The sequence below is a fragment of the Primulina tabacum genome, chromosome 11 (assembly GCF_025594145.1).
Source record: "Primulina tabacum isolate GXHZ01 chromosome 11, ASM2559414v2, whole genome shotgun sequence".
In the NCBI taxonomy this organism is placed as follows: Eukaryota; Viridiplantae; Streptophyta; class Magnoliopsida; order Lamiales; family Gesneriaceae; genus Primulina; species Primulina tabacum.
The window spans coordinates 4,414,698-4,551,371 of NC_134560.1; the positions used below are offsets into that span (position 1 = coordinate 4,414,698).

A 136,674-nucleotide genomic window follows, 5' to 3' on the forward strand; every position below is an offset into this window, starting at 1 on the left:
GACAAAAATTTCAAGTGTTGGAGCCAATCTCATTGGGCGACTTCACATGTTTTTTCCACTTTCTTGGCAAATCTGGTCTTTATAGTATCGCCTATGTTGCAAGTTTATAGGTATTTCGGTTCATTAATCTTTTTTGGCCCATTGTGCATGTCTATTCGAAAAATTGTTCAAATGCTCATGTTTTGGCGTAAAAATGATGTTTTTTCAGGGGTCGAGTCAAATAGAAAAATGGTCTCATAAAATTGACAAATGAAACCGACATCTCAATTTTATTTTTTTTTATAATTTCATTTAGCTTTTCTAGGTATACAAAAAAAATACATTATCATTGTTTAAAAAAGCATTCCAGTTTATATATATATATATATATATACATATATATATTTCTTTTGGTTCTAACTTCTAAAGTGATGGTTTTGGAAAATCGAGTCGGATTGGATAATATTAATTTTTTTGAAAAAACCTTTCGGTTCACAAAATTTTCAGTTGACTCTCCACACCTCACCAATTCCGAGTTCACGCCCACCCGTTGTAAAGCACCATCCCGAAGCAGTCTCGAAATTCTCCTCTGCTGTTCCACTCTTGGCTCAGTATCAAACAGATGAAGCTTATCTACAAATTCTGCTAAAAATCTTGAATCGAATCCCTTATTTCGTCTTAATTTGCTAGACCGATCAAACTATCATTTTTTTGTGACTTTGGTTCGCTTTTTGACAAGTGAGGGTTTTGTGTTTGAATCAATCGATTGGCAGTATAATGCGAGCGAGTTCTTGTCGAATTTGTGAACTATTCCGCGTTTTTAAGGTGGCAATAACTCAAAGTATTTGTATTTTGTTCAGCTCAGATACATGCTAAAGGTGAAACCTAATCCAGTCTTTTTGTTTGACGTTTATGTTCTGTTATTCTGCTGTTGGTTGTGCATCATAGGTTTTATGACTGAATTTTTCTTATTTTTCCGGTCAATTGTTTGAGAGCTCATGGTGATCTAGAAATTGGATTTTTCCCCCTGTTTTTGACTGGGAACTGGAAATTGAGATTTTCCTTTGTATTCTGCATACTTAGTCGAAGCAGCTGGTTTAAGTAGTTTATCTGGTTAGCTGTATCCTGTCAGCACCTGAAAATCATTTGCAGGTAATTTAAATGGAGTTTATTTTTTATTCATTTCAGCTTTGTTTTTTTCGTTTCTTCTCACACTGACCAGTGTTGCCTGAGAAGAAAGAAGCTATGTAGACTTTAACACTAGAGCGTCGTGTTTTTGTAAAGTTTTATCTCAGTATACACTGGATCTAACATTGCCATAAGAAAGAAAAAGATATTTGCAATCACCTGAAGTAGTTTCATCAAACATTAACAAGTCCTGACGAAGCCTGTTGACTGTATATGCTCCGGACTACGAGCTCCTGGAATGATTTTTGCGTACAAAACATGAAAAATGACCACCAAAAAGTTGCTTTCAGATGCAAGTTTACTCAGTCTTATGTGCCGCTTTGAAATGTTTTTTCAGTTTCTCTCGGTACTTGTATGGTTAACCTTTCTCTCCTGTTCTCAAAATATGATAAAATATGTCTCCCAGTCTATACAGATAGCTGGGTCTACAAATTTTATCGAATTTGTCGACAAAAATATAATTTTTGTCCAAAATATATCATAATTTTATCATTTGCTGTATAAACTTTCTGTTCTTTTGGTATTTTTGTGCTTCAACGACCTGTTATTGCACCTGTTTTGGTTATGTTTTGTCTTCATCTCTGCCCATGATCTTATTTGTTTCATATTTATTTGTGGATCCATTTAATTTGAATAAGATTAACATAATTGGAAATGTATTTTTGTTTTCACAGTTATTCGTGTAAAAAAACACGGGTTTGATGCTTTTTGTATGATTCCATTTTTGGCTGATGTCTGCAGAATCTAAAATGAACAGGGAAGAGTTGGGAAATTTCATGACTGTCAGTACAAGACCAGACACTTTTGTTGCAAAAAGCAATGGACATCATGATGATGAAAGAAACTCTCAGATGGAACCACGTGTGGGGTTAGAGTTCGATTCATCTGAAGAAGCACAAGAGTTTTACAGCACGTATGCAACCCGAATGGGGTTTAAAATTAGGATTGGCCAGCTGTACAGATCCAGAGTTGATGGTTCTGTTATTTCTCGGAGATATGTGTGTTCAAAGGAGGGATTTCAGACAACAACAAGAACTGGTTGTTCAGCTTTCATTAGAGTGCAGAAGGTTGATTCTGGGAAGTGGGTTTTGGCCAATATAAAAAAGGAACATAATCATGAATTTGAAACCTCTGGAGAAATTTGCCCGCCTATGATACAAAGGAAAAATTTTCCAACTCCTAGACCATCAGCTGGTGGGGCTAGTCGAACTGGAATTAGATCACATGAGGATGACGGTCCATCTGGGGTTATCGATGTTAAACGCCTCAAAAAGGAGGAGATAGATGGTATTTGCGGACCCATTGGTGAACCTTATAAAGGTCTTGAATTTAACACAGCAAATGAGGCGTATAAGTTCTATTACACATATGCAGCTAATACAGGGTTCAGAATCAGGATAGGCCAGTTATTTCGTTCAAAACTTGACGGATCAATTACATCGCGAAGATTTGTGTGCTCAAAGGAAGGGCACCAACACCCTTCAAGAGTTGGTTGTGGAGCATACATGAGAATACAAAGACAAGAATCGGGAAGATGGTTGGTTGATCGTCTTCATAAGGAACACAGTCATGAATTTGATACTCCAATAGATCTCAGTAGAACAGTAACTGTTGCATCAAAAGGTTATGGAGATGAAGGAATCAGTGTACTTGAAAATTTGGATTTAGTTGAATCAAATGGTGGACTTAGCCTTGTCAAACGAATTCGAGAAAGTAACATTGGAAGTGATTGGTATAGTATGCTACTTGAGTACTTTCAATCTCGGCAAGTTGAAGATATTGGATTCTTTTATGCGGTGGAAATGCGAGAAAGTAAAGGCATGAACATTTTCTGGGCCGATGCTCGGTCTAGATTCTCCTGCACCCAGTTTGGAGATGCAGTTGTCTTCGATACTACATACAGGAGAGAGAGTTATTTGGTGCCATTTGCTTCTTTTGTTGGTGTTAATCATCACCGACAGCCAGTGCTACTTGGCTGTGCTCTAATTGCAGATGAATCTGAGGAGTCGTTTACTTGGATTTTTAGGACTTGGATTAGGGCAATGTCGGGATGTCGTCCTGTGTCCATAATAGCTGATCAGGACAGGGCCATTCAGCATTCAATTGCACAAGTTTTTCCTGGGACACATCATCGTTTTTCTGCCTGGCAAATTCTCGAAAAGGAGCACGAGAACTTAGGGACCTTACGATCCATGAATGCGGAATTCAAATACGAGTATGAAACTTGCATTTTCCAGAGTCAGACAGCGAATGAATTTGATTCTGCATGGAATGTGCTTATGAACAAATATAATCTGAAAGAAAATGCATGGTTAAAGGAGATGTATAGAATGCGAAAAAGTTGGGTTCCCCTGCACGTTAAGGGAACATTCTTTGCTGGCATTCCGGTGGATGGGAGCTTAAAATCTTATTTTAGTACACATTTGACTGCCCAAACGTCTCTCGGTGAATTTGTTTTCCGATATGAGAAAGCTGTGGAACAGCGCCGCGAAGAAGAAAAAAAGGAAGACTTTAACTCGTTTAATTTGCAGGCGGTTTTGCATACGAAAGACCCTATAGAAGCACAATGTAGAAGGCTCTACTCAATGACAATGTTTAAAGTATTTCAAAGGGAACTTTTGGAATGCTACAGTTATGTAGGAATAAAGATAAATGTCGAAGGAGCCATCAGTAGATATCTGGTGCAGAAATGTGGAAATGGTGATGAGAGGAATACTGTTGCCTTCAATACATCAAATTTGAATATCAGTTGCAGTTGTAAGATGTTTGAGTTTGAAGGTGTTCTTTGTAGGCATTCGTTGAAGGTGTTTCAAATTATGAATATAAGGGAACTTCCATCCTGCTATATCTTGCATAGGTGGAGTAAAAATGCCAAGTATGGCATTCTACGAGACATTGATTCAGGAGGCGGATCGCAAGATTTTAAGCCCTTGATGATCTGGAGTTTAAGAGAAGAAGCACGAAACTATATCGAGGCAGGAGCAGCATCTTTGGAAAGATACAAACTTGCTTTTGAAATCATGCAGGAGGGAAGGAGGAATCTCTGTTGGCAGAACTAGGAAACATCTCAAGACTAGGTTAGAACATATCCTTTACCTATGATTTTATGTCAGACAGCTTGAGTTCTGAACTCTAATCCTTGTAACTCCTGTTGTGGCTACTTTTACCTGGTTTGTGCAATGTAATTAAATAGATTTCTTCTGTCGAAAAAAAAAATAGATTTCTGTATATCTTTTATCATCTCTAAACTCGTCTCAGGTCTGAATCTTGACTCTTAACCTCTTTCATATATGAATCAAACAGAGCTTAAATGAAGATGTGATCACTCCAAAGCGTATCTGTTACCCGATTTTTGCGTGTGCTTAACTGATTTATGCAGGGCCAACAAGGCGATGTGTGGGTGTGATATCCTATCTAAATATAAAACAATGACAAGGCTTGAAATGAGTAACACACTGCTGCCATCCATCTTCCTCTGCCTTTTTTAATGCTCGTCTTTTTACTATTTTCAAGGAAAGCAGCTTTGATTCGTACGTGCAATAATGTAGCTTACATTATCGAACAAGCGTTGGCATTCTCATCACTAAACATCATGTGAAGTTCACTATCATCAAAACGATCTGCCATCCAATAATCCATTACCTGTTCCCCCATGTCCCCTTTGTTCCCCTCGTTATTGTCATGATCTTCTTCATCAACAAGCTCCACCCTCTTTCCCGTCTTTCGCTTCAACTTCTTCATTACCTTTTGAGGGTTAATTCTACCAGTAATCATCACTCTGTGATTCTTCATGTCCGTCATAAACTTTTCAACTCCTGTTAATTTTATAGAAATAGAGCGAATATGGATTTTAGCGCACAACAAGTTGCATGTTTCTTCTTTCGTATTTTTACTTGGTACATGATGCGACATCCACTTAATGTTACTCTTTGCACACTTACCTCGATGCATCTGATCATCCCCACAAAATTTTTACGTCCTCGACTCTCTAAAACATGTTATTTCACTCGTCATCCAAAAAAATAACAATTTCCAACCAATTTGTTGAATGACAATAGTCCTCATTTTGGCATATTCATTTCGCATTATATATAGTGATATAGCATGGCAAATGCAGGTTGAAGCACTAATATGATATATCAGAAACCCAGGGGAATAGATAACCTTTGATTTTGGAAATGGCTTTCGCAACACTTCTTTCGCATGCATTGCAATACATGGAAACCTTGAATTCTGCAACCACAACCTGTATGCAGTAAATTTTAATTGGACGAAATAATTAATTCTTTAATAGAAACAAAATTTTTTCAGTATTCTTCATGCATGCGAGCATATAACATTACTTTTATCCATGAAGGATGTATATGTATCTTACTTTGTCATCCTTGTGTTTCTTCTTACCAGCCATTAAAGATCAGAATTAAGTATGAATGTGAAAAAAGGTCATAATTAACCAGAATCTAGTGTGTGGTTTGAGGGTAATTTGGTAATCTTACATGACAGTTAATTCTGTTAGTTTTTGGCCCAATTGAGATAAGACTGGTAGGAAGTGCCACAATCACCCTACATACATAACAAACAATCTTCACAAATTGTTGAGAATAAATGTAGCAAAAAAATTGAGAAGCAAGGACCATGAAATATATATACTTATATTTAGTAAATGCATGAGTTTCCTCTTTTATTTGGTTTTAATTTTATTCATTCAACGAAGCTGATTGAATCTTGCTCTACAAAAAAGATTGTGAATAGGGATGGATCGTAAAAGGAGTTAGCGAAGGAATCTGTACTGTCGGTTTAGTGATAGAACACAAATGCGATCGTTAATTTATATCGATGACATATTTCTTATTTCCATCATAAATTTGCGACAATATTTATGTTTAATGTAGCTAATCTCAAAAAAAAAATTGGTGTTGGATGATAATTTTTTTTAAAATTAAAAACTTTTTAGTGGTTTACAAGTTTTAAAAAATTAGAAAGGATCAAATGCATAAATCGTGCAACCAAAAACGAGTTATTGTTGATAATACTTGTAAAAGTACTACGTACGAGATAAATTATCTTAATTCATGAATACATAAAACAAGATTAGGTCGTAGAATTAAGCAAACTAAGTTCAAAAAATTATCCAATAAAGATTGAGGCGTAAGGATATTTGTTAAAAGATGGTGACATTGCTTTTGCTTCTTTCGAACTATAGGATAACACGTTAATTTTAGATGTGTTGAAAATAATATATTTAAATGTTGAAAAATAATATTTAAAATATGTGTATTGAATATTTGAATGTTGAATATTTGAATGTTGAAAATAAGAGTTGTAAATATTGAAAATTAGTGTGTGATGATGTAGGTAATGATGTATTTTATTTTTGGATTATATGTAAAGAAATTCTATAAATAGCCTCACCATTTGTGAAGAAATTCACAATTGAGTAGAGAGAAAAGTATAATAAAGTGTGTAGTTTGGTAAATTTTGAGAGTTTGAGATTTTTTACTTTTTACCATAAATTTTTACTTTTCACAACACGTTATCAGCATGAAGCTCTAAAAGTCCTCCATACTTTTCCAAGCTCCATACAGAAGAAAAAGGTAACAAAAGTAATAATATTTATTTTACTGTTATTTATTTATTGTGCATATATTTAATATATAATATAATGTTATTATTTACATTAAATTTTTCAAAAACTTGTTATAAATCCTGGGATGATGTTAAGACGACATCCCACAGTCCCGGTAAGGGATACGACAAGTATAAAAGCCTATAAGATTTTTAAACAAAATAACTTATGACACGTCATTATAATAATGTGATATGATATACATAATTATTTAAATATGACTAATTTTATATACACCATATTATTACCATAAAATAATACAAATGCATACATTTATTTTTTTGTACACCAACGGTCATAAACGGTAACAAACGACTAGTTTTTGCCCTATAAATATGATCTCACAAACTCTTTCAATCACTCCAACTTTCTTCTATTCTCTAAAAAATTATTCTTCATCAAATTTTTCGAAGAAAAAAGAAGATGACTTTCTCAAGGTTATTTTTAATTATTTTGGTTATCATACTCACGAGTCTTTTATTTATCGGAGAATATCTTCCTCGTGTGTTTTCTTTATTTTTACAAATGCTTGTACTTGTTGTTTATCCATTACTTTGTATTGCAATATTCATTAACTAATAAAATGCATCGTAATTTTTTTAGTACCACCATGTCAAACTTGACAAAGCTCGAATTTGTTGCGCTCGACATCACGGGAAAAAATTATATGCCATGGACTCTCGATGTAGAAATGCATCTTGAGTCATTGGGTCTAAGCGAGACCATTAAAGAAAATGGTATATCTTCATCACAAGAAAAAGCAAAAGCTATAATATTTTTGCGTCGACATCTCGATGAAGGTTTAAAATGTGAATATCTCATCGAAAAAGATCTCATGGCTCTGTGGAAAGGATTGAAAGAAAGATTTGAACATATAAGGGAAGTTATACTTCCGACCGCCCGTGATGAATGGAATATGTTAAGATTCCAAGATTTTAAGAAAGTCAGTGATTATAATTTAGCGATGTATCGAATAATCTCGCAGCTAAAATTTTGTGGACATGAGGTTACAGAATTGGAAATGCTTGAAAAAATATTTTCCACGTTTCACGCATCAAATATAACTTTACAGCAACAATATAGAGTGCGTGGATTTGCGAGATATTCTGAACTTATCGCCTGTCTTCTTGTGGCGGAAAAGAACAACGAGCTGCTAATGAGAAATCATCAGTCCCGATCCACTGGATCAACAGCATTTCCAGAAGTAAATGATGTAAGTAAAAATGAATTTAAACATGGAAACCAAAATCAAATTCAAAGACAAGGTTTTGGTCGAGGTCGAGGTCGAGGTCGTGGACGTGGAATTGGTCGTGGTCGTGGTCGAGGCCGTGGTTTTGAAAACAATAGAGATAGTTATTTTTATAACTCATCTCAAAAGGGCGTCACGAACCACCCACAGAAAAGGCATCATGAGAACATGAGTGTTAATGAAAATCACTCGAAAAGATTTGAAAGTTCTTGTTTCAGATGCGGCACTGCAGGACATTGGTCTCGTATTTGTCGAGCCCCTGAGCACCTTTGCAAGCTCTATAAAGAATCGATAGAGGGGAAAGAAAAAGAGACCAACTTCACTGAACACAGTGACCGTTTGAGTGATTCAACTCATTTTGATGCTGCTGATTTTATGAATGATTTCTCTGGAAATGATCAATATGTTGGTGGGATAGAAATGAACAATATTGATGCTACTGATTTTCTCAATGATTTCTCTGAGAATGAACAATATAATGGTAGAATATAAATGTACAATAATTTATTTTTCATGTATTCATATAATAATGTTTTATTGTACAATTATGATATGTGTTATATGTATTGTCAGTAATCTTATTTCATTGCATATTTTTTTTTAAGTTCAAATATGGAAAATGCTATGAGCAAAGCTGAAGTTTGCATACCCGATAGTGGTACAACGCACACTATCCTTCGAGATAAAAGATATTTCTTGGAACTAAAAACAACGGTGAATACAATATCAGGTCTTGTAGACTTGATTGAAGGATGTGGTAAAGCACAATTTTTGTTACCTAATGGTACAAAATTTTTGATTAATAATGCTTTATATTCACCACAATCGAAAAGAAATTTGTTGAGTTTTAATGATATATATTCACATGGGTATGATACTCAAACAATGAATGAAGGGAATGAGAAATATATGTGTCTTATCACATATAAATCAGGAAAGAAATATGTGATTGAAAAACTACCAATGCTCCATACTGGATTGTATTATACGCATATAAGTCTCATTGAATCAAACATGGTAGTAGATAATTCTTCAATATTAACAAATTGGCATGATCGAATTAGGACATCCTGGTTCAACAATGATGCGAAGAATTATAGAAAATACATATGGTCATCCACTGAAAGACCAGAAGATCTTTCAGAATAATAAGTTTCAATGTAAAACATGTTCTCTTGGAAAACTTATTATAAGACCATCACCAGCCAAAATCCAAACTGAATCACCAATGTTTCTTGAACGTATTCAGGGTGATATTTGTGGACCAATCCATCCACCATGTGGACCATTCAGATACTTTATGGTATTGATTGATGCCTCCAGCAGATGGTCACATGTATGTTTATTGTCAACTCGAAATGTTGCATTTGCAAGATTACTTGCTCAAATAATAAAATTGAGGAATCAATTTTCCGATTATACAATCAAGAAAATTAGACTTGATAATGCTGATGAATTTACTTCCCAGACTTTCAATGATTATTGTATGTCTATGGGAATCATTGTTGAGCATCCTGTTGCTCATGTACATACACAGAATGGATTGGCTGAATCATTGATTAAACGTCTGCAAATGATTGCTAGACTAATGATTATGAAAACAAAGCTCCCTATTTCTATATGGGGACATGCAATTTTACATGCTGCTTCATTAATTCGCATCAGACCAAGTGCATATCATAAATACTCCTCATTGCAGCTTGCATTTGGTAAAGAACCAGACATTTCTCATCTGAGAATTTTTGGATGTATGGTGTATGTGCCTATTGCACCACCGCAACGAAAGAAAATGGGACCTCAAAGAAAGGTTGGAATTTATATCGGTTATGATAGTCCATCAATCATTCGATATCTTGAACCTCAGACAGGCGACGTGTTCACAGCACGTTTTGCTGATTGTCATTTTAATGAGGAAATCTTCCCAATGTTAGGGGGAGAACAAAAACATACCGAAAAGAAATTACATGGTATGTATCATCATTGTTACATCTGGATCCAAGAACAAAACAATGTGAAAAAGATGTACAGCAAATTGTGCACTTGCAAAGAATACCAAATCAAATACCAGATGCATTTGCAGACAAAAAAGGGGTAACTAAATCATATATACATGCTGCAAATGCCCCTACTCGAATTGAAATTCCGAAGAAATAAATTGAAAATACTCATGATGTCATTAAATGCCTGAAGCGTGGAAGGCCAGTCGGTTCCAATGATAAAAATCCTCGAAAAAGAAAATTCATAGAGAAGCACGATGATCACAAAATAAAGAATGATGTTCCTGAAGAAACACATGATGATCACAAAATAGAGAATGTTGTTCCTGAAAAAACACATGATGATGAAAATGTTCTGTCAGAACCACAAACTGACGAGAATCATGAAATCTCTATCAATTATATTAATACTGGAAAAATATGAAACCGAAAAGATATAGAAGAAATTAATGATATATTTTCTTATAATGTGACAATCGATATCATAAATGATAATGAAGATCATGAACCAAAATCTTTTGGTAAATGTAAAAATCGGCAGGATTGAATAAAATGGAAAGAAGCCATCCAGGTTGAATTGGATTCGCTAAATAAACGTAATTTTTTGGACCTATAGTCCTTACACCTGAAGGTGTAAAACCTGTTGGATACAATGGGTTTTTATTAGAAAGCGAAATGAGAAAAATGAAATAGTAAGATATAAAGCTCGACTTGTTGCACAAAGTTTTTCTCAAAGGCCTGGAATTGATTATGAAGAAACGTATTCTCCCGTGATGGATGCAATTACGTTTCGGTATTTGATTAGCTTGGCGGTATCTGAAAATTTAGAAATGCGTCTTATGGATGTTGTTACAGCTTACTTATATGGATCACTTGATAGTAATATATATATGAAAATCCCTAAAGGATTTAAGATGCCTGAAGCACAAAGTTCAAAACCCGGATAATGTTATTCTGTAAAATTACAAAGATCATTATATGGGTTAAAGCAATCCGGTCAAATGTGGTATAATCGACTAAGTGATCACTTGATGAAAAAGGGATATGTAAATAATTCAATATGCCCTTGTGTTTTCATTAAGAAAACAACATCCGGATGCGTAATTATTGCTGTATATGTTGATGATTTAAACATAATTGGAACGAATAAGGAAATTCAAGAAGTTGTGTCATACTTGAAGGAAGAATTTGAAATGAAGGATCTTGGAAAAACCAAGTATTGTTTGGGTTTACAAATTGAACAAAAAGAATGTGGAATGTTTGTTCACCAGACAAATTATACAGAAAAGATCCTTAAACGTTTTAATATGGATAAATCAAATCCTTTAAGCACTCCAATGGTTGTTAGATCATTAAACATAGAAAAGGATCCATTCCGTCCATGTGAAGATGATGAAGATATTCTTGGTCCAGAAGTACCATATCTAAGTGCTATCGGTGCCCTTATGTATCTTACAAATTGTACAAGCCCTGATATATCTTTTGCCGTAAATCCTGTTGGCAAGATTTATCACATATCCAACAAAGAGACACTGGAACGGAATTAAACATATATTCCGTTATCTACGATGAAACGACATACTTGGGACTTTTATATTCAAAAGATGATAATCCAAGTATAATTGGTTATGCTGATGCTGGATACTTATCTGATCCACACAAGGCACATTCTCAAACTGGATATGTATTTACTCGTGGAGGCACTGCAATTTCTTGGCGTTCACAGAAACAAACACTCGTAACAACTTCATAAACCATGCCGAGATTATTGCACTACATGAAGCAAGCCGTGAATGTGTGTGGTTAAAATCAATTACCCAACATATCCAAATCTCATGCGGATTATCATTCGACGAAAAGCCTGTGATACTATATGAAGATAATGCTGCATGTGTTGCTCAAATGAAAGAGGGATACATAAAAAGCGACAGAACTAAACATATTCCTCCTAAGTTCTTCGCATTCACCAAAGAGCTAGAGAAGAATAAATGTATTGATGTTCGTCACATTCAATCAAGTGAAAACTCATCAGATCTCTTCACAAAGTCACTTCCTACGTCAATATTCAGAAAGCACATATATAATATTGGGATGCGCAATCTACGAAATTTGTGAAGAATTGTTCGTGTCAACATGAGGGGGAGTTTACGTGACTGCACTCTTTTTCCCTTACTATGGTTTTTATCCCAATGAGTTTTTCCTAGTAAGATTTTTAACGAGGCAGTACAAAAACACGTAATGAAGACATCTTCGTATCATGATCATCATCACAAGGGGGAGCGTTGAAAATAATATATTTAAATGTTGAAAAATAATATTTAAAATGTGTGTGTTGAATATTTGAATGTTGAAAATAAGAGTTGTAACTATTGAAAATTAGTGTGTGATGATGTAGGTAATGATGTATTTTATTTTTGGATTATTTGTAAAGAAATTCTATAAATAGCCTAACCATTTGTGAAGAAATTCACAATTGAGTAGAGAGAAAAATATTATAAAGTGTGTAGTTTGGTAAATTTTGAGAGTCTGAGATTTTTACTTTTTACCATAAATTTTTACTTTTCACAACAAGATGAGATTTGAGGAACATCTCTTTTTATTTTCATTTCTCCTTTATAATTCATGTGCGCATGAGTTGTATTTTTTTAAAATTAAATTAATTATTTTATATTAAAAAAATTACCTGAATGTCATATTTTCACAATTTTGAGAGAAAAAATTGGAGATCATTGTGAAGAAGACTAAAATAATTGTGAGTCTCTTATATATTTAATAATGATTATAAACATTTTTGTGGAGATGATTGTGAATTTTGCCCGTCAGTTTAAGGATGAAATATTACACAAACGATGAATAACTTATAATTCATATATTATCGAGATTTTAATTTTGGACAAAGTTTCAAGTTCGAAGTTCTATTATAAGAAACTCTTTCTCGACTAAAAGAAATTGCTACACAAACTTTTGGATGGAAACAAGTAAAAATTTACTATTTTTTAGGGTTGAGTGCTTAAAATTATCATTATTTTGGATAAAGTCAGAACTTAGTCTTTTAACAACTTAGCTATTGGAACACGAAGAGACATAATAACAGGAGAGGTGATTGCGCTCTTTAAACTAAAGGATATTTAAAAATTATAATTACCTAATTTTTGTATGTTAGAATCACGTTACATAAAGTATTTTTCATCATATAGATCTCGAGTAAGATTATATTGGATGGATGGATTCATACATGAAACGAAAAATAATATTTTGTAATAAAAAATAATATTTTTTTATTGTTTGAAAATTCGTTAGACAAATTTAACTAATAAAACCATCTCGAGTAATCTTAATAATTTTTCATGATTAACGATTTAGCGATGCAAATCATATTAGAGTTGAGTGTTTTTAGACTATTTCAAAATATCACAATCAATATAATTTAATTAAAACAATATATCATTAAGTTAACACATAATATAATACAAATTCAATGACAGCCCATTATATTTTTCTTTTAAAAAAAGAAGAGATTTATTAATCATCAATGAACAATAAATTTCTTAATATAAAAGTAAAATTCGTTTCAAGAAACGAAATCCAGATTCACGGTGCATTAAACGACCACCAAAGTAAGAAATCACAAGGGCCGGTTTCCAATTTGATTCGTTTCTCTTTTCCTAATAGAACACCAAAGATTCAAAGACCCGTTCCTAGTGCTATTTCTTTTCAACCTTCACACTCTTTTTTCTTTGAATCTAAACTACGAATCATATACCGCAACTTCTAATTTTGTTGTTTCTGTTTGTTCGGAGCAAAACAATTTTTCACTTGCACAACTTTTTGAAAATTTTGTGGGGAAAAGTGACCAGTTTCCATATAGAATAGAAGGGAAAAGGGTAGATCTTGATTGCTTGAATCTTTCCCATGGAACAGCTTATAAACTTCATTATAAGACCACCCAGGTGAGAAAAATCAAATCTTTACTGCTTTCGTCTTATCTTTTCAACTCTCTGTCTAGGTTTATTTACACTGCATATATTTATTTATCTGTTGGTCAAGCTTGTTTTTTTTTTTTTTGGCTTTTTTCAAAAACATCAGAGGTTGGTTTTGAGAATATGTTATATGTTGCTGGGTCTGGCTGAAATTAACTACTTTTTATTTGTATTTGATTGGTTATATTAATATTAATATGTTGTTTGATTGGTTTGATCTACTTTTTATTGATGTTGTTCGGATTTGGTGCTTTAATGTTTACATTTGATAATTTTGCTTGCTGAATTGCTAGGTTCAAATTCTATAATACTAACTTTTTTCTGTGTCTCCTTATTTAGTTTTGGAATTTCAAGTCTCGACGATTATTTTAAATGGATTACTTGTCTTTTCGCGAGCTATATGACTTGTGGGCATGGTGGAAAGATTCTGTTTTGTCGAGATACTAACACTGGAAGAAGAACAACGCACAATTTAGACTAGAGTTTAGTTACTTATATTTGAGGAACTTTACTGAGAGCTATGCCAGCAATTAGTATGCTTATTTAAGGAAATGTTTCTGAAGGTGCTAAAGTGTTCACAGGAGTTGTCATGTAGTTCAAAATATTCAATCACAGGATACAATTTTCAACCTAGTGATGTAACTGACATGCCGGTGCTTAACTGGTTGGAAGTCATTCATCATTTAATCTCTAAATACCTTATTTGGCATTCTCAGAATAGTTTTTTGATTGAGTCTATCAACCATTGAACTAAAAATAGAATATATAGTTGGTGGATAAAAACTAGAATATATAGTTGGTGGATAAAAACTTTCTTGGAATGTAGTTTCACCTAATAAAATGTGGGAGAACTTTCCTAAGTGAGAAGAGCCTAGATATAGTGCTGTGCTTATCCACCATTATATTTTTTCACCATCGCATCTCGTGACTGGGAACTGATGAGTAAGAGTAATACCGACTAACCTTCAATTTGTTTTCTGGCAGGGTACAATTAGAACATTATGCTTGAGGGTTATTAGCTAACAGAAAATAACTTATTCCTTGTGATATAAAAACACGCTACATGCTTCAATCATCATTGTACAAGCCTTGGTGATATTAAAATTTCTGCTCTAGATTGAGCAAAAAAATGCATGTCGTGGACTTAACTATGGTCTGTCTGGCTTACTGGTTATTTAAATTTGATGGAACAAGTTAATGAGACAATCTAAGTCATGAAGATGCACCTAGACAAAATAATTGAGCGTGATATGCGCAAGATCTCCTCTACATGCATTATGAAAAATAGTCAACTTTTTTATGGCTAAGAAATTGAGATGTCTTTGTTGCTTTTTAAACAAAACATGATAAATGTTAGAGAATTTTTTGACATGCTTTCTCAACCCATTTTTTGGATTTTGTAGCCATGAGAATAAATTCAGTTATTTATCTGCTTTTTTAATACAGAGCTGAATACAATCCAAAAAATGATTTGTTAGATCAAGAATTTACGCTGAAAGGCAAGTGGTACCAAAGGAAAGATTTGGAGGTGAGACACTATTTACGTGTAGTACTTGGATTCACTTATCTTTTTCTGTCTTATTCTCTCACTAATTCTTTTTTTTTCTTTTTTCTTTTTTCTTTTTTTTTGCAATCTTTGCAACTGTAATGGGTTGTTTTTCAAGTTTCTTATAACTAAAATCCTGTTGAATCAGAAAGGAACACCTGATAATTTTGCACCTTGTAAGTTGCTATATCTATAATCTTTCTTGCACATCTTGTCGTCCATTTTCTTACACCTTGCAAGTTGCTATCTATAATCCTTCTTGTACATCTAGTTGCCCTGAAAATGGATTCCTGAAGCTCATTTAAAGTCCTAAATTTGTTTAGTAGAAAATGGACATGATATGCGTAGGATTCATAGTTGTCAAAAGCGCAAGGCGTAAGCGCTCAGGTATCCTGGGGCTTAAAGCGCAAAGCACATGTAATGCACAATAAATAAAATATTGTAAAAAATAAAAATAAAATCAATTCATTTTAAAAAATATGAAACATGAGATATCAGATATTAAATCATCATCATTTTCATCTTACAAGTATCAAATATTTGAATGTGAGGGCAAATGGCAAAGGCTACAACAATATATTAGGGTTTCTCTTGCTCTATTTTTAATAAATATAGGAGAAATCATACTTGTAGTTGGCGATTTCTCGTCTGTTAGATTTTTTAAATAAAAAAGCTGTTTTTCTATGAAACACAAAAAAACGCAAAAAAACGTGCACTTCATGGAAGGCGCATGCTTTGGAGTGCACTGAAGTGCTGGTTGTGTGATTCGCTAAGTTTTTTGCGCATTTGACAACTATGTAGGATTAGTTATTGGGAGCATTAAATTTTATTCTATTTATTGTTTATTTATACCTTGTTTAATACCTTTAAGTACTGTTTGGTGCGAAGGATAGAACTCCGCTTCCTTGCCTCATCTAACATTTGACTCGAGTTTTATAACAATTGCATTTAAAAATAGTTATGTTATCACATTTTTTAATTTATTTATCCTCATATTATAGATCCTTATCGTCACATCTTGAGAGCAAAACAGAGCTGTTAGAATGCTGTTGGCATAAAAGAGCGATTGTTGTACTGTGTTTCACTTTCTGTTTTTAAATAATGTCTTGAACCACCATTGCTGCTTGGTCTTTGGTGTGGTACTTTTAGTCTTTTAGACCATTAATCACCGGTAAGCTAGCCAACCATAGCGCAAATTGCGCTAGCTATAACCGGACTCCCATCATTTTACTAATATATTGTCAGTGGAATCAAGCATTGTGGCATAGTGTTGGAAAAAATGGATTTTCTACATAATGCTCTCTTTAGGCCACAGGCTTGAATTTCTGGTAATAGACAACTTACATTGACAAAAATTTGAGTTAGAGATATTTTGAACAGTATAAGCAAAAATTTGTTGAATTGGTTCTTCATTTAATATTGGTCTTTCCATTTTTGGGAGTGAGGTCCTCGGTTAACGTGGGATATTTTGCAGCTATCAGTTGAATAGGTATGTCTTTGGCGCCACTCTCAAAATATGTAGTAGAAAATCTTAGTGTCACATCTTACCCGCTGAAGAATTACGATAATTACAAAAATATTGGACTAGTAGAAAAAAGACCCACATGTGTAATGGGAAATGGATCTTGTGCAGGTGGAGCAATTCTTTCATTTTGTGCGAACTTTGATTAACAAATAATTTTTTCAATATAAATTTTTTTAATCTTTCAGGTGATAAATAGCCGAGGAGATGTTCTTCAATGTAGCCATTACAAGCCTATAGTCAGTCCTGAAGGAAATGCACTACCCTGTGTAATTTACTGCCATGGAAATAGGTCAGTAATTCGGGTTAGTGGAAGAAACCTCTGTTTGGACCTGGAAGTTATTGTATCAGTATTCTTGCATGTGGTTGAGTTGCAATCCATGATATTTAAAATAGTGAGTGATTCCTGAGAACTTGTTGGGTATGTTTGGATCAAATTTCTGGTCATTGATATCTTTATTTTGTTAGTTTTTCTTCTGTTTCTTTATCCTTAGTTGACCATCTGGCAAGATTGGTTGCACTTTATTAGGGTTTGATAACTACCGAAGCTGCACATCAAGTGTGAATTTGACTAGCCTGTTTCCTTTCTCTCTACACTTAGTACATGCGACTGTCTGTTTTGATATAGTAGCTAGTTCCGGTATCATGTGATGTGCATGCAGTCATTACCCACATATTAATGTTTAATATTGGGCTTGAGAAATATGATTATAAAATGTACCTGCGCTGCAATGTCCCTGTAATTCAAGGGAAGTAAGGCTTCTACGCTGAATATACGTAAGACCTAGGTATGTGAAGTTAAGATTGTTCACTCTCATATTTTTTGTTTAATATGTGTCTTTCATATTTTTTCAGTGGTTGCCGCACAGATGCCAGTGAAGCTGCCATTATATTGTTACCGTCAAATATTACTGTTTTTACTCTTGATTTCTCTGGTTCTGGACTCTCTGGAGGAGAACACGTCACTCTGGGGTGGAATGAAGTAAGTGGTTACTACCTCATGTCCTGCCATCACATGTTATCTGACCCCGTTGATATGCCCATCTGTTCATCATCTGTCAAGAAATCTTGGACACTAGAAATAACTCCGCAGGAGGAGATATTAAAAAAATGCTTGATAACTTGGAACCTGGAAGTGCAAAAAGTTTCTATCAATTGTAAATCTTTAGCAGCTTGCAAAAGCTTCAAGTTAAAATAAATATGTCCATATTAATTTCTCTGCTCATTTTTTGATTTTATTCTCCAGTCTGATTTCAAATGCTATGCCATATATCCCAGCTATGTTTTACTAGCTTTCAGTAATCGCTAGATTCTAGTCCTGTATTTTAATGATCCAATGTGGTGGTCACTCTGCAGAAGGATGATCTCCAAGCTGTTGTTAAATATCTAAGGGGGGATGGGAATGTTTCCTTGATTGGTTTATGGGGCCGCTCCATGGGTGCTGTTACTAGGTTAGTTTCTCTATTCTTGTCACTCGGTTAGAGTCAAGGTTCTAGAAAGCACTGTGGCGAATTGTCGAGGTCAAGCAAGCGTTAATATTACTGACTTAAAACATACTTAGTTGGAGCTTAAGCGTAAATAGATACTTTAAAATTTAATATAATTTTCTGTATCTTAGGCCAAACAATAGATAAAATTATGGATAAACATAATAAATTTAAGACTAAATTCACAACATTTCAAGTTCAAAAATACAAAATTCGCAAAATTGTAATTATTAATAGTTTCCTACCATAATACCTGATACTAAAAAAGCCCGAGCATTAGTTAACTTTTTTGTCGGATTAAATAACCTTTTCTTCATCAAAATCATCTTCATGTCTCCGATATAAATTCATTTTCGTCGAAGTCCCTAATTGCTTTAGCATTGATATCTTTTATAGGTTGTAAGGTATTGATGAAGTTCTTCATCATTACAGCCTTGAACTATCCAATATTGTTTATTACTAGCATCATTTGGTAGGCCGTAGGCCTTGAACTATCCAATATTGTTTATTACTAGCATCATTTGGTAGTAAACTCTCTAATTTATCCTTCATCATTTGACTGTTCAGCAATCTTGCATTACTATTTTGTTTCATCTTCTTATTCATCAACCCACCCTGCATTTATATTTTTTATTAAATAACATAAATTGTAATATTAATATTAAAACTAAAAAGCGGACACTTTTATTGGATGCTAAACACTCTTAGTATAGTTAACTTATGGCTTGACGGTTCCTTTTTCCGTTTTTGGCCATATCGTTACACTTTTCCCACACTTCACACATTCCACTTAGGCACCAGTTAAGTCCGCATTTTAGAACAATGGTTTGAATTGCAGGTGTGCCATGCTTGGATACATTGTCAAATAATTATGCTTTAAATAGTTATCTTTGGTGGAGGGAACTTCTCTAGAAGCTGTCTCTGTGTATCTGTGTAAAACCAATACCTGATATTACATATGCTGCAAGCTACAAGCTTATATGGAATATAAGACTTGATGGATATCTAATAAAGTCGGGCGGGACTGTTTCATGAATTCCTTATATCAGTGAACTTGAAAGCTGGGTGTTGATGTCTTATGTACGAAGGCATATAAATAATGCTTTCTCTTCATACTGCTTAGAAGGAGCAAAAACAGAAAGGATAGCTTCTCTAGCTGTGTATGCACACATTTTTTTTTTTTGGGGTGGGACATAAACATTGTGTGATTATCGGGGCATCATTTTGCTCCAAGTTTGCAGATGTTCTGTGTCGGTTATAGGACTATGCCAATACTCAATAGACATGACATTCTACTCTTTCAGCTTGATGTATGGAGTTGAGGATCCTTCCATAGCAGGAATGGTGCTAGACAGCCCCTTCTCTGATTTAGTTGACTTGATGATGGAATTGGTTGATACTTACAAAGTTCGTCTTCCCAGATTCACTGTAAGCTACCAATTTATCAACCTAGTTTCAGGTCAATGTTGTATGAACATGAGTCATCGTCTGTTATCCATTCTTTTACTTTGGGCCCAGTCCACTGTTTGTTAAACAGTTTTGTACTTTCTCATTTCCAGGTTAAGTTTGCAATCCAGTATATGCGTAGGGCTATTCAGAAAAAGGCAAAATTTGACATAATGGAGCTCAATGCAATCAAGGTATCCTGAACTGTTATCTTTGATCATGAGTGTACCCTAAGATATTTATGTTCCTTATATTTCTTTAATTTACATGTACGTTGACCCAATCATATAGACTTTCTTCCAACTTCCTCATTATGCTCTTAAGATTGTAGCTTCACTTGGTTTTTATACACATCACGGTGTAGGAAATCTTCCCAAGTTTTCAACACTTTCATGAATATGAGAAATTTTAAAAACAAAGTGTATAATAAATAGCAATGCTCATATTTATGTGTAGAAAAAATTGTTTGTGGTATATAAGTTGTTGCTTGTATATCTGTGTGGGCTGGATTTGGTTACTTATTTATTTATCGATAAACATGGTTTTTAAATATATTTCCACGAATTAATTTTTTATGGATAGTAATATTGTACATGGTGTGCATGTGTTTACATACATGAACACACATTATTTTGTGATTTTTTTGTTCCATGCGGAGATAATTTTCTTTCTTTTTCATGAAATTCTGATTCTGTACTAGTGATATGCATAAAAATTGGTAGCATGCCAATTTTATACACGGTTGAAGGATGACTTGTGTCACTTAACATCCAGACACTATAAATTCGAGTTTTCTAATTCATGGTTGTTAGTCGTCACCAGTAGTGTGTATTTCTTAAGTTTGGTTGCAAAGCACGACCAAGTTTATTTGGATTCAGATCGAGTGACTCACATCAGAATGATCAAATAAAAGTTTAATTTTGGTAAAGGCGAAAGAGGCGATTCCATCTGAGACCATTATGGTGACACCATTTTAGGGTTGACTAACCATGAAGAAAAAAATATATTTTCTTTGAAGTTTATTTAGCTGATACTTGTTTCTATGACTGGTGATTCTTTATCCATTTTTCTGGGTCTTTAGGTTACAACCACTTGTTTGTGTATTTTTTTTAACGAAATTGAGTACTTGCTTATTTTCTAAGTTGCAAAATCTTGCTTTGTACAACCACTTGTTTGTGTACTTTTTTTAACGAAATTGAGTACTTGCTTATTTTCTAGGTTGCAAAATCTTGCTTTGTTCCAGTTCTTTTTGGTCATGCCGTTGATGATGATTTCATACAACCCCATCATTCTGATCGGATATTTGATGCTTATATGGTAATTTCTTTGAGACTGATACATGTCTGTCCATGCTATTTGCCTGTCACAAAATTAAATGAACTATATCCAAGGTAGATGATTTTTTAATAGCCTGTGAAAGCAGATGCCATAATTTTTTCCCTTCATTAAATGCATTTCATTTCAAATGGAGTTTAATTTGATTGTTCAACCTGTCGAATCAGCGTATGTCCAAAACTAGGTACAAGGATAATGTTTTCAGTTATCCTTTTCAAATGTGAGAAAAACACGAGTCTCACCATGGATGACTATTGTTACTATAACGACCATGGTTTCTTTTGTCTTCCCAACACTCGAACACATGACCTCCAGCTTTAAGTATTGTAACGACTATGGGCTACGCTCAATTGGTACTCACACTCTTGGAACCTAGTTACTTAAGCCTAGAGATCCTGGGTTCGAGTGTTAAAAAAGACGAAAAACACTGTCAGAAGTGAGAGAATACTGTGAGTAATGACGCAGGTGAAAGCCCATGAGGGCACGAGTACAAGATTGAGAATAACTCATGGTCGTTCATGTATGCTCTAATTCATTTAACTAAGATTCGCAGTGCCATTAGAAGTGTTTCTGTTATAGGATGCTTCACCACTTTCACTCCAGCTGATGGCTAATCTTTTCCTTATTGTGCAAGATCTGTCTTCCAACTCTGATTGAATTTTCCTCGTTTAATATTTTGATGAATTTTTCTCTCTCGTTATTTAATAAGCGGTAATGATACTAAGTTTTTCATGCGACATGTTTGTGCTATTATCTCGTGTTATTTTTGTGTCCATGCCCTTATATCCGTAAATCTGCAGGGGGACAAAAATATAATCAAATTTGAGGGTGATCACAATTCTCCCCGACCTCAATTTTACTTTGATTCGATTTGTATTTTTTTCAACAATGTATTACAACCTCCAGAGGATGAAATAGAAAGTGCATTTTATAACTTGACTAGAGACTACTTCGGGAAGGTAAATTGATTTCTTTCTTTGACACTATTGATTTTGGCGGTCTTCTAATGGATAAATCTCTGACTAAAGCACAACGTTCATTTATTATCTCCAGAATAGTCTGAGCACTTCTCGTGATGCGGAATATTCTGATGAATTAGTGGGTTCACCTTCTGGTAAACGCTCATATTTTTTTGCTCAGGTTTTTGTGCTTTTCAATCTTATTTTCCTCTTTTCTCAAATAGACACGCTTGCTTGAATTTATTTTTATTCAGGTGCAACAACTAGTAGCACCGAGGATGCCATTAAACAACTTCGATCCAGGAGACCTATGAGTACAATAGTGGTAAGATATATCTCTTTAAAACAGTGACAAATGCGGAAGGAAGATGGGTTACCTTGGCACCATAAAGAGATTAATTATTTGAAATATGTTCATATGGTTTTTCCTTTTGCTCATTCTCCACGCCAAAGCTTTTGGGTAGGGAACCACTAGATATTGTGGTTTTCTTCTGCAATAATCAGTGGCAAATGGCTGATTGCTGTTTTTGTTTTATGCAGGTTCCCGCTGATATTTCATCTAAAAATAATGAACTTGATACGCAGGTATCTCTATAAATTTTAGCACAAATATTAATTGGACATCCCTGGTATAATTTCAAATATCGGGAACACTTTTTGTTGTGCTTTAATATGTACGTACCAGAATGATACCTTTTCTGATTTTTGTGCAATAGATGCAGTTCTTCAGTGCATCTGACTCACCACGATCCTCTGTACTCTCCAGGTGGAAAGTAGGGGATCTGATTCTCATCCATCATCTTCTAGTATGATCAGCTTTGAACTCGCCAATGGCAGCCATTGTTCTCATGCGCCTGCGTCAATTGATGATGATGAATATGTTGAGTATCCTCTCGATACTTTATCAGATTTCCCAAGCAACGTGGAGGAAGAAGAAAGGGTAAAATTCGAATTTTTTTGGGATCAATCTCCTTAGATCCACATGTTTTTCGCCTTGAAATGATATGTTATTTGTTGATTTTCGCCAAATTTTCAGATGTTCATGGAAGCTGTGCTTGAGTCGCTGAAGGACTTGGAGGTTACACACCCTCAACCATCATCCAACGGTGGTAATAAACTCCCAGAACCAGAAACAAAACCAGAACCAGCACTAAAGAATGAACAAGGGGATTCTAACTGGAGCGATTCCATAATAACAGACTCAATTACCACATCAACTGTCAAGGATCACGAACCAGCATCCCAGATGCCACTTCCTAAACGGAGCAAATCAGTATTAGAATCTCCACTGTTTTGCACTCCAATTTCAGCACCAAAGACGGAAGAAACTTCTCCAAGCGACACATCACCATGTAATGGTAATTTACCTGGTGGTGACTTTGTCGATTTTTCAAATGTCTGGGCAAGAAATGATGCTGCACAGCATCCAATGGGACAAGAAACTACTGGGGTGACATCTCGTGGTGATAAAACATCAGGCAGTCAGGGTACATTCGATGCCGACGTGAATGATCAGACGAGAGTCGTTGTTAAAGTTGAGAAGAACCCGACAAGCAATATCATGGATGGCCTGTTACGCCGTTGGGATCTCAATTTCTTCAGGAACAGATGATTATTAGTTCATGATTGAAGAATGCATATATTGAAAGTGTACTGTTAAATTGTAGTGTTGTGAAGTAGTTGGTCTTTAGAGGAGTATACTAAGGAACACGATGAAATAGAAGGATTGTGGTTAAAATGTTGTTGCTGCTGTTGTAACTGTGTACCAAATATTCTTTCCCAGGTTCTGTACAGTTGATAGTTTCTGTCATACGAATCTTTCTTCGTGCTCCTCTTTAGATATGATCCAGTTTGTTGTATAACTCATTGATTTGATTTATGTTAATGGGATGGATTTGAGCGTTCGTGATTCGCAACATGCACAAAAGTATTACATCTCACGTACTCGAATATTTTTTCAAGCTTGCATTAATGTATTGAATTAAATGCTACGGGGAGTTGAACTTGAAATATGCTGAAGTATTATAGCTTGTTATGTTGTGCAATAAAGAATACTGCATAATGCGACTCCAAGATAATCAAGAAATACAAGTGTTGAAAATTCAATTTATACTTTGATGTGCATCGATCGGAACATATCCACCGGTGTAGATAATAAATAGAATACCCTTCGATTTCTATGGTAAAATACTCCAGCAATTAAAGAATGTTGGATCCTTGTGCGATTATTACATCTGTTCTGACTTCGTATCACGGGGTGCTTTTGCATGGAAAATATTGCTCTTTTGCTCATTTTCCGACATTTTTATTGCTGTTTCAACCAATGAGTGCATTGGTATTCGGTGGCGGCATAGGCCAACGGCTCCACAGAAAATGTTGAAACTCTCCAGCTCTGATGTCGTCTCTAGTACAGACTTAAGCTCCCTCTCCATTCCCAAGCTGATAAAACTTTGAGTATTCGTGTAATCATCTCTCATCATCCATATTGCAAGTTCTATTGCATACCTTCTTATGCTTGGAACTTTAATTGATGGATCCTGGTACTTCTTCAGAATCATGAAAAGGCGACGAGCCAGGTCGAATTCTCTTAATCCCGCTTTTTCAAGCATGATTTTCGAGTCTTCAGATGTCATGAGGTTGAAAATACAGCCTGCCGCTCCGGTCATTACTTCTTGCAATTTGTCCTCCTCCTTCATTATGGCCTCAAGAACCTGTAGTAAGTAGGAGAAGTTACAAATTTAGAATCGGTTCTGTATTTACTAAAAGAGTCTAGTGAAGAAAATACCACACCACACAGATACTTACAATAGGCCCTGCAGCAGTTAGATTCTTTAGTTGCTGGTATGAATCTTCTCCACTATAGGCGCATAAATTTCGCACGATTCTTGCTGCATTTATGCGAAGCAATGGAACTTCCAGAGCTTTTATTAGATTCCCGTTTATTCCTAACTTAAGAATCCGTTCGCACGTATCCTGACTCTCCAAAGCCCACATAGCTAATGCTTCTCCGGCAACTGCTCGTACGTTACTTTGATTTGCCGGTAATTCATCATTCAAGAAAATGTTGAACAGTTCCTTAAGCATCCCACCTGTACCTCCAATTATCTTTGTTGCCTCATCTTCTATTGCAAGATTTGTTAAAATTTCGATTCCCAATATTTGCAGCTCCGGTTGTTTTTCTCCATATCTTAATATATCACGGATGTAACTAATTGTGAATACTATCTCTGATATCTCTTTCCTCAGTTGATTGCCTGCAGCACCCGAGGTACTGGACAGCATCTTTAGAACCTGCAATGACCGTTTCACTGTCAAAATTTGAGACGGTGCCGCAGTTGGATTCTTCAGCAGCCGCTCATCTGCGTGAGTGAATTCGATAATCTTTGGCAGCAAACCTCTCGTGTTGCCGATCTTTCCACAGACATCGTGGTCACGAGCTAGTTTCTTCAAAATCTGAAGCCCCAAGTGATTGAACGTCCAAGAACCATAGTTTTCATCGTCAAAGATTATCCTTTTCTCGGAGATTTCATCGGCAGCTTTAGTGTGGCTTCTGCTGACATGTAGCAGGCATGACGTTGACTCCAGAGCACCTGGAATTTCAGCAATTCGTAGCGAGTTTTGCTTTATACCGGCCAATTTTGCTAAAATCTCGGCTGCAGAATACCTGATCTCTTCTTCTTGAGGATCTTTCCAGTTCAACATTTCCACCATCCTCTCCATAACAGATAAATTGATCCCAATCTTCTGAAGTGTGTCCTCAGAAAAACACGGAATGGTCGAAAATTTTCTCAAGATTCGTGCTCCAATCAGCTGCTCATCAGAGGAGCTGGATTCCAACAACTCCATAGCAAATGAAGTCATGTCCATTTTCAGGCCATCAAATATGCTTCCATTCACACATTTCGAATAGGCATCATAGAAAAATCTCCGAATCGAAATCAAACCTGATTCACCCAATTCACACTCCTTATTCACCTGATCCAATATCTTCTGAACACTAACTTTCCATTCCCAATAAGCTTTCTCCAAGAGAAAAAGCAATGCATCAGCCAAAGCCAATGAGTAGAATATGATGAGAGCCGATTTCCGGTTCCTTTTATCGCTATCACTCTTCTCCACTTCCCCATAGTTCCGGTGCACAAGCTTTATCAGGGATAGAACCACACAAGCTGTGGCAGACGCCAGTTGTAGCCAATACAAAAGCTTGCTGACATTTTTTGAATAGAACACCCATTTTCCATAAGGAATAAGAGGAACCTCGGAATTTGTCCACGTTCGACTAGTTATCTTTTTCACACCCCAATCCCTTCTGCTCGCCTGACAAGTTGTCAATGCTAGCTCCCTATTCTGCTGGCTCTTCTTTCCTGAAGGAACAACCGGTCTGCAGGCTGTCTTTGCGGCTTCGATGATATGGTTCGAGCTCAATTTTAGAGCACGAAAACTACTGATCCCGGCATCGGTGATGGACCATGTAGCCTGATGCTGCCATTCAAGCTCGTGACTTCTGCTAAAAATCCTAGCCGCTTCAATCAACAATATCACAGTAATGAACCAGAAGTCTGTTTTATCAAGAGTTATGGCAAAACCCCCGAGCAAAACAACCGTAGCCCATATGAAACTGAGAGTCCCAATCCCTGAGGCTGCCTTTTCCAGCACTGCAAGGCGGAGGGCAAAAAGCGTAAGCTTTTTTTCAGGAGCTCGAATAGACGGCCGGTTTACAGACACCGAATTTGCGGAGCTGCAGGTTTGTGTACCCAGCTCGCTAAAAGTACATGGCTCGAATCTTGTGGGACTAACGATCTCTGCATCTCTGAGCTTTCTTTCAAGCTCAGAGATCGGCAGATGGACGCTGTCATCATCTTTAGGTGATGGCTTAGGATCCATCGAATATTTGAGTTGCAAGATGCAGATAATATGAAGTTTGTACTAGGTTCTTGTTTGAATGAAGCAGTGTTAGGTAGGCTATATGATCATTAGCTTCATTTTATCACAAACATGTCTCTCAAAGGCTGCTTATTTCTTTACATTTATCATCCTAACTATTTATATCACGTGTAAAACATATCAAAACAATATATATATATATATATATATATATATATATATATATATGGCTTAGGGACAAAGAAATTAGTTAGATTGCGTGGGTTTTTATTTCTTTTTTTTTTGTTGGGAAGTTAGATTTTTTTTTTATTCATTTGTCTTTGTTCGGCGATGCTATTCTTTTCACAGAATTGTACATTTTAATGTGCCAATTGGATTTTTACACATATATAATATTGGAGCCAAAAGCCTGTTTCCTTTACATCCTCGTTTCTCAACCACTCTTGGTTGGATTCCTAAGACGGTCATTTTTGGTGTTCCATGCCCCAAAAAAAGAATTTGGACCTTATTTTTTTAAAAAAATATTACTTTAAAGGATAAAAGGAATCAATTTTGAAGTCATTGATCCAATGCCCATAAAATATGACCTCCTCACTTTTTTCTTTTTCTTTTTTGAAAAAGTTGATTAGGATTTGTATACTATAATTATTAATGTTAATCAATCGATCACCTATGTACTCTTTCTCTATTATAATAATAATGACGGTGATAATGTCAATCTTGGATTAGATTAAAATAAACATGGATTAGGTTAGCTATAAGTCGTCGATTAGATTTCTTCGAATTGATTGTTGAATATTGAGTAATTTTTGGGATTAAGGCATCATTTTTTTGCATTTTGAATGTTTTTGCAATGTGTGTAAGAAGGGCAAGTTAGCTGGTCTTGGCTTGCAAGGATTGAATAAATACCTCCAAGTCTTTTTTTGTGAACAGTGAAGTTAAAGTTTGCTTTGTTATTCGTTGGAATTTGTTGCTTTCTTCGGGCGCAAGAGTATTTGTTACGTCCCAATTTGAATGTTCTATTTTCAATTTCATAATGTTTTGTTTTCTCCCTTGAAAAAATCAAGTTTTTTTTTTTTTTTTTTATGTTTGATCAATAATACCATTTACTTTTCACTTTAATACGGTGATATGGAATCTTCGATTATATTGGTCAATTCATGAATTAATAATGTTTAGTTTTTTTATAGAAAAAAAATTGACAAAAAATACTTTTTTAATTAAGTTTCAACTTTTATGTATTCGTCAAACAGATATTGTTTTTTTGAAATTATTTCTTCCGATGAAATCACCGGCGACAAATAATAACATATAAACCCGCAAGTCCGCAACCGCGTGCGGATATGTATTGCACGCTTTCTGGTAAAGTTAAGGAACCTTTGTTTGGCGGAAATTCTTTACATAAAAATTTGTAACATATTGGAAAAAACACAATGATTAATATACATATTATATTACATATTTTCTATAAATATTTTAGCATAAAATATTTAACAAATTTATGCATTAATATTTTTTATGACGTAAAAACTCACACGTAGTAGATAAACTCCGAATTAATACAATAACAGATCACGCTACGGACGTAAAGCATACTAGTCATAGATTCTTAAACATAATGGTCCACAACGTGCACGGTCACGTTCTTGCACCAAATATTTTAAAAAAATATTATTTAACAATAATTATTTTATTTCATCAAATATAATTTATAAAATATCGCTACTTAATTACTGTATATCAATTCATTCTCATGTTATTACTATTTAAACAAATTAAAGAACATTAAATTATAAATTATTTAAAAAAAATAAATAATAATTGCTAAATTGTCGTCTCGGCCCAATCCAGAGATGTTAGATTGAAATATTTAAAATGAGTTTATAATGACTTACAATGGATTTTTATAATAACTTGGGTTAATCATTGTCGTAAAGCGACGACGAATACGAAGTAGTTGTTATAGGAGCCCATTGTGCAGTCATGCAGGCGCGGGCCCGAGCTCGGTACGTGAAAAGATTGATGCAACAATCATTTATTATATTCATCATCATCTTCATTCTCATCGGATATTCAATTTCATCATCATCTACATACCTGTCGGAAGATTGAATATTCATACCCTACCAAAATATCATATTACAATATATAATTGTTTTTTTTTTTCCAAATTTGAATTATTTCGAATAAGATGTAAATATTTACTAAATTATCGAGAACAATAAAAAAAATTAAAAAAAAAATTAGTAAATTAAACATTATAGAAAAAATAAAAAAATATTATAAATAATTTATTATAACATCGTTATCTTAGAAAAATAAGATCAATTTTATACTAATAATTGTCTTGGTTTCATCCATCTAATATCATTCAACAACAAAAACATATTCATAACCGAAAACTCATATATCTCCAATATCGGGGTCAGATATTGGATTATCTGTCGGGAACAGAATAAATTATCAACCATAAGCTGAAGATCCCACTCATTCAAACAAATTGTTGATTAAACTGGTTCAGGTATCCTTAGTTCATTACAAATTTAGAATATAGAAAAGAACACCGACTTGTATAAGATGCTTTGTTAAAATTTCAATTCACTTGAGATGTTTGGTAAACCAATCCAACATGTCAGAGTGCGCCTCTTCTGCACTCTTCACGGAATGCTCATCTTCTTCCTTGTACCTCACAGACCATCCATGCGCAACTCCAGGAAATATCTTCACGAAGCAGTTGATCTGAAGACAAAGATTACCATTATTTCATGTGTTTCAATTATAACTGAACGTTGTTTCGGATAGTCAAGTGGTACACAAACCATTCAGCTCAGGTTTGTAAAGATTGACGAAGACAAATTTGAATTTAAATCAAGAAAGTGTTCACAAGTGAGTGTAAAATTGAAATGTGTAATCCAACTGAGTTGATCACCTCAGGCTTAGCTTTCAAAGCAGTTTCGAATTGTTTCACAAGCTCTGGTGGAGACATCTGGTCGATCTCAGCTCCAAGAATCGAAAGCGGAACCTTAACTCCTGAGGATTATTTTAACATGATTCAAATAAAGGAGCAAGTACTGGTGTAAGTGTTTCAGTTTGGTTTCACCACTGATAGCCAAATAACACATACGGATCCACAATGGATTATATTCAAGAGAGATAAAAAGTCCAGGTATAAACTTATAATAACGAAAGTTTCAGGTATAATTTACTGATTAATGTAACTTTGCAGTTTGCCCCCCTCTCATGCCTGCGATTAGGTCTTTGATTAGCTTACACTATACTTGGAAACTTTAAAATTTAGTACCTTGCATATCTTCTACAGTTACCAAAGAAGGATGTAGCAGCACTCCAGCTTGTATAAACTCGCACTTCGCAAGTTCCACAACCACCTTGGCTGAAGCCAAAATAAGAGTTGATTTTACAAATTCCAACGTTGAAATAAGAGCAATGTTAGTTTAGACAGTGGATAGGAGCCAATTCACCTCCCCAACAGAAGCCTGCCGCAGCAATCTTGGTTATGCCATTGCTTTTAAGAGCTTCAATAACTGGCTTTGCATCCTCAAATCCTTGACCCTATCAAGCCAACGCTATAATATTTAGAGATAAAAGCCATGATAATGCCAGATAATCAATAATTAAGTAAATTTTCAGAGGACAGCTAACTGATTATGTAACGGGAATAAATGAAAACTCACAGGCCCGTGATCTTTAATCCAAACAAAGATAGGTCTATCAACATTATCAGATACAAATGGATCTCCCCTAAAAAAATCTGGGACGACGGTATAAAACCCAGCCTCAGCAACTTTGTCCGCAAGTTTCCTTCAAGACAGATCATAGCTATATGAGTACCGTATGAAATTCAAGATTTTAAATTTATATAATAACATAGCAGCTAAACAAAAGTGTAGCTGTGCAAGCAGTTATTTCAAACTAAACATAAGATAGTATGCAGTTGGTTGAATTTTCTTGAATTCCTTGATATCAAATAGTTTATGTTATCCTTAATTTTCCGTCAAGTTTCACTAATTTAAATCAAAGTCATTTATGGTCTTTGTTCAACATTTGCCAAACTATCTTTTATGACAAACGTTGTGTGCGACAGACCAACACAGGAAAATGTTGGTAGGGGAATCATGTTCCTTGTCATTTGTCAAACGCTCACGTCCACCGCCAATTCGGACACCCCTCATTGGCACTAAAACAATCGTTTTCGCTACGCTTGGAATGCATTTAAGCCCTCCGCACATGCTAAAACGCGAATTGCCATATAAAAGATCAACGGCTGTTTACCCGTGTTTTGTCAAATAGAGATACTTGCCATTTTATTACATGAGGATATGAAGCTTGCATCAATGTGCATTTATTGATCGTAAAGAATGAGCAGAAGTAGATTTGTTGTTTACAAGCATCCCTATTTATCTAATGTGTTTACAATCAATTAACTGTCATCTAACTATCTAACTAACTATTAACTTAATATATTTGATATACCCCCCTCAAGATGTACTATAAATGTTTTTAATAGACATCTTGGAAAGTAAAGTCGATAGGGTAGTAGATGATAGTGGTTTTGTGAACATGTCTACAAGTTGGGAGTTAGAACGAACGGGTAGTAGCTTGATAGAGCCATCTAGGACTCGTCCACGAACGAAGTGGCAATCTATTTCGATGTGCTTGGTCCTTTCATGGAAAACGGGATTAGTGGCAATATGAATTGCTGATTGATTGTCGCAAAACAAGGTTGCTGGAGAAGTTGGCGATATATGGAAGTCACGCAGTAGGTGAATGAGCCATAAAATTTCACTGGTGGTGCTGGCCAAAGCTCGATACTCGGCTTCAGTAGATGATCTGGATATGGTGGCTTGCTTCTTTGCCTACCAAGATATCAAGGAATCACCCAGGAAAACACAATAGTCTGTCACAGATTTTCTTGTATCAGAACAAGAGGCCCAATCAGCGTCGGAGAATGCTCGCAATTGGGTGGACGATGATGCAGAGAAGAATATCCCTTGGCTAGGAGCTGATTTGAGATAACGCAAAATGAGTTGCACAGCCTGTAGATGTGTTGTACGGGGATGAGATACATACTGACTAAGTTTGTGGACGGCAAACGTAATGTCCGGACGCGATATTGTGAGGTAAAGAAGTCGTCCAATTAGACGACGATATTGTGAGATGTCCTCCAGCAGCTCACCATCAGTATTGTTTAGGCAGATGTGTGGTTCCATTGGTGTTGAAACCGGTTTGCTGGCGAGAAATCCGGTATCCTCCAATAGCTTCAGAGTATAGTGTCGCTGGGAGAGACAAATACCTTGTTGTGACCTTGCTATTTCTAGACCAAGAAAGTATTTAACGGAACCTAAATCTTTGAGTTTGAACTGTCCTTGAAGGAATGTTTTTAAGGATTGTATAAGATGCGGAGATGGCCCTGCAATAATAATATCATCCACATATACAAGCAAGGCAATGAAAGAGGGTCCTGCTCCTTTTGTGAACAGCGTATGATCAGATTGGGATTGGGCAAATCCGGATTTAAGTAATGCTTGGGAAAACTTGGTATACCACTGCCTAGAAGCTTGACGAAGGCCATAGATCGATTTATGAAGTTTGCACACAAGTTTCTGGGATGAATTGCTATGTGGAACTTGTGTGGTGTATCCAAGAGGTAAATCCATAAAGACTTCCTCCGATAGATCGCCATTGAGAAAGGCATTGTTCACGTCCAACTGAACAAGGTTCCAATTTTGACTTGCTGCTAATGCTAATAAAACTTTGACAGTGGCTAACTTGGCCACGGGTGAAAATGTTTCAAAGAAATCCACACCCTCCTGTTGAGTGAACCCCTTGGCTACAAGGCGGGCCTTGTATCTTTCCACCGAGCCATTTGATGCATATTTAATCTTGTAAACCCATCGACATCCGATGGAATGTTTCCCCGGAGGTAGTGGAACAACTGACCATGTTTTGTTAGCTTCCATAGCGTCTAGCTCATCCTGCATCGCTTCTTGCCACTGGGGAAGATTGACAGCTTGATGAAAATATTGTGGTTCAAACTGTGAAGAGACATTGAGTATCATGTGGCGATATGGATGAGACAGTGAATCATAAGAAATATAAGAGCTCAAAGGATATGATGATTTAGAGGGCAAAGGATTATTCAACTTCATTAAGTTGCAATGATAATCACGGAGATACGAGGGAGGTTGTGTATGTCTGCATGATGTTCGATGAGGTACCATTACTGGTTGATCAGGAGCACGGAGCTATGAAGAAGAATCGGTGCTTGAATCGGTTAATTGTGGAGCCTCAACTGATGTTGGATTGGTGGTGTCTATGTTTGGTGAGTCCAATGACAGAACCATACTTGGAAATGGATCAATGTTGACAGGCGAATTAATTGACATAAATGGGAATGTGCCTTCATGAAATATGACGTCCCGAGACACAAAAACTTCTTGGCTCTGGATGTCAAGCATTCTATAACCTTTAATACCTGGAGGGTAACCCAGGAAAACGCAAGCACGAGCACGGGGTGACAGCTTGTCACGATTGGCAGCAAGAGTAGAAGCAAATGCGAGGCAGCCAAATGTGCGCAATGAAGAGTAGTCAAATGGTTTCTGGTGTAAGAGTTCATAAGGTGCCTTCTTTTGAGTTGTGGGAAATGGTATTCGATTAATCAAGAAAGTGGCTGTCAATATACATTCTCCCCAAAACTTAGCAGGCACATGCGATTGAAAGAACAGAGCTCTAGCAACATTAAGAAGATGCTGATGCTTCCTTTATACTACTGAGTTTTGTTGTGGTGTTTGCACACACGAGAGTTGATGCATTATTCCCCTTTCAAGGAATAATTCTGTGAACGCAAGCTCTTTTGCGTTGTCAGTTCGAAAAGCTTTGATTTTCTTGAGGAATTGAGTTTCAACCATAATGCAAAACTTTGACGCAAACTTATGTGCATCTGACTTGTGTTGAAGTAGAAACACCCACGTAAATCGTGTACAATCATCTACCAACGTTAAGAAATAACGTTGGTTATTTTGTGTTGAAACATGGTACGGCCCCCATATATCACAATGCACAAGATCGAAAGGAGAAGCAGACATATTATTGTGAGATACAAAAGTTAGTCTTCTTTGTTTAGCTAATGGACAAATGAAGCAAGTTTTACACTTATCAGAATTGTGTGTACTGCAGTGTAAGCGATCCTTTAGAGCATCCAAGACTATAGCAGACGGGTGTCCGAGGCGACTATGCCATGTTTCCATCGATATCTGATTGACAGTAGCCTTGTGAATGCCTGAACTTGTGTCAAGAACATAGAGTCCGTCTATTTTCTTACCCTTGCCAATCGTCTTCCTCGTCATTTCCTCCTGAATAACGAACGAGTTATGATAAAAACTGATCATTGACTTAGCAGTAGTAAGAAGAGAACTGACAGATAATAGATTGAACTTGAAGCCCGGTATAAACAAAACATCCTCAAGAATTAAGGAATCACCAATTCTAACGTCGCCATAGAACTTAACTTCGATCGTTGTGTGATTAGGCAAAGTAACTGTGGACCCAATAACTGGTTGAAGCGATTTAAACAAACGTGCATTGGAACAAATGTGTCTTGATGCACCAGAATCAACAACCCAATACGAAGGAGAAGATAGATAAACACATACCTGTGGTGTGAGCATTATTTGATCCAGTCTCATGCCCAGTGTGTTTGTCAATAGAAGAAAGATGTTGATCAAACATTATCTTTAACTGGTTCAATTGATCGGTATTAAAACTGTGGAATAGATTCTGAGATGACTCAACATTGACATTATTATTACCCGATGAATCATGTAATCCAGAAATCTGATTTGCAATGACCATATTTGGTCTAGTGATGTTGTTTCCACGAGACTTAAACCCTGGGGGATACCCATGAATCTTATAACATGTCTCTAGTGTATGCCCATGGACATTGCATTTAGTGCAAAAAGGTCGTTCTCGGGGAAATCTTGTTGGCCCTCGCACATGAGCTTGTTTTTGTGACTGATCAGTCCTCAATGCACATGCCATGTTGCCTGGTGTAAATGCCATGTTTCCTGGAGAGTTATGTGCTAGAAGTTGGGACCCAATTGCTCTTTGACGTTTTTCTTGAACTACCAACGAGAAAACACGATTGATAGGGGGCAGTGGGTCAAGTAACAGAACTTGACTTCGAATTTGGGCAAAAGAATCATTGAGGCCCATAAGAAAGGTCATGACATAATCCATCTGAAAGTGTGCGTCCAACTTCTTAACCCCCTCACAAGTGCACCGACCACAGCCACACATTGGACGGAAATTATTCAATTCTTCCCAAAGAGCTTTAAGTTTCGTAAAATATACGCTTACAGATTGCTGTTCTTGACGCAAGTTGATTAGATCACGTCGCAATTGGAATATTCTGGGCCCGTTGCTTTGTTGAAATCGTTCTTTGAGATCTTCCTAGATGTTAGCCGCAGACTCAGAGAACAAAACGCTTGCGGAAATTTCTTTGGATACAGAATTCATGATCCAAGAAATTACTATGTTATTGTTTCGAGTCCAAAAATTCAGAAGATTTGAATCTGCCTCCGACGGTTTGATGATCGTTCCGTCAACAAAACCGAACTTGTTCTTGACAGAAAGCGCAATTTTCATGGCTCTGCTCCAGGATGAATAGTTGTCTCCCGTAAGTGACTGTGATACCAAGGTGAGACCTGGATTATCTGAGTGATGCAAGAAATATGGGCTCAGGGGATCGTCAATGGCAGACTGACCAATTGAGCGAGAAGCCTCGGATGAATTTCCAGGAGCCATGGATCCTTCAATTCAAAATTACCAGGCGAAAAAGAAGAAAGAAAATCGAGACGAAAGTACCAGAAATCAATGCACCAATCTCAATCTATGAATTTGTGCGGAAGTTCATGCTCTGATACCATATTACATGAGGATATGAAGCTTGCATCAATGTGCATTTATTGATCGTAAAGAATGAGCAGAAGTAGATTTGTTGTTTACAAGCATCCCTATTTATCTAATGTGTTTACAATCAATTAACTGTCATCTAACTATCTAACTAACTATTAACTTAATATATTTGATACATTTTTATATCAGATGACGTAAAACCCAATTCACTCATTTCCTCCATTTCAAGATATTAATGGATAAAGGGATTAAGGACTGCATAAATCTTTAATTAAACACCAGATCTTAATACTGAATTAAGCATAAAAAAGGGTACATCTCAGGTTTTTTTTTTTAAATAATGAGACGAATGGGTAATAGAGAGAAGCAGCACCTCAATTTAGGAGCCTCATATCCTACATAAAGCAACGAGCGAAATATTAAAAGAGGGAACAAACTAAATTACAAGACTATCGTTTACGATTGAAAAAGAAAGAAAAACGAATTCTGAATACATATCGCACATTTGTATTTATACCCATAAAATCCAAGAAGAAAAATTGAAACTTTGCAGCAGCCCATGATAAAAAGTTTCAAGAAAGTGCACATACCATGAACATCAGCAATTAATACCACTGAAAGCTTAGAATCAGCAGGGCCATTGATATAGCAGTTGAGGCCTCCAAGTTCTTTCACATAGCCTATTCCGCTACTGGAATCTAGAGTTGGTGGGTTCTCACAGCACTGCTTCCCTGCCATTTTTTAATCTTTTTTCTCCTCTCCTCTTCTCCTTCTCCTCGAGCAAATAAATATTTGGTTTTACCCAATCTATAATGCGTTTTTGGGTGACCTCGGATGGTGGGGTGCAAAAAATCTTAAAAAAAAATTCCGAACATTAATTAGGATATTTTATTTTGGTGAAGACAAATAGACAACATATGATTCACGTTCCTGGTGTTTTCGTTTACATTTTAAAAAATAAGTCCTGCTCCACGCCGATCTTTCATTTAAAATAAAATAAAACAAAACAAAATAAAATAGGTTGTCTGTCATCAATATTTAGATGTAGTATGATGCCATGCCGTCTGCCTTCATGTCCGCATCTGATCAAAAGTTAGCTGGGGAGTTTAAGTTCGATATGATTTGCCATTTGGGGTAGTTGTGTGGGCTTGGGATCAGCAAAAAGTTAAGCGGATATGATTTGCCATTTGGGGTGGTTGTGTGGGCTTGGGATCAGCAAAAAGTTTTATCTACAGAATAATATGGGCTAAACTGAGAAAATGTATTTGATACTATTACTCTAGAGTGGCCAATTTACCTTGGTTCGTTTTCTCTTCTTTTCTTTTGTTTTCTTTTTTTTTTTAAAAAAATGTTGATATTTGGATGTAGAAATTGTTGTTAGAAAAATATTTAGAAAATACTTCTTCAGAAACCAAAAAATTTGGCTTATTTTAAACTTCTAGATATATAAAACAGTACTTCATTTTCTATAATAAATCTTTAAACATGAAAAAGAAATTTACAGAGGATTTGTGGATTCTCATATTTGTAACGATATTATCTCAAAATAGTGATTGTTACATCTTGTTTAGGACAAAGAGTTTAATTGTCGGCTCGATCAACTATCATTATGTCGAAATTATAATATCTTTTTTTCTTACTCTCAAGCTTAAATAAACAGTTTTTTTACTCCAATATGACTTAGAATCGTCGACTAAATTTAGTATCACATCCGATGTAAGGGTATCGAGTCAATGTAGTTTCGATCGTATCATAATGCTAGAAGATTTAAATTTGTGGAAGGCGATTAGTGTTGAAATATGCCCCCACTTCTGCTGGTGCAGTGCATCAATCTTCATGTCATTTGTTTGCTCCTAATACCAATTTCTTTGCGCTGTTTGTTCACTATATTTAAATCATGGATGATTTCGTATACCAGACAAGAACGTGAGGTTTTATGTCCTAATCTGATGGAAACTTGCCGATTTATCCTTTAATTAGCTAGTTACTAGTGTTTTTTTAATTACTAAATGTGTCATATGGGGAAAAGTTTAATTATCGAGAGAAAAAGATATTAGAAATCGATATCACGTTCAATGAAGATTGTATTTACGTAAAAATCGAAGATATCCAGCCATTTCTCTAAATTTTAAAAAAAAAAAATTCTTTAACTAGTTTAAAAGTATGTGACATCTATGATCAAATGAATCTTACCAACGCCGACCTCTTCAAAGGATAGTCGTATGTATGTATGTATGCGAGTAGCCGAACTAAAAATTTCATCCAAAGAAATTCTCTTGAAGCATTTCCTTAAAAAAAAAACGAGAGAACGGACCGTAGTTATTCTTACTATTGACATAATAATAATACTCAAAGAAGTGATGATGTATTTCTTTGATATTTAGTTTATCTGACTAACGTGATTTATATGTTACCGCGTTAGTCTGGTATTTATCCGATGCATGCGCATTACAGAGTAGCTGCTGAGAATTCTATCGTTTAAAAAAAAAAAACTATTTATATACTATTTATTTCAACAAGACACTTGGTAAGATGAACCATATAAGATTTGAATTTAAAAATGAGCCTACTTTAACTGAAAATATTTGATACTGAGTTTGGAACTTTTCCTATTTTGATAAATAAATTTAAAAAAAGACATTGTTCTAGAGTTGATGAAAACTTGAAAGTTATATGGATATGAGTGTGTATCATGTTTATTTTAGGGGAAAAAAAGTTATAACTAATCACAATTACCAAAAACATTTACTAAATTACTATGGTTCACCAACCAATCCCATGATATGGACTTCTTTAAAAACAACAATAAAAAGCTGCCACACCATAAAATAATAGTTTTGCTTCACTGGAAAGAAGTTGTAACAAAAATATAAACTTATTATTTTTAAAAATTAATAATAATTAATAAAAATAGAAACTTTGTAATGATGCATACCTAAAGCACTATCATGCAAGGACCAACTTTTGATGGGGATTTCAAAATGTCTTCATCTCCACCTAACCCTAACCACTCTCTCTACTTCTTGAAAACCCAAAAAAAAAATGATGGTATTCAGAATTGGGTCGATTAGAGACTAATTGAGGTTTTAATTAATTCCTAATCGATTTTCTAAGAATGGAACAACCCAAAATTATATGACTGAAATGATACTATTATCCTTGATTTTGAAGACGGGGGAATCCGACTGTGTCGTTGATCAATTTTATGAAATAGATCTCCTCTTCGACCCTACTCACGGGAAGATATTATTTTTTATGTCAAAAATATTGTTTTCCATGATAGATATAAGTCGATTCGACTCGTCTCATGAATATAGATCCGTGAGACGGTCTTGTAAAAGACGTACTCCCAAATTTATAATCAAACCATCTTTATGTTGGATTAAATTACAATATATAATTTTAATTTTCTGGTTGATTGCACCTTTCGTTTGCTTAATTCTCATTCATTCTCCTTTAATCATCATTCGTAACTTATATAAGAAGTTATTTTAAATTTTAACTTTTGAAAAAAAAATTGAAAAAAAATAACTCTTACTATAATAAAATAGAATAGAGTAAGTGTTAAATAATTTACGGATAAGTTTGACCTTTCTAACAGTGCAATAAACAGGAAACCAGGAGACAATAATATCCTCCGCCTAAGCTAGATACAACAGTAAGCAACGCAACCACCATACACCAACTGAACCAACGCAAATTGCTCAGTCTCTATATCCTCCAGCTCTTGTTCTCTTTCTCCATCTACCTTTTTCCTGTTAGGTCTGAAGCCTGCCCTTGATCAGTTTGGCTTTCGCATTTGATTCCAATCACATTGCATCAATCTTCAAGTTTGCCGGTTGTTTACCTCAAAATATACGTGCATACGCACTCAGTTTTTCTGGATAAAAAAAACTCAGCTCAACATGAAGCGATGAAAAAACTTGTGCTTTAGCAATGGAGGTGACGACCCGGTGGAACTGCAGCACATGGGACACTGTTCTGGAGCTAACACAGGTGGCACAAGAAAAGGGCGGGGACCCATTGTTATGGGCCGCGCAGGTGTCCTCGATTCTGACCTCTGTTGGAATCTCTTTACCTTCAATTGAACTTGCTGAGCTTTTAGTGTCCCACATTTTTTGGGAGAACAACGTGCCGACTGCATGGAAGATCTTGGAAAAAGCTTTGGCGCTGAAGATTGTGCCTCCCTTACTTGTTCTTGGTCTCCTCTCAACGAGGTCCTCATTAATTTGTTTCTTACTTCGGACGCCTTTTTTTAAAATCTTATTTTTGTGTACTCTGTTCCATGTGTTTTTTAGCAAAGTTTCGATCTTTATTACATTTGGTTCTTGATGCTCCGACCCTTGTCTGAAGGAGGTGTATCACATTGAATTGTTATATGATCTAATCTCTACTGATATCAGTCTTGTAAGTCTGTTCCGTTATTACATTTTACCTCGTTTGGATGATTGATCTGTGATGGAGATTTCTATAGCAACTCTTTCTTTTCTATAAACTTTCTCGTTACTGATGTATGGAGCGGGTTTCTACGGGTGATTCTATGCTACATACCTGTAGTAGAATTCCCGGTGCTTTTTTCTACAAGATGGTCGCTCGAACATCTGAAATATAATACAAATCATGTAGGGCCATTAATATTTTTTGTTTTGAACAAGATGTGCATTACTCCCTGTATAATAGAATCAGTTTCCACTAATTGGTGGATTCCACTAGCAAATTGTTGATGACATTTGAAGAAAGTTGCCGAATGCCAAGTTGCAAACAGTACTGTTGATGATGTGTTCAGGATCCCTGTTTGTTTTTGTAAATTCTCGGTATTCATTGTGCATTTTTTTCTAGGAATCAGCTTTACTTCCTAATACCATATCTTCTGTTTCCTTCAACAATCTTGTAACTTCTAAGGCCGTGGTTATGTTAATTTTCTTGTCTTTATAGAAGTACAGAATTTTTCCCGGGGTGGCATAAATTTTCTTGTGTTGAAAATGCTCTTAATTGGCGCAAAAAAATCATCTTGTCATTTAAGTATTCTAACTAGAAGTCACCGTTGATTTCTTTTCTCCTTTTGTTTTACATATGCACATTTATTATAGAGCAAAAATGCTTGCAGTGTTCGTAATAGGAATAGTGAATCTAGATTTTCTCTGCCTAAGTTTCACTATTAATGTGTTTTTGTTCGTACTATATTGGTTGCTTTACTTCTTGGATAGTGAGGTAGCTTTCCAATTTATCACCTGCATGTTTGAGCTGGATCCTCAAATGAATTCACAATGTTTGCAATGTATTTTAATATCAAAGAAAGCAACATTTTCCTTTGAGTATTAAAATATATAGAATTTTGTGCACGTCTTGACACTGATAATGTGATCTCGGGTCTCTGGGGTCTATGAGTTCCACTATAATGTGAAACATGATGGAGAGCTTTATGAACATATTTTCCATGTGTTTATATCCTGAATGTGGTGGTTCATTACTTTCATTGTATCTTAATCGGTGAACAGGGCAGTTTCTTGTCGCCTGTCCTGTCCAACAGCATTCAGGCTTTATCTGGAACTCCTTAAATTACATGCTTTCTCACTGAAGGAAAACACAGATTTGCCAAACCATCAGAAGTGAGTACCTGATATTTAATTGCATTGAATTGTTTTTCGTTTCCTGAGTACTTAGATTTCAACCAATCACGTGAATCAGTAACTCTAAGTTTAAGAAGAGATTACTTGATTTCTATTATAATTTATCATCCTCAATATCAATTTATCCTTGAATCTCTATGCTTGCCAGTCAAGTGCCTTTATCACTTAAATGACATCTTGTAGGCAAATGTATAACTAAATTGTATATGTACGTCTTCTATATAACAAACTGGTACGTGTGAGCTTGCAAAAGTAGGACAATTACAAAGCAAAGAAGTCAACTTACAACTTCTTAGTAAGAAAACAGGTGTGCAAATAGTCCCCATCACAATTGCTCTTTACCACATACCAATATTACTGCCTTTGACCAAAGAGAATTATAATGAAGATTTCCTTGTCTAAATATCGCATATTAGGCTGTTTGGAAACATTGAATCTCACATAATGCTTTTCATTTCATGACACAAACAGCTTACTTACACTGGAACTATGAAATTGCTACAACATTGTTTGGTCGTTCATTATGTTTCCGTGCAATTTCTACTTAATCCATATGTTTGATGATGTGATCCGAGTTTCTGATGTATTTGCTGCCCAATTCTAACATGCAGGACCATGAATTCTTTAGACGAAATACTTCATTTTTCCGAGATACTTGATATGCAAACAAATGAATCTGGAACTCTCTTGGTTCTCTTTGTGTTTTCCCTTGTTTGGCAGTTGGTTGACACTACACTGGATGATGAAGGATTACTGGAACTTACGCCAGAGAACAACTCTAGATGGCCAGTTAAACCTCAAGATATGGATTTAGATGTTGATAATATGCATGATGAGAAAAGGAAAGAACATAGACAGAGTTTACAAGCTATTAATTGCATCATGGTCATTGAGCTGATTGGGCAGTTTCTGCAAAACAAGACAACTTCCAGGATACTTTACTTGGCACGCCAAAACATGTCAGGATTTTAGTGCTTATAATATTTCATTTCCAACTTTGTATGCTTGAAGTGGTTCATTTTTTGTTGTGTGCCTGAGTTGAAGTAACTTGATTTGAGTTTTAACTTTGCCCCCATCACATCAACTCTGTATTAAAGTATTTATACTCGGTATCGAAGTGTCTCATTTGGAGTTTGATACATCAATTGAAAATAAATTATATAAATCATTACAACCAATTGTCTGGGATTACGACAAGAAACCTTGATACTGAGCGCCTTTTTTTGGTTCTTTTTTGTGTACACGACTGTCATTTTATTGTGTGTCCATAGTCTAGTTATTAGATTTATTTGGGCAACTGTTTCAATAATCTGTCTCTATCAGGTCCAAACAGTGGGAAAGCTTTACCCGGCGAGTGCAGCTGCTTGTAACAAATTCATCAGCTTTGAGAAATTCGAAATCCAGTACAGTGGAGATTCTTCTGCTGTTATCATCAGATACTAGCAAAATTAAGTCTCAACATTTTCAAGTACGTTCATTTATTCAGTCTCACCCCATGGTGCAATCCAGGCCTCTGTCTTCTTTTGCTGGTCTCTGTCTTGGTACTAGTCGGTCTGGACTTTGGCTTCCTCTGGATCTATTCTTTGAAGATGCAATGGATGGTTCAGGAGTTAACGCAACAAGTGCCATTGAAATCATTACTGGTAAAGTCACCGTCCATTGGTCTTATTTTTTCGGTTCCAAATAAACTAAAAGATTTATGTAGAGCTTTTGTAATTTGGTATTCACCTTTTCAGGTTTAGTTAAGTCCCTTCAAGCAATTAATGCCACCTCGTGGCATGAAATATTTCTTGGACTTTGGATGGCTGCCCTACGCCTTGTCCAGCGGGTGAGGAATAGATCACTTGGACTTTGACTGTTTAGCTTATGTTTTTGGGGAATGTTTTCAAGTAAACCTTTTAGAGGATGTTTTCAAGTCCGTGACATGTGTAACATATGTTAGCTAAGGTACTTGTTTATGACTAGACACTTCTTTAGCGTGGTTTCCACAGTTCTGTGCTTGCGTGAAAGTATATACTGCCGTTTTACAGATTTGTACTTGATCTTGTTCTCTTTGCAATCAAAAGAATTAAAACTTTCATGCTGACAGGGGATGTCTCGATACAGTGGATGTAATTTTCTGGCTTTAGTGAACTTTAGATGCTCTTGCTGTGATTCTTCGAGATTGTTTTTGTTGCTGATTGAGTTGGATCTTAACTTTTAGGAGAGGGATCCCATTGAAGGACCTGTACCCCGACTAAATACCCGCTTGTGCATGTTATTGTCTGTCACAACACTTGTGGTTGCTGATCTTGTCGAGGAAGAGGAAAGTATGGCAACAAATGAATCAAATAGCGGTATGGGAAGGAAACAACGAGTTTCTAGGAAGCGTCGTACCGATTTGGTATTGAGTCTACAGAATCTGCATAATTATCAAAGCTTGCTAGCCCCGCCTGAGTCGGTCATTCCTGCTGTCAATCAGGCTGCTGCTAAAGCAATGTTGTTTGTATCTGGCATCGATGTTGGAACTGCACATCATGATTGCATCACCACATCAGATACACCGATTAATTGTTGTGAGTTTTTTTTCTCTCTTTAAGATTCAAGGCCTATGATGTGTCTTATGTCGTCCAAGGATGTGCATTTTTCATATAGGTTATCAAAAATGACTTATTGAGTGTTATATCCATAATTATCAAGAAGTTTTCAACCTACTAATTAGCTTAGTGCTGGAACAGTTGATTTCTCTAATTTTTTTTATGGTGTGGTACTGATTTATCCTAGTCCTATCCTGCAGCTGGTAGCCTATATCATTTAATTGTTGACACTTGCATAGCCAGAAATCTTTTGGACACATCGGCTTATTTCTGGCCGGGCTACGTAGATGTGCACATCAACCAACTACCACATACTATTCCCACTCAGTTGACTGGGTGGTCATCATTTATGAAAGGGACGGCTCTCACCCCAGTGATGATCGATGCTTTAGTTTCAACTCCTGCTTCAAGGTATTGTATCAAAGTATGATCATTCAAAATGCTATTCGCTTCTGCTAAAAAACTGGACTGTCGATGCAATATCTCACGAACATAAGTTTGAAAGCAAAATCTGTCTTTGACAGCCTTATTTGGGATCAATATGCTTAATATTACTCAGTAACTGTTATTATTTATCCAAGAGAAAAGCAACTGAACACTGGCTCATGGATATGGTGGAAGCTTTGCAGAAATTAATAAAGTCTTCGAGATTGCGGTTAAAGGTTCCGCTGATGAAAGGATAGCTGCTGCTAGTATTCTTTGTGGGGCGACCTTGAGTCATGGATGGAATGTTCAGGTAGTTAAAAATTTGTTATTTAATTTTTTATCTTAATTTCCAAACATTCTAACAGCTTATACCCGTGTGCAGGAACACACGCTCTACTTTATTACCAAACTACTTTCTCCACCAGTCCCTGTCAACTATTCTGGGAATGAAAACTATTTGACTGATTATGCTCCCATGCTCAATGTTCTCCTTGTGGGAATAGCACCAGTTGACTGTGTCCAGATTTTTTCTCTCCATGGATTGGTATGTTTACTCACAAGTAGTTAAAAGTTTCTCCCATAAACATGAGAAATTAGTTTTTTTGTTATGCTTATTTTTTAAAATAAATCAGGAATAACTGTTTAAATATGTACGAGTGATGAGATGTATGTGAAAGCATGAATATTCTAATTTGATGCCTTCCAGGAACTCCGAATTATCATTTCTCAGTACAATTAATATTATTGGATATGATGATGAGTGAGCATTAGAATCAGTGAAACCTTAACAAAAATATTAACTTCTGACAGGTGCCAGAGCTTGCTGGTTCGTTGATGACAATATGTGAGGTTTTTGGCTCATGCGTGCCTGATATCTCCTGGACCATGGTTACAAGAGAAGAAATTTCTGTTCATGCCGTATTTTCAAATGCATTTGCTCTTCTTCTAAAGCTATGGAGATTTAATCACCCTCCTATAGAGTATGGTGTTGGAGATGTGCCTCTGGTAGGATCCCAACTCACTCCTGAATACCTTTTATTGGTACGGAATTCTTACCTAGTATCATCAGGAAACTCACTCAAGGATCCAAATCGAAGGAGACTTGCACAAGTTGCTAGTTCTACGTCCTCCAAACCAATATTCGTTGATTCATTTCCTAAACTCAAAGTGTGGTATAGGCAACATCTGGCCTGTATAGCTTCACCTCTCACCGGTCTTGTCAATGGCACACCAGTGCACCATACTGTTGATACACTACTAAACATGATGTATAAAAAAATCAGTGCGAGAAAACAGTCTGTGAACACTGCGACATCTGGAAGCAGTAGTTCCTGTGGGACTGGAAGTGAAGATGCTTATCTGAGGCCTAAAATACCAGCTTGGAATATCCTTGAAGCTGTCCCTTTTGTGGCAGATGCCGCTCTAACTGCATGCGCTCATGGAAGATTGTCTCCCCGTGAATTATGCACGGGTCTGTCTCCCCATAAACTTCCGTGTTCTTATCATATTATTTTTTAAGTGACATCTTGTTTATATTTCACCTCACCTGATGCTGGTTGCACGACAGGGCTGAAAGATTTGGCGGATTATCTTCCCGCCACGTTGGCCTCTATTGTAAGTTACTTCTCTGCTGAAGTGACTCGAGGTGTTTGGAAGTCAGTTTTCATGAATGGAACAGATTGGCCGAGTCCAGCAGCAAATTTCTCCAATGTTGAGGAACAGATAAAGAAAATACTAGCTGCCACCGGTGTCGATGTCCCCAGTCTTGCAGCAGGTTTGCTTTTATTATGACTGGCCTATCTTAAAATACCAATTTTTTTGTGTATACTAAGAATTTTGAAACATAGTCTGAGTTTTGTTTTGTTATTTCCCATTCTACAATAACTCGCTACACTTCTATAGGAGGAAGTTCACCAGCTGCACTTCCATTGCCTTTGGCAGCATTTGTGAGCCTAACCATAACCTATAAGCTTGATAAAGCCTCACAACGTTTCCTGAATCTGGCTGGTCCGGCTTTGGAGCACCTTGCTGCTGGCTGTCCTTGGCCATGCATGCCAATAGTTGCTTCTTTATGGACCCAAAAAGCTAAGCGTTGGAGTGATTTCCTAGTATTTTCTGCTTCTCGTACTGTTTTCCTTCATAGCAATGATGCCGTTGTTCAGCTACTTAGAAGCTGCTTCAGTGCCACACTTGGTTTGAGCAGCAGCTGCATTTCGAATAATGGTGGCATTGGATCACTACTTGGTCATGGATTTGGATCTCATTTTAGTGGTGGAATCTCTCCAGTTGCTCCTGGGATTCTTTATTTACGAGTCTATCGTTCAATTAGAGACATAATGTTTTTACGAGACAATATAGTTTTACTACTGATGCAAACTGTGGAGGACATAGCCAATGGTATCTCGAGTGATAGTTCTGAAAGGCTGAAAAAACCAAATGGATTAAAATACGGGCATGCCTCACTCGCTGCAGCCATAACCAGGGTAAAACTCGCAGCTTGGCTTGGAGCTTCCATAATGTTCTTAACCGGTGGGCTGGGGCTCGTGCAGTCATTATTTAAAGAAACTCTCCCTTCTTGGTTTATGTCTATTCACCGTACCGAGCAAAAGGGCAATGGATGTGGAACGCTTCCAATGATCAGGGGGTATGCGTTGGCATACTTGGCTATACTTTGTGGAGCATTTACTTGGGGTGTGGCCTCATCATCTTCGGTTTCAAAGAGGCGACCTAACATTATTAGAAATCACATGGAATTTCTGGCAAGTGCTCTAGATGGAAAGATTTCACTTGGCTGTGATCCAGCTACTTGGCATGCTTACATATCTGGTTTCATGAGTTTGATGGTGAGATGCACACCAACCTGGATACTAGAGGTGAATGTCGAGCTGTTGAAGAGACTGAGCAAGGGGTTGAGACGACAGGGCGAGGAGGAGCTTGCTCTTGCTTTGTTAGGAGTTGGTGGGGCAAGTACCATGGGCTCTGCTGCTGATCTTATCATAGAAACTGAAAATAGCTTTTTATAATAAAATTTGAAATTTTGTCGGCCATACATGTAGCAATTGACTGTCCTTGTTTTCTAGGATATAGTTGCCTACATAATTTGTAGTTGTCTACGTAGTAAAAAGATTGAAGACATGACAGTTAGTTTTACATATAACTTAAAATGTTATAATTATACACTTTACCATTAACAATAGCTTCTGAATAATAACAGTTTAACTACATTTTACAATTAGTATAATAGTTTTTAGTATAAGGTCGATTCCCATTTCTTGCAAGTTAGGAGCAATTGTTGGTAGGGGGTAAACTGGTTAGGAATAATTGACTCTACTGTATGATACAATAATCAAAACATGACGTTTGGTTAACAATATGTGATCATTCTTCAGCGTGTTGCAAAAAACATGGTATATGCACTGCTTCAATCTCGAAATCAAATTCGTTTACAGACTCTGGCATATTAATAGAACCAGTCTTTACAAAAGTTTATGCCAATATGTGATACTACACCACTATAACCTGGGGATCTCGATAATTTTCCATCTTGCACAGCTCTCTGCACTAATGATGCATCGCGCCACCTGTAAAACTTGACTAGGACCATGTGATGGCTCTACCTTTGCCACATTCTCTGCAGCTCTTTCACCTATATCTGTGTTACTATGTGTTTTACAAGCTGCCAATAATGTACCCCATATGACCGCATCTGCCTTCATGGGCATGCTCTTTATTCTTTCTTCGGCCTCTTTTAGCCTTCCAGCTCTGCCTAAAAGATCTATCATACAGCCGTAATGCTTGATGTTTGGCTGTACACCATATATGCCATTCATGCTCTTAAAATGCTTTTCTCCATCTTCCACTAGCTCAGCATGGCAACATGCACTCGAGACTCCTATAAATGTGACAGCATTAAGTCATATACCACGCTTCTGCAAATCTGAGAAAATTCTTAAAGATGCTGCAACATGCCCGTGCATAGCCAAGCCACATATAATTGCATTCCAAGGTGAGACATTGGTGGTTATCTCTTGAATTTGATGAAACACTTCTAAAGCAGCATAAATACTCCCACATTTCGCATACATATCAATTATTGATGCACTCAAAATGTCGTCAACTGGTATAGAGTTACTAAAGATGTACTCATGAGCCCATCTTCTTTCCTTTAATATGCCTAAAGTAGAAATGGCGGAAAGGACACTGACCATCGTAATTTCGTTTGGCTTAAATCCCTTCTCTACCATTTCATGAAAAAGTTTGACAGCCAAAGCAGGCTGCCCATTTTGTGAATAACCAGAAATCATTGAGCTCCATGAAAAAACATATCTTTCAGGCATCTCATTAAATAAACAACTAGCCCCATCAACCATTTCATTTCCTATCAGTCCTGAAATAAGGGCATTCCAACATGCTATATGATTCTTATTTCTCAGTTCAAACTGCAAGCGAGCCAGTTTTACTTCACGACAAGCTGCATAAAACCGAATTAATGTTGCCTGCATGAAATCATAACCACCAAACCCCATTTTCTCACCTAAACCATGAAACTGCTGACCTTCAATAAAGTTTGTTTCTTGCCAACAGGCAGATATGATATCCACGATCATAACTTCATTAAGACTCAAGCCAGTTCCCCATTTCACAATAGAGCACCAAAGCGTCCCTCAATCACCCCACTGCAAACATCCATCAATGATTGTACCCCAAGAAACCACATCTTTTCCAACAATTACATCAAACAACTCTTTAGCCGTATCAACCACCCGTGCCTAACTTATCCGTTTAACGTAACATTCCAAGAAACCACATTCTTTTCTTTCATCGCATCAAAAATCATCCTTGCATCAGCAAGACGCAAACTCATGCAGTACAAGTGAACCAAGTTCGTCGATACGAGAACAAACACATCGAGACCGAGTTTCAACACCAAACCATGCAACAATCTCCCCCTTTGTCGAAGGCCATTAGCACGTGTGTAAGCTGAGATGACACTAGCCATAGTCACTTCGTTAGGGACCAATCCCAGCAGCCTCATTTCGTTAAAAATTTCAACTGCGTCGTCATAGATAGAACTCAATTTGAGCCAACCCCATGATCACAGTCGTGTAAGACACACAGTTTCTAGCAGGCCTTCTCACAAACAGCTCACCCGCGTCAATTAAATGCCCATATATCACATTCCACCAAGCATGATATTACAAGATACAAGATCCAACTTCAGTGACTATGTCCATATTTCACATATCCACCAAGCATTATGTTACACGATACATTTTAAAAAGTGATGTCTACATAATAATCATATTTTTTTTAGTAAAGAGTTTGACTATCAATTCGGTTTCGAACATGAGATAGTACCTCATATTTAAGATTTGATGTCATATGAATTATAAATATATACTAATAAACTTGGCATTTATATAAACTCTTTCTGGTTCAACAATATAACACCAAATCATGCAACCAAGGTATTAAATATGGAAATCTCATAAAATGGTAGATTAAATTCGAGTTTTGGAAATGTTTTGATTTTTATTTAAGTAATGACGAAGATTTATAAATATTTTAAAGTGTTTTTAGAATAATACACCTTTAAACCAATATTGGAATATATATATATAAAAAATACATTATAGGTCTTATTAAATGACTTAATAAAAATTTCACATACTTACTCAATGAAAATACACAAAATCTCTTATCAAAATGTCTTACGTATAAATTTTGTAAGTTGAATCTCATATCGGATCTAACTTTTGTGTAAAAAATATTACTTTTCATTCTAAGTATGGACCTAATCGACCCGGAGACCGTCTTAGATGAGACCTACTCATGAAAATAAATCATGAAATTGTGAATGCCAGAAAATAACATCCGAAAGGCGTAGATGATATGCGTAGAACTGATATTTGCAAAGCTATCATGTGCAATATTCTCCTGAAGTACATAACATGCACACAAACCACACTAGAACATATTTCATATTGAAATTCTTGGTAATATTTGTGCAATAACATGTGGACTGTGTTCCCAATCCTTAAAGTATGAAGATCAACGGTACCGGCAAGGTATTAATAAGCATTAGCTATGTATATTACAAAAGATTAATAAAAATTGAGATTTCTATTGAACTAATTTCTTTTATTTATTCCCACTTAGTTCGGTATAGAGAAGATATAAGTTCCCCAATGTGGATAAATGCAAGAGTCATGGTGGTGCAATATTGAAAGAAAATTGTTCCTAACAATGCAGTCATTCAGAATGAATACGAAACAAGTGACTACAGAAGGAACTGTTTATGAGTCCCAAAGGAATGCGCACCACAGTCAGTGATGATCTCCCCCACCAGCAAGAACCAGACTTCTGAAATACATCAGATAATACAGGTTAAGTATAACACTAGCAGGGAAAAACGAAATTTGAAATAATTGACAAGTATGAAAATCAAATATGAGTGGCAAATGACATATTATGCACATTTATGAAGAACAAAAATGATAGAATAGAACCGCATAAGAGCACGTGAAAGACAACTGAAAATGCATGGTACGCGAAAGTAATGCTACTTTTTTTTTGTTTGAACCAACGTAATGCCACTTTTTATGTTTGAACCAACGTGATGCCACTTTTGAATGACTACCAAAGCACTTTTCATCTGCCCATTCTTTATTTTGCTCCTCCCTCTTTCTGCTTTTTGTATAAAGTCTATAAATATGAAAATGACGCTGAGGAGAATATGCTAGCATGAATCTATGGTTAAAACCTCTAAAGATACCACAGATAAAGAGTAAACAAGTGCATTTAGTGAAGGTAGTGTCCACCAAATGAAATTGAGGAAGATTCCTTTGAGATAGTTTCAATATATTCAGGTTCAAACAAAGGCAGTTATGTGGGCAACTATACATAAACCAAGTAGAAGAAGGAAATGTGAATCAGATGGAACAATGTTATTAGACAAATATAAAGCTCTTTCATTCAACATTAGAATATCCGTCCTACATAATTCTAAGAAGAAGAGTGTCACGTCCCGAGTCCAAGATATGACGTAATACTGTTCCCAAATCAAAGACGAACAAAAAATATGAAACTTTGTATCATAGAATTGAAACAACCATAAATTTTATAAATGACGACATGGTGGAAGCACATCAAACATCATGAAACAGAAAATAGACTCACAGATGTACACCTCAAAAGACAATATTTCCTACAGACTTAAATAGTTAAATCCGTACTCCAACACAAGCTTGCAACCATACCCATTATCATTTAAAGAAACTCCAACACAATAATAACAGCGAAGCCTAAGGAGCAATCCAACATACAATTCTGGCACAGAATAATATAATGAATGAAACAAGAAATTAATTAAGGAATCCTCAGGGTTCTCAGAAACAAGAAATTAAGCATAGAATCCTGGGGCTTCTCTGAAGTAAGAATGGACGGACTATATAATGTCTTTGACATCAAATCACTAAAAAGTAAAATTAACATAATCTTTCACATTCTTCATCCACCAATCATGTTTATACATGTTAGAAATCTCATTTTACCAAAAATCAAATTCAAGCTTGTGGCAAACTAAATCACTGAAGAATGCTCCATAAATTAATTGCCAGATACTTCCATGCAGCAAATGTTACACAATAGGAATGGGCTCCATTAATCAAAATAATAATCCTATTGTAGCATGAAAAAAATAAAATCAAAATGAGCGAGTTGATCAAGATATGCACTAGTACAGCACAGCCTAGGCCCTAGAGATCTTTTGCAGGTTGTTTTCTCGACTTAACAAGATTCGGTAACAGCCTAAAGCCTAATACAGTCAATTTTATTATATACTGGAAAAATGCAACTGCTGTGTCATTCTCTTATATTCCTCCCCAAAATGACAGGCATCAAGCATCTCCTACAAACTCCCTATCTCAACAGGAGACAATCTGCTGAGAGGAACAAAAATTTCCTATCCTAATCATAGTTATAACAGAACAGACATCATTTTAGCATAATAACTGTACCATTGCTAAACCTGTAAAGTCCAAAGGGCAGGAGAAAACGGACAAAGATCATCTACATATTTGGGTATCTTTTATCACATTGGCTTAACTAAATAAATTTACTAGAGTGCATGTAATTCACAAGTTTGATGACCCAAGACTCTAACAAATGAACAAAATACAATCAATAACAACCTACATCCTTGTACCAAAATCAATAATCCTGGCATGTTGATAAAATCAATCCAAAATACACAATTTCCCATTTGAGTTGCTTTGTCAATATCACAATCAAACAATGCCACAGTCTAGAAAAATATATCCATTCTTATTCCAATAAAAAAATCAACACAACAAAGATTCCACTCACTTCTTGTGTCTCCGCCCACGCTTAGGGCCCCATCCCTCGAGTTTAGCAACCGGACACCCACATTTTGCGCGAAAAAACAGCACAGCTCGCCCGTTAGGCGGGGCCATCTTCCTCAATTCAGCGCGCAAACACTCATAATCAGGGTTATCCCCGGTGCCCCCTTTCCAGGGCAATTCATTAACCTCTTTAACTGCCTTATTCCCGTTTCCCGTCCGCAACAAGTCCTCGCCTTGCAGCTGCAAATCAAATTCCATCGCCTTCTTCAACCCTTTACAGCCAATCTTTCCACATTTTCTTGATCTGTGCCCACAACAGATCTCAAATAAAACAACAAAAATAACAAAAGATAGCAGAAACAATGCGAAAAAAACTAATTGGGATTGCGGGTTGGAGGTTAGATGGTAACGGAAGTGTGAAATTATAGTGGGCAAAGGGGGGAGGATAAGTGACAGTGATTGGAAAATATAAGAAAAATAGGAGATGATTAGAAAAGCGCCGGAGAAAATCACGAGGATGAAGATGAGGATGTCGAGGGTGGCGGAGGGAGAGTGTCTGCAGAGGGGAGGGCAGTTCGGTGAACTGAGGTGTGGTTGTGGGTGGGGATTGGGGAAGGTGGGTCTTTTCAGGGAGGAGGAAGGAGGCATAATGGTGGAGTTGAGGAGGTGATGGCGCATGTTAGTGAAAAACAGGTCCAGGGGCGGCGGAAATGGGGAGTGGCCGGGAGGTTATTCCTTCTTTTTTCTGCTGGAGCGAGTGGAGGTGCGCAAGTTAGCAGACTATTGGGGGGGCGCAAGTTAAAGTGGCTGCACCACACACACACACACGTTCGTATTTATTACACAGTGCATGCAATTTAAATACATAATATTTTGTTTGATCTTACAGTGTACCTTCCATTCAATTGTGTGACGTTTTCTTTTAAAAAAAAGATGGTGAAAATTTGTGTGTGATGGTTTCATGGGTCGTATTTGTGATACAGATCTCTTATTTGGATCATCCATGTAAAAATATTATTTTTATATTAAGAATATTACTTTTTACTGTGAATATAAGTAGGGTTGACCCGTCTTACAGATCGTGATACAGTCTCACAAGTGACATACTCAAAAAAGATTACATATTTGAATTAACAGTAATATTAAGGTATTAATGATTCTATAGGTTTCAGGACACGCATTGCATGCGTAAAAATTAACGATAAATCTAAAATAATTTTTATTTGGGTGTAATATTTGATGGAAAAAATTTGTGTGAGACAGTCTCACGGATCGTATTTTGTGAGACGAATTTCTTATTTGGTTCATCCATGAAAAAATATTACTTTTATTGTCAATATCGGTAAGATTGATCCGTCTCACAGATAAAAATTCGTAAAACTGTCTCACAAAAGACCTACTCTATTCTGATGAGAGTCATGTTTAAAACCATCCCTTTTTATTCACATCAAACATAGACATGAACAACCTACAGGTCATATAATTTAATAAAAACCATGAAGAATTGATGTGTGGCATTGAATGCATTCCATAATATAAATGCAAAAGTTACATGTAAATTAAATGTGATGGATTATCCTATTAGAAAACACAAAACTCGAGTCTCGCGGTTCAATTTTATAAGACCGTTAAAAAAATATATGTTGTTGGCCAATCACAACAACTTATCATAAAATTTATGCAAATTTGGTACGTTTTTTATGTAACATAAATAGGGTGGAAAAAATTATCAAAATTTTACATATATCGAGGTGATTATACCGAAAAATATTGAATCTATCGAAATTTTCACTATGTTGAATATTTCAGTACGGTATAATAATGAAATCAAAATTTTCAGTATGGTGACAATATGAAATTTGGAACATTTCAGTACATACCAAAATATTGAAACAATATTTATAATAGTTTTAAATGATAAAGTTATAAATTTTAAAAAATATAAGATTCTTTTGGTATAAAACGATATATATAGATATTGTATCGAAATCTCGATATATCATAAAATTTGAATATAATTAGTATATATTTACCGAAAATTTTGGTACACCAAACCTCGGTGCACCGAATGTTGGATACATTATCAATATATATTGTCTTGTATCATAATTTTTATATTATATACCATTTAATGTATCGCTTCTAATAAATAGTCAACATATATAATATATACTCACTCCGAGCGCGACTACAGGACTTTGTGTCAGACGCCAAATTCAAATTTTAAAAATACATTGCTTGATTAATGCGTGTGTTATACTTTAAATGTGTGTATATATATATATATATATATATTAAATGACACCGGATATTTCTATCCGCAACCTTTGAAAATGGGTATGATTACAAAAATATTTCATCTTTATTCAACTAAAAAAATATAATAAACATTATTTTAATAAATTTGTAATTGATGTATACCTACCATATCTGATATAATATTATTTTATCTTTACGTATATTTCTGAAATTTTAAACGATGATATAATAAATAACATAAAAGTTTATTATATTTTTATATTTTGATATAATTTCTAAACATTTCACACAAACATTATTCAATATAAATAAATAAATATATATATATGTTGACACCAGTGTAGTTTATATATGCCGGACTTATAAATAATTTCAAGAATTAATTTTGTTGTTATTGATGATAGTCTTACAATGATTTATGCAGCAGTTGCTTGAAATCAACACAAAACTTATCAAAAACCAACTAACGAGTCAATTTTACAAGACGAGTACCATGTTCAACTCAACTCATGGAAATATGTTTTTTTAGTCCAAAAATATTAATATAAAAGTGAATAGTGAGCCCATGCCCAACATTACTAAGGATCCAACATTTTGAGCAGTCAGAAAGCCCATGTTATTTGGGAAGCCCAATTTATCCATCGGAGTTTGGATCGATGAGTGAAAATTCTGACGGTTGGACTCGTGGTCACCAAATCGATTGTTATTTTCTTTTTTATAATATTCAAAAATCTAATAATTACCCAAATTATTAATAGAGATTAGGAGTGTAAATAAACAGAATCGAACTAAATGCATACACTTATGTGTTTACGTATAGATGTGTCAATGGTGGAGTACATTTTGAGAAGTTTGCATTATTATGCTTCTTTGTTAGGAAGACAAGTATCATTGGAAATACGTATTTTATATGCAATCTGAAGTTTATTTTTTTTGTTTTTGACTTATATTAATTTTCGACTTATATATTGATACCACGTGAATGGACCCATCCAGATCAGGCCCAAACTCCCGGCCCATCCCCAACACAGGTGGAGGGCCCTTGACAGACCCATGTATTCTCATATAAATACCAGGTTTGAGACGATTCATTCCTTCAATGTATTGTTTTTCAGCAGCACCCTTAACTGCTCTTTTTTTATATTCTCAGTCTCTGAATTGAGCAGTCGGAAGGATTACGCCGGGACACCCTCTCGGCTCCCTTCTAACGGTCTTTTTCGGGATATCATGCTCAATACAAATTTGAAGCATGTGTCGGGACTAGCGTCACCTGCTGGAATCGAGCCCTAAATTTTCAATTAGCATCATATATATTTTTAACATTTTTTCCCCATCCTTTTAAATTAGTGACATTATTGTAATTATTTATTTTTAAATTTGGAGTTTGATATTTTGAGGGGTTTTTTTTTTTGGCTTTTATTAATAACATGTCTAATCGAACTTTTTTATTTACTACAAATAAATGTGTGAAAAGTAGAGATTAGAAATTTAGTTTATTTTTAAAACAGATAAAAAAATGCATCTTTAATTATCATTCAATAATTCACTTTTTTCAAGAGTCGTTATCCAAGAGTGAAATGGAGTCTATTACATGGAATAATTCATAAGATTAAATGATTAGGTTAATATTAAGATGTATAATATTACATTTCTACCCTTTAATTTGATATTTTTTCCGATCATAAATTTAAATTATTATACTTTTTATTTTTATGTACAAAATATATAATATAATTTGTAATCAATATAAATTTTTACAAAAATTAAAAATAAATAAATAGCTGTTTTTATTGGACTGCTCGGTTTCTTTGAGGATTGAGGCCCAAAATCACTGGTTTTATTAAAATATTGTTTTGTATTGGTTTATTGTTCAATATTCATATGTAATCATTACATGCACAATTATTATGTTAAGGAAAATCCATATAAATTACAAATTATATGATGTAAATCAATAAAGATTTGACTAAAAACTTAAATAGAAGCATGTATGAATTTATAATCTTGAATTCTATAGAACATGTTTTGATGTTTCATATCTATACGCTTTTTCTTTGAAATAATTATTAATTTTCTCTCCACTACTATTTTCTCAATGAGAGATAATATGGAACGTGATTGGACGCGAATATGGAACGTGATTGGACGCGACCTAGTACTATGATTCATATATAGATAATGCTTATCATTATATTCTGATATTTTTATATTAGCTCATCATTTAAAAAAATGACATTTATGTCTTTATACATTAAAACTCAACAACCTTAAAAAAATTAAAATCTAATAACCCGAAACATTAGTAGATCGCTTTATTTTGGACTTAACTTAAACGACAAACATACAATACATAAGTATTCACATATAAGCCAAGATAAATAAAATCGATCCAACATATTATATTCAAAGGAAAATTTATAAATAAATGGTGAAATGTATCACATTTCCTAAAATTGGATTCGAATGAGTCGAACCATATAATATTAATTTTGTGGAGTGCATTTGAGGCTGTAATGCCCGAGAATTAATTTTTGTTAATCTGAAATGATTTGGTATTAATGGATATGATTATATTGACATGATTATTGAAGGCATGAAAGAGACCGGGAAAATCATTGCACGTGATTTGGTTTGGGATTGCATGAACTTGAAATTGTTGGCGTGGTGTGAGACCAGAAGGTCTCGCGCATATGCGCGAGCTATGTGAAAACCAAGATGCGCGGACAGAACATGGCGCGCATATGCGCGAGGTGGCAAGTAACCCAAGTGCGAAGACGGAGAGTTGGGCGCACATGCGCGACGATGCGCGCGCACATGCGCGAAGGGTCCAGTAGCTAAACTTCGGAAATGAACTTGCGCGCACATGCGCGAAGGAGGACGCGCACATGCGCGTAGAGGAGCAGGGGCCAAAGTTCAGAACAGAACTTTTGGTGCATTTGCGCCAAGTGGTGTCGCGCATATGCGCCAGCAGTTACAAAGCAGAGCGCCGAGACCAGTTGGCCTCGCGCATATGCGCCGAAGGAAGTCGCGCATATGCGCGAGACGTGTATTATAAAGAACAAGCCACGTTTGTCAAGACATGCATGGATATATATATATATATATATATATATATGTATGTATATATGTACAACGTGCAATCAGTAGGAAATCGAGAGAATCTGAGGAAGGAAGCTTCAAACTTTCTGTGTCGTGGAAATTTGGATTTACGAGAAATTCGTCTGTCTGATTTTGAATCAGACTTCAGTACTGTGTTTCTATTGACACAGGCTACAACTGGACGTAAGTTTTGTTACGTTTAAATAAGATTTGAAATTATGATATTGTCAGAATTGAATATGAATCATATATGGTGTTTCCGATATAGTAGGCATCGTATATTTGAAGTCAGATTGAAGAACAGACTGTGTATGTAATTGTTATGATTTTCAGAACCGATATAATCGAGATTATACAGATTTGATATTATTGTCTGTTATTGTTGAGATTATGACTTGTACCGATGTTGATTATGAATTCTGGTATTATATCTGTGATGTTGAGACTGATGGGGTTATCGAGACTGCATTGTTATACCGTCGAAACATCAGTAAATTGATATTGATCAGATTCAGTAGTGATTTCGATTATATCGTGATATCGTCGATATGGATTAGATTGTATCTTGATTCGATATTGATCAGATTATATTTGATTTGAGTATTGATCAGAATAGATTTTGAATTGAGTTGCATATTGAGATTGTGCCTATGCGATATTATATTTCAGATTGATATGGACATATTTGACTTCGAGACTTCGACTTCGTCAGACCGCGAAGACAAAGGTATAAATTTATGTTTATGTGGGATTGCACAACTCGAGTTCGATTGACTTGAGTTTCCCAAAATCACATACTTACTTTATTGCATCGATATTTGCAATTGTATGAGGTTGATACCTTTGATTTATTGATTTATGTACTGAGTCATTAAGCGGATACGCCTAATTGTGAATGAGTAATCTTGTGACAGTAGTGCCGGATAGTGATGGAATCGTCACTGGCACATTGCACATTGTCACAGGATAGGATATTGGTGAAAATGCCAAAGTCTGTGAAGGTTAGGTCAAGACACCGGACGTTTGGCTATATCGGAGTGGATAGAATTGGAGTTTCTTCTATTACTGGTGTTCGATATGGAAAGAGCCAAAGTCCGTGAATAAGAACATACCACCACCCCGATCGGGAGTGTAGGTGGGTGTATGTTCTTATTCCGATCGAGATCCCTAGATTATGACTGAGTCGAGTCTGAGTCTGAGAATCACGGAGAGTGATTCATTGCTTGATATGGAATTATGTTCCTGATGATGATATATGTTTAAGATTATAATACATGTGATGAATATTTGATTCATGTTCAGATTTTGATACATGTTATGAATGTTTATTTCATGCTTTTATATTGTTTATATGAAAGGCATGTATACATGATTTATATTGGGAATGTAATTCTCACCGGAGTTATCCGGCTGTTATCTTGTTTGTATGTGTGCATGACGACAGGTGGGACATGATCTGAGTCAAGACAAGAAGAGAGAGATCATGATTAGAGTGGAGACTACGGACTTGGATTAAAGATAGGGTTGGACACTTGATAATTAGTTGTTAAATCTTAGTTTTTATTGAATGTAGATTGTACAGGACTTGTATTTTATTTATACGAATCTGTATATTAGTTCATTCCATTACGTTCCGCAATTAAAGAAATTTTTTTTATGACCCAAATTACTTGAATTAATAAATTGATCCTAATGATGATTAATAATTGAATTAGCGTCCGGGTCCCCACATAAGTTAACTGCAAAAAATAATCATTTGAATGTCGTTTTCTTGATTCAAATAAAAATTAGTCACCGTGAAAATTGTGGTCGACTTTATTTGAAAAAATGTGAATTCCAATTACATCTTAATTAAGAAGTTGGGTGATCCGTTGTTGTTCCAAAAGAAAAAGGACAAGTTATTTCATTAAAAATAACTTAAAGTAACTTTAACCACTAAAAAAGACGTTTAATCACATTCTTTAAATAAATAATGATACGACAACGATTGTAATAATTATTTTTAATCAAATAATGAATTAGTAGATTAATATAATTTAATATCGTATATTCTATTAAAAATTCGATGATTTTAGTAAATATGAGATGTATATACTTGTACATTGATGTGTATATGTTGTATATATAAGTATCTTATTTTTGTCGTATCCGAATTGGTTAAGCGGGTGAATATTTATTCAGTTATAATAAATTTCATATTCAATCAATATTTTTTCGGACGAATATGTTACACATAATTTTTCTAATACAATTTATCTCACCAATCGTATGTTAATATAAGATTTATCCATTGTATATTAAAAAAATATAAAGTAAATTTTTTTATCTGTCATAGAAATAATAATAAAAAACATGTGACATTGCCATATAAAATGTAAAAATTGCATGTCCTTGCAGGCATCATCGTACGTTTTTTATTGGCCAGAAACCGGAAACGTGTACCCTCTCATTTAACCCATTTTCCTGCCAACGGGTTCTTTAAAGCTTATAATCGATGCCAAGCGGTCGTCATGTGTGATGTTTTTCCAGCTATATATATATATATATATATATAAGAGCAAGTTTAAAACTGATAAATTATATTTTTTGTCGTATAACTCATAATTGATAAAATATAAGGAAAGTAAATACCAAAATCACATTAAATAATTTAATGTGATTTTGTGTGGAAAAATTAACAATCCAATTATATATCCAAGTTAAAAGTTTTAATGGGGTGTATCAATTCAGAATTTTGATGACTTTTATTGACTTTTTCAAATAATAGAGTTTTATAGATTTGATAGATTTTTGTTGTGGATTCATAAAAACTTTTTTTGCAAGATTTTTATAAATTTTTGCGATTTTTTTTAATAAAATTCAGTTTGAAATAGTTTTTCAATACTTATATTAATAAATAAATTTACTTATTTAAAAGTTATATAATTTAATCTTTACATGTGTATATATGTGGGTTTCTATGCATGTTTGTAATTTTTTTAAAATACATCAATTGATTAATTTGTAACATTGTTTTTGAATTGATAATATACATGTGAAAATAATATTATTTAGTATTGTGTGAATATAATTTTGTATAAAATATCATAGATTACATATTAATTGAAAATGCTAAAAAAATTTAAAAAATCATGGTTGTTGCGAGGCTATTCAATTATTAAGAATTAAGCTACATTTTTTGGATAATCTTTTATTTTTGTCGAATATTAAATTAATTTTTATAAATTATAAATTAAAAAACACAAAATCAATTATAGAATTTAAAATTTCACATGATATTAAAATACAAAATTATTAAATGCACAATCAACCAAAAAATGAAAATTTTGAAAATGAAAGATGAAAATATAGATAGAGATGCACTTTGAAAATTTGAGATATTGATAGAGATAGATGAGAGGATAGAAGATAAAAAGAGAGGCGATGTAAAGGACAGAGAAAGAAATAAATAGCATGTGTGAGTTAGAAGTTTTAAATATCCATCCAAATCATTGGTTGAACCAAATACGATTGTTGACAATTTATAGTTATAAGCTTTAATGTTTTTATGTCAATGAATTACATGAAATTATTAAATTTTTTTTGAAAATTTGAATATCTATAGACTTTTATATAGTTTTTAAAAGTCAATATCGAATATCACTTGATTTTTTAAAACTCTATGAAAGTCTATTTTGAATACCACTAAACTTATATATGTAAAAGTCTTAATTGAATACATTTAAACTTTTAAAATCTACAAAAGTCATTAAAAGTCAATAAATCTCTTACATTGAATACACATCACTTAATTGCTAACATAATGACATATGGGTTAATTTTTGTGGGTAACCACTTTCTTACAAATAAAAAAATTTGGGTAAATTCCTCAGAGAGAATGTTTGACCTTTGTTTTCTAGTCGGACCAAATACCAGGAAAAATCTGTCAAAATAGACACTACTAGGGCGGTGACATCGAAACAAATCTTTGAAATTTGCTCCATGCTTTCCTATTTTATATTTTATCCTATTGACAATGCCTAGGTCATCTGTCGGGGATTCATAGTTAAAAACATCACAATCACACATTTAATATTATAAAAGTATTAATTATTGTATTTTTTACATTAAATTTTTTTTTAATTTGGAGGATGTCTTCTACATAGAGTCTGTACACGTGTCAATCCGATTTATATTTACAACAAAAAATAATATTTTTAACCAAAAAAATATTTTTTTTATAGATCAAGTAAGCTGAGAGATATATCTCATAAAACTGGCTTTAAAAAAATTGTAATTTCACTCGAATTTGATATTGTTTATTGTTCCTATTATAATTTGATAAAGAAGAAGGGGACGATGACAATAAATTGAGTTTATATTTTATGTGAATAATTATTTAGAGAGTAGGTCTCTTGTGAGACGGTCTCACGAATATTTATCTGTGAGACGGGTCAACCCTACCGATATTCAAAATAAAAAGTAATACTTTTATCATAAAAAATAATAGTTTTTCATGGATGACCCAAACAAGATATCTGTCTACAAATACGATACGTGAGACCGTCTCACATAATTTTTTGTCTTACTTAGACCAAGATCATTAATATAACAAAAAGAACTCCGAGAAATAATGCACTTAATAAATATCTAAAAATTCCTAAATACTTTTTTCAGAGAAATATTTTCTAATTATTTATATAATATAAAATATAATATAATATAATAATAACGGAAATGATGGTAAATAAAAAAGTTATATCTATGAGCATGTGGCACCATGTCCAGCGGCTGCCATGCACACCTGATAGCGAAATTACGACAATACCCTTATCAATCATTACTCAAATTCCCCGATCCACTGTCGGTGTTTAAAAAATTCTGGAGGACCTCACTGTAATTTCGCTGGAAACCCCAAGAAAAACTAAGCTCGTCGAAATTAGACCACTGCTTCCAGCTTTCATTCTCTTTTTATTCCCTATATTGTAATTTATTTATATATATTATTATTATTATTGCAGTCGTAGATGGCTGGGACTCTCTTCTTTCCCAATCTCTTCTAGCTGTTCGACTTCAAAGTTCAAAGACCTAGGCCTATACGTACACCATTGTAAATATTACACAAATATTTTTTTGGCTTACGAGGGAAAGGTAGTTCATGTCCACTTGAGAAGGGCTTGAAGAAGAACTTGGATTTTTTCCAAGAAATTGAAGAAAAACGCGTGCGGTAAGTTTTGTGTTGGAACATTCTTTTATTTATTCAAGAAAACACCGTCGGTTTACGGAATATTTGATGAAGCATGTGTCTAATCTATTTGCAACTAAAAGGTTTTTTTTCTTTTGTTATTACGAAGAATTTTATGGGGTTGCTTTTTTTAAAAAAAATTTAGATTTTTTTTTTACAGGTTTGTAATATTTGGCTTTTTGTTTGAATGCTTTCTTCTCAGATGCCGGAGAAAGCAGCAAACTTTTCATTAGTTTTGAGGCAAAGCCCCATTATTCATTGGTGGTTAAAGATTTTGACGGTCGGAGTGTTTCTTGGTATCTCGATAGTTTGGGGGATTGATGGCTTGAATATGAGTAGCTCTTTGCAGAAGGATCTTCTTGTGTTGACAGTTAACGACTCTGAAAACTTGTCTCAGTCCCATGAAGATTTTAGCTCGAAAAATCTTTATCAGATTGATTTGAACATCACCCACCAAAGTTCAGCACAAGAACAGAAACATCTTGAACCTGATATTTCTTCGGAGTCACTTATTTTGTCAAGAAACCAACCAAATTTCTCTAGTTATACCCCACAAACTTCAGCAAATTTGTCCAATTCCATGGAGGACAAAATTGTGAGTACCCCCTTATCTCCTAGGATTATACCTTGGGTTTCCGCTGAATTGGAAGCAAATTATTCATCCAATCTTCTTGCTAAGTGGTTGGCTCCAGGGGGTGAGCCATGCAAGGACTCAAGAGCAGTGGATATTAAGATTTTTAATTTGGACGGTTTTGAAAGTTTTGAGTTATCAACTGGAGATATACATGAGTTCGTTTTCCAGTCAATAGATGATTCAGGGAAGCCACTTTGTTCCGGTGGTGATTATTTTGAAATTGACCTCTCTGGTGAAACATGGAAGGCTAGGCCTCCGGTGAAGGATAATGGAAATGGAACATATACATTTTCCCTTCAAGTCCATCGTGATTTTTCAGGGGATTACAATCTAACTATTATCCTATTGTTCAGGCATTATGAAGGATTGAAGTCTTCACCTCCAAGATTTGTATTTGATAAGGTTCTTCGTGCAGTTCCGATCAGATTCCTTAGATCCACGTCCCAGCTGCCAGAAATAAGCCAATGCCAGAAGAAAGATTACATGACGGATGTTTGGTCTGGTCGATGGACTCGACATGCCAGGAACGTTAGCTGCCCAATTAGCAGGGATGGCCGGTATAGATGCCAGGAACCAAGTTTTCCATGCCAGCATCCTTGGTGTGATGGTCCATTGGGAGCATTGGAGAGTAATGGTTGGATATATTCGTCACATTGTTCGTTCAAGTTGTTTATGAGCGATGAAGCATGGACTTGTCTGAACCAACGCTGGATTTTCTGGTGGGGTGACTCGAATCACTGTGACACGATACGTAATATCCTTCACTTCATTTTAGATGTGCAAGATATCCCTATCGTTCCAAGATTATTTGATATGAATATTTCCAATCCAAGAAATCCATCCCAAATGGTCCGATTCACCAGTATTTTCAACGGTCATCATAACCATACCGGTAACTATCAAGGCTTAAATTCCTTAATCAACGAGGAGTACCGAGAAAAACTGAAGGGGTACTTTTCTGAAGATGTAGTTCCGGACACCATGATCATGAATTCAGGTTTACATGACGGTGTGTATTGGTCTAATCTTAGGAATTTCATCAAGGGGGCCGATTATGCGGCTGCATTTTGGGCCGAGGTAATGGAGGGAGTGCGGAAACGAGGGCTGGTGCCGCCTGAAATTATATACAGGACAACGGTGACAACTGGTGGATATGCTAGAAGCATGGCATTTAATCCTAGTAAAATGGAGGCTTACAATGGGGTGGTATTGGATAAGTTAAGGAAATATAAAATTCTTGATCGAGTAATCGACCATTTTGACATGACGTACCCGTGGCACTACGACAACCGGTGCAATGATGGGGTGCACTACGGGCGTGCCCCATTGAAAGCGAAGTGGAGGGATGGCCAGATTGGCCACCAATACTTTGTCGACCTCATGCTCAGTCATGTGCTGATCAACGCTCTTTGCGTCGCGTAAGAGTGGCAACCAACTACAAAGAGTAGGCACATACAAATTTGTTGTCGTGCTGGCAGGGTTCGATGGTATTGGACGATGCTGAAGTTGGCTGAGATTGGCTTCGGTTGGTGCAATAAAATTGATCAGATTTTTTAGCTCAAAGGAAGAGGATGGCTGTTCTGAAAAAGGCCAAATATGCAGAGTTATTCAGTCCATTTTGGATCCAAAACCTTATATGTAAAGCATACGCAATAGAGGATTGCTATATATATGTCGGTTTTGTTGATCACACCCCGTATTTCCTTTTTCGGTATATGTCCAGTTAATAAAGTTTTGGAAGGATGTGTGTACAATTTCTTAAGTGATTTAATAAAGATTAATATGAAATTTAATACATGCATATGTTTTTGTCGGTGGGAGAAAAGAAAATGGAGATCCCATGGTTGGATTGCATGCACAAAATAACGTAGTACTTGCATGTTATGTACTGCATCACAGGGTCGATCCATTCAATATTGTTCTGATAAATTCATCATGTGTTGATCTCGATCGCTAGCAGTGGATGTGGGTCCTGCCACCTCCGTTTGATATAATTAGAAAATGACTGATTAATGCTAGTTAATCTTATTATTCCAAAATCCGGATGGTAAAAAATGTAATAATAGAAAGTCGTGGTTGGGAATTGACCAAGAACAGAGCCCAAGATTACATTTACTTATTGCATCATTATATGTACACTCCCCCGATGGAAATTTTATTATTTCTAGGAAGTAAATTTCCCAAAATTGTTCTTGTAACAATTATGACATTAATACTTAATAGAATTTGAAGTGAAGTATTGAAAATTAAGTTTAGCATGTACTTTTCCTACATATTGGGATTAGTGGGCACAAAAATTTCGAAGTTTATAATTTCCGTGTAAATATTCAATTTAATTTTCTAAAGTTGTGAAATTAGACTCAATATGCGGATACATTTTTGTTTCAAGCATTATTGAAGATCCTGTAAATCTCCCGTAATTCTTGAGTTTCTTTTGATACGAGTTCATGGACCTCGGTAATCAAGGTATATGTGTAGGATAACTCGATTGAAACACGCAGTTAGTATCGTTCCGTGCGCACTAAGTAAACCATCGGCTAAAAACCGTCTGCAAGCGCGTTTAAAACCTTTTATTTGATGCTAGTGTCACTTGTATTCTTGGAGAGTTGTGATCCTTGGGTGGTTCTTGTAGAGTTGGTGAAACGAATGGGCTATCTGATTTGCCTCGTGGAGCGCTGATTCAAGTATGACAGCCTATACCGATGAAGGTTTTATGGTTGAGGCTGTTTAACTTTTTAACTCAATATCTAATTAAAGAGTTGTGAATTGGAATGTAATTATTAATGGATGCAGGGGAGGGAAGTATGCACACGAGCATGAATGATTTAAGCTCTTTGCTTCGATGCTTGCAGGTGCATTAGGCGAAACGAGGCAAGTTTGATTAGTTTAATGACTTGATGCAATAGTATTATGGAGGCGTTGCAGCCACCTTGGGTTTGAGGGTGAGATACCATTTGCGCAGACCTTGAGTAAACCATGTATTCAGGAAATGGTGGCATTGTCAAGCTCAAATTGCTACAAAAAAACTCGTGCATCGATGTTTGCAAGCATTTGCTCAGATACTACAAATCGGAAACCGAGCAGAAGATGATTTTTTCTCGAGTATTTTCAGTCTGGCCGAATCGTCCAAGGAATTCCTAATCTTTTTTACTCCAAAGAATCCAGGGCAGAGCATCCTTCTTGCCTTGTGGACATCCATGGATGAGCTGGGCTGGTGAATGAGGTTGTGAAAAGGTAATATCGACGCATTTAGCTAAATATGATGGTGCAGTTTTTTGTTGCTAGGGGTGCTACTCGGTGCTGGCAGGCTGCATTCAGATTTGAGACATTGAGCTGGCTAGCAAGCTCGGTGGATATGCGTTATTGGCAAATGCGTGCTGCATCACTCAGAATTCTGGCAACTGAGAATGTATTGGTGAAAATCAAGATTCAAAATTCGCTGCTAAAGCAATCAATGACAATATATCAAGCAAAGAGATCTTTGGCCGTGCAACAGTGGCAGGAATGTGGTAAGGAGAATTTCTCAACTTTTTTAGTCGATATTGAGTAAAGCACAAAATATGATCTTATAATCTTCATGATTAATTAATTTTAGAAGATGGATACATTATATCTGTGGGGACCCGAACCTAATCCATCTTCTTAATCATTATTAGGATCATTTAATTAATCTGGGTCTAATTTTTTTTTTTAAAATACAAATGCGGAAACGTAAAGTATTCAATATGATATAAATATCAACATAAAGTACAAATCATGTACAACATATGTTTATCACAACTAGAATTCAGCCACTACATCAAGTATTGAGAATCAATCTACTCTAAGTCCGGATCTCCACGCTAATCTTGAATCTCTCATTCTCTTCGTGACCCTGATCCTGTCCCACCTGTTGTCATGCACACATACAAACAAGACAACAGCCGGATAACTCCGGTGAGAAATACATTCCCAGTATAAACCATGTAAACATGCAGTCATATAAAAACATATATAAAAGCATGAAACACATATCCACATCATGTATCAAATCAGAAGACATGTATCGATATAAAGCTGTAAATAAAACTCTGGACTCGTCATCTCAGACTTGACTCATATCTAATCTATGGATCCCGGTTCCTGGACATTGGTACAATATACCGAATTTCAGCGATATGAATGAATCAACTCCTAAGCGACATCGATATAAACCAAATATCCAGTGTCTTGGCGAATCAGCCGAAGACTTGGCACATTAGCCAATAACTAGGCACATCAGCCCCTGACTCAACACATGCTCTGCTATAAATCAATAGACTAAGCATACTAATCTCAAGAATTGCAAATATCAATGCAATAACCATTCAGTATGTGATTTAGGGAAACTCAAGTTAAATCTAACTCGAGTTGTGCAATCCCGAATCAACATTGATTTATACATTTCTTTCTTTCAATCCGACTCTGTCAAAGTCTAGGACTCAAATCTGTCAATACTCAATCTGAAAATGGCAATAACGAGGAGTACAATATCAATACCACAGTCAATCAATACTGGATATAATCAGAACTTAATCAAATTCTGTTTCAACAGCATAACTGTACAATCCCAATATACCCAGCAATACAAATCAGCAGACATCGATTCCCACAATTCATAATCAATAATAGTACAAATCTAATATCAAATCTCAATCAATTTAACTCAGCAAATCATAACAATTCTATACGGTATCCGTTCTTCAATCCGGTTTCGATTGTACGATGTCTAATATATCAAAAACACCATATATGAGTCATATCCGATTCTGGCAGTATCATAATTTCAAATGATAACAAAACGTAACAAAACTTACGTCCAGTTGAAGCTCTCGTCGATCGGAACACGGTATTGAAGTCGGATTGAAAATCAGACGGACGGATCATAATATAAAGGCGTAGGGATTTCACAAGCCTTTCTCGTTCCTTTTCTTTGTTTCAGCTGAAGGAAATGAAGTGTATATGTATATATATATATATATATATATCCTAAGCTGCATGCCTTGGACACTTGGCTATTTTTCATATAAATCAGGCGGCGCTCGGGCGATTGTAATGTACCGCTCGGGCGCGGAATGTTCTGTCCAACATTTTCTTGCATCTCGGTCGGCGCTCGGGCGGTCACAAATTACCGCTCGGGCGCCACATCTTCTACCCGAAACATATTCCTGTTGCACATTGGCGCTCGGGCGGTCAAAACCCACCTACTTGGGCGCCAATAGTTCTGCCCAAAAATTACATAATTCATATGCTTTGCCCAATCTGGTCTCGGAATGATCCATCTATAATCATATCAATTCAAAATCAATCATCTCAGATTAATATAATCAAAATTTCGGGCATTACAATGTCAGTGCAAATCTTCTCTCTCAATAGGACATGGAACTCCCATCACGTATTATTGTGTGTTCATTTTTTCAACATGCGTGTGTTTGATGGTTCTTTAACGTTTAAATAGAGAAAGCATCGGCATTGGCCTCTCGGTGGGAAAATTGCAATTTTAGTCTACTAATTGGTCTTTTTTTGTTTTAGTCATTTAACTTGTGAATATTTGATTTTCATCTACTAACCTGGAATTTTTTTTTTTGTTTAAAGCATTTTTTTCAATGGTAATATCTAAATATATCGAATAATGCTTATTTGGAACCAATATTCATTACATTACTCATATAACAAGATGCACATTAAAATCCATTTAAACAAGAATAAATGGAAACAACAAGTTTTTTCCTCACATTTTGAAATATGAGGTGTCGTTTTGCTTTATTTCCCCTTTCGTTTTTGTTTAGATTTATATTTGTGAGTGTAATATCAGTTTATTCTCATTACATGTGCTACGTGGAAGAGACAATATTCGAAGAAGTTAGTGATTTTTTGCCAAAAAAACTAAAATAAAAAAAACAAATTACTAGATTAAAACCAAAAACTGACAAACTAAATCATTAAAACTCAAAACAAACTTAGTTACAAGAGTAAAATTATAATTTTCATATAGATGCATGATTTATACAATATTTTGAAAACCAAGAAGAGGACAAGAATAAAGTCTACATCGTAACAAGGTAACCTACAGCTCATCATATAATATCTATATTTTTACATCGAGTGTGAGATTATGAAAACAATATCTTCTAGTATTCAGCAACTGCAACAAAGGGACAGATTTTTAAAATTCACCACCAGTGTAACGCAATCTTTCGTTTCCACCGCTATCAAATACACTACTATATCTGTCATGTTAACTTGGTATACAGATTTGCATACAAGCCACTCGGTAGTTTGATAGTTTCTATCTCTCAGTGTTGCTAACAGCCAAAAAGGGGGGCAAGAAAATAATAGTTGCCAGAGAAGTTAACAATAAGAGACAGAAAATTGACATCTAGCTACAAAGTGTGGCGCTAGGGCTTATGGTCTGGTTTTTTTTTTTCCTGAACAGAAAGATACAAATTTTCTGCAGTAACACTGATCAAGATTTGGTTTCTTGTGCTCTCTAGGGGACCATCTAATTGTCTTGTTTACTGTTAAACTTGTGCATCTACTACATTATGAGGGTTGGCTATCCTTATTTCCACAATAATTTTCATCGATATTATTGTAGAACAATTCTTGATCTTTCTGATATTTTTTTTGGGGGTATATATCTGAATTTCTTCACATGGACTGGGACACACACGACCCTCACACCCCCCAACAAAATAATTTTATAGTATAAAAGATGGTGTTGTAAGGCCATGGGTCTATTATTCTTGGGTCCTGCACTCGATGTCTTTATGATAATCCATGAAGCCCTTACTCATATAACTCTTCACACCTATACGTGCCTCCTTAGTCTCAAACTCAAGACTTCTGTCCAGATTATAAGTACTTGGATTAAAGAGAATTGGTACTAATTGAGCTACTAGTAAGTGCCTTCTTAATATCGAGCCCAAGACTTCTGCCCAGACCATAAGTAGCTCAATTGATACCAGTTCTCTTTAATCCAAGAAGTCTTGGGTTTGAGACTGGAGAGTCACGTACTCCAGAGCCATGTGTGGAGAGTTCTTTGAGTAAAACCTTCATGAACTGTAGGACTGTGATTGTAGGACCCAAAAAGAGTAAGCCCATGGGTCTTACATATGTGCTCTAGGCATGGTCCTCCCAGACATCGTGTGGAAAAAAAATATGTTGGAAATATACATTCAAATTTGATTGGAAATTCAAGAAGCCAAAAGTTCAAGAATTACCTTGTGCTATTACCTAGTCTAAGTACTACTTAAGGATTAATTAAAAGTTGGTATTCTACATTCACTTCGACTGGTATCATGCAAAGAAATTATTAGGATCATTTGTGTATGCTCCAACTGAGTCCTAGAGTGACCAGAAGAAAAATGTACAAGACGGGGTCACATGATGTATCAGTGTAAATTCAAAGCAAAATATATATATATATTTCCACAGTCAATTTCCATCTGGATTTCTTTTCTATCAAGAGCAATAATGCATTGTCCTTGCAGATTCCTTTTCTTCTGCGTGCATATGTACGTTGATATTGACCCTTTTTGCTGCAGAGTTTGTTTCAACAAATCCAGAGCATTATCATGCAGTGGTAACATCCAAAACTTATTGGTGATTTAATGGCACAAATTGGTATGGTGATTGAGTAACACGATGCACTTTTCAAGCATCTCCCAGTTCGGTAACTCTCTTCCTCGGTATTTTTGTCCATTTTTAACGTCCGATGAGATACAAGATTTGGTGTTAAAATCACTAAATATTCTTAAAAAATCAGGACATAGATTTTACTATAATATGCATTAATTGTTAATAAAAAGTGGTCCTTTGGTGCTTGGTCTGAATTCACTAAATGGTCAACTCAACCATGACATAAAATTTCTCGGTACAACACACATCCGTACGCCCGTGGATATTCACAATCATGCCCACCACGACTTTGAATTACTTGTAGTAAATTGTTTTTTTTACCAATTGGGCATGATTAATAAATTAATTTGCTACACAGATTCAGAAATCAATAAACCAATGCATGAAGTAACGTACATATGATTTTGTTTTATTTTTCACTCGTATCGAATTAAGAATGATCATGTCGATTTATTTTGTTCGTTAGAATATATAACTCGTCGTGAAAACAATCGACGTTGCCTAATGAAATACAGAAAGTGGAAGGACGAATTGTACATAAAAAAAAAAAAATCGATTTATTTCACCTTTCCTTTATAGCTAGAAGAGGTCCCTCGAAGAGAATCGAAAATTCAATAAAATTGTACATAATAAAAACGTATATGATTATTTCAAATAATGGGATTATTTTGTTAGGGGTGGGACAACATGTGAGTGAACAGAAGAGTATGTTAGTGTGTGTACATTGAATGTTAATAAATGATACGTGGGATAAGGAAAATGTTTGTCTGAAAGTGAAAATTTCTCTTACACGATTCTTGATGTTAGGAGGTATTTAGGCATAATATGTGCAAAAGTATGGTGATTCGAAATAAAATAAACGAGGGTACGTGAATTTTCAATTGTAGCGATCAAGAAAAACATGACAAAAATTTATGTGAGGCGGTCTCATGGGTCGTATTTCGTGAGACATATATCTTATTTGGGTCATCATGAAAAAGTATTACTTTTTATGCTGAGAGCATTACTTTTTATTGTGAATATTGGTAGGGTTGATCCGTCTCACAGATAAAGATTCGTGAGACCAGTCTCACAAGAGATCTACTTGAAAAATATTTCGCAAACTCGTCCAAAAATAAGATGGTTTTTTTTTTTTTTTTGCTTACTATTTTTTAAATTAGTTTCGTTCGAACGAATATTTTGGTTCAATCTGGATAGAATTATCCAAGGTTGTGTTTGGATTATTGAATTTGTGACAATGATTTTCAAATTTCTTGATTCATTTGACTAGACGAAATTAAAATGAATTTCAGATCTATTTTATATTAAATTGCGCAATTGTTATAACTAATAGAATACGTCTCTTGTGTGACGATCTCATGAGTTTTTATTTATGAGATAGATCTATATTCAAAATAAAAAATAATATTCTTAGCATGAAAAATAATATTTTCATAGATGATCCAAATAAGATATCAATCTCACAAAATACGACACGTGAGACCGTATCACATGAAATTTTGCCATAATAATATCCATGTATTTCTTAGATCAAATAATATATAAAAACGAACTCTATCAATCAAAACGTCTATCAAGAAAATTCTCCCATGTATGTCAGATATGTTATATGAATAGTATATTCATAGGGATAATTTCATATCACACTACGAAATTCCACTTGAAAAAATCGATTTTGTACTGGGAAAAACTTGAACTTACATGTTTGGTTCATAATAACTAAGTATTCATGATCTTAAAAAAAGTTGTTCATTATTTTTATATACAAATTAATGATAATATTATTAAATTTTAGATTTTATTACCTCCTTAGAGTAAGTAAACATTATACAGTGCAATATATATTCATCAGATTTTGCACAGATTTAACCATAGTTGACGACCTGACACTAATTTGAGTCAAGCCAAGCCAAGAAAACTCCGACTCTGCGTAAGCCAAGCCACGAGCCTAAAAGTTACTATGAAGAGAAAATGGAAAAGAGAAATAAATTAAATTGCTCAAAGTTTAAAATATTATAGAAAGAATTTTTATAATATAAAAAGTATATTATTAATTAAATTGAGAAGTATATCGCTTAATATAATATAATATAATGAAATATGAGTGACGCTAAATTTGATACCATATTAGTATTAAACTGAATATTGGAAAATAAAACCGAAAAAACGAGTGTGTGACAGACACCCTTTTGTGCCAGTATGCAGTATTTAGTAGTAGTTTTTTTTCTTCTCTCTCTCTCTCACACACACTTTGGATACATTTCTCTCTCTGAAATGGAGGAAACCAGAATTCAGTGAAGAAGTTTTAATGAGCTTGACGCACCGCTAAACTCCTTCCATCGGCTCTGTTTCTGGGTTTTCTGATTTTTTTTCTCCTTAGAATTTGTTTGCTCAGATCTGTTGCGGCCAATACCGATTTTAGTTTCACGGCATTTCTTTGTTTTGTTTTCACATCTGTTACTTGTGGGTAGATATGAGTAAAGAAGAGTTCTTGAAGATCCAGGTTACTTGTTCTTCAGCCCATTTTGTTGCAAATGTGAATTTCTTTTTCTATGTTTTAAATGAGGGGTTAGCGTGTGCATTGGCCTTACGGGCTTAGCTTATATTGAAAACAAGGTTTTTTATTGGCATTTTTTGCTGTATGTATACCTCTTTTGTCTTTCTTTTTGTGATGTGCGATGCATTATTTCAATTTTTTTAAATTGAAAGGATGTTTTTCATTCGATTAATTTTTGGTTTTTCCTGCTTTTCTTCCTGTAATTTCTTCTTTGCGGTTTTTTATTTTTGTCTTCTGAGTGATAAAGTTGTTAACTTTACTTTCTCTGTGTTCTCTGGCTTTGCTTGTTTTTGCAGACTTGTGTTCTTAAAGTCAATATACACTGTGATGGATGTAAGCAAAAAGTGAAGAAAATCTTGCAGAAGATTGATGGTATGCTCGTGTTCTTGACCCCTAAATTATATTGGCAAATCTCATTCTTTGATTTATTTATTCTTTTAAGCCAGAAGCGGTAAAAAAAATCTGTTGGCCACCTATTATTTTTTTGTGGGTTTTTGTTTTTGTGTTTTTCATCAATTGGGCCAACATTTCATGTTTTTCTGCAGGGGTTTACACCACGAACATAGATTCAGAGCAAGGGAAGGTCACTGTTTCAGGTAATATTGACCCAGCCACACTCATCAAGAAGCTTACCAAGAATGGGAAACATGCTGAGATATGGGGTGTATCAAAGGCCAACAACAATAATCAAAACCAGATGAATAATCAGTTTAAGAATCTGCAAATCGATGGTGGAAGCAAAGGCGGACAGAACAAAGGCCAGGCTCCAAAGGGTGGTGCCAACAACCAGCCAAAAGGTGGTCTTCAGGCGCAAAATCCACAATTTCAGCAACAACTCCAGCAGCTTCAACAGATGCAACAGTTGAAAGGGTTGCAAGATCTGAAAATGGCCCCGCAGTTGATGAAAGATCTGAAAGGGGCCAACAATAACAAGGACCAGAACCAGAAATCTGTGAAGTTCAACTTGCCTGAGGATGAAGAATTTAGCGACGACGATTTTGACGACGACGATTATGACGACGACGACGAGGATTTTGATGATGAAATGGATGATATCCCTGTCTTTAATAATAAAATGAAGCCTCCTGTATTGGGTAACGGCCATGGCGGTGCTCAGACGGGTAACATCATGATGAATAATATAATGAACGGTCAGCATCCTCAGTTCATGAAAGTTGGTGGTAACAATGGAGGAAATGGAGGTGAAAATGGGAAGAAAGGTGGTGGTGGTGGAGGTAACATGCCTGTTCAAATGAATCCAGGCGGTGGTAACCAAAATCAAGGTGGGGCTCATGGTGGTAAGAAAGGTGGTAATGGGAACAACAATGGTGGTAACCAAAATCAAGGTGGTGGAAAGGGTGGCAAGAATGGTGGAGCTGGTCAAAATAAAAATGGTGGCGTGGGCGGCGGTGGAGCTGGGGCTATGAATGTCAACAATTCTATGGGTAATGGGCCCAAGAAAGGGGGTGCTATGAATGATGGACCTCATGGCATGCCTAACATGATGCCTGTGAGTGCTGGAGGTCACGTGGGCCCATTGGGGACAAATATGCCAATTGGCCAAATGGGTAATCTTCCAATGGGCCAAATGAACAATCTGGCTACAGTCCAAGGACTTCCGGCCTCGGCCATGGCTGGTGGCGGAGGTGCTGGTGCTGGGTATTTTCCAGCTGCTACCCCGGAGCACACGACGGCAAATCCCTATTACCAGCAACAACTTGCAGCTATGATGATGAACCAGCAACGGGCCAACGGTAACGAGAGATTTCAGCCGATGATGTATGCCCGTCCTCCCCCTGCTGTTAACTACATGCCGCCGTATCCTCCTTACCCTTACCATTATGCTCCACCTCCCGGCGAGCGAACAGACCAGTATGCAATGTTTAGCGACGAAAACACGTCGAGTTGTAACGTGATGTGAGCTCAAGATTGCCTTGGTTCGACCCGAATTTGGTGCCTCTTTGACTGATGATTATGGTGGTAGTGCTTGGTCATTCGAGATGATAGTTTGGTGACTTTTACTAGTCCTTCATTCCATAATATACATGGAAATGGTTTTTTTTTTTTTTTTTTTTTTGCCCCCACCTTTGAAATCCTAAGTTTGGGGGCTAGTATTTCATGATAGGGAGTATTTTATAGATTAAGATATAATATATATATATTAAAAAGCTTTGAGACGATGTGATGTGAGAATGTTTATGTATATGCTGAAAGAGAAATAAAATGAAACAGAATGGGATTTAAGAAGAAAGATAAAATAATTCCAATATTCTTAGCTTTGTTACACCCTAGTCTCCCTACCAACCCTAGTCACGATAGTATTTATTACAAATTATTTCCTATGTATATTACACATACCTCCTATCTGCTTATGTTCTCTGATTCTCGTACTCTAGAAGAGAACCACATCTTCACTGAGAACTACTGGCGGCAGTATATCTGATCGGACTTTACGATCCGACGGTACCATCGGCATCATCGAGGGTTCGCAAATAGGGCTCGACTTTATTATATAATTCGAACGATTCCGATACCATTCTGTTTATACAAGAAGTTTTTGTATCTAGTTCTATATTTGAATATCCATTCATTCATCTTTCAACCCAGCTCCTTCCTCTCATTGATTTAGTCTGTTGACACTGTGAACTAGATGAAAGTGATGAAGAGAGTATCTCCTTTTACTTGATTTAGCAAATTGAAAGAATATTTCCAACAACTGAATTCCTTAAACTGATCTGTTTCAACTTTATTAAACTAATAATAATAATAATAATATATATTATTATTATTATTTTAATAATAATTTTTCTAAAGCCAAAGATGGCTCCATTTGACATTATTGAATTGTGGTAGGGTACAATGTTTACACAAAATGGATGAGAAACGATGGGTCCCATTAATTGATCAACTTTGGCTTTAACCTGAATTTTGTATATCGTATTGAAGAGGAGCCTGATTATTACTGTTCATGGTGTTTCTCCATGTCTTTTAATAATAATAATTAATAAAACAACTAATTTTAAAACATTAATTTCTGAAAAAATGATTGGAATATTTATTGAAAAAGTAACATAATAGTTTATGCATATATTCACAAGAGTAGTTCTTTTATGAGACGGTTTCCCAAATTTTTATATGTGAGACGGGTCAACCCTACCGATATTCAAAATAAAAAGTAATATTCTTGGCATAAAAAATAATATTTTTTCATGGCTGACCTAAATTACAGATCAGTATCATAAAATACGATCAGTGAGATCGTCTCACACAAGTTTTTATATATTCACAAAGATCCATAGTAAATCTAAATCATATAATAAAAGAGATATTTATCGACTTTAAAATTTTAGGAGATAAATGACAGATATTATCAGTTGATGATTGGTTGTGATGTTCTCCGATTCTTCATATAAACACACGGACGTGGTCCAATCATCTTTTTTTTTTTCCCTTGTCTATGTTTTTATTGTTTATATAATTCTAATTTAAAACTACATAAAATCCGAGGATTTTGCTTGGTTTTAATGAACTATCCACTTACCTATGTGCGTGCAATATAAATTGAACAAAATGAGAGGTGGGGGACAACAATTAAGGATAAAGTTTCTCATTTTAATATATATTTTTTCAGTACGGCGAGTAAATTATTTAACATGATTAAAAGGAAACTTAATGCTTTACTCTGTGATTTGGTACAGAAATAAATTTAAAAAATTGTCAAATAGTAATAATTTGATTATTAATATTTGAGTGATAAATAATCGAAAGATATAGATAAATAATATAGTTTGATAAAATATAGGAGCAAAAACTTACGTGAGACGGTCTCATAAGCCATATTTTGTGAGACATATCACTTATTTGGGTCATCCATGAAAAAATATTAATTTTTATACTAAGAATATTATTTTTTATTGTGAATATCGGTAAGATTGTCCATATATACTCAAATATTGGGGGTTTGGTATGATTATAATAATGTGAATTAATTTTATGTATTTTTTTTATAATGATCGAAATATCCCTAATGTCAATTTTCTCTTTCCCACTTATTTTTTCTTTGAAATTAAATTATCATTCTAAATTAAAAATAAATCTTATAAATTGTATACATTTTAACAAATATATATTTCACATTCCAAATAAAACAAACTATTACTATTTTGACCAAAACTACAAATATATATTTTACATTCCAAATAAAATAAATCGATATTTGTTCAAGATTTTCAATGTTTTTTGTTTATCTAATTTCATCCGAAAAAATACATACGTCCACACTACAAAAATATTTATTAACACAAAAAATTTAAGTCTCACAAAAATTGAACACACATTTAACTATTGAGATTTAGCTTCTCGTGCGTACAATGAATTGTCGATTGGAGATTTATTGATGCAGCCGTAGATTGCATCGCTTTGAATTAAATTCTAATCCTAAAATTAATGATCTGTGATTGATAGAAAAGTCAAAAGGCTCTGAGGGGAAATTCTGCTGTAATTTAAACCCTCAGATTTCAATATATTTCCTAGCAGATTGGCACATTTCAGTGTGGGAGCTGCTGGAGGGCCAAAGGAAAGTTGGTTGGGTAATAAAAATTATTAGCGGGCAAAAAAAATTAATATTTTACGAATTATTAAATGTAAATTTAACGCAGATCCGAATTTTCCCTGTTCTCTTTTGTTGTGGTGTAAAAAACTTGGAGGAAAAAGTACGTATTCCGCGTTGAGTACACATCGAAGACGTAATTGACTGATGCCATTATTACTTTTTTTACCTTCAAAGGGAAGTTAAACATTTTCTTTACTGATCTTCTGCCATTTTCAAGATTCTGTTTAAATCTTCAACATTTCTTTATTTATTTATTATTGTATACTCGAGTATTTCATAGTACATTTAATTATAATCTAAATACTTTATTCCAATATTTTATAAACGAGTTTGTTTGACAAAAATTGTTAGCAAAAATGTATTTATTTGTAGTCAATTATGCAAATCACCAACTTGCTTCACATGATTTCAAAAAATACAAAAACTCGTGTGATATGATCTCACAGGTCGTATTTTGTGAGACGAATATCTTATTGGGTCATCTATGAAAAAATATTACTTTTTATTGTAAATATCGGTAGAGTTGACCCGTCTCACAGATAAAGATTAATGAGATCGTGTTCCAAAGACCTATTTCTTAAAGAAAATGGTCCACACACGAGTATAAACTCAAGTCAAATATAAAAGTTACCTAAGCTAAGAATTATCCACAATATATTTTTTAATATATGGATTTGATAAAGCACAAAATATTCTATTATGGGCAACAACCGATTTAATAATTGATCGATAATATGTGGATAATTTTTTTTTTTTTTTGGAGGTTAGGAGTGGGACTGGAACCCGAGTCTCCCACGTTTTTACTGGGTCAGTTCAACCCCCGGTCTCAATATATGGATAATTCCGATAAATTAGGTGTTGTAAATATGTTTACATATACTTGTCGTTTTTTAGATGAGATTTAAGATTATTATAACCGAGTTTCGAACCTGAGATCTCGTCCTATATTCGAAAAATGTTGATATGTGTTTAAACTCGTGTCTTTGTTAATTCGGAAAAACGAGTTGGAGTTGTGACTTTCCCTCCGCCATCAATAGTAGACTTTCGAGTTTGGTATGAAAACGCAAACAAGACGATGATAAATGTGAAATATCGGATTATTTAGTGTTGAATGGGTCACACGTGTGTGGATGTTCGAAGTCAGACATATATTCAAATGTATGCATGATTCCTCGTTTAGTTGCAATTGTATTTAGTCCATACTATGTTGAAAATTTGTCATTCAGACTTGGAAAATGGCAAAAGTTAATTATTTTTTTCTTTATGAACAAGTGTGAGACAGGTTCAAATAATATTTTCCAACTTGTGCAAATTTATCGACTTGTTACCAGACAAATTACCCTTAATTTCTGGACCCAAATAATTAATAACAATAATAATTAAGTTTTGGCAAATCTTGTGAATTAATCCGATCAAGATTTTAATGCGTAAAGGAATGTATTTAGGTTTGTGGGCTCATAAGTATAATTGTATCACAAAAATATTATGAGATCGTTTTACGATTTAATTTTATGATATAGATATCTTATATGATCTGAGTTATGAAAAATTATTTTTTTTATTCTAAATATAAATCAAATTGACTCGTATTATGATTATAAATACGTGAGATTATCTCGTTGAAAAATCTAATTGATGAGAATTGAATAATATGAAATTGATTTCAAATAAGAGTAGATGTGACTCCATTCCCATCTCGGTCAAAAGCACAATGTGAAGTTAGGTTTTGATAATGACGCTTAACATTTCCCACCTTTTCATATTGTACGAACCCACAATGAATAAAGAAGCAAAAAATCTATATCACTAAGTCATATCTTACTTTTATAAATTAAAACTGATCAAATAATAATAATTTAATATTAACTGTTTTAATATAGGTAAAATAATTTTTGTGAATAGATCTCTTGTGAGACGGACTCACGAATTTTTATTTGTGAGATGGGTCAACACTACCGATATTCACAATAAAAAGTAATACTCTTAGCATAAAAAATAATAATTTTTCTTGGATGATCCAAATAAGATATCTGTCTCATAAAATACGACATGTGAGACCGTCTCACATAAGTTTTTGTCATAGTTTTTTTGTTTGATTTATGTGTTGATTTAATGTTTGGCAATCTAATTCAGGAATATTTCAAATCATAACTCCAATTCATGATTTTTTAAAAATAATTTGTTATAATTGAATTTCGAATCCGATATTTTATTTCAAAATTTAGATCACGGTGTCATCTTCACATCTACTAACTCATCTTCTCACCTACTATTGTTATCATTCATTTCTCAGTGAAAAATGTTTGGCCAGCCGTTGATTTCAATAGCATGATCATGAGTAAGAATTAGAAATGGTGATGAAGTTGAACTCTAGCTGAGCAAGATTATGCAGTGAGTGTATATATTACATAAACTATTTTGCGAATAAATTTTATGAGACTGATTTTAAATCAGACCCGATTCATAAAAACTATTACATTTTATGTAAAAAAAATATTATTTTTTATTTTGAACATATATCGTATTGACTCATTTTATAAAATATATAATTTCACAAAAACATACTCTATATGTTATCTTACATAATTACGTTTAAGGATTTGACTAATTAAAGATAACAATACAAATCCATCAGTCATTTGATGTGAGTGGATAATCATATCGCATTTGAATATAAGATACATAAAAGAACATTTATTCCGCCCAAAAAAGTACAATTTTTCCATTAGATAAACAGTGACTTCATTTCATCATAATTATTGGATCAAATCAAATTATTTAATGATATTTTTATCACATTCTGTTGGGCTGAGAAATACAAGCAATTTGGATTTTGATGTTAACAAAACTTATTATCATGTTCATAATATATTTACTCAAGTGTGGAGTTGTAATCTCAAGTTGAAAGCTGAAATTCAAAATCAACCAACATGAAAATATGACGAGTTGCAGTCTTTCAATAATTTCTCATAGTTCGATGATGCAAATAACAAGCTGCTAAAACGAATTAATAAAAAACTCAATTTTAAACAAGTCATATTCCCAACAACACAGTTGGTTCGAAGTTTATATAGGTGAAAGATTAGTCGGAAGATTGAGCTGATGTAAACGGAAATAATAATCAACTTGAATGTAGCAGTTCTGGTATTTCGGTCGTATCTCTTGGCTCCATTATTCAAATGAAACTATTGAATATGCACTACAAATATAAGAAAGCGATCTACAAATTATCTTCACAGATCAAAGTTTGAATGGCACCAAAAAAAGCTGATAAATCACGTTGAAATTGTTGGTTCTGCACAAAATGAAGAACAAGTTCTAGATTGCTAACAACCTGATACAAGCATATTTTTCTCATACGAATTTGAAATTGATGTGATTATTAATTCCATTGAAAGTTAAGAAAAAAAAAACTACAACTTTTATGTTATCGATTTGTCAAAAACCTGACAAATCAAGAACTATAACGAAACAAAACCAACAACTCGACTTGTACTAGATAGGAAACAGCTCACTCGGAACAACTTAGATCAAGCCAACGGCTCAAAATCATAAAAGATTAGATCAGACCATCAAATCGAGCTGATCATATCAGCATAGTTTGATCAGCTCGATCTGATAACATCTCAGTTTCAGAAAATGGTCTGAAATGCGAATTTGGCCTTTACAATGTCAGAATTCGTACATAACCTTTCCAAATAGTCATATTCTTTTTTCTGACGTATATATCACTATTAGAGGCTATATATACAACATATTGAATATTAAACGCAAGATTTGGAAGATCATTCAAAAAATAGGCAACTTATATAAAGAAATTAGCAAGAATGAGAGCAAACACAAGTGCGAGAATACATTTGATATATACATACATTGTAAAAATCCTCACACAATATCACTCACACATATACACGAGGGTTGAGTTTAAAAATTTAGTTGAGTGAGTCTTCACACAAAAATATTAAATATTGTGTTTGTAGTTTTGGTATAAGAGACGTCAAACATTATCTCACTAGTGTGCTAAGAGTTTCAATTATGTACTGGAGAAGTCTTAAGTTGAAATTGGTTTGTACAAGAAGTTATATAAATCAAAATCTTTTAGTGAATCCTTCCTAGGTGGAATAATGAGTAACATAGAACTTGTTAATATCCAAATATTCATAAATAATTCGTTTCTATTTATTTATTGCATTTAATTATTGCTACTATTTTTAAGATGCTTTGTTGAATCATTTTATGTATTCTTCAAATACCCAAAATATTGCATATAGAGTGTCTGATAAAATGCTTAAACCAAAAACTTTTATACACATTCAACTTATATATCTTTTAAATGATTTTCAAAATGTTTAATTTTTTTGCGAGAGATTATTTTGAACGTCTTCCACTTGATTTGAAAACCAAACTCGATTTAATTTTTCGATGTTCAATATTTAAAAACTGGACTATTATAGTTCAATTCTTTGTTCTTAAGACGATTCTATGACAACCATTCTAAATATTCGTTATTTTTATGTAGAATTAAAAAAATAATTTACTCACACCGAATTTTTTTTGAGCAATTAATCATGCGTTGGAAATTTCAATATATGTGAAAGCCCAATAATCAAATAATACACCCGCCAAACGAATCTAATTTGGGCTTCAAATGAAATAGGCGGGGTAAGTCAAGTTCAATGCTAAATTATAACCCGATTGAACATTCGGACAACCCGGCTTGCTTGTCATACAATCATATCCGATCTGATTGCAAAATCCGTTCGAAGGAAATTAGAACTAAACGGGCAAAAATTAAGGTTAATAAACGATGATTACTACCATTCTATATTTTGTGTGTGTGTGTGTTATTTTATTTAAGAAACTAATTCAAAGCTTAAATATATTTGTGCCTAAATATGTGTATATTCCTTGATTCAATTAGCCGCAGCTTCTGGGCAAAAACTTTTCTGAACTTCGAGGGTTAGTTCCTCTACACTCACTTGGCATTCCAATCCAATCTGTCTATCAGAAAGAGAAATAAACAAATTAAAAATCGATGATAGTGTCATGCACTGATTTCTAAACATGCAAATTCAGATGTATTTCAAAGATATCGAAAAAACTTAAGAGGATCCGAATTGTGTGTCACGCAATTAGCGACTGATTCGAAAAACCATTTCTAAAATATGGATACAAGCGACTGTGTTCTTTCGAAAATAGGGACGGTACTCTTCAAAAAGCCGTCGCTAAATTTGAGACGGATTTTGAAAACCCGACGACCAATTTAGAGACACATTTAAAACATTCATTAAAACCGTCACTAGCCTTTTTTTTTTCCGTGTTTAGATCTCAGGGGACCCAATCTCATCTATTTTTTTAAAAAACTTCTACTTACTAGTATAACACATATATTTATTTCTTTCGGGAAATAGAAATATGGTATGACATGTGATTTCTAAAAAAAAAGCTATTATGCCCGCATAAAATGATCTATGGAAAAATAAATTCCAGCTAGTTTCAGATAGAGCAGGGTCATTGGATACGTAAAGTTGGTGGATCCATTGTAATATGTATATTTGGATGATTTCTTGAATAAAAAATTTAATAATTATATATTGTCTGTCATATTTACGAACTTGCTTTCATAATGTTAAGCCATAATAAGTACATTATAATTCGGTTTATTAACGTAATTCGAGTGTCTTGAGATTGGTTTGATGCATATTAAGAAACCTAAAGCAACGTTAATTTATACCTTGATGACAAATGAGTATAGGACAGTATCTTCCATGCTACTGATGTTCAATTGAAGGATCTCGAAAGAGAGATACTCCAAGACATGGATTATCCTCACAACTTGACCAGGGATCCGCCTGGATATGGTCCGAAGGAGCACGTTCGACCCGGAAATCTTGGCGTCAACATCTACGATGGGAGAGTTGCAAGAAGCCCCGAATTCTTTAAAATTAGTGTCACCATCTGGTACTTCACGAGGACTCAACTCCAAAGGTTTTGGACTAAATCCAGGACTAGGGCTTAGCCTTTTTCTTTTCTTTTGAGCTTCCAAGGATTGTTTAACTTGGTGCAATTCTTTGATAAATTCTATCACTCCACCTATAATTGATGCTTGATCACCCTTTCAAATCCACACACACAATACGTAAAATGATCAGTCACAGTATTAGAGATAGCAAAAATTAATAGTAGTAGTAGTAGTACTGGAGAATTTAAGAGGGGTCAGGCCGGGAAGCAACTGCTCTAGCTCATTCACATTTCGCCTTTGAGAGTACGTAGTCAACATTACCATGTTTACAAAATCAGTATACCACAAATATACTTCCCACAGTAAGGGTTTCTGATAATTTTGAAAAATTTGATTCATGGGTCATCTTTTATGGGGAAATGGAGGTCTGGCGTCGTTGTATATATGTACATATGCAGAGCTTTTTAGGAATGGTGATTTACCCTTTTGATGTAGAAACAGGGAGTCAGGGAACGTAAAACCTTGAGATGTTCATTCATTTGTCTCCTTCTATTTCTCTCCACAGAAATGTGAGCCATTGTCGACCCACCAAGAAATTTTTGCTGTTGGTGATCTATATCCAAACAAGCCTCCAGCTTTTATAGTAATCTATCTGTATGTGTAATTCATAAATCCAGCATGCAAATGCAATTAAGTTGGTGAATGCACGTACATACACAAATATATATATATATATATATATATATAAGTACGTGTAGGGGAGGGATATCCCTAAAGTTGTTACTACTAACTAGGGCTCTCATTCAATGCAAAATGCTGCACTCTCGTGAGGTTAATTATTCAGTTTTTACTCTTTTACACTGCTCACTCTCACTTTCGGTTCATGTGAATTTTTATTCTGTCGATTGATTGTATAAATTTCTCCAGTTTTTTCCCCTTCAAAATTATAAATAACAATTTGACTTATTTTTCTTGTTTTAAAAAGGAGCGACATTATCCATTTATTATACGGATCAATGGATGATTGTAGCCCTTGAACCAGGACTGCTCGAAAAATATCGATAACGGGCTCACGATCGAGTTGATGTGTTTTCTAGGTCGTCGACCGAAAGTTTTTTTCAATTAATTTATACAAAAAATAAAATATTAATATTTGTAGAGGCGATTGAAACTAAGGTGTTTAGTGATTGGAAAATTTGTTGTATCTTATATATATATATATATTCAATTTTTGTCAATTTTAATTCTTGGCCATCAGGAATGTTGACAGTGGCGGAGCCAGAAATATGACTATACCCGAACTAAAATTTTAAACTCTAGAATCTTTTAATATTTTAAATTGATCTACCCGAACTAATATCATATTATTCTAAAATTATAAAAAATTTACATATAAATTTTTTTTAAAAAAATTGAGCCACCCGGGCTAAAGCCTGATTACAGGAGCATGTGGCTCCGTCCCTGAATGTTGAGCATCCCATTGTTATAAGTTAGCGCCACATCAACATCGTGCCAAAAAACAATCATAATTGCAAACAAATAACTAAAAATGACAATTTTCCCTTGAACGATTACATAATTGTTTGAGAGATATATCGAATCAAAGAGATCATTTGTCTCTGATGACCTTATTATTGTTGAAGGGCTTACCAAACAGATTCGAGATGATGCTGTCTTCTCAGTAATTTTGTAAGAAAAGAACTTTTATACGTGATATTTTGAAGAATTTTGTACATTAGCTAGGACTCTTTCAATGACGAATAAAATACTCTGGATTAACTAAATTGTTGAGTTAATTAGTCGATGGCTCGTTTATCCATATGTATTCATGTATTGTATCGTACTTAAGACTTCACACACCACACCCCGCTACCCCCCCCCCCCCCCCCCCCCCCCCCCCACCCCCACACACACACACACACACACAGAGACAGATATATATATACTAGAAAAATGCACGTGCGCTGCACGTGAAAACCTAAACTGCTGAAAATATATGTACGAAATTTTAATCATATTTAAATGAATTAAAACATGGTTAATGTCATTTATCAATTGAAACAAATTAAGCCAAAAAAAATAAAAAACCATGACCATAGACGTTATATGAATCGGAGAAGTTGTCTTATCCACTTGACACACTTCTCAATATGCTTCTTGGTTGATTTTGACAACTCAATATTTCTTTGTCGTAGTTTGTTATAATATGCATATAACCATTTTGGTATACTCAACAAGTATCTTGTCGTTTTTAACATCTATTATGTTATTTACAATCCTCATCTGGGATCTGACATGGTCGTAGCTTGATTCCTTATCACGACATTTTTTCGGTTTTCTACATTGTTTTTATATGATAATCTTGTTTTTTCGACTATTTGTTTTGTTGTTAAATGATTTTTCAGTTTTTGACAATCATCAACTATAACTCTTAAGAAAAAATGCTTGTAGTCGTGATAGATTTTTACATGTGACTAAAAGTATGCATAACTTATATATTCTTCAACAACATAACCAATGAATGGTGTTGCTCCTTCTTCCAACATCGTGATATTTGTGATATCATTTTTATATATTTAGTATCAATATTATCAACATATAGTTGTAAAGTTAAAAAATTTTAACAACTATTTCTCAATCATTGTGATAAAAAATACTTGAAAATATCTTCAAATGACTATATCTTAGAATTGTGTTCTCATTTAATTTGACGTAATTCACGAAAGTCGTTTCGTTCGTCATTTTTTTGAAAGTTTTGGAACAATGATTGCGTGCATCATGTCATGAGGATGATATAATTTCAATATCATTTGTTGTGTCTAGAACATAATATTATATTATTCATTGAAACAAAACAATTTTTTTTCTAGTGAGTTTACATTTTGTTTTTAAATATTTTGTATCTTGTGGAACAACATACAAAATTAATTATGGTATTTTAAAAATCTTGAAAAAAGACACGAATAACGTAATTAAGATAGGCATATGAGATATCATTCAAATATATGTCAAAGTATTTGTCTTATTCAATATCTTATATAATAATACAACTGTTTATATTTCATAAGTATTTTATGATAGTCAAAATTAATTTTATGAAATATTGTAGAATTTATTTGAATTTCAATATTTGACTAAGTGAATTTTTTTTGCAATGAGTTTTCTATGTTAGCATCATATATCTTATGAATTAGTTGGTTGGGCACTTTGACTAAAAAAAGAGACAAAAACAACCTTTTAGCTACCTCGAAATATATCGAGATAATATTGGAGGAAATAAAGTGAAACTGGGTGTCTCAATAAAATGCACAAAAAATTGATCTGTTTTGTCCACAAAGCTTTAGAATTATTCTCATACCATTTATAAATAGAATGAGAATTATGCACAATTTGTTTTTTATGTATTTTTTCTGAATGAAGAATTTTTTCTTTTTGAAAAACTATTTTACTTTTTAGAAATATTGACATTTTATATGGGATTCCTATGTCGCAAACCATGAATTAGCAATATAATCACTATATAACACTTAACGTACACATACAATTCTTCAATTTCTTCTTCATTGTGCTTCGTTGAAATTTAAATCTGAATAATTCTTGATCTTAACATTTTGCTTTAAAAACGATTTAATATATATGTATATGTGTTTCATGTTAGTTAGACCTAATTTCTAATATCTATGAAAAAATGTGCTTGAATGATATAATATAGAAATTAGGACATAGTAATACAAAACATTATTTTTTATTTAACACGTCTTTTTTTCATCCACTATATTTATCTTAACTTTTTTGTTCAAATTTTGACGTATTTCGTAGACTATATGTATGAAGAACTAAGAAATTATATATTTCACATAAACCATTTATTGCCCTCTTAGTAGGACAGAAGACTCAAAATACGTGGCTTTGATTGGTGTACTCTCATACTTATTTTCATCTAAACAACAAGGCACGTCATATAATCAATATCAGAAAAATCAATTACCGAAATGAAAAAAATAACAATATTAATCAAAATGAATTAAAAAATCATAATACAAACAACCTCGATAAGAGAAAAATGATAACTCGAAGTTTAAAAATAATTTATTTAGTACAATAACAAAGAAATGGAAGTATACACGAGCAACAAAAAGCATAAATCACTCTCAAATTAAATACTAACTCATATTATTAACAATTGATATAAATTTTCTGATATTTTTTTCAAATAAAGAGAAGATTCTTTATTAACGTCATTATTTCATAGATATTTCACATTTTTTTTTGAAAAAAACACGCAAAGCAAAAAATGGTGCCTCGAAATCATCATGAAAAAATCTTTTAATAAAACCATTAAGATAAATAGTCGTAAAAATATAATATAAAGTCACGCAATTTTTCTTAAACCAAAAAAATATATTAGATAATTGACAAAATATATCTAGCAACAACAAAGCATGCATTAACTGGTGATATAATTAAAATTTACAATAATGCATAATCATTGAATTATAATAAAATCGTATCGCATGCCAAAAATCTACTGGATATTATATCTTTTAATAATTTATCCATGTTTGTCGTCCACAAAAGGACTCCTAAACCTACCAAATTTTTTTAGTCCACCTATTATTTTCACAATAAATAATACTACAAAAATAATATAAGCAAGTATATAAAAACTCAAATTCAAATATCTTCTATCAAGCTAAATACAAAAATTTTGAATAGAGAATACAATAATTTTCGTAAAAATTTTAATTATTGATTTATAGACAGAAGTCTTAAAATATATTTGCCCCAATAAATAAAAAATATCATCTCTTGATATTCTGAAACACATGGTAAAAATGAAAAAAAATATTTTGACATTTTTAATATTTTCTAAGTCGCTTCAAACTAAGTAATCTAAGCAAACAAAAAACATGTATTATGTGTTTAAAAATTAATAAAATATATCAACAATAAAAAATTGAAAAACAACCATTTTTGTGGGATATGTGGTTTTGTTTTGTATATTTTCTTTCGACAAACAAACAAATCAGGTAAGCAATCCAAACATAACATGATCAATACGAATGACATATAACAATAAAACATGTCAACGCTAGGGTAAAAAACTCATCTCATTGCAAGAACACAAAATGATCAAATGGATCATGTTATTTAGTAATATTTATTTAGCATCATTTATAAAAGAAAAAATTGACCAAATAGCTGAAAACAATCACTTTTGTGGGATATGTGGTTTTGTTTTGTATTTTCTTTCGCCAAACAAACAAATCACATAAGCAATCCAAACATAACATGATCAATACGAATGACATATAACAATAAAACATGTTAACGCTAGGTAAAAAAACTCATCTCATTGTAAGAACACAAAATGATCAAATGGATCATGTTATTTAGTAATATTTATTTAGCACATTTATAAAAGAAAAAATTGACCAAATAGCTGAAAACAATGTTTGAAATCATCTTATAATATTTATTTATAATAGTAATATATGTTAATAATATTAGTAATTTTTTTAAATATATAACATTATGATAATGATTTTCTATGAATTTGAAATGTATAAAATTAAGTAATTAAATTAAATTTGAATGTAAGATCAAAATAATAACTATATTTATTTATAATAGCAATATATGTTAGTAATATTAGAACTTTTTTTAAATGTATAACATTATGATAAGGATTTTTCATGAATTTGAAAAGTATATAATTAAGTAATTAAATTTAAGAAAGTAAAATCAAAATAATAACTATCATGAACATTACAAATTATAAAACAAATAAAAAGATAAAATAGTAAATTCACAAATGAAAGTCATATATTTATAATAGAATAGATATATATATATATATATATATATATATATATATATATATATATATTATGTGTGCCGTAGATGCCTGTGGTAGTATATAGAATTTTAACTATTTATGAAAAAAAACAAATTTGCTTTTGCTTTAAATGAAAACACAAGTAAACAGTGAAATCAGAAGTATATACATGAAATAATCAATGCAAAACTTGTTGGAGTTTTTGTATGTATAAACATGTTATGTTATCTTAAAGATATACTACTTTAATTTGTCATAACAGACTCCACTGTAAATAATTTATTTTGACCAATTAAAAGGCAAGTTAAACGATTATATTGGTCTAGAATAACGATGAAAACTAAAAAAGGAATTCTTAGATGGTTTATTATTCTAAAAAAAATACTCTTATGACATTGTCTCACATGTCAATTTTGTAAAACGAATCTTCTACCCTATCCGACTCATTAAATATATTAAATTTTTATGTCAAAATTATTAATTTTCAATATTGATATAGATCAGGTCGACATATCTCAAAGATATGAATCCGTAAGACTATTTCACAGAATACATACTACTGATAATTAAGAGGTCAAAATAGATTAATCGTCTACGTAAATTTTTCACTGCATATATGACATACAATATATTTAGAAGATAAATATAATGCTTCTATTTAATGTGAAAAAGATGAGATTCTACATTCTTGAATCATCGTAAATTTGATTCAAGCTTTACAATAACGGAGTTAAAAGGAAAATTATGTTATCTTTGTGTTTCAATTTATTATCTCATTTTTAGAGTCAAACGGTTAAAAGATTGGAATAATAAGGTACATTATGTTTATGATCTAGGTTCCACTGTTATGTATTGGAATGTCAATAATTGAGCTACTTGTTATGTCATGTTCATTCTTAACGTAAGAAATGTGTATTAGTTGTCTTACATCAGTTTAATAAAATCCTTGAGATATGAACTTACAAAATCTCTTTTTGAACTTGTGTTTTTGATTGAATTAGATCTTAGTTTTTTTAATCTTAATATTAACAAAAACCCAATCAATTATTTTCATCCAAGCTTATCCATAACCATAATTATGACAATGTCTAAAATTTTTAATTTAAATCTTGTCAAAAAAATAATAATAATTTAATAATAACATTAAAAAAAGAACACAAACAAAGTCCAGAAAAAGACCTCGCAAATCGCAACACCTTGCAAACAGTCATCCACCGCGGCCCTCCGCCACATTCTCTTGTTAATTATCTGTCTCCACGCTATATAGTTTTCGTCTTCTTCCATGGCTAGTTTTTTTAAATTTCTACTAATTTTTCCACTGATTTCTCACATACATGGCGCAATTTCTCAAAAATATCCCACTTTGCCAAAAGCTGCGGTTCTCCCACTTACCAAAGATCTCTCTACTCTTCAATACGTTACAGAACTCTTGATAGGTGAGAATCTAGCCCCTGTCAAGCTTGTGGTGGATCTTGGAGGACCATTTCTTTGGATTGATTATCAGTTTACCTCTCAATTTTCTTCTCCCGGGTCTGTTAAAAGTTGTTCTCTGCAGTGTTCGATGGTTGAAATTAGGGGTTGTTCTAGGAGTGGTGGGCTGCGGTACGATGCCTCCAAGACTTGTACTTTACCGGTAGAAAACTCTGTGTCAAAAGTTTCAACATCTGGGGAGATGAAAGAGGGAAGAGTTGGTGTGAAATTCCTGGATGCGATGGAACCAGGTTCATTTGCGTATATTCGACGCTTCTTGTTTTCATGTGCTCCAAACTTGTTGCTTGAAGGCTTAGCTAGTGGTGCCAAAGGTATGCTAGGGCTTGGAAATTCAAGAATTTCTCTCCCGTCACAGTTTTCTACTACTTTCGGCTTCTTTCACAGGAAATTTTCCATCTGTTTGTCCCCATCAAATGGTGCAATTTTCTTGGGTGGGAGTCCGTCTGAAATTGAAAACGAGTCCACGATTTCAATGATGTACACTCCCCTAATTTCCAAGAACAGCAACATACAAGATGGGTACTACATAAATGTGAGCTCCATCAAGATATCTGGCGAGAAATTGTCTCTAAATCCAATAGGGTATGTTGGAAGGACAAAAATAAGCACAACCACTCCTTACACCACGATGGAAAGCAAGATCTACAGCACATTTATTGCTGCTTACATCAAGGCTGCTACTTCCATGAACTTGAGTTTGGTTGCACCTGTGCCACCATTTGAAATTTGCTTTAGTCCAAATGAAGTGGGAAGCAAAACGATTTTGCCAAATTTTCCAGCAGTTGATCTTGTTTTGCAGAGTGAGCTGGTGAAGTGGAGGATTCTTGGGAGGAATTCAATGGTGAGAGTTAGCGACGAGGTAATGTGTTTGGGATTCTTGAATGGAGGACTGAATACAATGGATCCGATTGTCATGGGGGGTTATCAGTTGGAAGATTACACGCTTGAGTTTAATTTGGCGAATTCTATGCTTGGATTTTCTCCACCGTTGGGGATGGGGAAGAAGAAATGCTCCGATTTTGATGCATCTTCCATGTATCCGATGGTTTCTTGATTTAGTGGCTGTAATCCGAATTTGTAGAGCTTCGTTGACTTGTAATTTTCATCTTGTACTTTTTCACGCCTGTCGTGTAACAGTTTCTTACAAGATTATAGCTTCTCTATCTGCCAGCTATAGATTATTGACGAATACAATCAATTGTTTTGGTCTTCGTTTTTGAATTAACTATTATTTAGTTTTAGCATTATAGAGTTGTTTTTTTCCCAAAAAAAATGGAGATAAAGGTCATCTTCCATCGAAATATGATTTCAATTCAAATTCAGGGGAAAAATATACTTTTAGTTTTTACATAAAATAAATTTTAATATATTTTCCAATAATTTCTTGAATAAAATAAAAATTTAAAAATATATTCAATATCTTTGATGTTGATATCAAATCTATTTAATTATTTGATATTATTTATAAGTAATATATAAAAATATATACAATTTTATTTTTGTTAATATATCAAATATAAATATGTAGTATATATAATTATGTGTATAAATAAAAATTTTTGATAATAATTTCAGAAAATAAATAATTCTTACGGTAAAAATAAATTAATACTAAAACTTAATTTTTTTATTTTAGATCAAAAAATCTAAAAATGAATAAATCTTTTATACAAAAGTTTAGCTTATTATTTGATTTAAAAATAATAAAATTCTAAAATCATTTCTTAATTTTAATAAATTTTGACAATTTTAGTACTATTAAAATAATATTTAAACAAAAGTAAATTTATATTTATAAAGAGTCGATACAATTTACTATGTCAATTAAAAAAATTTATATCACGAAATTATTTTGATAAAAAATAATCCATATTTTCTATATTTATAAAATGATTTATTAAATAAGTTTATAACTAAAAATTTATATCGATTTTGATAGTTTTATTTGATATTTTGAGTTAGTAATTTATTTAAAAAATTATTATTAAATTTTGTTTATATATTATAACATATATTCATATAATAAATGTGATTATTTACCGTATTTATTTTCACCATAATTTTAGTTTCTAAATTTTTTGTGTCTATTTTTGGTCCTTATAATATAATAAATATCACAATTTAGTCTAACAATTGTATTTAACCACAAAATTAACATATTTAACCATAAAATTAACAGTGATGACTAATTTTGTTATATTTTTAAAAGTTTAGATACTCAAAGTGTTGAGTTGAAATATTTAAGGACTAAAATTGTTTTAGTAAAAAAGTGAGACTAAAAATGCTTTTTTCTCCAAATTCAGCACTAAAAAAATTATTTTTTAATGCCAAAAAATTTAATCTAATTTCGTGTAAATCCTACATAAAGTGAATATTCTCATAATATTCTCCGAATATGATTTAGTAGCCTATTTTTAATATTTATTTATAAACTTTACAATATAATAATGATTAAAGTGTATATTATTTAACCAATATTTTAATAATATTTAAATGACTAAACGGCCGGCCACCATGTTTTTTTTTTCACGTGTTGTCATGTAATAGTCTTTTCTAAGTAATAAGATTATAATATAGAACATTATAGACAAGTGTGGGCAAAATCCTATGAAATCACGATATATCTCGAATTTTGTCTCTTTTTCACTCTGAAAATATGTCGTCCCATTTTTTTTCGATGGATGGATGACTGCATGCATGCTGGTATATATGGATTTTAAAAAAATAAAGGTAACAATTAAAAAAGAATAAAGGTAACAAATAAAAAAGAATAAAGGATTAGTGTGTAGAATAAGGGTAGTATAATATAATGAATAAAAAAGAATAAAAGTAAAATAATGATTATTTAAATTGTCACATGCGTAATTTGGTGATGGTTTAAATTGTCACGTGGGTGGACGCGCGCATTAATTGACGAGCTTAGGGAGTGGTTGATCTTTCAAATATGGAAAGGCCAAATTTAAAATAGTTTTAAGATTTAATGATGAAACCTGTTTTTTAATGATAGGAATATAACATAGGCTACGGCAAATGATTTGTCTGATTAAATTAAATGTATCCATTTTTTTGTAATTTATAATTGTAGCCGTTTAAGTATATTGTAAATTTATGAGCATTCAAAATTATTTATATTATGAATTGTTAAACAAAAATATTCAAATATTTCGTCCAAAATTTCCCAACAAATAGTGTATACGATATTGATAAGCATACACTTTTATTGCCGATAATATCTCTTTCAAGTGATATAAAAAAAATATGATTTAACTGATAACTGATAGGATTGATTGAGGGAGAAAAATTGAGCTACAATAGCTCATTTTTGTAATGTTTTTTAAAAAATATCGAGCACGGAGAAATTAAATCGAGTTTGGTTTTCAAACCTTAAGCGAAAGAAACTCAAAATAACCCATCTAAACAAGGTTAAATTTTTTTAAATCATTTAAAATATATGGAAGTGTATAAATAATTTTAGTTGAAATATTTTATCAAAAATTTTGTATACAATATTTTGGTATTTGAAAAATACAAAAGATGTTTCAACAATGCATCTAAAATCACTAGTGATGGTAAGTAAATGCGAAATTTTTAGCACACTTTTGATCCATTGCCTAATCGAAACTTCTAGGATATTCTTGATCCCTTGCCTAATCTAAAATTTTTTGTCTTGTGCAATGCTAAACAAAAAATTCATATATTTTGCCTAAAATTTTCTGACAAATAGTGTATACGATACTAATAAGCGCACAATTTTATTGACGAAGATATGTCCTTCAAGTGATATAACAAAAAGTATGCTTTAATTGATAACTAGTAGGATTGACTGAGGGAGAAAAATGGAGCTACAATTCTTCATTCTTGAAATATTTAAAAAAAATGAACCGAAGCATCGAGAAAACTAAATCGAGTTTTGTTTTCAAACCAAGCGAAATAAACTCAAAATAAACCCTATAAAATGGTTAAAATTTTGTAAATCATTTAAAATATTTAGAAGTTGATAGTGTATAAAAAATTTTAGTTGAAACATTTTATCAAACACTTTATATAAAATATTTTGGTATTTGAAAGATATAATAGATGTTCAAACAATACATCTAAAAACAGTAGAAATGATAAGTAAATGCGAAGAAATGATAAGTAAATGCGAAACTTCTAGAATACTTTTGATCCCTTACCTAATCAAAGCTCCTAGGACACCTTTGATCCCTTGCCTAATACAATTTTTTTTTGTGTGTTATGCACTGTTAAATAGAAAATTCAAATATTTCGTCAAAATTTTCTAACAAATATCGTATACGATATCACTGATAACCTCACACTTTCATTGACGACAACATCTCCTTCATTTGATATAACAAAATGTATGATTTAATTGATAGTTTATAGGATCGATCAAGGGAGAGAAATTGAGTTTTAATAGCTCGTTCTTGAAATGTTTAAAAAATGAAACTAGCGTCAAGAAATTAAATCTAGTTTTGTTTTCAAACCAAGCAAAAAAACTTAAAATAATTCCTTTAAAAATTGTTTAAAATTTTGTAAAACATTTAAAATATATGGAAGTTAAAAGCGTATAATATTTTTAGTTGAAGCATGTTGGGTGCAATAATTGTCCCTGCTTGGTAGAGCAATCGAATCGTGGTGCTTGTGCTGCTGTGCGGTTTAAAAGATTTGAGTTGCACTATTACTACTAGCTATAGCTTTTGGTAAAGGGGCAAGCGCTCGGTCCTACAATTGGTATCAGAGCCAAGGTCACGGGTTCGATTCTCATTGATTGCAAGGAGTGCAATTATTGGGAGGGAGATTGTTGGGTGCAATAATTGTCACTGCTTGGTAGAGCAATCGAATCGTGGTGCTTGTGCTGCTGTGCGGTTTAAAAGATTTGAGTTGCACCATTACTACTAGCTATAGCTTTTGGTAAAGCGACAAGCGCTCGATCCTACAACGCATTTTGTCAAACATTTTATATATAATATTTTTGTATTTGAAATATTCATAAAATGATTCAACAATGCACATAAAAACAATAGCAATGATAAATAAATGTGATAAATAAATATGCATGAATATGTTTATGGATGTTTGGATATCAACAACTCCTATGTCACTCATTTTTCCATTTAGGAAGGATCCACTAGAAGATTTTGATTTATACACCCTTAGTACAAACCAATTTTAACTTAGAACTTTTCTATTTCCTAATCGAAACTCCTAGCATACTTTTAATTGTAGGATGCAACCTCACCGTCCGCATAATATTTAACGTCCCTTAAATCAAGACTGCAAACACAATATTTAATGTATTTGTGTGAAAACTATCGCTCAACTATATTTTGTAGCTCATCTATATTTTCGTGAGTGATTGTGTATGTGATGATTTAATTTTTTACAGTGTATTAATATCTCAAATATAGCCTCACACACATGAGATAACTTTCACTAAAATAATGTATCTATTTAGCCTCGTCTTCTTGGGTTTGCTCTTATTCAAGCTTGTTTTGCTTTAATTAAGTTGCACATGCTTTTAATAATCATCAAATAGTAAAAGTGTTATATTTATGACTTTCAAGAATGTTGAACGCTAGATACAAGAATATGATTGTTTGAAAATGTTTTGTACTATTTTTAACATTAAAACAATAATATTTGACTTCTTGACCACTTGTTAATATTAGGCTGAAGGCTAAACTTCCAGAGCGGTCTGGTCAGAGTTTGGTGGCTGGAATTTAGGAGTGGTCCGATAAGATTTGGACCTGCTGGAGTTGGTTCAATTGTTAGAGTTTAGCCCAAATCTAGTTGGTCTATTCTCTTGATTACAGCTCTTGATTCAAAGATTTTTGGGTAAAGTGATGAACATGAAAATTGTAGCATTTTTTCTTAGCTTTCCGAACGATCAAGAATCACTTGATTTAAGTTTTTATGAGAGATAAATGCTCGAAATTCCAGAACATATACAATCTGGAACTTGTTCTTAATTCAGTGCAAGACTAGTGCATAATCATTAACTTCATCGTGGTTTTGTTAGTTACATAAATTCCAATTCAAACATCAAATTTGGAAGATAGTTTGTAGATTAAATCGTCTTAGCTTTCTAACACATGCTGAATTGTTCCGTTACAATAATTGAGCTGATAGATAAGACCAAAATAGCATAATAACTGTTCAAGTTTAGCTGTTTGCTTTATCCATGACCTCCGGCTCAATCTAGCTATTTAAGTAAATAAGTATGAAACACAATAATAAGTTTATTATCTCCGAAATCAAGATTGCTGGAATTTCCGCAACTCCGTGATAACATAATTGACATGTCTTAAATTATTCATACACTGGTATCTATTATTTGATGTATACTCCCTCTAATGTTTATTTGATATTAATTGTTCATCATTGTTTCGTGGGTTACAAATCTTAAGGGTATCCAAATTTTAATATTTGATGTAGACAATAACCAAGACAAATATTGTATTCGAGGAAGTTTTTAATAATATTTTTTTCGCACATTAAATATGTTACTCAATGTCAATCTAGTTTGTATTTATGTTTTAATTATATAGTTAAAATTCTCATAATAATATTTAAAATTTAAATATATTCATTGTATTATATATATAATTATTAATTACATAAAATAATATTGTATCGTACGTGAAATACTAATATATTTGGTAGAATATTACAGTTGTGCTTCTGGAGCTCGCCGTGATGGCTGATAAAATAGTGTGCGCCACATTAAAAGCGTCCATCTCAATTGTCCCGACTAACCTTGCATCAGCTAGGCTAGCCATCGTTCAAGAACAACGTAAGTTTCCGCTATATACAGCGTCAATAATAACCGATCAACTGATAGCAAATACCATTTCACATTCGCGATCCCTACCGACCACTCACCCAAAATATATAATCCACGTCAATCCACATTGATTTTGGTTGTATGAGCAGGAGGGAGGGGGCAGTCCAACGGACTCGAAGAGGCAACAAAGATGAACTCGGTTAACTCAACCTCTTTGCATTCTCTAGATCCTCCTCCAACTGTAAAAACTTCCCCTCAAATATAAATTACTTCCTCTCCCTTCCCACTATCAACTACCTAGCAAAAAAGATCAATGAACGTCCTGGCCTCCTCCAAATTATATTGCAGTAGAGTATATTTTCCTATATCCAATTTTATGTAATATTTTATATTTTTAGTTTATATCGCGATATTATTCTTTATACTACTATATATCTATAAATCTATTTTATCTAAGTCTGCCTTTCCTTACTTTTACCAATGCTATAATATGTTGAATTTTTTTTTTATGTTCCTGTAATTTGTTGATGCTTGTGTGATGTTTAGGGTGTGGTTAATTTATGATATTTTTTTGAATAATTTTTTTAGTTTGTTCAGATCATGTTTCTTTTCAGTTCTACGTCGTTGGGACGTCAAACTACTTGTGCCAACTTTCAATTTTACGTCGAAAGCTTGAGGCATCGTTTTGATCGTTTGCAGTTGCTACTTGAAGTCTTCCTTGTGTACTGCGTTTTTTGCTTTTTTTGGCTATGGAAACATCACGAGTAGTGTAGTTTGGGCTGTTGGCACTCGATCTACTTTATTGTGTAGGCACCGTCAACAGACGGGCCGTTGCCTTTTATCTTTTTGTATGTGTATGCATCATGAATGCAAAAAATTTTACATTTCTCAGGACACTCCTGTCGGATGCTTGACACTGTCCCGTGGTTCGAAAGATGTATGTCACCATGGGTACCAAGCTGGATATATGACTAATATGTTTCCTGAAATGTGTTGGAATGACTTTGTAAATCTTCTTAATTACAACACAAATCTTGGATTCACCAAATGTTTATCATGGAATTGGTGAACATTATTGTCGCAGAACTAATTCGATCTAGGTAGTAAATAATTAGGAAACAGTTGGACAGAAATGGTCAATCTGTGTGTGTTTTAGTACATGCAAGAAGTATGGCTTAATTTTTCATGCTTTTTCAGAAAACAACGCAAGTATTGCGTTTTTTAACACTTGAAGAAACTACCGTCCCTCATTTCCCAGCTTCTCACATTTTTATTTCCTGCAATTCTAAAACATAAATATGTGAGCTCAAAAGTACAATACACGAATCCTAACTTGGGATTCATTTACATTGGTTTACCTTCAAATATCCCCTGTAAGACTTGATATCCGCAACTAAGAAAAGAGAAATTCGAAAAATGAAAGCCACTCCTTTTCAAGATTCATTTTCTCCTGATGTTTCACCAAGTACCTCCACAAGATTTCAGCATACAAATGATAAAGAATTCGGATACATCACTCCTCCTAGCATTGGAAACATTCCAACGAACAAAGCTTTGTTCGAGCTTCCTTTTGAATTAACCCAACACTTATCCGAAAGGTAACAACCCTTCGACTCAAGCATTTTATTATCAAAGGTTGGGCCAATTTTTTTTGAGGTCTTTATAACAGAAACCAACATTCTGCAGGTCATGGCAGAGGCATTGGGAACATTTCTTTTAATGTTTTGTATTGGCGGGATCATAGGAAACATTGCTTTCATGGGAATTAAAGCAGGGCTAATGGAATACGCAGTAACAGCAGCTCTAACTGTAATAGTCTTAGTTTTCTCTATAGGTTCCATTTCTGGTGCTCATTTAAACCCTGCGCTGTAACTATTGCTTTTGCAACCGTTGGTCCATTTCCATTGTCAGAGGTAAAATTTCCAACACACGATTCAAATTCTAATGAAACTTATCTATGCAAGGAGACTAGATTTACCCTTGTTTTAATCGCAATTTTTAAGGCTCCACTGTATGTTCTTGCACAAGCGGGAGGCTCGGTTTTGACAGCATATATAGTACCATTAGTCTATGGCATTGAAGCTGAGATTATGATGACAAGGCCACTACATGGATGCACAGCAGCATTCTGGGTCGAATTTTTAGCCACGTTCATAGTCCTGTTCTTAACTACATCTTTGTTTACCGACCCTAAATCGGTATGTAAGACAATGCTATAATCGTCCTGCAATTCCATCCAACCAAAATGAAATAATGTGTAGAAACTGTCGTGCTCAATAATCTGATAGCTCGTGTTTTCTAAGATTTTGCTGCAATATGTCGTGTCCAAATGAAAACAAGAGTAAGTAAAGATAGTCGTTTCATTCCTTTTTTTTTTCCACTGAAAGATATTAAAATTTAACTTCTATTCTGTCCCTCATCCCCAAGACCGTGTTAAAGACACTAAACATAACACAAAACGAACTCTTGCAGCTGGGCCAGTTGTCTGGATTTGTCGCTGGAATAACCATTGGCCTTGGAGTGCTGATTACTGGGTAAAAACTGAATCATAACACATTGAACAAAAGTTATTTCACATGAACTTTAATTTCTCTTCTTCATTCATTTATAGAAATTTTTGAATCCAGACCTGTTTCAGGAGGCTCAATGAATCCAGAAAGATCATGAGGACCCGCACTCATTTAATGGAGATCTGATCACTTGTGGGTGTATCTTTTCGCCCCAACTTTAGGGGCCATCGTCGGAGTTTCCGTTTACCGGATTTTACGGCTCCAAGGCTGGTCTTGCGAGTCTGAAATTTGTACAACCCCACTTCAAGGTAGTAGAGGATCCTTGCATTAGAACATGTAACAATTAAGCTGGTAACATCTGAACAATTTAATTTGATGTTTTAAGTTGGATGTTCCATTTCATGATCAAGTTTTACTTAATTTTCCAAGCCTTAACATAATTTTCACCGAGTTAAATTAGTTTCATTTAAAACGATAATTTGTGAATAATCATACTCCTATTTTCCTCGCTAATTTTTCTTGTCAAAGTTTCCACCACTGCATCAGTGTGATGTAAATTTTCTTTATATAGTCATATCACCAGCCTCCTAATTTTTTATTTCTCTTTTTTTTTTTAAATAAAAAATATCGATACTTGTCACGTCCCGAGTTCAGGCCCGCGCCTGCGTGACTGCACAATGGGGTTATGGGCTCTTATAGCAACTACTTCGTATTCGTCATCGCTTTACGAAAATGATTAACTCAAGTTGCTTTAGAAATTCATTGTAAGCCCATTATAAACTCATTTTAAATCTTTAATTTTTAAGATGTGGGACAAAGGGTATCACAATACTTATTCATTTCGATTTTAAATATTTAAATATAGTAGACTAATTGATTTAACTACTTTTAGAGTCTAATCATTGAAAATTTTTATTCCGTTAATATCGATGGTTAGATGTTGAATTTTCACTATTTAACAATACCATTCTTTTAAATCTCTTTTTAACTTGAGTAAGTTGTATATATTTCTCTACATTTTTTATTAGATTTATCGGACCAATATTTTTGAATTAAAGTAATAGAAAAATCTTAATTAATATCTTTTGTTCGATTTTATGAGTTATAAATTGATAATTAGAAATAATAATTGTCCTTGCATAGCGAAGAACGACCATAAAAAGTACTAATACAACTATATGATATTAAATATTTGTATCTTTTGCAGCTCTATTTGATCGGAGAGTTACAGCTGCAAAAGAACCCCTACCGATGATGTAAATGTTTGAATTCATGAGTGGACTAAACTCATAAAAATTAATAATCTAATCAAGATATAAAAATTTTTACTATCCAACCTTACCCACGCCAAACAAGGCCGTGCCAATATTACTGGGTTGCTGCAAATTCAAATGTGAATGAAGTTTCTTTCAATATTGAGAAGTGTAATCTCGAAATTATTGGCCCGGGGAATGTAATTTGCCACAAGTCAATTTCTATACATACGAGGTCACAGTATATACATGGCGGATAAATGGATAATTTACTCCAACCATTGAAACATTTGTTTGTCTCTAAAAAACCTATATATGAGTATTATGTTCCGTTCGGACAAGTACTTATAAACCCACGACGGAGAAGCTGGTGGCGAGGTTCGTGAAGGCAAATCCATCGGCTGTTTCCATTCGGATCGGCGATGATGCCCTACAGTTACTACAAGAAGTCCATTGTGCAGCCTAGGTACTTTTTGTGATGAAAATTCTCGATATTGCAATTAGGACAGGCTCACTGCAGTTATTTGGATTGTGGAAATATGATTTCTTAATGACGACTTTGGTGATGATGGAATGATTCCCGATTGTCTTGAACTTTTTCTCATCTCCTGAGGCCTGGTATCTTGCCTCGGAGTCCTGTTTGAAATATATTTTTAATGGAAAAAATTGGTTATGGTTAACCTATAACTGATACCAGGATGGAACATGCAGAGTAGGCTTTTGCAGCTGTATTTGAATGGAGAGGGTTTACTTACATTGATTGTAGGTGTTCTTTCTATAATTTGAAGTTTATATTTGATCTACGAATCAATGAATTCTTCTTTTCAGAATCTATAAATTCTAATCAAACCAAAGGAGAACAACAAGGCAATCTGTGCTATTATATAAAGTTGGCTTCAATAGGTTGAATTATTACATGGTGAAAAAATATCCTTTGCTGTGGACCACATTTAGAAATGGTTAAGGCACTTGGGACTTACACCGAAACATGGAAAAAATACTTGCGTCTTATCAACTGATGCATCACCTATTACAACTGAATATAGCAATTGATGTTAGGTAAAACAAATAAACAGATATAGCGGAAAATTATGCGTTATGGAGTCGGCTTCGAATCGTGTAGGATACACACTTTCCTTTAGGCTTTATTTGCTCTCTGTTTTGTGCAAATAAATCAGATCAAAATATCCTGTAGGATAAGATGAAGAAACTATGCACTTTGAATTCTCTAGAGACAAGATACGTAAGAAAGTTTATTGCAACTACAATCAATGTAAGTAAACCCTTGCAACTTTTTATAAGTTTCTTTGTTATGGCCGTACATAAATTAAACATTGCAACTTTTCATGTACGGCCTTTCGAAAAAGGTGTAAACAGCTACTTTTGAAAATGTATTGTTTCAATACAAATACAACTTTTTATACACACCTATTCAATATATATGAATATATCTAACAATTGATCCGGCATTTGTTTTTGAGTAGGGGAGTGTTTGTTCATTGAATTATAGATTCGAGGCTTCGTTCCAAACTTAGAAACTCAAGACATCCATAACAAACAATAGGGAGGAGCTTAATTTATTGAAGAAGTAAATGATTTCTGAAGTGTTGCCCTTTTCTTGTCCATGTTAGCTGCTACGATGTTGCACGACTAACTAACGAGACTTTCTTTTTCCGAATTCAGGCAAACATTAGATCTTCAATCCCCCTTTATTACCTTCATTATTCTAATATTTATTACAACTAGTTTGATTTATTAAAACTAAAATTGTTGAAATATTGATTTCATTTGAAAATGACGGAGCAACAACAAGGTTGGCCTCATTTGTTCAATTCTTGATTAATCATTGATTCACAATGTGATTTCATTTACACTATTTTTTTAGTAGAAGATATTTTTTTTCGGAATTTTGTATTTTCTTTCTATGCTGATTTATTGCTGCAAACATCTACTTTGTGTAGAAAAAATATAACATAAATTTTTTGGCATTTTGAATTTTCTATATTTTAAATAAAATTAATGATAACTTGTGTATTAAACTTATTTCAAAAGAGAGACCGAGCTTTAGCTCTAATGATCTCACCTTGTTTCTCTATTGTAGTGACTCAAATTCGAATAATCTCATCATCATCAGAATAAGATTTTTTTTTTAAAAAAAACTTTATTCCAAAAGCTAATGCACCTAATCACCAGGGATTCTAATGCCGCGTCACCAAGTAGTTCCTTATATTAGACGAAGGCAACTCATCTTCCTTCACGAAGAAAGAAGTATCTCTAGGAAAAAGCTCCAAGCTTATATTTCACTCAGAAATGGCGTTTCTCCAATGGTGGCTCCTCCTTTCTCTGTTCCTACACTCCATTCTTCTCGCAAGATGCGATGGTAACTGATCTACTGAATTTCTAGCAAACCCATCTTCTTGAATGTTAAAAGACAAACAATTTGTGTTGCTTTGACTTAAATTCTTGGATTTGGGTTATGGCAATCTATGTATTGTGGTGATTTCTTTGTTGCTTTCAAAATGTTGTGATTTCAAGCCAATTGGGCGTCTTGATATCAACTTTTATCGACAACTTCGTGGTTCCATTCCTGGGTTTGAAGATCTGTTTTTGTTCGGAGATTAGTTCTTGATTCTCTCGAACAATATTCAGTTCTCTTATGTTTTAGACAAAACTAGTGGCTAGTTTTGTTGCTCTTATGTGCTCACGTTTTTAGCGGTGGTTAAGCTAGTAATGCATTTTAGGAACATATATTGTTGAGTAAAATTGATTACAGTAATCATTTTGAACCAAAATGGACAGAGGAAGAAAGATCAAGAAATTGTGGACTTCACTGTTTCATCTCTATTGTCTTTTGGTTTAAAGATCTGAACAATGTAAGGTCTCAATGGGGGTTACAAATCTGATCCCAAAATCAGCCAGAGGAAAAATCTTGTCTTTGACTTTATTATATATTTTGAGGTGATAACTCGGATCTTTATTATTCCTTCTGCAGATGAGGACGACAATCTTCTTCAAGCGATTAACCAGTACAGAACATCCTTAAACTTGACAACATTAACCAAGAATGACCGAGCAGAATGTCTCAGCAGTAAAGTTGCACATCAATTCAAGGACCAACCTTGCACCAACACCACAGGTTCGAACACCATACCAGGCACCGAACCTCAGTACACAGACTTTCCAAACCTTCTTATAAAATGCCAGTTAAATTCCACCATTACAAGAGATGGACAAATCATGCCTGCTTGTGTTCCCAACCTCGATCCAAGTCTTGTCGCATCGAATTTCACAAAATCGCAATACACGCGCTATTTAAACGATTCCGCGTTCACTGGCGTTGGTATTGGTTCAGAAGGTAACTGGATAGTTGTCATTTTGACTACAAGCACATCTGATGGGAGTTACTCAGTGGGAACTAATTTGAACAATGACAGTGGAGCGTCCAGCCTTGCTTCTGTCGGCCATTTGGTGGTTTTATTTGCAGCATTTTTTGTATTACACTGAGTGGAGTTGGTCACTCGAGGTTGACAAATCTAATTACTTTTCCTTTTGGCTCGGGTATTTAGCAAAGTTCTTGTCTTAGAAAACTTTCTCTGAAGTTTCCAGTCTTGACAGGGACACGGAATATTGACGAAAGCTTGGTAAAAAGCTAAACATACATTGATGTGTGTTACTCGCATTTTGCAATATGTTCTCTCCATTCTTAGGCTCTTCCTGCCGTAAAAAGATATCTTCCTTTTCTATTCGGTTAACAAGGTGACATTTTCGTAATTTCGTGGACAACATTATTTGGATGAAATTTTATCACTGCCCAGTTCCAGACACGGGCTAAATATACAACTCATAGGCATTAACATGATATGTTGTGCATATCTGGTTCAGGCTCATTCCTAAACGTTATTTCTGCTAAATTCTGTTTCGATGATTGCTCATTGCTAAACATTATTTCTGCTAAATTCTGTTGCGATAATACAATCATGTGTACAACTAAGTTTATAAAAGATAAATATTTGAATTTATCGGACTCACCAAGAGGTATTATGATATTTTGATGGACCGGAAGCTTTAAAGTTTGTGCATTTAATTGCACGGTGATCATGCTGATGCTACTTAAGAGCTTTTTAACTTCGGTCTTGTTGGTCTTGTTATCAACAAGAACCTCCTTAGTGCGATCATTAGGACCCATGTTGTCTTTGTGACCTTCTCCTTTATCATCAAAAGCAGAGCTGAGCTTAAGACAGTCTTCAGCATTTGAGCCTGTAGCCCTTTGAAGAAACCGAGTAACCCTTCTTTTTCCCAAATGGAGTAAAAAGTTCCAGACAGTGTCTTACGGGATTTAAGTTGAGCGCTACCCTCGTCACTTTCATCTGACTTGGCCGACTGAATCATCACCTTACATCTGTTCAGAAATGAAAAAGCAACTTCATCAATAGAACTCAACTAACAAGTAAGATAAATTCACTAGGTCTTTCGATCACCTTATAGCTGGGTAGGTCATACAGGTAGCAATGCATTTCGAGACTGCACCCACCACAAAGGCAGAAAATGCAGAAAGTGCTTCTGGAGATGATATACCATCTCTCTGTTCGCTCGTTCTGTTCTTTAACAGTCTCTGCTTCAACTGATCAAACACGGTATACTGCATGGCTTTGTAATTTCCATTAGAATTGCTTTTGAATATATTTAGTTATCCACTTTCAGAAATGGAACTCTAAAAGAACAAGTATCAACCTGTATGGACGGATTTGTTGTAAGAAGAAGAGAGATTCCTAGACCATCAAATGCCTCACTCCAAGTTCCCTCAGAGAGGGACTTCCAAAGGCCTTTGGATTTCCCAAAATCACTAGTTTGCATTCTTGATGATACTGTATCAAGAGGCTGATCAATAAAACCATAATCAGGCTACCAAATTCAGACATAGTAATACATACACCAAAAAATATTAACGTTAAACTGGCAGGTCGAGACTCGCTATAATAAAAATATCCAAGATCCTTCGTATTACCAACCAGGGGACTAAAACCTTATAGACTTCAACCCTTTTTCATTATTCAACATAAAATAAATAAACACTCGTAATGCAAACAGAATGGTGCTGGCTTTTTTGCAAATGGGAATAGGGAAATTCCAGACATACCTGCGTTACGATGGCCGTGCATGTGCCAGCAGCAGCAGCAATGACCAGATTAGCTGCAGTTCCTATAGATTTGGATCCGCTTTCTCTTAAATACAATCTCTTAAAGAAACTATATCCATAGAAATAGACAAACTGTGAAATGAGAGCCTGCAGGTTCTTAGTTCCCAGGCCTTGATACAAGGAAAGTACTTGATGCCTGGAAACTGCTTCCCAGAACACATCCGAAATATTCCTGTTAGAATAAAAGTCATAGACTCAGCTTATTTAAGACAGCTGCTGCTTAGCTGACGAATGAGAGACATAGGCACAGAAGCTCTTCAAATTGTATGCTGTTACCATGTCATGTTGATGTGAGGACGTCACAGCAAACTAAGGTACCCTTTTCACCAATCTCAAACCCAATTCACAAAACGGTCTAAAATTGCATATACAGAGTTTTTGAAATTAGCAAAAGCAATAATTCCAAACACTGATATTTGGAGACAGCCAAGTTAATCTAAAATCTCAATGCTGCCATGGAATATGCTCGAGTCTATTTCTGTTTAAATCTCAAACCTCACGAGTCATAAATACTTGCAAAAGTAACAAGTCTGCATTGTTTAGCTTTCGCACCATTGAATTTTTGAGTCTTTTTCAATCCCCATGTTCCGAATAATAATTAGAGTCACAGTTTTTCCGACAAAAAAGTTGCCTGATTGAAATACATAGGTAATATAACGCAAAAATTTATTTAATTGATGAAATATCAAATAGTGTCCATCAACACTGTCTCTCCCCTTAAACTTCATCCCAGTAAACATGAAGAAAAGACGCGATTTCTAGTTTCCCAACTTCTTCAGGGACGTTATGACCAGATGACAAAAAAGGCATCCACTTAATTCAAACACCCAAGATTTCGCATCACCCACCAAAATGATGAAATCAAGCACACAAGCAAACCAAAACTATTCTCCCAGTAAACAAACACTTCCCCGTCCCATGCTAAAAAGGGGGGAGCATAATTCATTATAAGGATAAAAACTCTACACGACATCTAAAGTTTACATGTTAAAAAAAAGAAAAGAATCATGATAGAAGTAGATGTAAAATCACCAGCATGACGCAGAAAATGTACCTAATTGCCTATAAATTAAAATTATCAACCACAACACCTAAAAGAAGACAAAACCTGTATTTTTGGTAATGGTGAGCTCGATTTTCAGCTTGATACTTCGTCTTGCAAGTGTCGAGAGGATACAAAATGGTGGTGCTGACCAGAGCACCCACCGCACCCGACGTCGCCTCCACTAGAGACTCCAGATCCAAATCCATCGAAAAGATCAACCTTTTCACCCCCAAAAAAAAAAAAAAATCAAATCCAATTAATGAAGAGAAACAGAAACAGTCAAAGTTCAGATCAAATAACTTGCCGCCTTTCCGGCGATCGCGCTCCTACCACGGTAAAAATGAGTGGAGAACAAAACCTTGAAAGTCAGTGCAACGGCGGCGGAATCCAACAGTGAAGTCCAATGGACCACGACGGTCCGTGGTGGGTGCTTTTATGCCCGCCGCCGAGAATTGGGTTGGATAATCGATCGTCTTGGGATTACCAACGTGACGGCATTTTTGGGACCGACGTTACGTAATTTATTTATTTGATTGAATCTTTAAAAAAATTTCATTTAAGAAATATAAATTTGGATAAAATCTCAATCTTGATAAACAACTGTAACTATTCTCTTCGGGACTCAAAAAAAAAACAAATAAATAATAAATCTATAGCAATTCAATTGGCCAAATTTTTCTTCCCACTTTTCAAACTCTTAGGTACATGAACAGTGAGTATGTTTTTTGTGAGACGATCTCACGAATCTTTATCTGTGAGACGAGTCAATCCTACCGATATTCACAATAAAAAATAATACACTTAGCATAAAAAGGTAATAATTTTCATGGATGACCCAAATAAAATATCTGTCTCACAAAATACGATACGTAAAACCGTCTCACAAAAGTTTTTGCCATGAATAACACATTCACTATTTTATCTATCAAATTACAATATTAACAATAATTTCTTATCAATTAAAAATACTATCTTTCGAGGATATCAAAAAATCAAAAACTATATGTAGTCTAAGAATCCCCGACTGATTAAATGTAAATTAAGCTCAAGGAATTCTAGGTGAATTTTCCATATATATATATATATATATATATATATATATATATATATAGTTAACATACACATAATACAATGAATCAATACACACTACACGATTACGTAATCTTTGTATCCAACAGACTAGAACCACTACATGAATACACCGAGTAATCTTCTCTCGAATCATACAAATTAACAAAGGCCGAATGAGACGAGGATATATATTCACCTGCCGTGTTTCGGTCAACGTCATCTGAGATAGAATCTTGAATTTTGATTCAGACGTTTTAGAAAAGATCATCTCCAAACTATATCCCATTTCGTCGATCGGCCGGGCAGAGCTTTCTTTATCTTCTGTAATGCGTCTCTGGCTGTCTGTATCTGATGGTAAGCTCAGCACACGATGAGTTGCCGGTGTAATTCTGGGTTAATTAACCACGGCAACCATTTTATATCGATCGAGCTCGTTAATTCGGAAAAAGGAAGAGTACGGAGAGAATATGCATGGTTTCATATTTGAAGGAGAAAACAGACCAGTTTATCCAAATTCAACAGCGTCCACGAATTCTTTGAGGTCCTCCTCTGAATATAGAACCATTCTATTTGTTTTAACGTCGTGAGGCCCATGACTGCTATTTTTCGATACGCATTAGATAGATTTTTTAATTAACGCAGTAATATCAATTATGTTAGGCAATTTATGTGCGATGTATTCGTCTGATAAAATGTTTTTTAAAGATGAATAAAACACATAAACATTGTTCAAACACTCAAAAATTCAATTAATTATACGTATGGAAACTTATTTTAATGTCACGGGAATGAAAATGTAATAAATTTTGAAACTAGAAAACAAACAATATTTAAGTTTTTGTCTCCCCGAGTATCCATCTTCTCGTCTAAATTCGGCCCCCTCCACGTCAAAGCTAGGTTTTCACCTACTGAAAACACACGTTACGTATGAATATAAAAATTTGTCTAATTAAGGGGCTACACTCTTTGAGGTCCTCGTTTCAATCTAGAAAATTTTATTTATTTTTTAATGACGTGAGACTCAAAGTCGCTACTTTTCGTTAGTATATATCTTTTGATTAAGCAGTATTAATCAACAAATTACGTTAGTCTGGTAAATCATGTTGGGCAAGCTCTATATAACATGTTTGTCGGAGAAAAATATTGGTTAAAAAGAATAAAATGCATAATCATTCGTCAAACACTCGTTTATTTCACTAATATAATATGATTTAGACTAAAGGTGTTTATGATTTGAATGTCACGGGAAAGAAAAATATAATAACTTTCGAAATTAATTGAATTAAAAGAAACAAGATTTATGAGACTATATCGTCGGGTCTGTGTGTGGTAGGAACAATAATTTGTTAATTCTATTAAATGCACTCTCATTTTCTATGAAATTGATGTCCAAATTCCATCATGAAATCTGCCAAAAAAAATTTATTTTATGGGTTGGTGAAATCAAGTCAAGCAGTATTCATTTCTTATTTCAAAATAATGCCACGCGTAGTGTCCTGTTATGATTAACGTTTATTTTTTCCAACAGAACTAATTAATATTATTCCACATAGCTACATTTTCTATTTATTGAGAAAAGGGGCTTCTAGAAATGGAAAAAAAAAGTCATTATCGATACTTGATAATCTCGGACACATGCAACATTTGAAAAGAAATGATCTATGAATCCTAAAAAAATAATCATGTCTCTTACGAAAAGGATCTTCATGAATCATGCCCACCACTCTTTTATATCAAATGAATTATTATACTATTATATATATATATATATAGTTATTAAATAATGTGATCAAATGTGCTCTACGTGGATTAACACACAAAAAAAAAAAAAAATCGGAGGTAAAATTTTATTTAAATTACAACTTTCCTTTACATAGAAGAAAAAAAGTCTTGCAAAGGGAAAAAGTTGCCTACATAAAATCTAATGGTTTGGCCAAATATGAATTTGATTTGGATCATCCGTTGTGGCTGAAAATACTGTGCACTTTTTAAATGAGATGATCAATTGATCATTTCGTTTGCTCTATCATCTCGTATAAAAATGCACATCATCAGGTGCTGTATTTTCAGCCACAGCAGAAGATCCAAATCCGCCAAAGATATAACGTTAAGTTATAATTTATAAACATGAATTAGTCTAGAGTTCTACCCATTATGATAATTACTATTTAAAATCGAATTACTATATATTTTCAGAGATTTTTTAAAAATTATTAGTACTTCAAAGAAATAATTTTTTTTAAAGCAATCACTATTAATTTTTGGTAGGATATAATTTTTAATATTTATTTGAGATTCAAAATATTGTAAAATTGCGGTTAGTAAATTACACATAGTTTATCTTCTATTTTTAAGTTTGGTTCAATAGAATTTAAATCCAATTGTAATTTTAGATATTAAGAACTATTTAAAATCTATCAAAAAATTGTATCCTTCAAAATATCTTTTTTTGGCTTTTAATAATTGTCTCGATATATTTTATTTTTAAATTTTAATAATTTTTAAATTTTAATAATAATAATAATAATAATGTATTTTTTAAAGCTATTATTTTAAAATGGTGATAAATATGTCAAATTGCTATAAGAATTACTCAATTATCTCATTGGGGTGTAAAAAGAAAACAAAAGAAAGTGTTGGGGTTAAAATAAAAATGAACAATGTGTTGGGCACAAACTGAGGTTAACAGTAATAAGAAGAGTGACCATTTCAAAGCGTCCTTCTCGCGAAGCCGAGGCACGGTTTTACCCTCTATGGTTGTTGTTGGGTATGGCTGGTTGATAATTATACAAAATAAAGTTCGAATTTTCCGATAATATAGAGCGTCAATTTTCTCTTTCACCAAGAAAATCATAGTGATTGATAATCCAATGGATAATCCGATGCTAATAATCGTCACCAGCACTTTGATATCATCATCGGTAGTTATTTTTGGGATAGTGATTCTTATGTTGCTGCTCATTATCATACTACTGCTCATCGCTTGCAAATTCAAGCCATGGCGTCGCTTCATCTCCCCCGCCGGTCACCGCCGGTCGCGCATCTCGACCAAGGTCTGAATTTTTTAGTTGGGATAAATGTGATTTTGATATGAGTGTTGTGAGCTTTTGTCGTGAAGATGTGTTTTTATCAGTTTTCTGTTTTGGGGATTTAGGCGCTGTTTGGAAGTGCATGTTTTGTGTTTGAGTGGGCCTTTCGTTTCTTGGTTTTATGAGGTGGATTATGTTGTTCCTTTCCCCCCCTAATTTCATGTCTCCATTTTTGTCATTCTTGCAAAGTTTTGCTATTTTTTTGGCTCGTTTTAGTTATCTTTCTGGGGCTATTTTGAACGGACGAATGTTGATAATTTCGTTTATATGATGATATTCCCGTCTAGGTGTTGGACCCGGGGGGTGGGGGGAGGAGTGAGGATTGTAGATTATTTACTCTCAGATACTATCGTTTTTTCCCATGTTACACGCTTCTTCAGAGAACATTTGAAATGATCGTGATCATGTGAAAACTGGAGGGTTTCAACGCCACTATTTGAAATTCTCGGTTCTGTGTTTTTCTTTGCAATATCATGTTGTGTAACACAGCCAAATATTCATCTGTTCTTCCTGGAAAGAAAATAGGACTTTGATTTTGTGTCCTTATCCAATGCCACTTGGTTGTCAATGTTATGGAAGCTGATAGTTAAGTGCTTGCCATGCAGAGCATTCTTTGTTGGCGTTTAAGTTTATGTTCCTTAGGCTTGAGTAAATAAAGCTTGTGTTACATATATCTATCTCGAAATTCAATTATAATTCCTTTTACCCGGTTTAAGATTCCATTTTTTTGCTTATTCCTTAAGTTTTTCTGTGTTTTTGTATGTACCTAGCTGCATAATCCTCAGTAGTATTTTATATTGAATTGTCATCCACCTTATTAAAAAATAAATGTGTCAAATGGAAAATGATGCAATGCTGGCACCAAACGGAGGAACATTTTTCTTTCTTTTTTTTTTCTTTTTTCTTTTTCGGTTTTCGTTGTTTCCCAGTTTAGTTAAATCTGATGGTAACCGTGTAATGGTTATTTTGAGATTTTCCATATGCATTAGTTGGTATTTTACTTTTTTTACATGCTGATTTTTTATGCTTGTGTTTGAGCATGACATGGATTGCTGCTTGGCTTAGCTTGATGTAACATGTACCTGCAATGACTGTTTCATCTGAAAGTTTCCCACTGTGTCTTTTTTTCTTTTTCATGATTATTATGTGCTTCACATTTTCCAAAACAGGATGATGACATTGAGAGGCCGCTCGTTTCTGGAGACCAGGTTATTATTGAAAGCGAAGGCAATGTGCCTATCATTGGTGACTTTATTGACCCATCTGGTTGTCAAACTCAAGCTGGTTTTAGCTCACCAAGTTCTAATGCTGGGGAACCTAAACAAAGGCTTCCATCAACTTCTCACTTGACCCACAGTAATAGATGCTAACCGTTTTCTTTCGTATTTTAAGCTATAAATTATAGAAATTTTTTGTCCAATTATCGTTCTGTCCAGTTTTGCGTTCTTTTAGTAAAAAATATAAGTATTGTTGCTCTTTCCAGATGACAGCTTCATTCTCAACATTCCAATTAATTCTGAGGATTCTTTGGTGGGTCATACGCTGAGGCTTCCGATCGCTTCCAATAAGTTTTCTGAAGAACTGATACATGGAAGAAGAGAGGACACGGACTATAGCTCAAAACATGATCCAGATAAGAAAGCTTTCAGAGATCCTGTTCCTGCTTATACTGCAAATCAGAGTAATTTTCTCCTCATTGACTGTATAAGTTCTAATGTTCTTGGAGTTTTGTTGGCAGGATTTATAAAACCCATGATCATGATTTTCTCTTAGAAGTGCAGGAAGTACTATCATGCTGGAGGTAATTTCTGGGCCTTCTGGTGGGCTTCGGTATTCCGTACAGTCGACGAATACATCCAAGCTTCCAGTGACTATTGGAAGAGTTTTACCTGGTAGTATATTGTTAAAGGACTCAGAAGTTTCTGGAAAGCACGCAATGATAAATTGGAATGCAAGTGTAAGCTTAGTTCTTTATTGTGCTTTGTACTTGATTTTTATGCTATCTGCTTTCTGTTGTGATAACGTTGCAATGCTACAGAAATTTAAATGGGAGCTCATTGACATGGGTAGCTTGAATGGTACGCTCTTGAATTCCCAAGCAGTTCATCGCCCTCAATCTGGAAATAGACATTGGGGTACTCCAGTTGAGCTCTCAACTGGAGATACAATAACTTTAGGCACAAGTTCGAAGATACTTGTAAGTTGATGCAGCTGTTTGGATTTTATATTCTTGTCTGTGCTTCGTCTGTGAAACAATCTGTGCTGGAAAGTTTTTTAACATAGTCAGTGTGTGATCCTTTATAGCTAATCATTATTTGCTCCTGGTTGTATGTTTATAATATTGATGTATATGATGATGGTGTGTCCTTGTGCTATAAACTCATATGTCTCACTAGGTTTGTTATAATTTGACATCTCCTTCAGCTTGTCTTGCTGTTGTGATCCCATTTTTTATTGTTCTGGAAAAAGGAGATTAACCAGAAAAATCTTTTCTTTTGTGTCACCATGTTTATTATTTGTCTCCTTAGACTGTTTTGATGCGAGTGTTCGACAATGACAGGCATTTAAAGTCCTGGCATTTGTTTTATGGTACAATTCAACATGAAACTTTGAGAACTTAGCTTATATTCTATTTTAGTAAAGTTGGGAAAACATAGGAATGAAAGGGGAAGGTACACATCATCCTGGCATAGTTGTGGGTGCCAAAGAGGGTGAGGATGTAACATGTTAAGAATGTTGTAGTTCCATCTCATTTCCCTTCTCCTTCCAGTTTGGCTGAAAGGATGACTTGATGAGGTATAACTCAGTGAAGACTGAATTAACCTTGACGACAGCGTAGTAATAAGTTAAAAGTTGATATTTTTAGTTGCTGAGATTTATATCACACTTCATGGTCTATATTTAGTCGCTATAAATTACGTAACATCTCTACTCTTAATGGATTTATCTCTTACTTTTCGTAGCCTACCCCTTTGTTGCAAGTAGCGAATGAAATGTATGCCTGGCGGCCCTTGCCCTTCTGCAGTTTTGGCACTACCATTAATGGCTCCGCTCTTTGTTTAATGCTTTAGGTTCATATTACAACTCAGACAGATTCCAAGATTCCCTTCGGCGTTGGCATAGCATCTGATCCCATGGCTATGCGTCGAGGAGCAAAAAAGTTGCCCATGGAAGATGTCTGCTATTTCCAATGGCCTCTTCCTGGAACATATCAGGTTTTGGAGTCGTGTCTTATTTTATTGATTTATTTACATAAATGAATTAGCCATTTAGGTTTATGCTTTTCACTTGTTGCAGTTTGGAATTTTTGGCATATGTGATGGTCATGGTGGAGCAGATGCTGCAACATCCGCGGGCAAGTAAATTCACTTTCTTTAACTTGGACTATCAATTGCTACATGTGGAGAATCAGAAATAAAGTTTGTTTTGATATATAATCAGCACTATGATTGATATTGGAATTTTTTTATCTTTAATTATTTGCTGCTGTCCAAATTGTTATCCACGTAATCTACTTTTCTTTGAATTTCTAGAAATCGGAATGTTTTCACTGCAGTCGTCTGGAAGAAATTAATCCTCTAACATTTATCAAAGGACCGAAATGAAGCATTATTTGGTCTCTTATGTACTAACTTTAGTGGGTGCTTTGGGTTTACACCGAATGCTTCAATTTTCATGTTAAATTCTTGAATATAATTTCTAGTATCGGCCACACACTCTTATGGGAAACATATGCTTACTTACTGTTTATCCCAGAATAATGCCTGAAGTCATTGCTGACATCTTGTCGGATGTGATTATAAGAGAGAAGGTTTTATCACAATCTGATGCTTCTGATGTACTGAGAGAAGCATTTTACCAAACTGAATCACGCATTAACCATTACTATGAGGTTCTACTCTGCATCTCTGCCCTTTTGCCCTTGTTCTACCATATTTTCAGTTTCTTGAATCATAATATTCTAAAATGTGCCATGTAGATCACTATTTTCTCACGTGCTTTCTGATTGAATTACTGCACTCTAATTCTTCAATGATGTCTATTTTTTCTAGTATTATCTATATAGTTCAGTCTAACGTATTAAAGAGGAGGATTATAAACTTTGTGAAAAGCCTTATTGTCTGAAGAATAGAATACTGTGGGCGTACATTTCTTAGCTCGGTGAGATTTCAACTATTTGCAACAAAAAATTGTTAACCTTGTCTCCTTTCATTGTAATGATCTTGTTAGAAACACGGAATGCTGTTATTCATGAATATAGTGAGATACAGAAGATAATTAGTAGCTAATTGAGCTAGATTTCTACGGTTTGCATTTTTATAGGAAGCCCAAAATGGAACCCGCTGTAGGTTCTCTAGTTTCCTGACCTACATCTTATGATATGTTTAAGGATATGATTTTTTTTTGTGATATCAAAATTCTTTCAGGGTTGTACTGCAACAGTGCTTCTGGTTTGGACTGATAGTAATGAAAATTTCTATGTACAATGTGCAAATGTTGGAGACTCAGCTTGCATTGTAAAGTAGGTGTTGATATTTCACATGCTTTCGGATTTATATTTTCATCATGATAATTTTGAGACAGAAGACCATAGAATAACCAGTTTTATATTCTGAGTCAACCTTAATCTGTCAGTGTTGGGGGAAAGCAGATAAATATGACAGAAGACCATAGAATAACCAGTTATTCTGAAAGACTCCGTATGCAAGCATCAGGAGCGCCTCTGAGAGATGGGGAAACACGAATATGCGGTGATAAAAGCCGACTTTTGGCATTAAAAAAGTTTTAATTTGTCATCAAGCATATACTTACTTCATTAATTGTTTCCATTCAGGCATAAATCTAGGCAGGATGCTTGGAGACAAATTTTTGAAGGAGCAGGATGCTCGCTTCAGTTCGGAGCCCTATATAAGTGAAGCTGTGTATATAGACCAAACAAGCCACGGCTTTGCTCTATTGTCTAGGTAATTTGCTGAAAGTTCAAGTTGTCGTCTTCTTTTATTTTACTCCAAAATCTCTACTTCATTTTTATTTAATATTAATGCAGATTTCTTTTTTATTACTCACATTTTTATATTATTATTCCTTAAGTGGAATGATTTTTTTATCTCTCTGTTCATAGAAATAAGAACCAAGAGATTTTTTGTAACACGCAAAAACATCCCATTTCGAGGGAATAACTCTTTCTTTCTGTTTGGATACCAAGTATTATCTTCAAAGGATTCTTGCTCATTTATTGAGATGTCCCCCGCTCATTTGGAAATGCATGAAACTAAAAGTTTGCCTGCGTTTGCTTACCAAGTGTGTCAAAGATTTCATTTTCAAAAATAAGAAACAGAGCAGCAATTGATTTGACACGTTAGTGGATGGTTTTCTATTTGGAGGTTAAGATGTTTAGATTGCAGAGTTTTTCGGCAACATGCTTCACCTCCAACTCAACAACTCATTTCTGCATCTAACTTCCAAAACATAGTTTTTGTGTGTGTGTGTTTTTGCAAGGGAGAATACCATTCCCTCTGCATGATATATATTCAAAGGATCTCTGTGTTGCTTTTGCACATTTGTAACTTGGCAAATTCTTGGAATTGGATCTAGTGATGGCTTTTGGGACGTCGTTAGTACCAAGAAGGCTGTTCAGCTTGTGAATCAGGTAATCCATTGACTGATGTTCTTCAATTTGTTTCGGAGTTTTTGAGTTAGCAGTTTCTGAATCCTACTTCATCTATATTTTCCAGCATGCAATGGAGAGAAGCGCCATGGACAGAGACAATACCGCGGAGAAGATAGCTAATTTTTTGTTGAGTGAGGCTCGAACGTTGCGTACTAAAGATAACACATCTATAATATTTGTAGATTTTAGTAACGCTGACAGAATCCAATCTTGTAAACTTGATCCATGAAAAGATTCAAAACCAGTTTCATTTATACAAATTCTTTCGTAGCCGCTTACTCTCTCTTGATTTTCTATGGCTCTGGTCTTGGTAATTTATGCCACAGAGATTTATCCTGGGTGGGTAATTTGAGCTTCCAATTTGAAATTGACTCTGATAAAATTCTCGCTTTTATGTTAAGAGGACGATGCTTTAAATTAGCCGTGCAATCAACAAGCATCCGACTATACCAAATTGGACTTTATCATATACTAATCGTGTTTTTGTTGCCATTGCTGTCACATTCACCTGAATTCATTGCAAGATGACATCCCGAACATACGAAGAATTGAGGAAAACTATAATCTTTTAGTGCCTATATCGACCTCTTATGGGATACAACTCAACTCACAAACATACTGGCAACCACCACTTTTTGGAGTTCTTAAAATGAATGTTGACACAACGATGATTAAATCAACGATCTATTTCAGAGTGGGGATATATAGTGGAATGTGACATCAATGGTCATTTGATATTCGTTGAAGGACTGTTTATTCAATGACATTTTTCCTCCCATATTGCTGAATTTATTGTTATTGAGGAAGGATTGAAGAGAAACATCAACTTGGGATAGCCCAAATTATTGAGACAGATGCAATACAAGTAGTTAAAAGCCATAACATCTCCAGATGGGCAATTAGCTGAACAAATCCGCAAGCTCGGTTCCAAAGTTCAAGGTGTTGATGTCCATCATTGTTCAAGGTATACAAATTGTTTGGACTAAAATATTTAATTATGGAAGTCAAATTTAATTACAAACCCAATTAAATTATATAGGTCCATCAAATGTAACAGGTCAATTCCTATCCATTCAAACTGATCACAAGGCGCTGAAAATAGAGAAATCATGGGATGAAAAGCAGAAGAACGTGGATCATGGAAGAGTGGCGAAGAACCGCACAGTTATTAGGAAGAAAAGGGAGATTGGCCAACATAGGAAAGAACATAACAATCTCTCGCACAACTCTAGGTAACTTCCTACAGAATTCTCAAAATTTAGTCAAGCTTTTTCATGCTTTTTCAGTCCTATTTTAGCATCATCGTATATATTCTAGCACTATTTTGTTATATTTTTCATGTTTTTGTGATTTACTATTGATTTGTTGATACACAATCATGTTGTTAGTTTATTTCTATCAATTTCTATTGTCTTTTCTTTCGTTTTGTTGTTGTATTAGTTTAGGAGACTATAACGAATTGTCAAATTTAGCGTCCATAATCGTCGTAATTTTTAGAAGTTTTACACAAATTGATGCATTTTTGCACCTGACACGCCCGTAAATCGGAATATTGTAGAAACACAAATCAAATCACAAATAAACTGCTTAGACATAGATTTAGGAATCATACATATTTTGTTTTCTCTCATGTGATTCTGTTTTTATCTCCTCTTTTGTGAACAAGAATTTGTTGAATCTCTTTTGAAATGAAATGGTTTTATTCTACAATAAAAAAAAAAAACTTATGATCAATAAACTACTTAAAGATTATACGTCACTACCAAAGCCTCACTCCACAAATGAGCCTCTTCATATTTCATATTGTGGTCGGTACCACGTCTACGGGACAAGATCTAGCCCTACTGTTTCTTCTACGTGAAATGCAGCAGCAAGGCCGCGAGAAATTATATAAATTCAGAAATATGCCACAGATTTGGATCTCCATTTGCTCCGTCTGCAGGGACGTTGACTTGCTATGTCCTTAACATTTCATGTCCAAATCAAAATGATGAGCATCGCTCTGACCTGGTGTGGTTGTTGCTTCCCGCGTTAACCGATGTCTGTATGATTCTTTCTTTATTCTTTCCTCTTCACCGACTTCATCTCTTTCTTGCAGAATTCACCAAACGAACTGACCAATTCCATTCCCATTCTGCGAGTCCGCAAACGCTTTTCAACCCTTTAGCCATTGCACCTTCCCTCTCTCTCTCTTTCTCTCTCTCTCTCTCCCCAAAGATTTGATTTTTTTCGGTTTCTTTCTATCTGTCATGTCTTTCTCTTTGGTATGCATGAAGATGTTTGCTTGCTTACTCTTCGTTTTATCTTTCCTGACCTATCTTTCCTTTTCTCAACCCCTCAGAGGTAAGTCAAACCTCGATTCAATTGTATTTTGGTTTTGTGTTTTTTGTTTTTATGATGAATCCCTCATGAAATCTTGCCAAAATTTTATCCGGGCTTTTGATTTACTGATAAATTCGTAAACTTCGGTGTTTTTTTAGGTGTTTGCGGTTTTGCTTGTTGATTGAGTTTTGTTTAGTTAATCTATTAGGATTGTGCAGATTGTTTGTTGATCGATTCTCTTTTGCTAATGAGCTCAAATATTCTGTTACTTTGAGGTTTTTCAGCTTTTCTTTAATTATCGAATTTCATTTACTGGTAGAAATCAAATTTTCGTGGTCTTCTTTGGTTTTTCAGGTTTCTTAATTGATTGTGGTGCTTCTGTCAACTATACCTACAAAGGATTGCAATGGCTGCCCGACACGACCTACATATCGACTGGAATTTCCAAGACTATAACAGAACAAGTTCTAGTCCCAACTCTAGCCACTGTGCGTACATTTCCTTTGAAGAACAGCCTCTTCAAGAAATTCTGTTACGAAATTCCTGTTGATCGGACGCGGAAATACTTAGTCAGGACATCATATTACTATGGTCGAGTGAACGGGAATGTTAATCCTCCTGTTTTTGATCAGATAGTTGATGGGACATTTTGGAGTGTCGTTAATACGACTGATGATTATATAACTGGGAATTCGAGTTATTACGAAGGGGTCTTCTTGCCCACGGGAAAGAATTTGAGCATCTGTTTAGCTTCAAACATATACACTGATTCTGACCCTTTCATCTCTGCTCTAGAGGTTGTGCTTTTGATGGATCAGTTGTATAATTCGACAGATTTTAAATCTTATTCTTTGAGTTTGGTAGCTAGACACAAGTTTGGGTATGATGGACCACATATTGAGTAAGTATTTGAGCTCCTTTTGCAATGGATTGTCAAATTGGATGGTCTATGTATTGTCTGCTTCTTTATTTTTATTGAATATATTCAAGGCTTCATGGTTTAGGTTAATTTTGGAAGAAACTTGTTTGAAAATCTTTTCGTGTGATCATTTTCCTCTGTTCATGGTGTCTGTTTTCTTTTCTTTTAAATTTGGTTTTCTGACAGTGCTAATTATTCTGTTTGGTTTCCCTTTTTATTTTCAACCATTTCACAAATATCACGATTCAGTGAGAATTCTGAAGGTTGTTTATTTAGAAACGAAAGCCAAAAAGTCATTGTGTGTTCTGATGGTTCGACAATGCATACTGTTAATGGTCTTCATTTCTATTTAACTTCAAGAATGCCACTGAGCAGGTATCCAGATGACCTATTTAATCGCTATTGGCAACCATTCGGAGAAAACACATCTCTGCCATCAAGTTCAGGAGAACTAGCTGTTTCTGGTATCTGGAACCTTCCTCCTGTGAAAGTGTTTCACTCACGGTTGTTGAAAAGCTCGTCAGAAACTTTAGTATTACCTTGGCCACCAGGTCTCCTTCAAAGCGCAGAATATTATATTGCTCTTTACTTCGCGGATGATCAAACTTCTGTTCCAGGGAGCTCAAGAACGGTTGATATAACCATCAATGGTGTCACATATTACAATAACTTGAGTGTGACTCCAGCTGGTATAGTTGTCTTTGCAAACCAGTGGCCTCTTTCTGGCATTACAAATTTAACTTTGACTGCGGCTGTTGGATCAAGTGCTGGCCCTCTAATTAATGCTGGAGAGGCTTTTCAAGTGCTTCCTTCTGGAGGGAAAACGCTCCCACGTGATGGTATGAATCAGCTCTTAATTATCTATAACTTGGATGATTAGCGGGATTGCGTTTAACCATTCCCTACAATTCCTTTCCTTGTTGAACCAAATTCTTGAATAATAAAACTTATTTGATCATAAAATATTGTGAAGGGGCCGACACAAAATATATAATTATGGTAGGTACAACACCTTGGAAAATATTTTTCACTGCTGATGATGAGTACCTTATTCACCTCCTCAAATGCTCCAACGTTTTTTGAGTCTTGCGCTAGACAACAATTGTTTTATGGCTCTTTAAACTTTTCACCTGAACGAACCTCTTTACACTAAAGGACTTGCATAAAAATTTTCAGTCATCGAGCCCTAGTATTAATGGCCTATTTTTCCCCTCAAACAGGAAGAGGTACCCAAGTGGTTGATACTTTTGAACTTTTCCTCATGGAACTAAATGCCGACCCTAAATCAGAGATGTGATTCAAGTTCTCTTTTTCCTTTTTTCCTTTCAGTAATTGCAATGATAGACTTGAGAAATAGCTTCAAACACCCTCCGGCTGATTGGAATGGTGATCCATGTTTACCCCGTAGATATTCGTGGACTGGAGTTACTTGCACAGACGAGCCCCGAATTCGTGTTGCCACCTTGTAAGTTGGACTTTGTTATATGTTTTTCTTCAGGGGCGGAGCTGAAACTGCCGAGTTGAGGAATGCACATTTTTTAACTACATTTTCAGGTTTTTAAAACTAAAACGTTGTTCATATTCATTTATGGAAAAAATTAAACCAGTGAGCAAAAAATGAAGTTTTGGAAGATGAACTTCAATGCTATTTGTGCTTGAACTCCTGCACCCATTCATTCATCGAAGCACTCAAAACGACACTATAATCATCTTGGGCAAACAACTCTAGGAGCTAACCTTTTTTTTCCTATTGTCTTCAGAAACCTCACAAGCATGGGTCTTTCAGGGTCAATTTCTCCAAGTATTTTTAGGATGACAGCATTGGCTAGCATGTGAGTGAAAAACAAAATCTTCGAGTTCAATGAGTTGAATTGTTTGAATAAAATTTCATCGATAGCTTCCTGTTATTAACAGATCGCTTGGAAATAATAGCTTGTCAGGGAGTATTCCAGACCTCAGTTCATTGATCGGATTGGAAATTCTGTAAGTTGGGATATTCTAAAATTTCCGGCAATGGCCCTCACAATTATTTAGAGGATAGTTAATAAATTAATGAAAAATGAGATCTCGGTGGTTAATGATTTTCGTTTGCAACAAGGAACCGAAGTGCAGTTGGGGTTTTCATCAACTCAGACAATCTTGTTTCATGTCTTTTTCAAAAATATTTACAAATTAATTTTTTATTTGTACTAATATACTCCACCATTCAATTAGGCATTTGGAAGACAATCAACTCAGTGGAGTGATACCTGCATCTCTGGGAACACTAACAAGATTACGTGAAGTGTAAGTATTACTCAGAATCATTTTGTACAGTTGAAAGTCTAATGTTTCTTGCAGTTGTGCTTTATCTACTCATTTTTCTGTATTGACTGTTATTTTTTTTACCTCGTAGATTCAAATGAGGCATGCATAGTGTATGATCTGTCAAATATTTTATGCATTTTGGGACTAAAATTTCTGATGAGGGATCGGAAAATGTTTTAGCAATGTATCTAAGTAATGTTCTCAACGAGCTGCGTACATACTTCAACCTATAATTTTACTCCTTTACCTTCCTGTAGAGCTATGAATTGGTTGATAAAAATTCGATATATTCAGTCAAAATGCAAAAGCTTTACACACAGAATATCAGTGTTAGGCGACAGATAAGTCATGTCCTGGTCTGTGATTATGTGAAAATTTACTAAATCATTTATGCAATGCTTGTGAACAATTTTCTTTTGAAAACTGTTACATTAGCTAGTAGAAGAAAATAGAGCCCTTCTGAGATTTTTTGAGCTTTTCAAAATTATATATTTTTAAAATACCTTGCTGATTCTTGTGCGGCATATTAGAGCTCAGGTATGTAGGCTTTCCATTTATTATGGACAATCTGTATTTCTTTTGTTGGAATAGAAATTTGGCATTTCTTACAAGCTTTGCAAATGACCCATGCTAATATACATGCAGCTTTCTGCAAAACAACAATCTGACCGGCCAAGTACCAAGCAACCTTGCTGGAAAAGCTGGCTTGACTCTCAGGTTATTAATCGTTTAGCTAACCAACCTTTCCTTTGTTTTAATTTAATGGTGGAGTGATTCAATTACATTTTTGTCGTTCAGGTATTCTGGAAACCCGTTTTTGATACCACCCCAATCGTGAAGGAAACATTCAAACCACTTCTCTTTGGCCTGCTAACTTTAGATTCGAGAATATGTCAGGGTCGAGTTCTTCACATACAATTCCTGGAGCACTGGGAAGTCAAGTTTATTGTTCATCCACTCTAACCATGTTCTTACTTCCTATTTCTACATTCAATACGAGTGAATATTATTGTTTATGTAATTAGATAAAGTGCATCACTTTCTGTTTTGGTATTAGCGGTGTGTGCATATTGATGATGAGAGTGTTTTGGAGAGTTTTTGCTTATTTTAAAATGATTATTTTAGAGATTATTTTAAAGTTACTGGGAAGCTAAAGTAGAGATTGTTTGAAAATAGAAATCTAAAGTTAATACAAGCTAAAATTTGAGTGTTTGGAAGAATATTGCTTTCAAATTTAATTTTTAGTTGAATGACGATCATATCATTAAACTATATAAATTTGATATCTTTTAATTATCTAAAATTTGATACTCACTGTCATCAATAATATTTTTATATAATTAGTATTACATTTTGAAAATTGTATAAAAATTAATTTATTATGAATATTGTATCCAAATTAATTTAATTTTTAAAACATGAATGCTTGAATAAAAATATAAAAAATGACAAAATTTGTATAATACACAAATATGTATAAAAAAATTCTGGAAATGCAAAGCACAAGCAAAAAAATTGTTACATTCTTGCTTCTAGTTTTTGGATAAAACTTAGAGAAGTTAAAAGTCGACGTTCACATACACTCAGAAGCATTTTCATGCAGTTAAAATCTAGAAAGTGTTTCTTAGAAGCTCTCTCAACACCACTTTATATATTTTGATAGCAAACATATCTTCAGTGTCAATTTTTTCCCCATCATACGTTATTGTATAATTTTTTTAGCTCATTTGGAATTGTATATGAGATCTTGCAACATTGTTTTTTGTAGTTTCGTCTTAAACTTGAAGTAGGTCGATGGAACCACATGTATTTATTATTTATCACAAAGTTCAGTTCTCAATTCTTTTTTACATTGATTTCAACATATCTATATATTTCTTTAGGTATTATATCAAGTGAAAAAGTGATGCACAGGTAATTTAAGTCATAGTGTGGTTGCAGATGGGTAAAAATGTGGAGTGATGTCTGCTAAAGTTCTGGTGCCTTTCCAAGATCACGAAACCCTTTACTCACTTTTCGACGTCCACCACCTCAACCAGAAATTAATGGGTTAATTCTATAAAAATATTTTAATCTACCTGCACATTGCTTGTTCATCCATTTGGAGTAAGGGTGCATTTATTTCCATGAAACATGTCATGAATCTTGCTGGAAACAACACTATGGGTCACGAGGAAAGTGCAGTAACAGCTTTAATTTTAATGTCCAAAATCTCAAGGGTCATCGATCGCAGTTACTGCATGTATGCCTTTCTTTATTCATTGCTGACCACTGGATTAATTGTTAGCTTGCGAAGTACTTTTGAGTTTGCGCTGGTGGGAAAGCTGAAACATATATATTTCTTGCATTATCTGAACTCCGTTGCCTGATGCAGGTTGCATATGAACTGTACCGTACTTTTGTTTATTTTTAGCATCTTATAAATATTCTACTAATTTGTTAAGCATGCAGTAAAGTTCGTCAAACATCCACTTTTCCAGGCTCGTTTGAGAATTTTGAAACATTTAATTTATCAAAGAGAAACTCTAAAAAATCAAATATCATACATCTATATATATATGGATCATGTTTCCTGTCTTCTTCTTGCTAAACCACGAGCTAGATACTTGTAAATCATGTCAAAGTATTGGAAATTCGTTGCGATACTTGAAAACCTCCCCGAAAAAAAAAATATAAATAGCATTCACGATGCATAATTCAGCGGATAAATTAAAATCACCCAAAAAAATGAGGAAGAAAGGGGGAAGAATCATACTAAAGTAGCAAATACAACATCTCTACATCATAATGATCACCTCAATATCTTTTACCTCTCTATTAGTTTTCCTTTTCTTGAAGAAAACAGTTGAGGCAGTGCAGTGTTTTTGCCTTGGTTGCAAATAGGCACATTAATCACAGGCCTTATTCTTATATTAGCTGATCTCGTTCTTTCAAGGCCTTTCTTGATTCTCTTCACGACCTTTTCTTTATTCCATACCTCTTCTTTTTTCTCGTGATCCGCTGATGGAATTTCGGCTGCTGAGTTCGTGAAAGAAGACGAAGACGGGGTTAGAGTCGAGGCACGTTGTTTTTTCAGCCTCAGTAACTCCTTCCACAGAACAGTACATTTAGGTGGTCTAGGGGAGGGATCATCGTCAAGAAACCAATTGATTCTGCCCCCTCCCTTGTTATTTTTCTCGCTTTCTCCCGGCGTTTCCTCAATATTTATCGTTTTGAGGCTGACCTTGTCGAGTTTTTCGACATGATGCATTTGCCAGAAGGGAAGCAACTTACCTTCACTGAACAGTTCATCCGCTGTGATCATGTTGGTTAATTTTCCAGAAAGAAACTCGAATTCCACGTTGCGCGAAGCCCTCTCGGCCATCTCTTTTTCCGACCGAGGGTTTGGACATATGGAGATGAAGTTGTTTTCATCAAGAAACTCGGCCGAGAAAGAAATCCTGGGGCTCGAGCCGGGGCTAAAGCTTGGTTCGACGCAATTTGAGGTGGCTTGAAGGGATTCCATTTGTGATGGAAGTTGGAGAGTTTGGTGAGTTATATCATTAATGCATGAACTTTGAGCCACGAAATTTGGGTGTGCTTTAATCTTTATAGAGGGGTGAAGCATGCTTCTTACGGTTTGATTACATTGTTGACAAGAGTTTACTTTTTTTTATCTATATAGGTTTAATATTTGGCGAGGTAATGTTTTCGGACGGCTGGTAATATTAAAAGCTAGGTGGTCTGGTGAATATGAAACAAGTGATCTAAGGTTGTTGATGGAGTCTAGGGACAGCACATGGACACCTTGGAAGATAAAAAAAAAAAAAAAAGACAAAAAAAACTTCCACCATTGTCACCAATGATACCGAAAAGTGTTGGTTATAAGTTCAGTGATTTTTTGTGTCCATATCGCGAAATTTATCATGTATTAAACGATTGAGCATGTGTTGCATCTGGAGTAACAATCTACTTAATTATATTTTAATAGAACATGTTCAATTCATCGTGTGATACATTTGTCCCACGTCTTAAAAATTAAATATTTAAAATGAGTTTATAATTGACTTAATTATAATGGACTTCTATAGAAACTTTGGTTAATCATTTTCATAAAAAACGAGGACGAATACGAAGTAGATGCTATAGAGGGCTATTGTGCAGTCACGCAGGCGCGGACCCAGGCTCGAGGCGTAACAGATCGTCCGTTCGTTTTTGCATATCTTTATTTTGAATATAATTCAGATTATCAATTGAACACGTTATATTAAAACATACCGGGAGAGTTGGTAACACGGGGTGACCACTTTGATATACTTTTAAATTGTTTTTTTTTATTGTGTCGAATATTTTTGGACAATGATACTTGAGGCAGCTGCATGATTGATATATCTGTCAAATATCAATATAATATTACGCAAAAATTAGTGAAGAAAGGCAAATATATATTTGCGTAATCTTATATTGATATTTGACATATATATGGGGTTTTTTTAAAAATATTATAAATTAATAAAATAATTATAAAAATGTGACAAAATGTGAGGATTTGTAAAACTATAAAAATCCGGGACTTACTGTCCCGGATTCATATTTTATATTTTTTTTAAAAAAAAAAAGAAAGTGGGGGCACGGATTTAAAAAAATAAAATAAAAGGGAAATCGACGACGGTTTGTGCAAAACCGTCGCTATTAGCGACGGTTTAACAGAAACAATCGCTATTGGCGACGGTTTAAACAAAAACCGTCACTAAGGTAAATCCGTGAATAACTGTCACGGATTCTAAGAAGTCGTGTCAGTGTGTTTTCTTCTTTAAGTAGAAATGCGGGTATTCTTTCCATCATCGCCGAAAATAATTGTTCCTCATATTTATTCTTACAACTTATTTCTTTCATTCGATTTATATGTGCAAAATCCATCTTTTCTACTTCGATCATATATTAATATTATTTGTTGATTTAACGGCCATTTCATTTGAAGAGATACGAAGATGTAATGTTTAATTTCGTTGATAATATTATAATTATATATTAAGAAGTAATTTTTTTATAATACTTGTTATTTATTTCAGATATTAGCATCGTCCGTTGATATTATTACAAGTTCCGTATAATTACGCCAGAGAAGATAATTTAATTAATTTTTTTAATATTTTGTTTGTATTATTTATATTATATTAATGTAATTATAATTTTGTTCACTAACATTATATGATTAAGTATAATTTAGTTAAATAGTATATTTTTAATATTAAGCACGATATTAAAAAATAGTTTGATATAATATTATATTTACAATAATTACAATAATTATATTTAATTTACGTGATATAATATTATATCTACCATAATTACAAAATTTAATTAATATACTTAATTTAATTACAATAATTATATTTACTTAATATAATATTTTATCTACAATAATTACAATAATTACAATAGTTATATTTAATTTACGTGATATAATATTATATCTACAACCATTACAATAATTACAATAATTATAATATTAATTGTTTTATTGGAATTAGAATATGTATATACATTACAGACTTTATATTTACGCGAAATTTTATGTATACTATATGTATAATTATAATATTAATTGTATTATAAATTACGGAGATTAAAATTACGTGAAATTTTAAAACTTATTCTCAATATATTTTAAAAACGTAACAAAATACTTTATAATTTCATTAGTATTAAGTACACTAATATTAACTCATTCTTATATTAAATTAAATTATTTATATTAAAATTACTTCTTAATATATAATTATAATATTATCAAAGAAATTAAACATTACCTCTTCGTATCTCTTCAAATGAAATGGACGATAAAATCAACAAATAATATTAATATATGATCGAAGTAGAAAATATGGATTTTGCACATATAAATTGAATGAAAGAAATAAGTTACGAGAATAAATATGAGGAACAATTATTTTCGACGATGATGGAAAGAATACCCGCATTTATACTTAAAGAAAGAAAACACACGGAGTGACACGTCTTCCTAGATTCTGTGACTCAAGGATTTGTCTTAGCGACGATTTTTTGTTAAACCGTCGCTAGTTAAACGGTCGCCAGTAGCGACGGTTTTGCACAAACCGTCGCCGATCTCCCTTTTATTTTTTTTTTTTAAAATCCGTGCTCCACTTTCTTTTCCTTTTTAAAAAAAAAAAAATAAAATATATGAATCCGGGACCGTAACTTACAGTCCCGGATTGTTATAGTTTTACAAAACTCCACAATTTGGCACATTTTTACAATGATTATATTAATTTATAATATTTTTAAAAAAAACCCCATATATATATATATATATATATATATATATATATATATATATATATACACACACACACGGCTATTTTGAAAGGTACTAAGGATATGGATCAAAAAGTAAGAACATATAATTTAGTTATATCCGTTGAAAAAGACAAGATTACATTTTATACCGCCATGAATGGAGCTAGCGATATATAAATTATACTTAAATTTGCTCGATTTCAACTATCAATATGTATATGCATTGTAATTTTCATAACTGTGTGTGCTCATGTGTGTATGAAATAGTTGAATCCTTTCATATCGTATTTTATACTCTGGAATATTTTGTTCCTAGTACATGTGATATCCTATCCATATCTCTATGTCCGTGATTATGCAACATTGTTGCGACGCAACTTTCTTTGTTTCGCGTAGCAGAAAATTTTACGTGATGGGTGACCCAATACATAATTATTACAATGTTGAATCAGATGCAAAGATCGTTTCTTTTTGGTTTGGCAAACAAAATTTTGAGGCACTTCTTGAATGGGAAGAAGAAGCCAAAAATTTTTTTTTTTGTTATTATAGCTTAACGTGAGGGGATGTCCGCAACTTGAGGCAGGCTCTCGAAAGTAGAATTTGAGAGGCGTGGGTCCTGCCATTGTTGTTTGATAACATACACGAAACCGAGGCGATTAAAGCCACACCCACCATTAATATATTATGTGCAAGTCTGCCCCGCTCCCTCCGTTTGAGTTAGGAATTTCATGAGCGTGCATTGGTATTTGGAGCAAACCTTTATTTGGTCTTTGTCTGGAACTGTATATTTGGACAAGTTTATGCTAATCAACCATCTATCCAACTGTTGGCACTTGATTCGTGGTATCGTAAATGTCGAGGATGGTAACGTTTAACATTTCATTGATTAATCAAAATTCTCGGCACCTGAAAGCATTAATGTTGATAGGTGATATTACGTGACACCTCGATGGCTGGTAAATGTTACTCATATTGATAGTACACTACAAAAAAAAAGGCCTACGAGAACGGTTTTTAACCGTTGTAGTAGGTCTTTTAAAACTGTTATTAAAGTCACTGTTGTTAAAGGGTGCGCTCAAAGACGACGGTTTTTTTTTCCGTTGTTGTAGCTACCATTTGCGACGGCCTATGAGGAACCGTCGCCTACAACATTAGCGACGGATTTATGTAAAACCGTTGCTATTTAGCGACGGATTTAAAAACCATCGCCTACAAACGTAGCGACGGAATTAAAAAATCGTCGCTAAAATTAGCTACAATTTGTTCATGCACTCCGTCGCTAAATAGCGACGGTTGTATCATGGGTTCCGTCGCTAATATTTTCGGTAAAATAAAAAACATTTACTTTTAATAATTTAATAAATCTAAACAAACTTACAATATTACTATGATAACATAATTTCTGATCTTAACTAACACTTAAAAATTTACAAAAAATTAAAGAGATAAAATTTACATTAAATCGAAACTAAAATCGTGTAAAAGAGAAAAATTTTAAGTGTTGTGAAGTGGTAAAATTGTGTAAGAGAGAAAAATTTTAAATGTTATGAGGGAGGGGTAAGAAAATGGATCCAAAGTGGCGGTATTTATAGAAAATTGTGCGATGGTTATTGACAAAATCGTCGCTAATAATGACGGTATTTTCAAAATTTAAATTTGCGACGATTTGTCCTTTGACTTTCGCTATATTTAGCGACGTTAAAGCTATAACTGTCGCTAATATTAGCGACGTGTTTAGTAAAACCATCGCTAAATGAAAACATGCGACGGTTTAACTTAACATGTATTTTAAACCGTCGCAAATGTGAACAAGCGACGAATTTGAAGAAACCGTCGCTAAAATTAGCGACAGATTTCTCAAAACCGTCGCTAAATATGACAACAGTGTCCAAAAAACATGCTAATAGACAACAGTTCGCAGAACCGTTGTCATGAATGCTCAAAGACAACGGTATAGAACCGTTGTCATTGACCCTAAAAACCGTTGTCTTTGACCCCCAAAAGACAACGATTTTATAAAACCGTTGTCTTTTGCTTAAAAAAACGCTCTACGACAACGGTTTTAACTAAGTTGTCGTAGAGGTGTTGTTGATTTAAAAATTTCTTGTAGTGGTATCTTCATCAACTCAGTATATGACACGTGTATTATGTGAATAATCATTGTCACTCATTCATCTATACATCATGGTTGAATGAGTGACCATTATTTATTTGTTGTACACACTTGTCATGTGCTGAATGGGTACGAACACTACACATGTGGTTAATATGTACAAAACCCCCATCGATAGTAAAGTACACGGTCAACTATTTTGATTCTGAGATCTCTTAGTAACTTTATTACATTTTTGCTTCTGTGTTTTCTATGTTTTTCTTTTTTTATCCACTCACTTATATACTTTTTTGTTTTGAAAAAAAACATGCAAATATGGTCACATCAAAACTGCGGGAGATGTGGCCATATTATGAAAATATACATATCTGCATGTTTTTTTTCCCATATTTGGTCTTGTTGTTGGGTATTTTAAGTTCTTAGTCTAATAATTTATATTTTTTTCCGATTCTAACTCAATAATGCCTGGTGCAATATTGAATCCATATTCAAACATTTCTCAATGAGATTTTGATTGAGATCTTTCATGTTTATATCATCATGAAAAACAATGTTAAAATATATTTGCAGAGTGGCAAATGAATAATTAGACATGGTCTGCTCTGACTTTCATCGCACATTGATGATCATATATAATAACATGGGAGAAGTCCTTTGCATGTGACCACATGAAACTAATACATGCCATGTGAAACAGTTCATTTTCTCAAAATTAAATTCAAAAACACACGCAGATTAATTTTGACACAAAAACCCTTCAAAGATTTCTGTCATTTTATGGTCAAATCGTGTTGTTCACTTCTCACAGGAATATGGGCATTCTTGTCATTAATTCTACATGCCCAAGAGTTGAAGGCAAGAATATCCATATTATTTTCCCAATTGCTTCATTAATTAATTACACTTTAAATTAAATAAATTATTTGTGTACTTTTATTAATTTTAATTTAATTTCCATTGTTTAAGAAATATGATGTATAATAATGTATTTTTATATAAAAGTTAGAAGATAAAATATAGGAATGAAAAGGCATGCATAGTGTCCAATGTCGATTATTGAAAATCCTGCGTTGAAATTATGAGAACTGTTATATATGCTCTTTCACAGCTAAGCACACATTGAGTAAATATTTTCCCTCTAAACTATACAAAATTGTATATGTGCTGTAATAATAACATTTTTTTAAAAAAAAACCTTAGATTAGAGAGAATCTGAGGCTATTCATTAGTCGTATTAGCAGTAATGTCGGTATAAAATTTGTTTAAAACGTAATTAATTAAAGAAAATTAGTCGAGCATCTAGTCGTAAATAAAATATATACGACTTCGATATAAATTTCGGACTCTAAAGTTGATTACTCGTCTATTTTATATATAGTATGACAAATAAGATCTTTCGCAACTTATAAGTACAAAAATATTCATTTGCGTCATTTTCCAAAGTGTTTTGTTTTGTTTTTTTCATTACAAATCACTGCCCATAAATAAGTTAAACTCCAGAAAGACAATGAAAAAACACAAAAAAGTAATAAACAAAATGAAGAAAGTTTAATGCGGGGCACAATTTGAAAAGAGCCTGCAAACCCGGGAGAAAGGATCCGAAAAAGCATGAAATATGGATGGGGCCTGTTTGGGGTAATTAAAGTAATATTAAAGAATGTTTTATTCCTATCAGAGTAAAGGAGAGGATCGTTCAAAATTAGCAATATAATTTTTAGTTGGAAAATATTAAAGAAAATAGATATTAAAAAATAAAGGGATATTAAGATGGTAATATAGAGGGATATTTTCGGGAGAGCCAAAATGCTTCACAAAGAAACCACTTATGGGCTCATTTTGAAATCATAGCTGATTAAATAGGTTTTATTTTTAAAATTAATCTTTATTTTTTAAAATAATAATTTTAGCTATATAACTTTTATATATAAATATGTTCGAAGGTCTTTCAGAGATATAGATTAATCGTATATCTTTAATTTGAGCTTGGATATTTGGTTGATATATTAAAATGCTATCAGAAAATAGATTTTAATTATAAAAAAATAATATAATATGACTTTTATTTAGATGAAATTTTGATATCTATGTTTGGCTGAATTTATAATTACTAGCTAGGCGAAAACATATAATGGCCTAGAGTTTTGCATAGATATTCTTGTTCTTCCTGACCACTTTTGTAGAGTTCGAGGCACATTTGCGGTATCGTAAATCAACTACTTTTTCCATTTTTAAAGTCTGCCTCCCACTAGAGTTGTTAAATTCATTGGAACGAACGTCATCGACTCAATCAACTTATTTTATGTAGTTAGACACAACTCTCATTTTTGGTAGTTTGGGATATTATCAGTCTAACCCACTTATTTTATCTGGCAGTTTGGGATATTATCAATCCAACCTACCTATTTTATGTTGTGGGTTGGGCCGATCCAGTACGTCTAACCTGTTTTGACAATTTTACGCTTACTCGACCCTATCCCGTCAGAGAGTGGTACACAAAAACGTATGGGTTCTATAAATATGTGGTGTATGTCGTGTAAAAACTCACATGTGAGTATTGCTGAGTTCTCTTGGACATACTTGACGGCCCGGTGTAATTCCAATTTAGAATTTGTTATTTGTGAGCCGTATCACGATTAGGTCGTTCCGAAAGAAGTCCTTTTTCGAGTTTGGAGTCCTAATTTTTTTGAAGGTCATATTTTGTTGTCTGAATGGATACAAAAGTATTCATATTTTCACTTTGAACTTTTTTTATGCATTTTATCTAAACTCAGTTTTCAGCAAAAGTTATAATTTTTTGTTCTGATGATTCATTTGTATGTTCCGCCTAAGCGTTCGATTTCAAGTGATTAAATCCAAACATATTATTACATTTTTGTACAATTTGATGTCACCTGCTATATAACATGAAGATTACCATTTTTAACATAAAGTTGTCTTTTTGACACGACCATGTTCTGATATTCTCGAACATCACGGTATCATTTCACATGATTGTAACGTACGTTTTAAGTTAACAGCACCGACAGATCACTCCATACAGCCGTACCATACACATTGATTAATAAATGCATGACGATTGACGTGTGTATAATCCAAGTAGATCTCCGTTTTACCCAAAAAAAACACATGATAGTATTCGTCTAATTTAAATATTTTAAATCGTCACGTTTCTATTGATTCAAAACATGGATAATTATTGCACCTCAGCAATGTTTCTCTCGACAATTGCACTCATTGTAATCTATGAAAATCGAATACATTACATTGACTTTAATATCAATTTTAGGATCAAGTGCTCGTCGTTTTATTAAAAGCTCTATAAGTGGTGGTAACATTGCCATCTTTTAAATTATGTAACAGCCTAAACGTCACGTTTCAACTCCCCGGTGACAATTAATATCAGGTGATCAAGACACAATAAAACATAATTAAATACGACTGGGAAGGTGTATATGTTTTTTTTTTTTTGAAGATCCACCAATCGACTTGGTTATAATTAGGACAAGAACGTTGCATTAATGAACCGACGAAGAAAACGAGAAAACAAAAATCATATGTTCGGGGAAGGAGAAGAAGCCGAGACAAGTTACATGGATGATTACAAGTAGGACATGTCCATCTTTTGAA

At 34.1% G+C, this 136,674-nt stretch overlaps 16 protein-coding genes and 2 pseudogenes across 26 annotated transcripts; 10 read left to right on the plus strand and 8 right to left on the minus strand.

Annotated features, from left to right (window-relative positions):
* Positions 1 to 453: 453 nt before the first annotated feature.
* LOC142519023 (protein FAR1-RELATED SEQUENCE 7-like) lies at positions 454 to 4,361 on the plus strand. 4 transcript variants are annotated; one of them, XM_075621900.1, is made up of 2 exons: positions 454 to 857; positions 1,909 to 4,361. In XM_075621900.1, the coding sequence occupies exon 2, from the start codon at positions 1,917 to 1,919 to the stop codon at positions 4,224 to 4,226; it is 2,310 nt and encodes a 769-aa protein (XP_075478015.1). In that variant the 5' UTR covers positions 454 to 857; positions 1,909 to 1,916; the 3' UTR covers positions 4,227 to 4,361. The 4 variants fall into 4 exon arrangements, with proteins under 4 accessions (XP_075478015.1, XP_075478017.1, XP_075478016.1 ...); XM_075621902.1 differs by having other exon boundaries at positions 1,925 to 4,361; XM_075621901.1 differs by lacking the exon at positions 454 to 857 and adding an exon at positions 865 to 1,131.
* Positions 4,362 to 4,651: 290 nt separating this feature from the next.
* On the minus strand, positions 4,652 to 5,631 carry LOC142519024 (heavy metal-associated isoprenylated plant protein 19-like). The gene is made up of 3 exons (XM_075621904.1): positions 5,543 to 5,631; positions 5,332 to 5,413; positions 4,652 to 4,982 (listed from the first exon to the last, which is right to left on the minus strand). Exons 1-3 carry the CDS (start codon positions 5,573 to 5,575, stop codon positions 4,717 to 4,719), a joined length of 381 nt encoding a protein of 126 aa, XP_075478019.1. The 5' UTR covers positions 5,576 to 5,631; the 3' UTR covers positions 4,652 to 4,716.
* A 7,974-nt stretch (positions 5,632 to 13,605) lies between these two features.
* LOC142517996 (uncharacterized) lies at positions 13,606 to 24,219 on the plus strand. 2 transcript variants are annotated; one of them, XM_075620562.1, is made up of 15 exons: positions 13,607 to 13,989; positions 15,466 to 15,547; positions 17,040 to 17,198; positions 17,276 to 17,379; positions 17,943 to 18,069; positions 18,444 to 18,538; positions 19,879 to 20,002; positions 20,134 to 20,214; positions 21,239 to 21,337; positions 22,156 to 22,314; positions 22,409 to 22,469; positions 22,569 to 22,639; positions 22,855 to 22,899; positions 23,081 to 23,254; positions 23,351 to 24,219. In XM_075620562.1, the coding sequence occupies exons 3-15, from the start codon at positions 17,184 to 17,186 to the stop codon at positions 23,924 to 23,926; spliced, it is 1,731 nt and encodes a 576-aa protein (XP_075476677.1). In that variant the 5' UTR covers positions 13,607 to 13,989; positions 15,466 to 15,547; positions 17,040 to 17,183; the 3' UTR covers positions 23,927 to 24,219. The 2 variants fall into 2 exon arrangements, with proteins under 2 accessions (XP_075476676.1, XP_075476677.1); XM_075620561.1 differs by lacking the exon at positions 17,040 to 17,198 and having other exon boundaries at positions 13,606 to 13,989.
* A 225-nt stretch (positions 24,220 to 24,444) lies between these two features.
* On the minus strand, positions 24,445 to 27,338 carry LOC142517995 (uncharacterized). The gene is made up of 2 exons (XM_075620559.1): positions 25,120 to 27,338; positions 24,445 to 25,025 (listed from the first exon to the last, which is right to left on the minus strand). Exons 1-2 carry the CDS (start codon positions 27,196 to 27,198, stop codon positions 24,543 to 24,545), a joined length of 2,562 nt encoding a protein of 853 aa, XP_075476674.1. The 5' UTR covers positions 27,199 to 27,338; the 3' UTR covers positions 24,445 to 24,542.
* A 2,230-nt stretch (positions 27,339 to 29,568) lies between these two features.
* LOC142519093 (endo-1,3;1,4-beta-D-glucanase-like) lies at positions 29,569 to 36,993 on the minus strand. 2 transcript variants are annotated; one of them, XM_075621998.1, is made up of 8 exons: positions 36,723 to 36,993; positions 36,506 to 36,527; positions 30,891 to 31,017; positions 30,678 to 30,768; positions 30,500 to 30,589; positions 30,128 to 30,228; positions 29,770 to 29,937; positions 29,569 to 29,730 (listed from the first exon to the last, which is right to left on the minus strand). In XM_075621998.1, the coding sequence occupies exons 1-7, from the start codon at positions 36,868 to 36,870 to the stop codon at positions 29,797 to 29,799; spliced, it is 720 nt and encodes a 239-aa protein (XP_075478113.1). In that variant the 5' UTR covers positions 36,871 to 36,993; the 3' UTR covers positions 29,569 to 29,730; positions 29,770 to 29,796. The 2 variants fall into 2 exon arrangements, with proteins under 2 accessions (XP_075478113.1, XP_075478112.1); XM_075621997.1 differs by having other exon boundaries at positions 29,569 to 29,937; positions 36,723 to 36,989.
* Positions 36,994 to 39,748: 2,755 nt separating this feature from the next.
* Positions 39,749 to 47,939, plus strand: LOC142519923 (mediator of RNA polymerase II transcription subunit 33A-like). 2 transcript variants are annotated; one of them, XM_075622946.1, is made up of 12 exons: positions 39,749 to 40,349; positions 41,631 to 41,741; positions 42,374 to 42,721; positions 43,086 to 43,405; positions 43,499 to 43,590; positions 43,966 to 44,317; positions 44,539 to 44,749; positions 44,960 to 45,074; positions 45,147 to 45,308; positions 45,575 to 46,235; positions 46,332 to 46,538; positions 46,667 to 47,939. In XM_075622946.1, exons 1-12 carry the CDS (start codon positions 40,069 to 40,071, stop codon positions 47,785 to 47,787), a joined length of 3,981 nt encoding a protein of 1,326 aa, XP_075479061.1. In that variant the 5' UTR covers positions 39,749 to 40,068; the 3' UTR covers positions 47,788 to 47,939. The 2 variants fall into 2 exon arrangements, with proteins under 2 accessions (XP_075479061.1, XP_075479062.1); XM_075622947.1 differs by lacking the exon at positions 39,749 to 40,349 and having other exon boundaries at positions 40,477 to 41,741; positions 42,483 to 42,721.
* A 103-nt stretch (positions 47,940 to 48,042) lies between these two features.
* Positions 48,043 to 50,146, minus strand: LOC142518530 (pentatricopeptide repeat-containing protein At5g19020, mitochondrial-like; annotated as a pseudogene).
* A 586-nt stretch (positions 50,147 to 50,732) lies between these two features.
* Positions 50,733 to 53,953, minus strand: LOC142519924 (uncharacterized protein At5g19025-like). The gene is made up of 2 exons (XM_075622948.1): positions 53,132 to 53,953; positions 50,733 to 51,127 (listed from the first exon to the last, which is right to left on the minus strand). The coding sequence occupies exons 1-2, from the start codon at positions 53,803 to 53,805 to the stop codon at positions 51,091 to 51,093; spliced, it is 711 nt and encodes a 236-aa protein (XP_075479063.1). The 5' UTR covers positions 53,806 to 53,953; the 3' UTR covers positions 50,733 to 51,090.
* A 9,507-nt stretch (positions 53,954 to 63,460) lies between these two features.
* Positions 63,461 to 66,140, plus strand: LOC142518128 (uncharacterized). The gene is made up of 2 exons (XM_075620809.1): positions 63,461 to 63,691; positions 63,912 to 66,140. The coding sequence occupies exon 2, from the start codon at positions 63,912 to 63,914 to the stop codon at positions 65,763 to 65,765; it is 1,854 nt and encodes a 617-aa protein (XP_075476924.1). The 5' UTR covers positions 63,461 to 63,691; the 3' UTR covers positions 65,766 to 66,140.
* Positions 66,141 to 74,195: 8,055 nt separating this feature from the next.
* LOC142517739 (heavy metal-associated isoprenylated plant protein 32-like) lies at positions 74,196 to 76,739 on the plus strand. Its single transcript, XM_075620143.1, has 3 exons — positions 74,196 to 74,505; positions 74,856 to 74,931; positions 75,105 to 76,739. The coding sequence occupies exons 1-3, from the start codon at positions 74,476 to 74,478 to the stop codon at positions 76,478 to 76,480; spliced, it is 1,482 nt and encodes a 493-aa protein (XP_075476258.1). The 5' UTR covers positions 74,196 to 74,475; the 3' UTR covers positions 76,481 to 76,739.
* A 7,283-nt stretch (positions 76,740 to 84,022) lies between these two features.
* On the minus strand, positions 84,023 to 85,751 carry LOC142519030 (transcription factor MUTE-like). The gene is made up of 3 exons (XM_075621919.1): positions 85,616 to 85,751; positions 84,906 to 85,286; positions 84,023 to 84,168 (listed from the first exon to the last, which is right to left on the minus strand). The coding sequence occupies exons 1-3, from the start codon at positions 85,709 to 85,711 to the stop codon at positions 84,085 to 84,087; spliced, it is 561 nt and encodes a 186-aa protein (XP_075478034.1). The 5' UTR covers positions 85,712 to 85,751; the 3' UTR covers positions 84,023 to 84,084.
* A 6,409-nt stretch (positions 85,752 to 92,160) lies between these two features.
* On the plus strand, positions 92,161 to 93,661 carry LOC142518595 (putative aspartic proteinase GIP2). Its single transcript, XM_075621385.1, has one exon. The coding sequence runs from the start codon at positions 92,255 to 92,257 to the stop codon at positions 93,515 to 93,517; it is 1,263 nt and encodes a 420-aa protein (XP_075477500.1). The 5' UTR covers positions 92,161 to 92,254; the 3' UTR covers positions 93,518 to 93,661.
* A 6,948-nt stretch (positions 93,662 to 100,609) lies between these two features.
* On the plus strand, positions 100,610 to 101,469 carry LOC142518531 (putative aquaporin NIP7-1; annotated as a pseudogene).
* Positions 101,470 to 105,219: 3,750 nt separating this feature from the next.
* LOC142517973 (putative GPI-anchored protein At5g19250) lies at positions 105,220 to 106,671 on the plus strand. Its single transcript, XM_075620516.1, has 2 exons — positions 105,220 to 105,393; positions 106,006 to 106,671. Exons 1-2 carry the CDS (start codon positions 105,324 to 105,326, stop codon positions 106,515 to 106,517), a joined length of 582 nt encoding a protein of 193 aa, XP_075476631.1. The 5' UTR covers positions 105,220 to 105,323; the 3' UTR covers positions 106,518 to 106,671.
* Positions 106,672 to 106,846: 175 nt separating this feature from the next.
* On the minus strand, positions 106,847 to 110,851 carry LOC142517971 (peroxisomal adenine nucleotide carrier 1-like). Of its 5 annotated transcripts, XR_012813441.1 has the most exons (7): positions 109,614 to 109,890; positions 109,319 to 109,474; positions 108,151 to 108,382; positions 107,745 to 107,891; positions 107,492 to 107,652; positions 106,987 to 107,412; positions 106,847 to 106,941 (listed from the first exon to the last, which is right to left on the minus strand). XR_012813441.1 is itself a non-coding variant. In XM_075620514.1 (6 exons), exons 2-6 carry the CDS (start codon positions 109,459 to 109,461, stop codon positions 107,124 to 107,126), a joined length of 972 nt encoding a protein of 323 aa, XP_075476629.1. In that variant the 5' UTR covers positions 109,462 to 109,474; positions 110,523 to 110,851; the 3' UTR covers positions 106,847 to 107,123. The 5 variants fall into 5 exon arrangements, 4 of the variants coding, with proteins under 4 accessions (XP_075476629.1, XP_075476630.1, XP_075476628.1 ...); XM_075620514.1 differs by lacking the exon at positions 109,614 to 109,890 and adding an exon at positions 110,523 to 110,851 and having other exon boundaries at positions 106,847 to 107,412; XM_075620515.1 differs by having other exon boundaries at positions 106,847 to 107,412; positions 109,586 to 109,892.
* Positions 110,852 to 113,034: 2,183 nt separating this feature from the next.
* Positions 113,035 to 119,364, plus strand: LOC142518681 (protein phosphatase 2C 70-like). The gene is made up of 13 exons (XM_075621479.1): positions 113,035 to 113,379; positions 114,585 to 114,771; positions 114,899 to 115,096; positions 115,197 to 115,372; positions 115,454 to 115,612; positions 116,487 to 116,630; positions 116,713 to 116,774; positions 117,172 to 117,307; positions 117,843 to 117,937; positions 118,051 to 118,166; positions 118,250 to 118,379; positions 119,011 to 119,065; positions 119,151 to 119,364. The coding sequence occupies exons 1-13, from the start codon at positions 113,197 to 113,199 to the stop codon at positions 119,313 to 119,315; spliced, it is 1,806 nt and encodes a 601-aa protein (XP_075477594.1). The 5' UTR covers positions 113,035 to 113,196; the 3' UTR covers positions 119,316 to 119,364.
* Positions 119,365 to 120,874: 1,510 nt separating this feature from the next.
* LOC142518898 (putative LRR receptor-like serine/threonine-protein kinase At1g51880) lies at positions 120,875 to 125,854 on the plus strand. Its single transcript, XM_075621757.1, has 9 exons — positions 120,875 to 121,429; positions 121,763 to 122,309; positions 122,703 to 123,166; positions 123,657 to 123,792; positions 124,088 to 124,159; positions 124,242 to 124,310; positions 124,542 to 124,613; positions 125,280 to 125,351; positions 125,433 to 125,854. The coding sequence occupies exons 1-9, from the start codon at positions 121,336 to 121,338 to the stop codon at positions 125,470 to 125,472; spliced, it is 1,566 nt and encodes a 521-aa protein (XP_075477872.1). The 5' UTR covers positions 120,875 to 121,335; the 3' UTR covers positions 125,473 to 125,854.
* Positions 125,855 to 127,227: 1,373 nt separating this feature from the next.
* Positions 127,228 to 128,371, minus strand: LOC142518650 (uncharacterized). The gene has a single exon (XM_075621441.1). It carries the CDS (start codon positions 128,239 to 128,241, stop codon positions 127,441 to 127,443), a length of 801 nt encoding a protein of 266 aa, XP_075477556.1. The 5' UTR covers positions 128,242 to 128,371; the 3' UTR covers positions 127,228 to 127,440.
* Between the last annotated feature and the right edge of the window lie 8,303 nt (positions 128,372 to 136,674).

Coding starts and splice junctions, on each gene's coding strand:
- LOC142519023 (XM_075621900.1), top strand. CDS start 1,917: ATGAACAGGGAAGAGTTGGGAAATTTCATGACTGTCAGTACAAGACCA.
- LOC142519024 (XM_075621904.1), bottom strand. CDS start 5,575: ATGGCTGGTAAGAAGAAACACAAGGATGACAAA. Junction 5,414..5,542: donor AGAAACACAAGGATGACAAA/GTAAGATACATA, acceptor TACTGCATACAG/GTTGTGGTTGCAGAATTCAA. Junction 4,983..5,331: donor AGCCATTTCCAAAATCAAAG/GTTATCTATTCC, acceptor TAAAATTAACAG/GAGTTGAAAAGTTTATGACG.
- LOC142517996 (XM_075620561.1), top strand. CDS start 13,952: ATGGAACAGCTTATAAACTTCATTATAAGACCACCCAG. Junction 22,640..22,854: donor GACCTATGAGTACAATAGTG/GTAAGATATATC, acceptor TGTTTTATGCAG/GTTCCCGCTGATATTTCATC. Junction 23,255..23,350: donor ACGTGGAGGAAGAAGAAAGG/GTAAAATTCGAA, acceptor CCAAATTTTCAG/ATGTTCATGGAAGCTGTGCT.
- LOC142517995 (XM_075620559.1), bottom strand. CDS start 27,198: ATGGATCCTAAGCCATCACCTAAAGATGATGACAGCGTCCATCTGCCG. Junction 25,026..25,119: donor TAACTGCTGCAGGGCCTATT/GTAAGTATCTGT, acceptor TACTTACTACAG/GTTCTTGAGGCCATAATGAA.
- LOC142519093 (XM_075621998.1), bottom strand. CDS start 36,870: ATGGCAGGGAAGCAGTGCTGTGAGAACCCACCAACTCTAGATTCCAGT. Junction 31,018..36,505: donor TATGAGGCTCCTAAATTGAG/GTGCTGCTTCTC, acceptor TCTGTCTTGAAG/GAAACTTGCGGACAAAGTTG. Junction 30,229..30,499: donor AACTGTAGAAGATATGCAAG/GTACTAAATTTT, acceptor AATAATCCTCAG/GAGTTAAGGTTCCGCTTTCG.
- LOC142519923 (XM_075622946.1), top strand. CDS start 40,069: ATGGAGGTGACGACCCGGTGGAACTGCAGCACATGGGACACTGTTCTG. Junction 44,318..44,538: donor AGATACACCGATTAATTGTT/GTGAGTTTTTTT, acceptor CCTATCCTGCAG/CTGGTAGCCTATATCATTTA. Junction 46,236..46,331: donor TCCCCGTGAATTATGCACGG/GTCTGTCTCCCC, acceptor GTTGCACGACAG/GGCTGAAAGATTTGGCGGAT.
- LOC142519924 (XM_075622948.1), bottom strand. CDS start 53,805: ATGCGCCATCACCTCCTCAACTCCACCATTATGCCTCCTTCCTCCTCC. Junction 51,128..53,131: donor CGTGGGCGGAGACACAAGAA/GTGAGTGGAATC, acceptor GATGTATTTCAG/AAGTCTGGTTCTTGCTGGTG.
- LOC142518128 (XM_075620809.1), top strand. CDS start 63,912: ATGCCGGAGAAAGCAGCAAACTTTTCATTAGTTTTGAGGCAAAGCCCC.
- LOC142517739 (XM_075620143.1), top strand. CDS start 74,476: ATGAGTAAAGAAGAGTTCTTGAAGATCCAG. Junction 74,506..74,855: donor AAGAGTTCTTGAAGATCCAG/GTTACTTGTTCT, acceptor TTGTTTTTGCAG/ACTTGTGTTCTTAAAGTCAA. Junction 74,932..75,104: donor AATCTTGCAGAAGATTGATG/GTATGCTCGTGT, acceptor GTTTTTCTGCAG/GGGTTTACACCACGAACATA.
- LOC142519030 (XM_075621919.1), bottom strand. CDS start 85,711: ATGGCTCACATTTCTGTGGAGAGAAATAGAAGGAGACAAATGAATGAA. Junction 85,287..85,615: donor CCTGTTTCTACATCAAAAGG/GTAAATCACCAT, acceptor TGGATTTGAAAG/GGTGATCAAGCATCAATTAT. Junction 84,169..84,905: donor TATACTCATTTGTCATCAAG/GTATAAATTAAC, acceptor TCTGATAGACAG/ATTGGATTGGAATGCCAAGT.
- LOC142518595 (XM_075621385.1), top strand. CDS start 92,255: ATGGCTAGTTTTTTTAAATTTCTACTAATTTTTCCACTGATTTCTCAC.
- LOC142517973 (XM_075620516.1), top strand. CDS start 105,324: ATGGCGTTTCTCCAATGGTGGCTCCTCCTTTCTCTGTTCCTACACTCC. Junction 105,394..106,005: donor TCTTCTCGCAAGATGCGATG/GTAACTGATCTA, acceptor TTCCTTCTGCAG/ATGAGGACGACAATCTTCTT.
- LOC142517971 (XM_075620514.1), bottom strand. CDS start 109,461: ATGGATTTGGATCTGGAGTCTCTAGTGGAGGCGACGTCGGGTGCGGTG. Junction 108,383..109,318: donor CACCATTACCAAAAATACAG/GTTTTGTCTTCT, acceptor TTATTCTAACAG/GAATATTTCGGATGTGTTCT. Junction 107,653..107,744: donor CAACAAATCCGTCCATACAG/GTTGATACTTGT, acceptor AAAGCCATGCAG/TATACCGTGTTTGATCAGTT.
- LOC142518681 (XM_075621479.1), top strand. CDS start 113,197: ATGGATAATCCGATGCTAATAATCGTCACCAGCACTTTGATATCATCA. Junction 113,380..114,584: donor GGTCGCGCATCTCGACCAAG/GTCTGAATTTTT, acceptor TTTCCAAAACAG/GATGATGACATTGAGAGGCC. Junction 117,938..118,050: donor GACTCAGCTTGCATTGTAAA/GTAGGTGTTGAT, acceptor TTAATCTGTCAG/TGTTGGGGGAAAGCAGATAA.
- LOC142518898 (XM_075621757.1), top strand. CDS start 121,336: ATGTCTTTCTCTTTGGTATGCATGAAGATGTTTGCTTGCTTACTCTTC. Junction 123,793..124,087: donor CGAATTCGTGTTGCCACCTT/GTAAGTTGGACT, acceptor TATTGTCTTCAG/AAACCTCACAAGCATGGGTC. Junction 124,311..124,541: donor TTGATCGGATTGGAAATTCT/GTAAGTTGGGAT, acceptor CCATTCAATTAG/GCATTTGGAAGACAATCAAC.
- LOC142518650 (XM_075621441.1), bottom strand. CDS start 128,241: ATGCTTCACCCCTCTATAAAGATTAAAGCACACCCAAATTTCGTGGCT.